A 144,179-nucleotide genomic window follows, 5' to 3' on the forward strand; every position below is an offset into this window, starting at 1 on the left:
CATTTCACCAAACTGCATGTCTTCCGACCAATGACCGATATAAACATAGTCACACTCGCTAAAATTCTCATCCTCCCCTCCTGCACAGTTCACAATCCTCCATTTTTCTGACATCTATGTATCCTTTCATATTTCAATTATTCCCACTGTATCAGCTGCCACCAGCACCCAGAGCCCACACCTCTTTCTGGCAGTGCGCTCGTGTACACTCTACACTCTGACATCACCCATAAACTTTCCTCCACTCATGGTAAACGGATGTCTTCTGATATTGCCCAAAGCTGCTTTGGGAAAAGTAGCTAACTTTTCGCTGTGTCTATGCCTCTTGTAATGTCATGCAACTCTATCAAGTCGACTTTCATTGCCCGTCGCCTCAAAGCGAAATGACCTAACTCACTCTACCTTTCCTCATAAGGCGAGCACTCTATTCCAGAGAGCATTTTGGTAATTCTGTCTTCTCTCCCTCAGTATATTTCTTATAAAGAGGCAACTGGAACTGAAAACAGCAGTGTTCTGCTCTCAGAGGGGTCTAGCCAGCGCCTTATAGAGGTGCAACATCGACCACGGCTCATAAACCCAATCGCCTCATAAATGAAGGGCAGTACACCATACATCTTCTTAACAATCCTTTCAATATTCACGACACCTCTGCCGGATCTGAGGACTTGTACACCAAGTTTCCTCTGCTCGTCCATATTGCTATTGTATTCAACTTTCAAGTTAGATCTTACAAAGTATATCAGAAGCCAGGACCAACAGGCTCCGGGACAGCTCCGGGAGCAGCAGACTGATTAAATCATGGTGACACAACTCTATTTCTATGCAACATTGTTGTACATACTCTCTATTATAAACTACTATAAATTGCATATTGCATACTTAGACGGGGACGTAGCGTAAATATTTTGACTCCTCATGTATGTGAAGGATGTAAGTAATAAAGTCAATTCAATTCACACTTTTCATGACTCAAGTGCGCATCCGGTCTAGATCTTGTTGTGATCCACGGGAACAGTTGCACTATTTACAACCTATCAGTGTCACCGGTACAGAAAACTGCTGAATGACACTCCGTATTAGCGTGCGAATACTCCCCGCTTACTAACACCCTCTGCCTTCTGTGGACAAGCAAATTCCGAATCCACTCAACCAAGACCCCGAGACTTAGGCTCTCTGGGCAAACCAGCCATGGGAAATCTTACCAATTGCCTTACTAAAATCTATGTAGTGCATCACACCCATCACTTGACCTTCATCAATATGTTTGTCACCTCCTCTGGAAACTAAGTTAGGCTGGTGAGGCTCGACCTGCCCTTCAGAACGCTATATCGACGCTCCGAGATAAACGATGTTTCTCCAAATGCTCAGAAATCCTGTCGCGAAGAATTTTTCAAGAGCTTACCAGGGATACCGATTGCAGCGAGAATTGGATAATAAATCTCTTTAACAAGCAGTATAATTGGTTTTCCCATGATCGGTGACGGTCATGGGTTACAGAATATGAAAAATCTTAGGCTTGGTTTGAACTGTAACTTCCATTTATCCTCGCTGCAATTCCCCTGCGAGTAAACCAGTCAGATCATGGGCGATTAATTAAGAACAAAATGGGCAGATTGCAAGGAACGAGGGAAGTTACCCTCCCATCCAATAATTACAACTTGTTTACAAATTGAGAATGCAAACTTTCGCAACTGTTCCAGCCGCATTGTGCAGAAACGAAAACATCCTTCTTGAACGAATTTCCAACCCCTGTATTCATCAAGTTTTACAGCTACTCTGAAAGATCCAGATACACATCTTCTTCAGGGAACTCTGATTTGCAAACCTATTAAAATTAAATTAATGCACAGACAGCAATTACAAAGGATCGCCTTATGATGCTCTTTAATACACAACATAAAAACATTTGGGGTCGTTAATCATGGTTCACCTTTTACTTCAGCTGCATTTTCCGCACAGCGCCATGTCCACTTCCTCTCTCGATATCCAAAAACATGTCTTTCCGATTTTCACGATGTTATTGCCTCGACAACTTTATGCACGAGGAGCTGCCAAATGTCATTAGTCTATATGTGTAAATAATTGATCAATATTAATCACAGAATTCCCTCCTTAACTTCATGAACCGTGAAATGACAGTCTTTGCAAGAAGTCAATCCACACGTTTCATTCGAGCCACCACAACACCAGATACAGGCCCGTCGTCCCATCTAGTCCGTGAACTGCTATTTTGCGTCGTTCCATCGCCTCGCGTCTGGACCAAAGTGCTCCATACTCTTCCCATCTATGTACTTATTCAAACTTCAATCGACCCCACATCCACCAGTTCCTCTAGCAGCTCGCACAATCATCTGAGCAAAAGTATTCCCATCAAATATTACTACGTCCTTTGGAGCGATGTGCCCTGCATTCCCTGTTCCATTGCTATATTGCCCGAAAATGTAAGCTTTATATTGGACAAAGGTCTTATTTCACCAAGGTAAGAGATTTACAATATCATTTTAATTATGTATTCCCGCACATTCACACCTTCACACAACCTCTTAAAGGGAAACAGTATTATAAAAAACAAGCCGGCTTACAGATTCACAGATTCAAGAAAAAGTTTGTCATCCCTTTCCATTTGCCTGGTTTTCAGCATTAATTCGTCATAAAATGTCTGATCTTCATCTAAGTCACAGTAATAGACAAACACTATCTGCCTAAACTAATAACACACAAACAATTGTACTTCTCGCCTATACTGAGAACACCATTTAAACAATCACAGTCTGGATTCAAACAAGTATTTGAACCTCTGGGGTAATGCATCCTACAAACAAACGTTTTGAGTCAGGTGTTCCAGTCAACGAGATGAGTTTGGAGGTGCGGGCTGTCGAGGTGCCCTGTCCTTTAAAAAAAGACGCAAAATCAGGTTGTTGACAGCGTCTACTCTTCTCAAGAAAGATCTGTTTAAGTGCACCATGGCTCGATCAAAAGAAATTTCAGAGGACCTTAGAAGAAGAATTGCAAAGATGCATGAATCTGGAAAAGGCTATAAAAGTATTTCTAAAGAGCTGAGTGTTCATTTATCAGTCCACTGTAAGAAATCGTCTAACAATGAAGGAAACTCAGTACTGTTGCTACTCTCCCTAGGAGTGGGCTCCCTGCAAAGATCACACCAAGAGCACAACGTGCAATGCTGAAGGAGCTGAAAAAGAAACCAAAGGTAACAGCAAAAGCCCTGCAGAAATCTCTCAAACTTGCTAAACTCTCTGTTCATGAATCCACTTTCAGAAAAAGACTGAACAAGAATGGTCTGTGTGGAAGGACACCACGGGAGAAATCACTGCTCTCCAAAAAAATCATTTCTGCATGTCTCCAGTTTGTAAAAGACCAGCTGGATGTTCCATAACGCTTCTTGGACAATATTCTGTGGACAGAGGAGACAAATGTTGAACTTTTTGCAGAATTGCACACCGCTATGTTTGGAGGAAAAGGGCCACTGCACGCCTACACCAAAACCTCGTCCCAGCTGTGAAGCGAGCTGGAGGGAGCATCCTGCTTTTGGGCTGCTTTGCTGCCTTGGGGCCCGGACCGGTTGCAATCGTTGAGGAAACAATGAATTGAAAAATGTATCAAACCATTTTACAGGAAATGTCAGGGCAGTGGTCCATCACCTAAAGCTTAATAGAAGTTGAATGATGCAACAAGACAATGATCCGAAACACAAGGTCAACAACAGAATGCTGTAAACAAAAAAGAAAATTCGTGGTTTGGAATGGCTACGTCAGAGTCCAGACCCAAACTCAACTGACAGAAAGAGAAATAAGACGGGGTGCGCATTCATTTTATGTTTCCAGTCCTCCTCTGCCAGCCCACCACACCTCACTCTCTGTGTATGCTCATTGAGGCACAGGTTCCAAGTCACATGAATCTCAGGACCTTGACTGTCACTGACAAGTCTTAACTATTCCTGCGTTCTTCAGCTTTGTTCGGAATTTGCTCTGCGTTACAGCATAAATACACGCGTTGGTGCAGGAACTGAGTATTTGTAGCAACGCTGCTGTGTAATGGGGATCAGTTGGAAGTCAACGACCAATCAGATTAATACGCCGATTAAAAACAAACACCACCTGTATTACCCACCAGAATACGAAACTGCCGGTGGTATTGTATAGTAAAGCGACAGATTCCCTTTGGGTCTCCATCTCAAAGTCATTTTTATTCTTTCCATTGCTGCCTTGCCGAATCCCTCTACGTACTCTATGGCAGCGACAGCACGACGTTAGAACCTTGAACAAGTAACCACATCGGCTGTTATTACGATGCCTTTGTAATATACCAGGGAACGATCTCTAAACAGCCCAGCACAGCAATTGCCCCTAAAAACACAGTCACAGTTTTTTTCGGTACAATATTTCGTTTTCAGCTTGTCGCAACAAATGGCTATAAATTGATGAAAGGGGAAAATGTCTGTCAGCAAGACAGAACCCCCGGTGTTTGTTAAAACCAGGCAATGAACGAATCTGCTCAGGGAAGTAAGGTAGACGAACGAACGTGGAAAATAAATCATAATAGTCCACTTCAGCAAGGCATCGGAGATAACGACCACTGACATTCCCAACAGTAATGCATTTGGAGGGACGGCACATTCCCCAGAACAGGATCAAAACTGCCATCAAGTTAACTGTAGTAGAGGTGGAAGAAGTCAAATAACTTTCCACTTTCATACTGAACCAAAGCAGTGGAGTGACGGCATCAGGAGAAAACTCATATTCTATTATTGTATTGAGCAGTAAAAATTCATACTTAATTCATCCGGTGATTGATAGAGAGCGGGGAATGAGAAGGGCGGTGTGATTCTTGTAAGTGGGTTACGACTTGGTACAGACCAGCGAACGGATGACAGGTCGAGGAACTCCTGCGGTTAATTGCTGGCTCAAATGCTGTGAATGCCAGCTTTACTGACATCACGCACATCGTGAATCGAACGGAAACTGATGCACGGAAGAGAAGGCTTAACCAGTCAGACAGTATCTGTGTTTCCATTTGGATCCGGTGTGGTGAAATGAACTGGGATTAATTAGGGAGCTTAAGTTAATGGAACATTTCAAAGGCAGCAATCACAATATGATAGAATTCACCCCGCATTTTAAGAGGGAGAAGATACAGTCAGATGTACCAGCATTACAGTGGAGTAAAGGCAATTACAGGGGCATGACAGAGTCCAAAGATGGTTGGAAGGGGACACTAGCCGGAATGACGGCAGAACAGCAGTTGTTGGAATTTCTCGGGGCATTTCGGAAAGCACAAGAGAGATACGTTCCAAAATATTAAGAAAAATTCTAAAGGGAGGATGAAGCAGCTGTGGCTAACAAGGAAAATCGAAGAGAGCATAAAAACAGATACGAGGGCGTATAATGTAGCAAACATTATTGGGAAGTTAGAGAATTTGGAAGCGTTTGAAAATCAACAGAAGGCAGCTAAAAGAAACAGAAGGAGAGAAAGGTTGAAATATGAAAGTAAGCAAGCCAATAATATCAAAGAGGATAACAAAAGTTTTTTTTCAAATATGTCAAGATTTTAAGAGAGGTGAGAGTGGATATTGGACCGCGACAAAATGAAGCTGGAGAGTTAGTCATGGGAAAAGAAATGGCAGCTGAATTTAATAAGTATTTTACGTCTATCTTCACTGTGGATGACACTGTCAATATGCCTGAAATTGGAGAGTGTCGGGGATGGGAAGAGAGAAATGAGTGCTGTTTCTAATACGAACAAGAAGGCAGGTAAGTCACCTGGACCAGATGCATCCGCTCTGAGAGGTAACTGACGAGACAGCGGAGGCATTATTATTCATCTTTCAACAATCACGAGATTGTGAAATGGTTCTGGAGCGCTGGAAAAATTGCGAATATCATTCCACTCTTTCAGAAGGGAAAAGTCAGAAGAAAGGACGCTGTGGGCCAGTTAGCCTGACTACAGAGGCTGGGAAGAAGTGGAGTCCATTAATAAGGTTAAGGCTTCGGGGTATATTACAGCGTAGGCGTTTCCTTAAGGGGAAATCTGCCTGACAGATCTGTTGGAATTATTTGAGGAAATAATAGGCATTGTAGATTAGCTGACTGGTTGGAGGGGAAGAGTGGGAATAACGGGGACTTTCCCTGGTTGGCTACACAGGACTAGTGATGTTCATCAGGAAATAATTCTATTCATGTTAATGCCAACGGGCACCATTAACTTCAGCCCACTCAACAGAATTGTCAGAATAAGTAGTAAAATCATTGTCCAGGAAAAGAATCACTCAGCAGCATCTATAAGAAACGAAGTCTGAAGGAGGCTCAACAAATAGTAGAGGACGTTACACATACACTTTACACATACTACACTCTCATGCCCTCTGCGTGTTGCCACAGGTCCCTGCCCATCAGCACCTTAGGCAGTATTGTACCCTCCTCCATTCGCCTCCGCAACGCCCAATTTTGAACATATAGGATACATAGCACCTTTGACAGTAAAAACAGTCACTTTTACTATGTGTATTTGTATCTTAAATCAAATGTATTAAGTCTTAGTATTTATTATCTATTGTGAGTATTTCATACTATGTTTAACTAAATGTAGTGTGTTGTTGTGTATCTTAAGTTCTGTGATGTCGTCCTTCCCACTGCACAAACGAAGTTACTCACGGAAATTAAAGTGAATATAGTAGTGTAACATTCACTGACAACGGAGACATTTTCACTCGGGGTGGGGGGAGGCGTGGTATCTAAAACCTGGAACGTACTGATGGCGAGTCAACTTCCCTTTCGTATTCTCCGGTGAAATATCCGTAAGTGCATTTTGTCTTGTTCGTCCTCAGTGGTCACGGCTTCTCATTTCTTCTTCGCTACCAAACAGCCGGCATTAACCTATCGATTGCATGCCAACCTACAAGTTAAATGTCCAAGTACAGATCCACGTTACATTGCCGTCATTACATGCACACAGATGTAAAACAACCGCCCAATATTATCCGCCTCCTTACGTGGGCTTATTTTGTAAGTAAATTCTCAAGGTGTCCTGCGTGACATAACGTACGGTCCCGTCGGTCCTTGTCAAGGAGACCTAATGGAGCTGCTGTACATTACATCAGTAGCACTTTCCCCTGAAATACATTTGATAATATCTTTTGAATTGCTCTCGTTGACCCCCACCGTCCGCTTGCATTCGGGAAAAGCAGCACTCGGCGATTTTAATTCAAGCTGATTAATCCTGCCGATGTCAAAATTTCGACTCAGAAATCAACAGATAATCAGTTCAAGTGGATATCAGAGTCCCCCATGTGTTTGCTTGGAAATCTTATTTATCGATAATGAATGCTAGAAATGAAACTGCAATTTAAGAAATCTCAGAACGCATTATGGGATGAATTGCTTTTCATTTCTAGTCATCCATAACATTGCAGTCCAATAGTGTAACGCTATCATGAAGTAATGCGGGTTGCCTGAAAGATGTGGCTGATCAAAATTGTGAATTTTCCGTATGTCAAAAAGGGGTGACAGATATTACTTAAAATAAAGGCAAAAAAAGATTAGCTGATTTATGTGGATTCAGAGAACGTTGGGAAGGACAGTCTATCGTCGCCTTTAGCTGTCCGCTGGTGAGACTGAAAGAGAGTACGAGGCGCCAAGGTAGCCCAACGAGAAGAGCTACTGTCTCGCAGCTCCATCACCGCTGATTAAAACCTGACATCCGGGGTGCCGTTTGTGCGGCATTGCTCTGCTCCCTTTATGAACGGGTGCATATCCGCCCAGAACCTCGGTTTCCTCCTGCATCCCAAAGACTTGGCAGGTGATGAGTTATCTTTCCACATATTTGATGGTTGATTGTCCATGGACTCAACAGGTTGTTTCTCTGCTATGTGTATAAACGATCGGATTTGGCACAGCAAACTCTAGCAATGTGCGAACAAGGATGGGCTCCTTCCAAGCATTACCCTGCCCAGGATATGAGCTCATGGTTATGTTTATCCCTGAACACCGAAGGTAGCTTTACGAAAATGACGAATCGTTTTGATGCGTAAAATGAACTCACTGTTTCTTTCCAAACTATTAAATAAAAGGAAAGGCGTTGGTTACAAACTGAAGTCTGAAATGCTTGAAATAGGTTGTAAATCTAGTCGGCTCCAACTTGAGTACTGGCCTACAAATTACCCAGCACATCTTTAGGGAGCGGTGTTTCAGAAAGGTAGCATCCATTACTAAAGACCGCCAGCACCCAGGGAATGCCCTTTTCTCACTGTTACCATCAGCCATGAGATACAGGTGCGTGAAGGTACACACTCAGCGATTCAGGACCAGCTTCTTCCCCTCTGGCATCCGATTCCTAGGTGGACATTGAATCTCTGGACACTACCTCACTTTTTTTAAAGTTTACAGTATTTCTGTTTTTGCACATTTAAAATAATCTATTCAATATACGTAATTGATTTACTTGTTTATTTATTATGTTTTATTTTATACATTATTTTTTTCTCTCAACTAGATTATGTTTTGCATTGAACTGCTGCTGTAAGTTAACAAATTTCACGTCACATGCCGGTGATAATAAACCTGATTCTGATTCTGAAATAGAAAGAACCGCCACTATTGTTTGCGTGCGGAGGGCGGAGGGAAGGAAAGTCGCTGATCCGTGGTGTCAGAAGGCAAGTTCAAACTTGTATGTGCAGCTTTTGCCAATTTCACCGATGACCGCAAGGTGTCGTCCGCTCTAGCTTCCTCACAAAGTGTTAAGACGTATAGCTCAGAAGATTAATTGAAATTGATTAATTATAACAAGGAACATAGAACATGAAGCATAGAAGAGTACAGAACAGAAACAGGCCTTCTAGCTAAAAAGTTGTTCCGAACCAACTAAAGATCAAATCACAAACTCCCAACCACACCCCCCCCCCCACCACAGAATATAGAGGAGTACAGCATAAAAACAGTTCGGCCCATCTACACCATGCTGAAACCATTTAAACCGCCTACTCCCAACGTTTACCTGCACAGCGACCATAGCCCTCTATATCCCAACTATCCATGTATCTATCCAAACTTCTCCTAAGCATTGAAATCGAACTCGCATGGACCACTTGCAGTGCCAGCTCATTCCACACCCTCACGTCCTTCTGAGTGAAGATGTTTCACCTCATGTTCCCCTTAAACTTCTCGCCTGTCACCCTTAAGCCATGATCTATTTTTGCAGTCCCGACCAACCTCTGTGGAAGAAGCCTGCTTGCATTTACCCTGTCTATCCCCCTCATAATTTTGTGTAATATCTATCAAATCTCCACTCATTCTAAAGAACGCAGTCCTAACCTGTTCAATCTTTCCTTATAACTCAGGTCCTCCAGACCCGGCAACATCCTTGTAAATTTTCTCTTCACTCGTTCACCCTTGTGTACATCTTTCCTCTAGGCAGGTGACCGAAACTGCACACAATACTCCAAAGTAGGCCTCACCAGCGTCATATACAACTTCAACATAACAACACATCTTCTGTGCTTAGTACATTGATTTATAAGGTCAATGTGCAAAACGCCTTCTTTACGACGCTAACTACCTGTGACGCCACTTCAATGAATTATGTACCTGAATTCCTGGATCCTTTTTTTCTACCACTCTTCTCAGTGCTCAACCTGCCTTGGTTGTTCCAACCGAAATGCAAAGCCTCACACTTGTCTACATTATATCCATCTGCCATTTCCAGCCCATTTTACCAGCCGATGCAGATGTCTTGCAAGCCATGATAGCCTTCCTTACTGTCCACTGCACCCCCAATCTTGGTGTCATCCTCTAATTTCCTCATCCAGTTAACTACATTATCATCCAGATCATTGATATAAAGAAGATGACAAACAACAAAGAACTCAGCACGGAAACCAGCTGCACAGCACTAGTCACAGGCCTCCAGTCAGAGGGACCACCCGCTACTACCACTCTCTGGCTTCTCCCGCAAAGCCAGTGTCTAATCCGATTTTCTACTTCATCCTGAATACCGAGCGACTGGACTTTCTTGCCCAGCCTCCTATGCAGGACCTTGTCGAGTGCCTTGCTAAAGTCCATGTAGACCACATCCTTCATCCGCTTTCCTCCTAACTTCCTCGAAAAAAAACCTCTATACAATTGGTTAGACATGACCTCCCACGCACGAAGCCATGTTGACTATTCTTAATCTGCCATGTCTATCGAAATATTTACAGTATATAACCCTTAGAATCCCTTCCAATAACGTTCTCACAAATGACGTCCGACACATGGGCCTACAATTTCCTAGTTTTCTGTTCAGAGACTTTTTGAACAGTGGAACATAGGCTATCATCCAATCCTCTGGCGCCTCTTCTCTCGCTAAGTATGTTTTCATTATCTCTGCTAGGGCCCAGGCAATTTCTGCACTTGCCTCCCAAAGGGGTCGAGGGTGAATCTTGTCAGGCGCAGGGGATTTATCCAACCGGCTTTGCCTCAGGGGTGCAAGCACCACCTCCGCTGTAATCTGCACAGGGTCGGTGAAGGTGATGTTGCTTCAATACTGTACGTTCTGCATCAGTCTCCCGAGTGAATACAGTCGTAAATAATGCATTAAAGATCCTCTCCATCTGTTTCGGCTCCACACATGCATTACTATTCTGATCTTGCACAGTTTTGAGGAGGAAGTGTCCATAATTAATAGATGAGAAAAAGAGGAGAATAAACACGGAGTTAATAAAAGATTGCTCAAAATAGGGGTTTGATGACTTGTTACTCTGAAGGGCCTGTAACCGGGATAAACGCCTCCACATTTAGTCAAGCTCTCCAAGGAAGTTTCAGCAGGTACGTTATCTCTTCTCTGAATTTCCTCTGAGTAACTGCGTATATACAAGGGTTTTGAATGCAACTGAGAAACTTAAGGATGGCTCCGGTCTCGGTGGCGATATATTTAGGGTTGGTACCATCACCTTGGTATTTCCAGCTGCTTGTCATCCTGGTGGTTAGAAAGGCCACAGCGGCAGTCAGCCACGACAGCATAAAGGCGGCTGATATCGAGCAGAGCAGAACTACAGATCTCCTCCGATTCTGCATCTCTGAATCATTCTGAATTTTGTGAGCACAGAGAGCACTCCTGACATTATTGGCCTGGAAAATCCGACGGATAGTCAGGGAATTACACAAGACAATCAAAGTGAACGGAAGCCAGACGAGCCAGACGCTGTAAAACCAGACGCACGCGACGCCCACCGGCGATGAAAAAAATGTCACACTTGACCGGCAGCCCCACTGAATTCCGTCAGCTGTTAGCTCACTTTCATATGCAAAGAAAACAGGAATGTTCTTAAATACACAAACCACACAGAGTACTGATATTAACGTGATGGCAACTTTCTCCGTGCAATATTTCGTTTTGAAATTTTGGAAACAGAGAGCGACAAAACGGTCAAAAGTGAAGCTAACTGTAAACCAGACCGACAAATCAAAGTTAACAAAAGTTAAGTACAAGATGAACCTACAAGCATGGGTGTGTGATAAGAATGAATTCGGAAAGTGACGAATTAAATTATGATATATTATTACATTGATATTCATGACCAGTAAGTCGGCTGTTGCCATTGCCTTCATATAGACGGTAATGCACTTCGAAAGGCCGCAGTTTCCTCGGGAGAGAATCACAATCGTCAGTAGGTTGGCTGGAAGGCAAACAGAGAGAGTGGGGATGGAGAGAGAGAGAGAGAGAGAGAGAGAGAGGAGAGAGAGAGAGAGAGAGAGAGAGAGAGAGAGAGAGAGAGAGAGAGAGAGAGAGAGAGATGATTAAAACGTTAATGTTATTACAACACATACACCTACGGGCAGTATTATGCTCCATTTAACGTGACTACAGACATACAAAATTTAAGAACCTGAGCAGTTACGCAGAAAGCGAAACAGGTGTAACGTCGAAAGAACTACTGAAGACCTCAACCTGCACAGAATCCAGAATAGCGCGCAGGTGCGAAGCGTGCATGAACTACGCACCGTATCGAGATTATCAGGTCCATGGAAAAGTGGACAATGTAGATATAAAATTCACCAGTGTTGTATGCTGTCGATCAACTCACCATACAATTAAGGCAAGTATGAAATATATAAAATTGCGATTTACAGAGTAGAGGATCAGAAACTAAAACGGATTAACAAATAATATAGAATATAGAACATTTCACCAAACTGCATGTCTTCCGACCAATGACCGATATAAACATAGTCACACTCGCTAAAATTCTCATCCTCCCCTCCTGCACAGTTCACAATCCTCCATTTTTCTGACATCCATGTATCCTTTCATTTTTCAATTATTCCCACTGTATCAGCTGCCACCAGCACCCAGAGCCCACACCTCTTTCTGGCAGTGCGCTCGTGTACACTCTACACTCTGACATCACCCATAAACTTTCCTCCACTCATGGTAAACGGATGTCTTCTGATATTGCCTAAAGCTGCTTTGGGAAAAGTAGCTAACTTTTCGCTGTGTCTATGCCTCTTGTAATGTCATGCAACTCTATCAAGTCGACTTTCATTGCCCGTCGCCTCAAAGCGAAATGACCTAACTCACTCTACCTTTCCTCATAAGGCGAGCACTCTATTCCAGAGAGCATTTTGGTAATTCTGTCTTCTCTCCCTCAGTATATTTCTTATAAAGAGGCAACTGGAACTGAAAACAGCAGTGTTCTGCTCTCAGAGGGGTCTAGCCAGCGCCTTATAGAGGTGCAACATCGACCACGGCTCATAAACCCAATCGCCTCATAAATGAAGGGCAGTACACCATACATCTTCTTAACAATCCTTTCAATATTCACGACACCTCTGCCGGATCTGAGGACTTGTACACCAAGTTTCCTCTGCTCGTCCATAGTGCTATTGTATTCAACTTTCAAGTTAGATCTTACAAAGTATATCAGAAGCCAGGACCAACAGGCTCCGGGACAGCTCCGGGAGCAGCAGACTGATTAAATCATGGTGACACAACTCTATTTCTATGCAACATTGTTGTACATACTCTCTATTATAAACTACTATAAATTGCATATTGCATACTTAGACGGGGACGTAGCGTAAATATTTTGACTCCTCATGTATGTGAAGGATGTAAGTAATAAAGTCAATTCAATTCACACTTTTCATGACTCAAGTGCGCATCCGGTCTAGATCTTGTTGTGATCCACGGGAACAGTTGCACTATTTACAACCTATCAGTGTCACCGGTACAGAAAACTGCTGAATGACACTCCGTATTAGCGTGCGAATAGTCCCCGCTTACTAACACCCTCTGCCTTCTGTGGACAAGCAAATTCCGAATCCCCTCAACCAAGACCCCGAGACTTAGGCTCTCTGGGCAAACCAGCCATGGGCAATCTTACCAACTGCCTTACTAAAATCTATGTAGTGCATCACACCCATCACTTGACCTTCATCAATATGTTTGTCACCTCCTCTGGAAACTAAGTTAGGCTGGTGAGGCTCGACCTGCCCTTCAGAACGCTATATCGACGCTCCGAGATAAACGATTTTTCTCCAAATGCTCAGAAATCCTGTCGCGAAGAATTTTTCAAGAGCTTACCAGGTATACCGATTGCAGCGAGAATTGGATAATAAATCTCTTTAACAAGCAGTATAATTGGTTTTCCCATAATCGGTGACGGTCATGGATTACAGAATATGAAAAATCTTAGGCTGGGTTTGAACTGTAACTTCTATTTATCCTCGCTGCAATTCCCCTGCGAGTAAACCAGTCAGATCATGGGCGATTAATTAAGAACAAAATGGGCAGATTGCAAGGAACGAGGGAAGTTACCCTCCCATCCAATAATTACAATTGTTTACAAATTGAGAATGCAAACTTTCGCAACTGTTCCAGCCGCATTATGCAGAAACGAAAACATCCTTCTTGAACGAATTTCCAACCCCTGTATTCGTCAAGTTTTACAGCTACTCTGAAAGATCCAGATACACATCTTCTTCAGGGAACTCTGATTTGCAAACCTATTAAAATTAAATTAATGCACAGACAGCAATTACAAAGGATCGCCTTATGATGCTCTTTAATACACAACATAAAAACATTTGGGGTCGTTAATCATGGTTCACCTTTTACTTCAGCTGCATTTTCTGCACAGCGCCATGTCCACTTCCTCTCTCGATATCCAAAAACATGTCTTTCCGATTTTCACGATGTTATTGCCTCGACAACTTTATGCACGAGGAGCTGCCAAATGTCATTAGTCTATATGTGTAAATAATTGATCAATATTAATCACAGAATTCCCTCCTTAACTTCATGAACCGTGAAATGACAGTCTTTGCAAGAAGTCAATCCACACGTTTCATTCGAGCCACCACAACACCAGATACAGGCCCGTCGTCCCATCTAGTCCGTGAACTGCTATTTTGCGTCGTTCCATCGCCTCGCGTCTGGACCAAAGTGCTCCATACTCTTCCCATCTATGTACTTTTTCAAACTTCAATCGACCCCACATCCACCAGTTCCTCTAGCAGCTCGCACAATCATCTGAGCAAAAGTATTCCCATCAAATATTACTACGTCCTTTGGAGCGATGTGCCCTGCATTCCCTGTTCCATTGCTATATTGCCCGAAAATGTAAGCTTTATATTGGACAAAGGTCTTATTTCACCAAGGTAAGAGATTTACAATATCATTTTAATTATGTATTCCCGCACATTCACACCTTCACACAACCTCTTAAAGGGAAACAGTATTATAAAAAACAAGCCGGCTTACAGATTCACAGATTCAAGAAAAAGTTTGTCATCCCTTTCCATTTGCCTGGTTTTCAGCATTAATTCGTCATAAAATGTCTGATCTTCATCTAAGTCACAGTAATAGACAAACACTATCTGCCTAAACTAATAACACACAAACAATTGTACTTCTCGCCTATACTGAGAACACCATTTAAACAATCACAGTCTGGATTCAGACAAGTATTTGAACCTCTGGGGTAATGCATCCTACAAACAAACGTTTTGAGTCAGGTGTTCCAGTCAACGAGATGAGTTTGGAGGTGCGGGCTGTCGAGGTGCCCTGTCCTTTAAAAAAAGACGCAAAATCAGGTTGTTGACAGCGTCTACTCTTCTCAAGAAAGATCTGTTTAAGTGCACCATGGCTCGATCAAAAGAAATTTCAGAGGACCTTAGAAGAAGAATTGCAAAGATGCATGAATCTGGAAAAGGCTATAAAAGTATTTCTAAAGAGCTGAGTGTTCATTTATCAGTCCACTGTAAGAAATCGTCTAACAATGAAGGAAACTCAGTACTGTTGCTACTCTCCCTAGGAGTGGGCTCCCTGCAAAGATCACACCAAGAGCACAACGTGCAATGCTGAAGGAGCTGAAAAAGAAACCAAAGGTAACAGCAAAAGCCCAGCAGAAATCTCTCAAACTTGCTAAACTCTCTGTTCATGAATCCACTTTCAGAAAAAGACTGAACAAGAATGGTCTGTGTGGAAGGACACCACGGGAGAAATCACTGCTCTCCAAAAAAATCATTTCTGCATGTCTCCAGTTTGTAAAAGACCAGCTGGATGTTCCATAACGCTTCTTGGACAATATTCTGTGGACAGAGGAGACAAATGTTGAACTTTTTGCAGAATTGCACACCGCTATGTTTGGAGGAAAAGGGCCACTGCACGCCTACACCAAAACCTCGTCCCAGCTGTGAAGCGAGCTGGAGGGAGCATCCTGCTTTTGGGCTGCTTTGCTGCCTTGGGGCCCGGACCGGTTGCAATCGTTGAGGAAACAATGAATTGAAAAATGTATCAAACCATTTTACAGGAAATGTCAGGGCAGTGGTCCATCACCTAAAGCTTAATAGAAGTTGAATGATGCAACAAGACAATGATCCGAAACACAAGGTCAACAACAGAATGCTGTAAACAAAAAAGAAAATTCGTGGTTTGGAATGGCTACGTCAGAGTCCAGACCCAAACTCAACTGACAGAAAGAGAAATAAGACGGGGTGCGCATTCATTTTATGTTTCCAGTCCTCCTCTGCCAGCCCACCACACCTCACTCTCTGTGTATGCTCATTGAGGCACAGGTTCCAAGTCACATGAATCTCAGGACCTTGACTGTCACTGACAAGTCTTAACTATTCCTGCGTTCTTCAGCTTTGTTCGGAATTTGCTCTGCGTTACAGCATAAATACACGCGTTGGTGCAGGAACTGAGTATTTGTAGCAACGCTGCTGTGTAATGGGGATCAGTTGGAAGTCAACGACCAATCAGATTAATACGCCGATTAAAAACAAACACCACCTGTATTACCCACCAGAATACGAAACTGCCGGTGGTATTGTATAGTAAAGCGACAGATTCCCTTTGGGTCTCCATCTCAAAGTCATTTTTATTCTTTCCATTGCTGCCTTGCCGAATCCCTCTACGTACTCTATGGCAGCGACAGCACGACGTTAGAACCTTGAACAAGTAACCACATCGGCTGTTATTACGATGCCTTTGTAATATACCAGGGAACGATCTCTAAACAGCCCAGCACAGCAATTGCCCCTAAAAACTCAGTCACAGTTTTTTTTCGGTACAATATTTCGTTTTCAGCCTGTCGCAACAAATGGCTATAAATTGATGAAAGGGGAAAATGTCTGTCAGCAAGACAGAACTCCCGGTGGTTGTTAAAAGCAGGCAATGAACGAATCTGCTCAGGGAAGTAAGGTAGACGAACGAACGTGGAAAATAAATCATAATAGTCCACTTCAGCAAGGCATCGGAGATAACGACCACTGGCATTCCCAACAGTAATGCATTTGGAGGGACGGCACATTCCCCAGAACAGGATCAAAACTGCCATCAAGTAAACTGTAGTAGAGGTGGAAGGAGTCAAATAACTTTCCACTTTCATACTGAACCAAAGCAGTGGAGTGACGGCATCAGGAGAAAACTCATATTCTATGATTGTATTGAGCAGTAAAAATTCATACTAAATTCATCCGGTGATTGATAGAGAGCGGGGAATGAGAAGGGCGGTGTGATTCTTGTAAGTGGGTTACGACTTGGTACAGACCAGCGAACGGATGACAGGTCGAGGAACTCCTGCGGTTAATTGCTGGCTCAAATGCTGTGAATGCCAGCTTTACTGACATCACGCACATCGTGAATCGAATGGAAACTGATGCACGGAAGAGAAGGCTTAACCAGTCAGACAGTATCTGTGTTTCCATCTGGATCCGGTGTGGTGAAATGAACTGGGATTAATTAGGGAGCTTAAGGTAATGGAACATTTCGGAGGCAGCAATCACAATATGATAGAATTCACCCCGCATTTTAAGAGGGAGAAGATAAAGTCAGATGTACCAGCATTACAGTGGAGTAAAGGCAATTACAGGGGCATGACAGAGTCCAAAGATTGTTGGAAGGGGACACTAGCCAGAATGACGGCAGAACAGCAGTTGTTGGAATTTCTCGGGGCATTTCGGAAAGCACAAGAGAGATACGTTCCAAAATATTAAGAAAAATTCTAAAGGGAGGATGAAGCAGCTGTGGCTAACAAGGAAAATCGAAGAGAGCATAAAAACAGATACGAGGGCGTATAATGTAGCAAACATTACTGGGAAGTTAGAGAATTTGGAAGCGTTTGAAAATCAACAGAAGGCAGCTAAAAGAAACAGAAGGAGAGAAAGGTTGAAATATGAAAGTAAGCAAGTCAATAATATCAAAGAGGATAATAAAAGTTTTTTTTGCAAATATGTCAAGATTTTAAAAGAGGTGAGAGTGGATATTGGACCGCGACAAAATGAAGCTGGAGAGTTAGTCATGGGAAAAGAAATGGCAGCCGAATTTAATAAGTATTTTACGTCTATCTTCACTGTGGATGACACTGTCAATATGCCTGAAATTGGAGAGTGTCGGGGATGGGAAGAGAGAAATGAGTGCTGTTTCTAATACGAACAAGAAGGCAGGTAAGTCACCTGGACCAGATGCATCCGCTCTGAGAGGTAACTGACGAGACAGCGGAGGCATTATTATTCATCTTTCAACAATCACGAGATTGTGAAATGGTTCTGGAGCACTGGAAAAATTGCGAATATCATTCCACTCTTTCAGAAGGGAAAAGTCAGAAGAAAGGACGCTGTGGGCCAGTTAGCCTGACTACAGAGGCTGGGAAGAAGTGGAGTCCATTAATAAGGTTAAGGCTTCGGGGTATATTACAGCGTAGGCGTTTCCTTAAGGAGAAATCTGCCTGACAGATCTGTTGGAATTATTTGAGGAAATATCAGGCATTGTAGATTAGCTGACTGGTTGGAGGGGAAGAGTGGGAATAACGGGGACTTTCCCTGGTTGGCTGCACAGGACTAGTGATGTTCATCAGGAAACAATTCTTTTCATGTTAATGCCAACGGGCACAATTAACTTCAGCCCACTCAACAGAATTGTCAGAATAAGTAGTAAAATCATTGTCCAGGAAAAGAATCACTCAGCAGCATCTATAAGAAACGAAGTCTGAAGGAGGCTCAACAAATAGTAGAGGACGTTACACATACACTTTACACATACTACACTCTCATGCCCTCTGCGTGTTGCCACAGGTCCCTGCCCATCAGCACCTTAGGCAATATTGTGCCCTCCTCCATTCGCCTCCGCAACGCCCAATTTTGAACATATAGGATACATAGCACCTTTGACAGTAAAAACAGTCACTTTTACTATGTGTATTTGTATCTTAAATCAAATGTATTAAGTCTTAGTATTTATTATCTATTGTGAGTATTTCATACTATGTTTAACTAAATGTAGTGTGTTGTTGTGTATCTTAAGTTCTGTGATGTCGTCCTTCCCACTGCACAAACGAAGTTACTCACGGAAATTAAAGTGAATATAGTAGTGTAACATTCACTGACAACGGAGACATTTTCACTCGGGGTGGGGGGAGGCGTGGTATCTAAAACCTGGAACGTACTGATGGCGAGTCAACTTCCCTTTCGTATTCTCCGGTGAAATATCCGTAAGTGCATTTTGTCTTGTTCGTCCTCAGTGGTCACGGCTTCTCATTTCTTCTTCGCTATCAAACAGCCGGCATTAACCTATCGATTGCATGCCAACCTACAAGTTAAATGTCCAAGTACAGATCCACGTTACATTGCCGTCATTACATGCACACAGATGTAAAACAACCGCCCAATATTATCCGCCTCCTTACGTGGGCTTATTTTGTAAGTAAATTCTCAAGGTGTCCTGCGTGACATAACGTACGGTCCCGTCGGTCCTTGTCAAGGAGACCTAATGGAGCTGCTGTACATTACATCAGTAGCACTTTCCCCTGAAATACATTTGATAATATCTTTTGAATTGCTCTCGTTGACCCCCACCCTCCGCTTGCATTCGGGAAAAGCAGCACTCGGCGATTTTAATTCAAGCTGATTAATCCTGCCGATGTCAAAATTTCGACTCAGAAATCAACAGATAATCAGTTCAAGTGGATATCAGAGTCCCCCATGTGTTTGCTTGGAAATCTTATTTATCGATAATGAATGCTAGAAATGAAACTGCAATTTAAGAAATCTCAGAACGCATTATGGGATGAATTGCTTTTCATTTCTAGTCATCCATAACATTGCAGTCCAATAGTGTAACGCTATCACGAAGTAATGCGGGTTGCCTGAAAGATGTGGCTGATCAAAATTGTGAGTTTTCCGTATGTCAAAAAGGGGTGACAGATATTACTTAAAATAAAGGCAAAAAAAGATTAGCTGATTTATGTGGATTCAGAGAACGTTGGGAAGGACAGTCTATCGTCGCCTTTAGCTGTCCGCTGGTGAGACTGAAAGAAAGTACGAGGCGCCAAGGTAGCCCAACGAGAAGAGCTACTGTCTCGCAGCTCCATCACCGCTGATTAAAACCTGACATCCGGGGTGCCGTTTGTGCGGCATTGCTCTGCTCCCTTTATGAACGGGTGCATATCCGCCCAGAACCTCGGTTTCCTCCTGCATCCCAAAGACTTGGCAGGTGATGAGTTATCTTTCCACATATTTGATGGTTGATTGTCCATGGACTCAACAGGTTGTTTCTCTGCTATGTGTATAAACGATCGGATTTGGCACAGCAAACTCTAGCAATGTGCGAACAAGGATGGGCTCCTTCCAAGCATTACCCTGCCCAGGATATGAGCTCATGGTTATGTTTATCCCTGAACACCGAAGGTAGCTTTACGAAAATGACGAATCGTTTTGATGCGTAAAATGAACTCACTGTTTCTTTCCAAACTATTAAATAAAAGGAAAGGCGTTGGTTACAAACTGAAGTCTGAAATGCTTGAAATAGGTTGTAAATCTAGTCGGCTCCAACTTGGGTACTGGCCTACAAATTACCCAGCACATCTTTAGGGAGCGGTGTTTCAGAAAAGGTAGCATCCATTACTAAAGACCGCCAGCACCCAGGGAATGCCCTTTTCTCACTGTTACCATCAGCCATGAGATACAGGTGCGTGAAGGTACACACTCAGCGATTCAGGACCAGCTTCTTCCCCTCTGCCATCCGATTCCTAGGTGGACATTGAATCTCTGGACACTACCTCACTTTTTTTAAAGTTTACAGTATTTCTGTTTTTGCACATTTAAAATAATCTATTCAATATACGTAATTGATTTACTTGTTTATTTATTATGTTTTATTTTATACATTATTTTTTTCTCTCAACTAGATTATGTTTTGCATTGAACTGCTGCTGTAAGTTAACAAATTTCACGTCACATGCCGGTGATAATAAACCTGATTCTGATTCTGAAATAGAAAGAACCGCCACTATTGTTTGCGTGCGGAGGGCGGAGGGAAGGAAAGTCGCTGATCCGTGGTGTCAGAAGGCAAGTTCAAACTTGTATGTGCAGCTTTTGCCAATTTCACCGATGACCGCAAGGTGTCGTCCGCTCTAGCTTCCTCACAAAGTGTTAAGACGTATAGCTCAGAAGATTAATTGAAATTGATTAATTATAACAAGGAACATAGAACATGAAGCATAGAAGAGTACAGAACAGGAACAGGCCTTCTAGCTAAAAAGTTGTTCCGAACCAACTAAACATCAAATCACAAACTCCCAACCCCCCCCCCCCCCCACAGAATATAGAGGAGTACAGCATAAAAACAGTTCGGCCCATCTACACCATGCTGAAACCATTTAAACCGCCTACTCCCAACGTTTACCTGCACAGCGACCATAGCCCTCTATATCCCAACTATCCATGTATCTATCCAAACTTCTCCTAAGCATTGAAATCGAACTCGCATGGACCACTTGCAGTGCCAGCTCATTCCACACCCTCACGTCCTTCTGAGTGAAGATGTTTCACCTCATGTTCCCCTTAAACTTCTCGCCTGTCACCCTTAAGCCATGATCTATTTTTGCAGTCCCGACCAACCTCTGTGGAAGAAGCCTGTTTGCATTTACCCTGTCTATCCCCCTCATAATTTTGTGTAATATCTATCAAATCTCCACTCATTCTAAAGAACGCAATCCTAACCTGTTCAATCTTTCCTTATAACTCAGGTCCTCCAGACCCGGCAACATCCTTGTAAATTTTCTCTTCACTCGTTCACCCTTGTGTACATCTTTCCTCTAGGCAGGTGACCGAAACTGCACACAATACTCCAAAGTAGGCCTCACCAGCGTCATATACAACTTCAACATAACAACACATCTTCTGTGCTTAGTACATTGATTTATAAGGTCAATGTGCAAAACGCCTTCTTTACGACGCTAATTACCTGTGACGCCACTTCAATGAATTATGTACCTGAATTCCTGGATCCTTTTTTTCTACCACTCTTCTCAGTGCTCAACCTGCCTTGGTTGTTCCAACCGAAATGCAAAGCCTCACACTTGTCTACATTATATCCATCTGCCATTTCCAGCCCATTTTACCAGCCGATGCAGATGTCTTGCAAGCCATGATAGCCTTCCTTACTGTCCACTGCACCCCCAATCTTGGTGTCATCCTCTAATTTCCTCATCCAGTTAACTACATTATCATCCAGATCATTGATATAAAGAAGATGACAAACAACAAAGAACTCAGCACGGAAACCAGCTGCACAGCACTAGTCACAGGCCTCCAGTCAGAGAGACCACCCGCTACTACCACTCTCTGGCTTCTCCCGCAAAGCCAGTGTCTAATCCGATTTTCTACTTCATCCTGAATACCGAGCGACTGGACCTTCTTGCCCAGCCTCCTATGCAGGACCTTGTCGAGTGCCTTGCTAAAGTCCATGTAGACCCTATCCTTCATCCGCTTTCCTCCTAACTTCCTCGAAAAAAAACCTCTATACAATTTGTTAGACATGACCTCCCACGCACGAAGCCATGTTGACTATTCTTAATCTGCCATGTCTATCGAAATATTTACAGTATATAACGCTTAGAATCCCTTCCAATAACGTTCTCACAAATGACGTCCGACACATGGGCCTACAATTTCCTAGTTTTCTGTTCAGAGACTTTTTGAACAGTGGAACATAGGCTATCATCCAATCCTCTGGCGCCTCTTCTCTCGCTAAGTATGTTTTCATTATCTCTGCTAGGGCCCAGGCAATTTCTGCACTTGCCTCCCAAAGGGGTCGAGGGTGAATCTTGTCAGGCGCAGGGGATTTATCCAACCGGCTTTGCCTCAGGGGTGCAAGCACCACCTCCGCTGTAATCTGCACAGGGTCGGTGAAGGTGATGCTGCTTCAATACTGTACGTTCTGCATCTGTCTCCCGAGTGAATACAGTCGCAAATAATGCATTAAAGATCTCCTCCATCTGTTTCGGCTCCACACATGCATTACTATTCTGATCTTGCAAAGGTTTGGAGAGGAAGTGTCCATAATTAATAGATGAGAAAAAGAGGAGAATAAACACGGAGTTAATAAAAGATTGCTCAAAATAGGGGTTTGATGACTTGTTACTCTGAAGGGCCTGTAACCGGGATATACGCCTCCACATTTATTCAAGCTCTCCAAGGAAGTTTCAGCAGGTACGTTATCTCTTCTCTGAATTTCCTCTGAGTAACTGCGTATATACAAGGGTTTTGAATGCAACTGAGAAACTTAAGGATGGCTCCGGTCTCGGTGGCGATATACTTAGGGTTGGTACCATCACCTTGGTATTTCCAGCTGCTTGTCATCCTGGTGGTTAGAAAGGCCACAGCGGCAGTCAGCCACGACAGTATAAAGGCGGCTGATATCGAGCAGAGCAGAACTACAGATCTCCTCCGATTCTGCATCTCTGAATCATTCTGAATTTTGTGAGCACAGAGAGCACTCCTGACATTATTGGCCTGGAAAATCCGACGGATAGTCAGGGAATTACACAAGACAATCAAAGTGAATGGAAGCCAGACGAGCCAGACGCTGTGAAACCAGACGCACGCGACGCCCACCGGCGATGAAAAAAATGTCACACTTGACCGGCAGCCCCACTGAATTCCGTCAGCTGTTTGCTCACTTTCATATGCAAAGAAAACAGGAATGTTCTTAAATACACAAACCACACAGAGTACTGATATTACCGTGATGGCAACTTTCTCCGTGCAATATTTCGTTTTGAATTTTTGGAAACAGAGAGCGACAAAACGGTCAAAAGTGAAGCTAACAGTAAACCAGACCGACAAATCAAAGTTAACAAAAGTTAAGTACAAGCTGAACCTACAAGCATGGGTGTGTGATAAGAATGAATTCGGAAAGTGACGAATTAAATTATGATATATTATTACATTGATATTCATGACCAGTAAGTCGGCTGTTGCCATTGCCTTCATATAGACGGTAATGCACTTCGAAAGGCCGCAGTTTCCTCGGGAGAGAATCACAATCGTCAGTAGGTTGGCTGGAAGGCAAACAGAGAGAGTGGGGATGGAGAGAGAGAGAGAGAGAGAGAGAGAGAGATTTGGAAACGTTAATGGTATTACAGTACAATCACCTACGGCCACGATTGACACTCCATATAACGTGACTTCAGACATGAAAGCTTTATCAGCCTGATCAGTTACGCAGATAGTAAAACAAGTGCAACAGTGAAAGAACTTTTGACAGACTTGCACAACCTCCAGAATACTGCACAGGTGCAAAGTCCCAATGCTTACATCTTCTTAAACATCCTATCAATATTCACGACAGCTCTGATGGATCTATAGACTTGTGCCCCAAATTCCCTCTGCTCGCCCACACTACTAAAACTCCTGCCATTGATATTCTACTCTGTCTTCAAGTTAGGTCTTCCATCGTGTATCACCTCATCCTTTTCATGATTCAACTCCTCTTGCCACTTCTACGCGCGCTCTGTCTACATCATGTGTTGATCTACGGGAACATTTCCACTATCCATAACACAAACTCTCGTGTCGTCAGCCAATGACAAACCAACCCCCTCCACTTTCTTTACCAAGTCATTCATAAAAATCGCAGAAATCAGAGGTCCCGGTACGATAACTGCCCACTAGCGTGCAGATGGAGTAGACCCCATTTAGTAACAACCACTGTCTTCTGTAGAGAAGCCAGTCTGAACCCACTCAGACACGTCCTCTAACCTTTGGCTATTCAGACGACCCAACCATGGGAAACCTTCTCAAATGTCTTCCAAACTCCAGGTACTCCGTCACACTCACCACTTGACCTTTGTCGATATGCTTTGTCACCTCCACGAAAAACTAGATTGACTGGTGAGGCTCGACCTGCCCTTCACAAAGCAATCTCGACTTTCCGAAATAAAACTATTGCCCTCCAAATGTTCATGAATCCTGTCACAAAGAATTCTTCAAGAGCTTACCAGGGATACCTATTGCAGCGAGAATTGGATAATAAATCTCTTTAACAAGCAGTATAATTGGTTTTCCCATAATCGGTGATGGTCATGGGTTACGCAGAAAATGCAAAATGTCGGGCGGGGCATGGAGTGTAACTTCCATTTATCCTCGCTGCAATTCCCCTGCGAATAAACCAGTCAGATCAGGAGCAATTAAAATAGGCATAGTGATTTAAATAAGGATTGCAAGAGACAAAGGAAGTAACTCTTCCATCCACTAATGCAACTTGTTTACAAATTTACAATGCAAACTTTCGAGCTACATTGTGCAGAAATGTACGCATCCTTCTTGAATGAATTTCCACACTCCTTCACTTGTCCAGTTCTACTCTGAAATATCCAGGTACACATCTTCTTCTGTGAACTATGATCTGCAGGTCTATTAAAATTAACTGAATACACAGAAAGCAATTACAAAGAAACACCTTATGATGGCTTTTAATACACAACACAAATAGATTTTGGGATCGTTAATCATGGTTCGCCTTTTACTTCAGCTCCATTTTCTGCACGATGTCATATCCACTTCCTCTCTCAATATCCAGGAACATCACTGTTTTCGATTTTCACGATGTTCGTGCTTTGACAACTGTATGAGCGAGGAGGCTCCGAATATTCATTAGTCTGTGTTTGTAAATAATTGAGCATGTTTAATCACAGAATTCATATTCTAATTCTATCAAACCGTGAAACGACAGTCATTGTAAGGGGTAAGTTCACAAGCCAGCCAGTTCCTCTGACAGCTCGTGGCACGTTCGCACAATCATTTGAGCGAAGAAGACGCCCTCAGATCCCCATTAAATACTCTTCATCTTTCATCCTTGACTTATAGCTTCTATATCCAATAGATGTCCAATAGACAATAGGTGCAGGAGTAGGCCATTCGGCTCTTCGAGCCAGCACCGCCATTCAATGTGATCATGGCTGATCATCCACAGTCAGTACCCCCGTTCCTGCCTTCTCCCCATATCCCCTGACTCCGCTATCTTTAAGAGCTCTATCTAACTCTTTCTTGAAAGCATCCAGAGAACTGGCCTCCACTGCCTTCTGAGGCAGAGCATTCCATAGATCCACAACTCTCTGGGTAAAAAAGTTTTTCCTCAACTCCGTTCTAAATGGCCTACCCCTTATTCTTAAACTATGGTCTCTGGTTCTGGACGCCCCCAACATTGGGAACATGTTTCCTGCCTCTAGCGTGTCCAATCCCTTAATAATCTTATATGTTTCAATCATATCCCCTCTCATCCTTTTAAATTCCAGTGTATACAAGCCCCGTCGCTCCAATCTTTCGACATATGACAGTCCCGCCATCCCGAGAATCAACCTCGTGAACCTACGCTGCACTCCCTCAATAGAAAGAATGTCCTTCCTCAGATTTGGAGACCAAAACTGAACACAAAACTCCAGGTGGGGTCTCACCAGGGCCCTGTACAACTGCAGAAGGACCTCTTTACTCCTATACTCAACTCCCCTTGTTATGAAGGCCAACATGCCATTAGCTTTCTTCTCTGCCTGCTGTACCTGCATGCTTACTTTCAGTGACTGATGAACAAGGACACCTAGATCTCGTGGTACTTCCCCTTTTCCTAACTTGACACCATTCAGATGGTAATCTGCCTACCTGTTCTTGCCACCAAAGTGGATAACCTCACAGACATCCACATTAAACCGCATCTGCCCACTCACCCAACCTGTCCAAGTCACCCTGCACTCCCCTAACATCCTCCTCACATTTCACACTGCCACCCAGCTTTGTGTCATCTGCAAATTTGCTAATGTTGCTTTTAATTCCTTCACCTAAATCATTAATGTATATTGTAAATAGCTGCGGTCCCAGCACCGAGCCTTGCGGTACCCCGCTAGTCACTGCCAGCCATTCTGAAAAGGACCCATTAATCTCTACTCTTTGTTTCCTGTCTGCCAACCAACTTTCTATCCACGTGAGTGCCCTACCCCCAATACCATGTGCTCTAATTTTGCCCACTAATCTCCTATGTGGGACCTTATCAAAGGCTTTCTGAAAGTCCAGGGACACTACATCTACTGGCTCTCCCTAGTCCATTTTCATAGTTACATCCTCAAAAAATTCTAGAAGATTAGTCAAGCATAATTTCCCCTTCGTAAATTCATGCTGACTCGGACAGATCCTGTTACTGCTATCCAAATGTGCTGCTATTTCATCTTTTATAATTGACTCCAGCATCTTCCCCACCACTGATGTCAGGCTAACTGCTCCATAATTCCCTGTTTTCTCTCTCCCCCCTTTCTTAAAAAGTTAAATAACATTAGCTACCCTCCAATCCTCAGAAACTGATCCTGAATCTATAGAACATTGGAAAATTATTTACCGATGCGTCCACGATTTCTAGAGCCACCTCCTTAAGTACCCTGGGATGCAGACCATCAGGCCCTGGGGAATTATCAGCCTTCAATCCCATCAGTCTACCCAACACCATTTTCTGCCTAATGTGAATTTCCTTCAGTTACTCCGTTACCCTAGGTCCTCTGGCCACTATTACATCTGGGAGATTGTCTGTGTCTTTCCTAGTGAAGACAGATCCAAAGTACCTGTTCAACTCGTCTGCCATTTCCTTGTGCCCCTTAATAAATTCACCCGTTTCTGCCTTCAAGGGCCAAACTTTGGTCTTAACTAATTTCTTCCTCTTCATATACCTGAAGAAGCTTTTACTAACCTCCTTTATATTCTTGGCTAGCTTAGATTCGTACGTCATCTTTTCTCCCCGTATTGCCTTTTTAGTGATCTTCTGTTGCTCTTTAAAAGTTTCCCAGTCCTCTGGCTTCCCGCTCATCTTTGCTATGTTATACATTTTCTCTTTCATTTTTATACTGTCCTTAACTTCTCTTTTTCAGCCACGTTCGCCCCTACTCCCCTTAGAATCTTTCTTCCTCTTTGGAATGAATTGATCCTGCACCTTCTGAATTATTCCCAGGTTTGTTTGGGGTCTTTTGGCGGAAGCTGCGGAGCGGGACGCAAGGAAAGATGCCCCCCGTTGTAAGCAACGTTTCGTGCAGATGAATGGCTCTAAGGACAGATTGCCGCTACTCTTGGGTTAGCCAGCTGGAGGAAATGGTCCTCGGGGGATGATCCAACTATGGCTGGTATCTTTCACGCAGAACGTGGGTCAGCGCGTGAGCAAAGCGACGCACCCAGCTACTACAGAAGAGCTCCAAGATTATGCCCATATTGGACTCGTTTAACTGTGATAGACACTTTCATCATTCTTTTATTTTCCTGATAACTGTTTAATAAAGTTAAAAATTGGTAAATATACTTCCTTCATAATTTTACACTGGAGTACGAGCTGTCCTTTCTTGGCGACCGACAATTGTGTGTGAGCAGTATTTACACAGCATTCGCCACAATCACTGTGTTCTAATCGGAATATCCCAACTTTCCTGTTTTGTTGAACCCGAAATCATACCGACCCGAGACGCATATTGCTTATCAAAGTGGCCTTCTCACCGTTGAGTCCCGTGGCTGCGAGCAGAGTGAACTAAAGCAGCCAAGTTTGTATACGAGCCCCGATGAGAGTGTTGCAACATACTTAATGACACATTTAGGCAGATTTTTCTTTGCAAAGTGTGGGGATTAAGGTTTATGTGGGGACAGTAGATGGAGACGTTTCCTCAACCAGATCGACCATGAGCTTACTGAATGGTGTAATAGACTCGATGCACCAGATATCCTACTCTTGCATCTAGGTCCCCTTACATACATAATATCAGTCCTGGGCTGGTCTGACATGCAAGAAACAACTCGACGGCTCACTCCCTACCTGGTCAAGATCTTCCCTCCGCCTGCACTGAATAATCGATCTCAGTGCTGTATCCCCTGTAACGTCTGCCTCCAGTACTGTAGCGAGAGATGGAAAATATGGTAAATATCCATCCCCGTTTAAAGTGTGTCCAACAACCTTCTCAAAGGGAACCGGTAATAAATTCCCCTCTGTAAAATTAGCCTCTAAGTGAGTGTCCGAGTCGTTCCGACGGCTCACTGTCCATTAGGCCATAGGATCACAAGACATAGGAGCAGAATTAGGCCGTTCAGCCCGTCCAGTCTGCTTCGCCATTCCATCATGGCTGATCCCAGATCCCACTCAACCCCATGCACCTGCCTTCTCGTCATATCCTTTGATGCCCCGGCCAATCAGAAAACGATCAACTTCTGCTTTAAATATCTGTTCAGATATTACCAATGAAGCTTTGATGTAAACTGGGAATGTTTCCACCTTGACTGAAATGACGAAACGGCAAGTGATCGCTTCAGTTTCCGCCCACGTGCACCAGTCGACCGCGCTCTTTTACTCTGTGTTACCGCAATGGCTGCATTGTTGCTGCTTTCAGAAATGGGACAGTGAGAGGCAGGGAGAGGGAACGTGACCGTGTTCGGACATAGTGGCAGAGTTAGTAGGGAGGGTGGGAAGAAGCAAGTGGAGAGGACAAAGAGCAGCAGGGATGTATGAGGGAAAAGAAGTGAACGGGTTTATGGGGGAAGATGGAGATACGCGATCAGAGATGCAGTGCGATTTGGAGTAAATAACGCCGAGCATCTATCCGGTGTCCTTCATGATTCATTGAATTTCGTAATCAAATTCAGTAGGCATTTCACTGGGTTCTTCGGCTCCGTTCGGAATATGCACTGCGTTCTGGCGTCAGTACAGGCGTGGGTGAAGGAACTGAGCATTTGCAGCATCGCCGCTCTGGACTCTAAGTTGTACTGGCCATCAGTTGGAGGACGAGGACTAATCAGATTGAGAAAGACTTCCATCGTAATCAATCGCCGTCTGCGTTACCCACCACAATGCGAACTTGCTGGTGATGCCGAAAAGTAAAACCATCGATTTCCTTCAGTTCCTCTCCAGGTCTTTGTCATCCTTTCCATCGCTGCTGCGCCGGAGCCGTCCTCGGGATAGGCTGGCAGAGACAATACGATTTACTGGCTGAACGCTGAAAACGGAAATTAGAAAAAACGGGATTCAAGAGGTTAAAATGCGAAGAAGAATAGCGAATACAGACCGGAAGTTAATTTCGAGAGGCAACCCCAGGAAACGATGTCAACTGTTATTACGGTGCAATCTTAAAATACCAGGGACGCTCTCTAAACAGCTTAGCTCGCTAACTGCCCCTGAAGCCACAGGGCCTGTTCTCTAAGTGCATGGTTTTAGACCGTAAGGTATAGGCGCAAGGCCCAACAATTCTGCTCCAGCAATTCATCATGGCTGATCCAATTTTCCTCTCAGCCCCATTTTCCTGCCTCCCCCCCCCCCCGCCCCCGTGTCCATTCATTCCTGACCAATCTAGAATCCTTAAACTTCTGCCTTCAACATACATAAAGACTTGGCCTCCACGGTTGCCTGGAATCACTTTTGTAAAGCTCCTTTGAACTCTCTCTCTCATCCTTTCTGTCATAAGGAGCCCAAACCTGCTCACAATACCCTGTGAGGCCTCACCGGCGCTTTATAAAGTCTCAACATTACATCCTTGCTTTTATATTCTAGTCCACTTGAAATGAACGCCGACATCGCATTTGCCCTCCTTTAGGGAATCCGACGCAAGAACTCCTAAATCCCTCTGCGACTCAGATTTTTACATTTTCGCTCCATTTAGAAAATACTCAAACCTTTCATTTCTTCTACCAAAGTCAATGACCATACACTTCCTGGCACTGTATTCCATGAATGTTTTCAACTTCTCACAACAATTGGGTATAAATCGAAGAAAGCTAAAAGCGACTATGAGCCAGACAGAGGTCCTGGTGCTCGTTAAAAGCGGATAATGAACGACTAGGAACTCGGGCGCTGCCCTACTCACCAGAGAGCGCGAGATGCATTTGGAAATGCCTTATGTTCCCCCTGTACAGGATAAAAACTCCCATCAAGTTACTGTAATAGAGATAAAAGGATTCATAGAAAATTCTACTCACACACGGAACCAAAGCAGCGAGATGGCGGTATCAGGTGACAACGCATATTCTGAGATTGCACTGAGCGGTAGGAATTGATACTTCATTCATCGGATGATTGATAGAGAGCGTGTAATTAAAAGGGGAAGATTCTTTTAAGTGGGTAATGACTACACACTGACGAGCGAGCAGGTGACAGGGTTGGGGACACCAGCGGTTTACTGGGAATTCACATGCCGAAAATGCCACCTTTACTGGCACCGCGCTCCTTATAAATCAAACGGACTGTGATGTACGAAAGAAAACATTCAACCAGTCAAACAGTATCTGTGTTTCCATTTGGATTCGGTGTGGTGCAATGAGCCACATTTACTCAGGGAGCAAGCAGAAGAAATTATAGACCAGTTAGCCTGACTACTTGGGAAGATGGTTGGTGAATCTATGGAATTCATTGCCACGAACGACTGGAGAGTTCAACTTTGGGCATACTTAAAGCGGCGGCTTATAGGTTCCCGGTTAGTCGCAGAGTAAAACAATCTTGCTGGAATGGCGGAGCAGACACGATGGGCCGCGGGGCCTACTTCCGCTCCTATGTCTTGTGGTCTTATTTTCTTAAGTGGCTGAAAGAAATCGGCTTGATCGCGAGATTTCGCTCGAACTTTAACAAATACACAACGTATTGTATCCTGACAAGCTGTTTCTGAGTCTGCTATGAAAATCTCTTTTCTAGTCTGTCGGACTAACTATCGTAATGAATACTGCTACCAGCCACCCCCTCCCACACACGCCCACCCCCACCCCCCATGCCTGGGGTAGAAAAAGAAAACATAAATCGCGTCGACATCGGGAGAATCCCTCGTTCCTTGTTATGTGGCAGCGTGCAATTAAGGAATGGAGGGTTATGGGCTGAGTGCAGGTCAGTGGGACTAGGTGAGAGTAAGCGTTCGGCACGGACAAGAAAGGCCGAGATGGCCTGTTTCCGTGCTGTAATTGTTATATGTTATATAGTTACGAAAGCAACGATAGTACAAGGCCGAGGTGGCCTTTTTCCGTGCTATAATTGTTATATGGTTATATGTTATATAGCTACGAAAGCAACGATAGTACACGGAAATTGTTTACCTGGGTTCAGCACAGTTCGTGAGGATATTTGCATTGAGACGAAAAAGTTACTAAAGAAAAGTTGCGGGAGTTTGATTAAATTAACACTTGTCTGGCCACTTACATTATCAAAATTAGTTGACCAAGGCCAGGGCCAACAGTTCTAATGAGATCTACTATTCTAGGTGAGAAGCAGATCATTACTTATAAACTATTTTTGTGTTCCTGAAACGATCGGGTATTCACAGATAGAGGCAAAAGCGAAAGCCCATTCGTGTTGCGCACGTGATGAAGTATTTAATACAAAAGGCTGTAAACGTTGTAAATAATCGCTCAGCCATTGCAATGTCTTGTGCATTTTATTCACTGACAATGGAAGAATTTTCATTCCGAAGTATCTACAACCTAGAACACACTGGTGCCGCGAGCACTCCCCTTCCCTGTTCTCCGGTGAGATTCTGTCTTGTCCTACTTCTCACCTTTTCTTTGCTATCAAACGGCCGGCATTAACCTACCGATTGCATGCCAACCTACAAATGTCCAAGGACAGATCCATGTTAAATTGCCGTCATTACATGCACACAAATGAAAAACCACCGCCCAATATCATCCGCCTCCTTGATGGGCTTAATTTGCATACAATTTAAACGTGTCCTGGATGCCATGCCCTGTAAACCTTCCTCGTCGAAGAGCCCCGATGGAACTCCGTAAACTACATCAATGGCAATTTCCCCTGTAATACATCTGATAGCGTCCTCTTAAAAATGTTTTGAATTGCTGTCGCCAACCCCAGCTTAGTCTTGCTGAATAACCCTGCCAATATCAAAATTTCGACTCAGAAATGAACAGATAATCAGTTTAAGTCGATAACATAATTGCCTATGTGACTGCTTGCAGATCTTATTTACCGATAATTAATGCTGTAAATGAAACTGTATTTTAAGATTAACCAATCGCAACAGAAAGAATCTCGATTTTGAAAGAAATCTCACAGTGCATCTGTGGTGGAATGAACTGCGTTTTATTTGTGGTTACAATATCCAGCCAATTATAACGTTGCCATCCAATAGCACCGCGCTATAATGCGGTAATGCAGGTTGTCTGAAAAATGGTTCATTAAAATGTGAATTTTCCATATACAGTATCGATAAGGTGAAACAGATATTATTTAAATAAAAGCAAAACAGATCAGCAGTTTTATAAGGAAGAAGAAGAAAAAGTTGGGAAGAACAGCCTACCAACTTCATCAACCGTCCTATGGAGATTCAGAAAGAAAGCACGAAGCGTTCGAGTAGCCCAACTGGAAGAGCTGCTGTCTACAACCTCCATTACCGCGGGTGCAGACATGACATCAGGGATACTGTTTGTATAGCATTTCTCTGCTCCCGTTATAGCCGGGTGCATATCTTCAAAATACGTCGGTTTCCTCCTGCATCCCGAGGACTGCCGGTCGGTAGGGTGTCTGTCCTCTAAAGGCGCCCCTAACATTCGATAGGACTGAGTTGATGTTAAAGTGAGGGCAATAAAATGGGAATCGTGTAGTATTCGTGAAAAAAAAAGTTTTGATGGTTATTGGCCCATGGACTGAACAGATTGTTTCTCTGCTGTCTTTATAAACGGTCGGATCTGACACAGCTAATCCTAGCTATCTGTAAACCAGGATGGAAGTCTTTGTTGAGCATTGCACTGTCCAAGGTTGGAAAACATTAATTATATTTTGTCGCTGAACACGGAAGGTAATTTTACGAAAGTGGCCAATCATTTTGATACGTAAGATGAACTCACAACTTCCAATTTGTTAAATAAAATGAAAGTCGTTGATGACAAACAAAAATGAAAATACCCTGAAACAGAAAGAAACGTCACATCGCCTCCATTCTTTGCGTGGCCAGGGCGGCCGCGGCTCGCTGGTGCCAGAAGCCAAGTTCAATCCTGAATGTGTGCTGTAGGTAGGATGTTTGCTAATTTCACCAAAGACTACTCGGATTTCCTTCTTAAGCGCTGGCTTCCTCACACAGTGCAAAGACGGGCAGCTTAGAAGGTTAATAGGAATTGATTGAAAGTCCTCAATAATAACAAGGAGAGGAGTAGAGGCTTGATGATCGGCGCGGACTCGTTGACCTGAAGGGCCTGTAACCGGGATATACGTCTCCACATTTAGTCAAGCTCTCCAAGGAAGTTTCAGCAGGTACGTTATCTCTTCTCTGAATTTCCTCTGAGTAACTGCGTATATACAAGGGTTTTGAATGCAACTGAGAAACTTAAGGATGGCTCCGGTCTCTGTAGCGATATATTTTGTGTTTGTACCATCACCTTGGTATTTCAAACTGCTTGTCATCCTGGTGGTTAGAAAGGCCACAGCGGCAGTCAGCCACGACAGCATAAAGGCGGCTGATATCGAGCAGAGCAGAACTACAGATCTCCTCCGATTCTGCATCTCTGAATCATTCTGAATTTTGTGAGCACAGAGAGCACTCCTGACATTATTGGCCTGGAAAATCCGACGGATAGTCAGGGAATTACACAAGACAATCAAAGTGAACGGGAAGCCAGACGAGCCAGACGCTGTGAAACCAGACGCACGCGACGCCCACCGGCGATGAAAAAAATGTCACACTTGACCGGCAGCCCCACTGAATTCCGTCAGCTGTTTGCTCACTTTCATATGCAAAGAAAATAGGAATATTCTTAAATACACAAATCACGCAAAGTCCTGATATTAACGTGATGGCAACTTTCTCCGTGCAATATTTCGTTTTGAAATTTTGGAAACAGAGAGCGACAAAACGGTCAAAAGTGAAGCTAACTGTAAACCAGACCGACAAATCAAAGTTAACAAAAGTTAAGTACAAGCTGAACCTACAGGAATGTGTATATGATAAGAATAAAGTCGGGAAAACGAGGAATTAAAATATGACATATTATTACATTGATATTCATGACCAGTAAGTCGGCTGTTGCCATTGCCTTCATATAGACGGTAATACATTTCGAAAGGCCGCAGTTTCCTCGGGAGAGAATCACAATCGTCAGTAGGTTGGCTGGAAGGCAAACAGAGCGATAAGCAGAGGGGAAACCAGAGAGAGAAAAATTGCGGGGGGGGGGGGGGAAGAGGGGGGGAGACAGAGGGTGAGAGAGAGAGGGAGAGGGAGAGAGACGATAGAAACGTTAATGTCATTACAACACAAACATCTACTGGCAGTGTATTTACACTCCAGTTAACGTGACTACAGACATACAGACTTTGAGAACTTGGTCAGTTAGGCAGATAGCAAAACAACCGTAACATTGAAAGAACCTAAGAGCTCAACCTGCGCAGACTCCAGAATAGTGTGCAGCTGCCAGCAAGAACCGCGTACCCTACCGAAATTGTCAGATCAATAGGAACATGGGCATTACTGTACAGAGATAAAACTGACCAGTTTGGTCTGCTGTCGATCAATCCAGCGTACAACTGAGGCAAGTATGAAATACATAACATTGTGATATACAGAGTGGAAGATAGAAACCTAAGCGGATCAACAAACAATATAGAACATAGAACAGTTCTTTCGACCAATGACCGAAATAAACATTGTCAAACTCACTAAAATTCTCACCCTTCCCTCCTACACAACACACGATCCTCCATTTCTCTGACATACATCTGTCCTTTAAATAGTCTAATTATTTTCACTGTATCAGCGGCCACCATCACCAACAGTTCACACCTCTTTCCAGTAGTGTGTTTTTGCACCCTCCACACTGTGTAAAAAACATAATTCTGACGTCTCCAGAAGCTTCCGTCCACTCATCGTAAACGGAGATCCCCTTCTCTCTCTCTCTCTCTCTCTCTCTCTCTCTCTCTCTCTCTCTCTCTCTCTCTCTCTCTCCTCTCTCTCTCTCTCTCTCTCTTCTCTCTCTCTCTCTCTCTCTCTCTCTCTCTCTCTCTCTCTCTCTCTCTCTCTCATCTCTCTCTCTCTCTCTCTCTCTCTCTCTCTCTCTCTCTTCTATATCCTTCTTATAAAGAAGACAGTAGAATTGAACACAGTTCTCAATGTGGTCTAACCAGAGCTTTAAAGGGTTGCAACGTAGCCCTGTGGCTCTTAAACCCGATTGTCCTGGCATTGAAGGTCAATACACCATAAATGTTCTTAATCACCCTATCAATAATCGCGAAACCTCTGTCGGATCTGTGAACTTGTACCCAAGTTTTCTCTGCTCGTCCTCGCTGCTAAAAATCCTGTCATGAATAATGTACTCCGCCCTCAAGTTAGATCTTCCAACGTATATCACCTGAGGCTTTTCATGATCAACCCCCTCTTGCCACGTCGACGCGCATCCTACCTACATCATGTTGTGATCTATGGGAACATTTGTTCTATTCACAACATATCCAACTCCAGTATCATCAGCAAATTACAAAGCAACCGCTCCAGTTCCTTTTCCGAGTCATTCATAAGACGCGCAGACATCACTGGCTCCAGTACAAGAAACAGTCTGAAGACATTCCTTATTAGCGTGTAGATAGAGTAGCCCCCGTCTACTACTATCCTCTGCCTTCTGTAGACAAGCCAATTTCGTATCCACGCAGTCAAGTCCCCTAACCTTGGGGTCTTTGGACGAACCAGTCATCGGAAATAATGTCAAAGAGCTACTACGTCACACCCACCACTTGACCTTCATCAATATGTCACGTCAATTTCTGTTCTTATGCAAGTGTTCATGAATCACATCGCGAAGAACTTTTCAAGAGCTTACCAGGGATACCGATTGCTGCAAGAACTGGATAATAAATCTCTTTAGCAAGCAGTATAGCTGGTTTTGGCATAATCGGTGACGACCACGGATTACGCACAAAATGCAAAATCTATGGCTGGACATGAAGTGTAACGACTATTTATTCTCGTTGCAATTCCCCTGCGAGTAAAGCAGTTGCATCAGCGACAATGAAAATAGGTACACAGTAGTCATTTAATTAAGAAAAGAAAAATAGGCAGATTGCAAGAAAGAAGGGAAGTTATTATTCCATTTACTAATTACAACTTGTTTACATATTGACAATGCAAAACTCTCACAACTGTTCGAGCTACATTGTGCAGAAATGAACGCATCCTTCTCGAACGAATTTCCACACTCCTGTACTTTTCCATTTCTACTCTGAAATATCCAGGTACACGTTTTGTTCTGTGAACTATGATCTGCAGGCCTATTAAAATTAAATGAATGCATAGACAGTAATTACAAACGGAGATCTTTAATACACAACATACATTAACCTTCGGTTTGTTAATCATGGTTAGCGCTTTACATCAGCTACATTTTCCGCACGATGTCAGATCCACTTCCTCTCTCAATATCCAGAGACATCTCTTTTTTCGATTTTCTCGATCGTCGTGGCTCGACAACTGTATGCGGGAGAAAGCTCCAGATATTCATTAGCCTGTATAATTGATCATTTTAATCACAGAACCCCCCTTTTAATGTCATCAACCGTGAAGTCATTGTAAGAAGTGAATCCACACGTTTCATTCGAGCCACGGAGTGCATGACAGCACAGAAACAGACCCTTCAGCCCATTTAATCTGTGCGCCTGTTATTTTTTTAGTACCATCGTCTCGCATCCGGAACATAGTTCTCCATTCCCTTCCCAACTATATAGTTAACCAAACTTCGTTTAAATATTGAAATCGACCATTCTTCCACCAGTTCCTCTGACAGTTCGTGGCACATTCGCACTGTCACTTTAGCGAAGAAGTTCACTCTCGTGTGCTCATTAAAAATTTCATCTTTCACCCTTAACCTATGGTCTCTAGTTCCAGTTTCACCTAACCTTAGTAGAAAAAAGTTCTGCTTGCGTTGACCCGATCTATACCCCTCAGCATTTTGTACACGTCTGCCAAATCTCTTTCTACTACGCTCCATGGAATAAAGTCTTACCCTGTTCACCCTTCCCCTTTAACTCAGATTTTCAAGTCTTGGCAACATTTTCGAAACTTTTCTCTGTACTCTTTCAATCATTCTGATATCTTTCCTGTAGATTGGTGACTTTGGTCTTGGCCTTGAGGCGTCGCAGATCAAAGAAGCATCCTTCAATCCTGTAGCAAATTGTTATTCCCGCATCAGTCTATTAGAGAGCAGAGAGCAGCAACATGGCAAACAGCAGGCTGAACAGAGTAGGCGCAAGGACACAGCCCTGCTTGACACTGTTAGTTACTAGGAAGGGGTCAGGGGTGCAGCCGTTTTCGATGGCCCTGGCCATCATGCTATCTTGCAATGACCTGACAAGGCTGACCAGCCTTGGTGGGGGTGGGGGGGGCAGCCTAACTTGGAAGGATGCGCCATAGGCCTGTTCGACTGACGGTATCAAATGCCTTCGTCAGGTCCACAAAGAGGATGTAGAGAGTCTGGTTCTGTTCCTGGCACTTCTGGATCCGTCTGACAGCAGAGATCATATCCACTCTCCCTCTGTTAGATCTGAATCCACAATGGCTCTCTGAGACAAGGTCATCAAGGAGGTGAGAGGTACATCTGTTGATTATGATACGGGCTATGCTCTGGAGAGATGTGCCTCTGTGTTTATCGCAGGATGCCTTGTTCCCCTCGTTCTCGTACAGGGAATAATGCTTGCAACCCTAAACGCCTGCGGTACACGGGTTTTCCCGCGGAACTGCTGCGAGAGCTCTGTCAGCCTCTGAAGAAGGGTTTCGCCACCCTCCTTGAAGACCTCTGGTGGGAGCCCATCCAGATAAAGGGCCTGACCCGGCCGCAGCTGGGTGACTGCCTGCCTAGCTTCTACCAGCGTGGGGGGATCATCAAAGGCCTCTGAGACTGGGCGCTGGGGCACGTCCTCTATGGCCTGGTCTGTCTGGGATGGCCTGATCAGCAGCTGATTGAAATGGTCTGCCCAGCGTTAGACGATGTCGCCTTCGTCAGTGAAGAGCCTTCCATCCAAGGAGCGGACTGGTCCCATGATGTTGGAAGAAGGTCCGTACACTGCCGTTAGACCATCAAAACAGTTCTTTGTGTTTTTCCGGTCCGCGTAGTGCCGATGCTCTGCCGCTTTGACCTCCCACCACTGATCTTTCATCTTCCGTAGCTCAGCCTTGACCTTACTACGGAGGTGCTTCGGTCGGTCATGTTTGGAGGTTGACTGCAGGTCACTGAGCCAGCTTGCAAAGGCTTCTGCTCGAGCAGGGTGACGATATTGAAGTTGTTCTCATCGAACCAATCCTCATACTTCCTCTGGGGGTGCCCGAGAACGGCACTTGCCGCACTGTACAGGGTGTCTCTGAATACAGCCCATGTTGTTTCTGCTTCTGCTTCCTCAAAAACCAGCAGTTGCTCAAGTTGTTCCTCAGTTTGCTAATCAATTCTTATTTGATGCTGGAGTCAGCAAGCCGTTGAATGTTCAGCTTCCGCTTAGTGTCAGCCTGCTGGCGCCTGTGTGCCCTGGCGATCTGAAATGACAGCTTGCTTCCATCAGATGTGGTCTGCACCTCTCATCACTCTGGTAATGATCGCATCCCTGATGACCCGGCGCCTTCTGATCACGTAGTCAATCAGGTGCCAGTTCTTGGAGCGCGGGTGCATCTAGGTTGCCTTGTGGATGTCTGGAAGCTGAAAGAGGGTGTTGGTGATTGCCAGTCCATTTTCTGTGCAGAAGGTGTGTAGCAGCTGCTCAATTGAATTCCCCTTTCCAAGGCCATGTTTGCCCCTGACTTCCGGACAAACTGATGATCAGTGCCTACTCGGGCATTAGAGTTGCCAAGTAGCAGTATCTTGTCGTCTTTGGGGGCAGAGTGGAGCAGCTGGCCGAGTTCCTGGTAGAACAGTTCCTTCTGTTCAGAGGTGTAGGGCATGGTGGATGCGGAGGCACTGATCAGAGTCAGATGTGCCTTGGAGTCAACCTCATTACCAGGAGGCGATCGTTGATGCCTCTGGGGAGGGACTCCAGGTCAACCTCATTACCAGGAGGCGATCGTTGATGCCTCTGGGGAGGGACTCCAGGTCCCTGACGATTGTGGTCCGGTTGGGAAAGCCAACTCCGGCTTCTCTAGCCTCATCCTTTTCCTTGTCACTCCAGAAAAACATGTAGTCAGCCCCTAATTGTGTGATTACACCAGTCTCGGCCGGGTGTGTCTCACTGAGCGCTGTAATGTCGACGTTGTACTTCATGAAGCACAAGGGCAGTTCGCCTCTCTGGTCTGTTACTGATCCTGTTGTCCACGAGTGTCCTGACGTTCCAGGCTCCAACACAGATTTTGCTCGGCTTTCTGGTGGCTCTTCTTTCTTTTGTGGTTTTTGAGGTAGTTCGACTGCAAAATAGATGTCCAGTTAGCAGCAGTATGCTGACAAGATAGGGTGAGGCAAGCCTTATTTAGGTCACTTTTTTCAGACCTTTTCCCGTGAGGGGAGAGCAGTGCGGTCCCTGAAGTGGGCCGCTCCATCACCAAGATGGCTGCTGAACACTATCTTTTGCCTCATGAGATGAGACCGACCATCCTGCCTTAGCCAGCTGAGTGCAGGTCCATGACTCGTGGCTCCCAGCACCCGTCGCCCCAGGTCTTGAGTTGGTTGTGGAGATTAGCGTCACAAAATTGTGAGCAGAAGGTGTGTGAGGACCATGAGTTGCACAAGCGTCACGATCCCCCTCGGTCCAGACGCTGATATCAAAACGGATGACAGGCTTACCGTTTCGACGGTGGATGAACTGCAGGAGCTGACAGAATTACTTTGAATCAACATCAGTCTGCCTTAGGGGCTCCGACTCTGGATTCTTCCTCGGGATTTACTCCCGGGGCCTTTCCCATGAGTGGGTATAGCCGCAAGGCGGAGGAGGTTTCTCATCAGTTTTCCTTTTCCGAGGTGTGCTGCCTTCCAGGCTAACAAGCTCCACCTGCTCGAAGCAACTGGTTTTTAGGTCGCCAGTGACCCGCCTCCGCCCCTTCTTCTGTCAGTGTAAACAGTTCCGCCACGTGATGTTCAGGAGTTGGACTTGATTACCAGAGGCAATGGCGCCTAACGGCGACTCCTTTGCTTGCATCTTCGGAAACAGCTCTATTTCCATCTTTAATATCTCTACTTTTCCCTCTCAGGGTTCTTTTGCAGACCCTGGCCTGGAGTTACACGCTGACTTCGGTTCTTTGCGGGAATGGGACCCGCTCTCGAGGTTTCATGACTGGCCGTTATTCGACGTGCCAAGGATGCGGCCTCCACGAGCTGAGCTCGCTTTCGGAAGTCCGGGATCTCGTGGCTCTGGAGACGGGCGGACTGAAAGTCGGTGTCCCGCAGGAAATCGTTGTGTCGTGGGAGACAGAAGATCTTTGGCTGTGTGCCCAGAGACTCGAGATTTTTGGGCACAGAGCTCGGAAAAAAACGACGCAACGGACTTTTAACATCGTAAATCAAAGAGCTGTTTGTTATGCCCCCTCCTCTCGCTGTTAAACGGAGACATCTCTTTCTCCCTAATTAGAACACCGGGTGAACGAGTAGCCTTTGGGTACTGCAAGTCTGTGTCTGTGCCGTCGCTTTGCTCACGCTTGAGTGCTCGCATTAGGGTTAGGGTGGGTGCCGATGCTCTTTTTGCTGGGGGGGGGGGGATCTGCTTTGCTGCTGCTTACGCGTCGGACGGGAGAACTGGGGGAAGGGAGTTTGGGATTCTAATATTGAATTGTCATTCAACCTTTGGGGGCACTCCTCTGTTTTCGTGGATGGTTGTGAAGAAAAAGCATTTCAGAATGCATATTGTATAGATTTCTCGGACATTAAATGCACTTTTGAAACCTTTGAATTTGAGACGCACGCCGTTGGGGGCATTTTCTCGGTAGTGGGAGCTTATCCCCACTACCATCCCGGCTAAGACAACCATTTGGAACCATGTCCACCTTAATACCTTCCATGATACCCAGTCCCGTCTTATTTTTAAAACGCCACCGCATTTTAGATCATTTTGCTCTCATCTTGGAACGCTCCATTTTCCTGTCTGCAGCGAGTACTGATGCAACGTACCCGTAAAGTGCCGACAGCGTCAGAATTCGTGCAAGAATTCCTACTACCACACGCAGATCATTACATTTTCCTTCTAAGTTTCATTTTAATTCTTCTAATCATTTCTGTATGTTCCTGTTCCCCTGATAATTGTTTTTTTGTTTTCAGTTTCTTTCTCTGCTAGAGCTTAAAATTGTCTCATATATTGTGCTTGCCAGCCTCAGATGAGTTATTGAGAATTGGAGCCATGAAGATTATGGTGCGGGGCAGATCGGTAAGATGTGCTTAACATTTTGAGCGCGCATTGAGGAGACACAGAAGCTGCATGGCCTGGGAACACAGAGTTATGGTTTTACTCTTGATAGACCACAATTGCATTGGCTCCAAGGATAATCATAGCTGAAGAGTGGTCGTGGGGACGAGCTCCCAATGCTAAACAAATGTTCTTCATTGTGTGCGTCTCAAACAGCCTCTGACAGCAAAGTCCAACTCCTGGCCTCCACGTCTGGCATAGTTCTTATGCCCGGCGGAGCTGTTCTCACTGACAGGAGAAGGGGCAAAGGTGGGGCAAAGACGGGCCACTGGCGCCTTAAAACCAGCTGCTCCGGCAGATGGGGCTCGTTAACCACGGATGGTTGCTCATCTAAGAGAGGGAGAACTCCGATTTCAAACCTCCGCTGCCTTGCGACTATACCCGCTCACGGGAAAGGCTTCGGGAGTAAACCCCGAGTAAAAATCCGGAGTCGGAGTCCCGAAGGCGGCGGACTACTGTACCCAGCACCGGCACGGCAACTCCTGCGATGCTGCTGGCCCCAAACTGTATCGACTTCCGTCGTTCCTTTGGATCTGTCATCAGCATGGAGAGGCGGGGTCCCACTGCATGGGCAACAGACGGATCTCCATATCAACTCTGCCCTGGCTTGAGGCCTGGAGAAGCAACTCCTGGTGACTACCAGAGGCGCAGTACCCATGGTCGACCACGCCGACGGAGACCAGACACACACACACACACACACACACACACACACACACACACACACACACACACACACACACACACACACACACACACACACACACACACACACACACACACACACCATAACTGCTTTCTGTGGAGCGATGTCAGTTGAACCATGATGAAATCACGAGGGGACATTGATAAAGTCACAATGTTCTCCTCGGGTACGGTGGTCTAAAACTAGAGGACAGAAGTTCAGTCTAGAGAGGAAATACTCAATGAGTTTTTGAAGACCAAGTTTTTTTCCGCACAATGTGCGCTGGATATATGGAACGAGGAAGCGGAAATGCAAGTGCCAGGGAAAGAAGCAGGGCCTGGCCTAATTACAACGTTTGTAAGACATCTGGACAGGTACCTTGTTAGCAGAAGTTAGTTTGCAAATGGACAGAAACAGGTAAAGGATAGGTATGTATGGTCGGCGTGGAGAGTTGAACAGAAGGACCAGTTTTTGTATAGCATTACTTCGTGGTTCTCAGTTGCTTTAAAGATTAGCGTCTATTTTGGGCTTAAACAGGCAGAATTACAAATTGAATATTCGTAATTCTGGAATTCAGGAATACAAAAACTCATGATTGTAATTTCACCTCGAACCGAGAGAACTTTCAAATGTGAAATTAAGCACCTTTGTGAACAGAGAGTGAGGACGGAAATTTATGCCAGGATCAATGGAGCACAGTGAGGAATAACGTCAGAAAGTAACCAATATGAAATGGCGAGCTTCGCCTGGGAATGTTTAAAACAACAAAACGCGATCATTTCTATGATCCTAATTGTTTCGTCTTTGAGATTTGCAATTTCGTGGCAGAACTCGTCCCGATTGGGATTTAACATGAATATTACATCGATGTAATATTGTTCTATTTGTGTCCAGGTTGTAAAGAATGAGCAATTGTTTTTAATTGGAAGCTCACCACTGAAGCGGAAAACAAGGATATAAATCACTGGCCTTGAAGATGCATTGGCTCGCACTTGCTTCGGAGCGATTGTCGGCAACTGGAATATTGATCGATTCTCAAGCAACATGCTTGGTACATTTTACAGTGTTAGAAAAATATGTTACATGATCATTGTTGTCATTGGTGTTCCTGGTAAGAACATTAGCAAACTAAACATTTTAAAGTTTGTATGCAGGTTTTTTGCATTTACATATTATATCACCGAAGGTGTTGTATTTAATTATTTCAGTGACCTCTGCGCAGACATCGGGAGTAAGTTCGTTGCTAATTGAGAATGTTGCGATATATTTTATTATGTTGACCCGGCTGAAAATAAACAGGTGAAGATGCGGGACAGAGGAAGACATACAACATATAACAGATTCCCGTAAATGACTTGTTCGTTACTCACTTTGATGCCGTTGTTGTGTCTAGTACTCTGACGCACTCGAACCATTGGTGGTACCAAACAATCCGGTGTTCCTAACGGCAGGATTTCATTCTTTAACGCTGCAATTTCGATGAAACACTGTATCATAATAATCTTTCCAGTGACCTCACTGAGTTTAGAAGGAGCGCGGCAATTGGCTTTCTCCTGAGATGCAACGAAGAGCGGAAACGCCACGAAGAACCTGACGCTAAACTTTTGGGCGATACATTTTATTTATTCAGAGATACAGCGCGGAATAGGCCCTTTCCGGCTCCTGAAGCCGCACTGCCTAGCAACTCGTGACAATCTCGATTTTACCCTAACATAATCACGACTCGGGTTACAATGGCGCAATTACCTACCCGGTACGTCTGTGGACTGTGGGTAAACGGGATGAGCCGGAGAAACCCCACGCAATTCACGGAGAGGAAGTATAGAGACTCCTTACAGAAGACACCGGAAACTCTGACACCGCAAAGCTGCAGTAGCATCGCACTAACCGCTACGGTACCACGGCGTCAACTGTGATTCCGGTAACAGATTGTAGGAGCTCGTACCAATTCTTGTTTCCACACCTAATTACCCCTGAACAGAAGCAGGCAAGAGGCGACGCTGATGAATTGTGGGTCCGTTGAAGGACAGATGCGGTAAACATCGCCTATTTGCCTCTCTGGGCCAACAAGCCGGAAGGATATATAACAGTTCTACGGTTACAGTAATTTACATTCCCCTACCTTGTTTCGCTTCTTGCTTAGAATTTAAACTGGAAGTTTAACGCAAACAGAAAGAAAATAAACTAGGAGCGCCAGCAGCGAAACCAGGAACGTTTTGGCCCGAGACGTTTTATCGGAACTGAAGGAGGGGCCCTGAATGAAGAACCAAGGACGGATGACGCTAACTGGACATTGCGCAATCCTTTAGCCACGCGTCGGCCATGTGTGGCTCACAGCATCTGTGACGGGGTATAGTGCTGAGTTAGAAAAGCCCATTGCTGTTCGTTCGTAGGCATAAAGGTAAAAGTGTATACATTGCTCAAAACCTATCCATGCCCCAAACGAACAGCTTACGTTATTTCTCGGGGGCGGGTTCTTTTGCCCGATTTCTTGCGCATCTTGCAATAGAACGATGTCGCATTAAAAGTCCAATAGTGCATTGATGGCATTGGTGGTGTCCAGCTAGCAGGTTATCTGCACTGCCGGACACGACTCCACCAAATCAACATGTTTTTGACTTACTGTTTTCTTTTAAGGTATTAGATCGTGGAATATTTTTACTCCTGTTGGAGATACGAGAGTTTACTGCAAAAGGGAGCCAACAAATGTGTTACCGGAACTCAAAACTTCGGGCAATGTCTGTAGGATGAAAGGAAATGTCGAAAGCTTGCATCAAGGTTCATGTAGGGTTTCGACTCGAAACATAAACAATTCCTTTCCTATTACTGTGTAGATATTATTCGAGCCCCGACGAGTTCCTCCAGCTGATTGTTAGTTGCCTCTTTGCTATTTAGTATAAAAGAAGCGGGATAAACAGCCAACCCTGTTCAGAACAAGAACTGGGTGTTTAAATAAAGCGCGCGGAACTGCAGGTCCGATAAATCGACAAGAAGCGCGGGAAAGGAAGCCCGGGTGAAGAATCGGACTGCGCAGTAACGTTAGACTAGGAGAAAAGACAAGCAGCGTGGGGAATGGGCGTCCATAGATGGACGGAGAGCGAAATGCCATGCCCCATTGGGTGGGGAGGTGTGCAAGGGAGCCAAATGTAACTCCCTCGGTATTTCCGATTGGACGATGGGGTGGGGGTGTATGCAATCATGGCCATAATTTCTCCTTACGCTCCATTAACGGCCCACCACTTTCCGAGTTTCCACAGACTTGCAGTCCGCGAGATGAATCGATAAGCTTCAATAAGACTCGAAGCGCCAGTGCAAATTCTGGCCACTGACCGGCAGCATTTCATGACCACTACTCGTTGGCAAAACAGGAATTTGGGAGTAATACGGGAAACATATATAGATGAGTTTCAGGGGAGCGTTAGTAATAGATTCAAGTTAGTTTCAATGGAGTTTGGACCAAGGATTTCTCCAATAGTTGGATATTGGATTATTGGAATTTAAGCTTGTACATCGATTACCTTAAGGCATCGTCTAACGCATTAAGATCATTACTCCTCTCAATCGCTGGAGGTGAGTTGCACTCATGTTTGAGTGTTTATAAATGTCAAACCTTTTGATTGTCGTTAACGCTCTCAGCTGCCTCGCTGACACATACCGAACAATTAGCGGGTAGTTTAGGCTCGCTTTACTTTGTTTTCCAGTGAATTTAGCGGCGATTATGATTCTATCCCGGCGGAAGTGCGGCCTCTCTAACTGCACCACTCGCTACCTAGTGGCCATGGCAGCGGCGGATCTACTGACCATCATCGCTGACGTCATATTGTGGCGGATCAGTTATTTTTATTTCCCCGGGACTTTCTTGGACATCACCCCTGTGTGCAAGGTTATTTCTGTCTTGGCTCGAGCGACAACAGACTGCTCTGTCTGGTTCACTGTTACATTCACCTTTGATCGGTTTGTCGCTATTTGTTGCCGGAAGCTGAAAACAAATTACTGTAGCGGGACAACTGCAGTTGTGATTCTAACAACAACAGGTATCCTGTTCTGTTTTAAAAATGTTCCATTCTATTTTGTGTTCGAGCCCGGTAAGGTGATCAATAACGTACCCTGGGACTGTTTTGAGAAGCCAAGCTACTACACAGATCCAGGGTGGGTGGGATTTGACTGGCTGAATACCGTTCTAACCCCATTACTGCCGTTTATGTTAATCCTGCTGCTCAACGCTCTGACGGTCAGACACATTATGGTTTCCAGTCGTGTCCGTAAGAGACTGAGAGGTCAAAAGCATGCAGGGGATCGAAGTGACGTGGAGTTGGAAAGCAGAAGGAAGTCTGTGATCTTACTCTTTAGCATCTCCGGCAGCTTCATCCTCCTCTGGTTAGTGAATGTTTTCGAATTTTTCTATTACGTAATTTCTGGTGTGAATCCCAATAATTACAATGATTCTGAATACCTATTTCTACAATCCGGATACATGTTGCGGGCATTAAGTTGCTGCACAAACACTTTTATTTATGGAGTGACACAGTCCAAGTTCAGAGATCAGTTCGTGATAGCGGTGAAATATCCGCTCACCTCAATTACTCAATTAAATAAGAAACTAAATACCTAAGTAGCGCCGAGAGACGTGTTTTAACGTTTCTCATCCATATACACGAGGACGGACTCTCTAAAAACACTGTTGGGACAAGAAAACTAATCGGTAGCGCTGTTCCCTCTAAACTGCGCGGGGGCGCGTCCGCGTAATAACTGAAATGCTCCTGCGCGCATGGCCTTTGTTGTCGCGCAGATGGAATTTCCCCTTATATAATGTTAATATAATTTTGAAATTATGCAAATATTATTTTGAAATCTGTGTGAATGCAATTATGAAATACTCTTTAATTAATTATGTGTTTATGAATATAATCCATAAAGTTTCTGAATAATAAACATACCACAGACTTTACTCTGAAATATTTCAGAGCTTCAGCGTATTTGCATTTTCAGTGTTTCAAGTTGTAACTCTGTTACAAATTGTAACAATAAACACAGAATGGAAGTTGGTAGCTCAACCGCTGGGCCACAGAACGTCGATGCTGTCTAGTCAGTATTCATAGCTCACATATTACAAAAAAATATATAAAGTGCCATGCAGCTTTCAGACCGTGTAAAATCTTCCAGCTCAGAGCAATGGATGGCCTGTGCAGCCGTAGAACAAAGTCAGAGGGAATGTTGATTAGCCTAAGTCAAGGCAACATGGAAACAGACACTGAGTCCGTACTGAGCGCCAGCTTCACATTTTATATTATTGTCACCTGGATCCATTTTCTTCCCCTTACTGTCGTATCAGCACTTCATTCCTCATCCATCCCCGATTCCAGCAATCAGCTGCATGCTAGGAAACTTTTACTGTCAATAACTATCCTAATAACAAGCACTGTTTTAGGATATGAGAAGAATTCAAATGATTCTGGGAAGATCACAACGTTACAGAAAGACTATTCACATTCACAGAACACCGTTTTGCTGACTACTCTGTCGAGAATGGAATAGAAATAGTTTAAGTTCAAGGTTACTGTCATCGGACAGTAACACTTACCCAACAGGCTGGTATATGTCTAGGGGAAAAGGAGATCCAGCCACTCACCAACCCCACCTCCCGTACACACAGGTGCTGTGAGAATCAAGTTTATGCCGCGCGTACCACACAGTATCAAACTGACACTAAATACTGTTACAGAATACACTTTAAAGATTTTACTAAAACTAAAAGAATATGTAATACAGCATATATGAAGGAAAAGAAAATAAAGTAAAAGGCGCCAACTTACCAAAGTTCAGTCAGTTTAGTGCACATCGTTGGAGCTCAACCATCGAACCATTCGACCCTTCGTCGCTTGCCTCCGACCTCCACGTCTTCGCACCCGGGACCACCCCCGGTGGTCGACTGAGCAGTGCAGCGCACGTCCACCTTCCTCGGCGTCTCCTTCCCGCCTCCCCTGAAAAGACCGCGAAACCCCCCAAGCTCCCAGCCTCACAAGACAAAATAACATTCCCCATTGGTTAAAAAATGAATACAATCCCCATATCAGCAAGTCCAAAGCTAAACAACTGAGAGAGAAAACACTGATCGAACATAAAAGCATTCCTACTCTAGCAAACCAAAGAAGCCATTTTGATTAACATACACAGTATATTGTACACATATATACAACCAAATGAAGCAACGTTCCTCTGGAACACAGTGCACCCACGATACATATATCCTACACAGCACAGAAAACAAATTATTGATAAATTACACAGTTCTGTGAAGGAAAAGGGCGACACAAAACAAGACGTAAATTCCAGAAAAAAAGACAAATATAAACAAGTTTGTGATTTGCCAAACCTGGTCCATAGTTAGTTCCCAAATAATACTTGGTGCATATTTTGTAAAGAAAATCTCGTCATTGGAGAACGTACAACAATATTTTTAACGGGTTTTTTGCTTTATTGGTCTGAGGTTAGATAGAGGGGCTTTTCTTTCTGACAATAGACTGGACGATCTCGAAGAGATCTATAAAGCTTTTAATAGGTCATACCAATAACAAGATGGAACGATTCAGGAATCAGTATGAGTCTGATTAGGATATAGAACTTGTTCACACACACACTATCTGGTATATGCTGTGTTGGCACTTGGCCAAGTGGTTAATAGGTCGCTAGTTCGAGCCTTGGCTGAGGCTGTGTGTGTGTGCCCTTGAGCAAGGCACTTAACCACACACTGCTCTGCAATGACACCGGTGCCAAGCTGTATGGGTCCTAAAGTCCACCGATGGACAACATCGGTGGTGTGGAGAGGGGAGACTTGCAGCTTGGGCAACTGCCAGTCTTCCATTTAAAAAAACCTTGCCCAGGCTTGTGCCCTGGAAACTCTCCAAAGCGTAAATCCATGGTCTATCGAGACTAACAGAGGCCTGCTACTAGGTATATGCAGATTAATAATGCGAAATCCTCCAACAAACCTCACCACCTCACCCCACGTAGGAGTGAGAGCAGAGTTCGGGGCGGCATGCACAGCCAGAACCTGGGAGTTCTGAAAATAAGAAATAGAGACATTCCATTTGTAAACCTCAACCATGTCTGAAATAATAACTGCAAGTGTAACACACTGGGAAGGTTTCACTGCTAACGTAGTGGTCTTTCTGTAGAAGCGGTGCCTGGAGTGTGGTTAGAGATAACGGGTGCTTTGCAATGTGAGCTGGGTCCTTTATTCGGCGGGAGATGACACTGGAGAGAACTGGTCGTAGGATACGACCTGGTGGGGAGATCGTGATTTGATGGAGCCGGACGGCGAGATCACCTGATGATCAGTGAATTGAGCTCCAACTGGTGCACATTGGACTGTTTAATTATAATGGGCCTTTTTTGTTTCTTCTTTCTTTTCTTTACTAACCCTTTAGTTAAGATTCATGAATATAATTCCTTTAAGCGTATGCAGTGTGCTGTCTGTTGTTCGTTGGCACCAATTTGTAAAAGGGTTGTAAATTACATAGCATCCACACATGGTTAGGCTGCCGTTTTTTCTCCAGTTTTGGCGACTGGGACTATTCAAGACGTCATCAGTAGGTTGGTATTATTGGAACCTAAGAGTGAGTTCTGGAAGTATCTCCCTTTCTCTGGAATATATTGTACATTTTACATTTCCAGCAGAGTTTCGCTTCTGCCATAGTGTCCAGGTACCCATTGACATTGGACAAAATATAGTAGTCGGCCGGTGAGATTCTTGGTATTATATTGTTCAATGATATATATTGTCTTTTTAAAGTCTGCTGACAAGATATTCTCTATGCTCCTTTTCGTTATTTTTTGTTTTAGGACGAAATAATTCCATTTACAGAAATCGATTGTGTAAAGAAATAATTTGAAAGTACGGCAGATGTATTCCACTCCGGCTCGACATCCTTCACAATGCTTGATCCTGAAACAGGTACCCCATGGAACCTGACTCAACGGTATATGGGGTGTATATGAAAGCATTCACAGCACAATCTGAGGTGCTGTGAATTACAAACAGGCCTACATTTCCCTGAGTCGGATAAAATAATTAACGGACTGAATGTAATGGAAAACAATCGCATTATCAAATAGTTGCATATACTGTATATATCATAGACATTTCTAAAAGGAAGAATAACTATCAGTTATAAAGTGTCCCCTCACATCGAGTTTTGTAATGTTGTGTGGAAAATAAACTATCACTAATTGGGAACTCCAACAACAGCAAAGCTCGTGTAGCAGATTTTGTTTATTGAATTAAACATTTCGAGCATTTTCTGCGAGAAGAGACTTGACGGGGGAAAGAAAATATGTCGGAATGAAATGCTTAGCTGCCTAACTTCCACTAGCATACTTTATACGCTGGAAGATGCCCTGGGAGACACGGGTGTCAACATTATTTGATCTTGCTATCTTAACACAAAAGTGAATAAGCAGATCGTGTCAGACAGTTACGTCCCAGTCGCAGGCAGCTTTGCTTCAGTTTGAGATGGCTGAGGAAGCCTCCAAAGAATGGAAATTATTATCACCAAAATTAGAGAAAATTGGCTCCAATGATGATGTTTCCAAAGTCACCAGGCGAACCTCCCCAATACTGATTATTTCAATTCGGTCTCCACCCTTTATGATGGCTTTTAGCTGTGACCGTACGTTCTACTCTGATGCCTCTGAACTGACATTTACGTTATCATTAAACCTCAATCTAGTAAAACTTGCCTCAGAGAGCCACCATCAGTCAATGTTGTACACCCACAATCTAATAAATAACTCAAATAAAATGAAATATACATTTCAGTCAAGGCTGCAGCTCCATACAAGCAGTTAATCCATCACATAAAGCCCATCAAATTGTTGGACCTGCGTTCATTTTGGCAGGGTTAAGAGCACCGGTTCCTCTGTTCTTCGTATGCACACAATTCTTCACAAGTGACGGAAGCAAAAACTTAGGCAGCCACATCATGAACTCCACCCTCTCATGCTCACCTGTCCTAGCCATGGAACAAAGGGACCCATGATAATTCTGCCTAACCTGCTGACACTTTACAGACTTGCATTGTTTACATGTCATTGCAGTTGCATTTTAATTTCCTCACTTGCAAGGGAACTACTGGTGACTCAATCGTCCTTGGTAAGGTGACATTGGGATTATTTCCGGCTTTTGCTTCTGAGGGTGCTAGGGGTCTGTGGACAGACCCTCTACGTGGACTTCAGTTCACAGCGACATTTGCTTGCATTTAGTCATTGTATGATAGGTATTCTTTCTCTCTGTACATTCCGTGCTTGACGGTCTTTTTAAAATTGTTTCTTTGTGGGTTTCTTGGTTTTGTGACTGCCTGCTATGAGGCGAATCTCAATGTTGTATAATAAATGTACTTTGAACTTTGAAGGGAACTATTTCTTGGTCCGTGCAGTGTGTCCGAACATGTGTAGGATTGGATGCATTTTTCAGGCCATAAGATATTTCTAATCGTTGTGCTAGGGCTCTGAAATCGTGTTTGTGTCCTTTTTTACAGTGTCCATGCTACTGTACAGCTTCCGAATGTGGACCGCGTTTTGGTACTTGCCATTCTGCTAAACACTGGACTTTGAACAGTACAGCAGAGCAACAGGTCATCCCTCCCAGGTCAACTGTGCCAAAGATGACGATGACATTTTAAACCACACTGTTAACGGCCTGTGGTCTGTAACACTCAATTCCCTGCCTGTTCTTTGTGTCTATCTAAATGCCTTTGAAACTTTGCAATTGTTTTCTGCTTCCACCACTTGCTTGGGAGGCCGGTGACCGGGATGCATCAGGGATCTGTTCTGGGACCCCTACGCTGTGATTTTATAAATGACCTGAATGAAGAAGTGGAGGGATGGGTTAGTAAATTTGCTGATGACTCAAAAGGTTGGGGGTGTTGTGGATAGTGTGGAGGGCTGTCAGAGCTTAGAACGGGACATTGATAGCATGTAAAACTGGACTGAGAAGTGGCAGATGGAGTTCAACCCAGATAAGTGTGAACTGGTTCATTTTGGTAGGTCAAATACGATGGCAGAATGTAGCATCAATGGTAAGCTCTCGGCAGTGTGGAGGATCAGAAGGATCTTGGGGTCCGAGCCCATAGGAACTCAAAGCTGCTGCACAGGTTAAGAAGGCATTGGCCTTCATCAATCGTCGGATTGAGTTTAAGAGCCGAAAGATAATGTTGCAGCTATGTCGGACCCTGGTCAGACCCCACTTGGAGTACTGGGCTCAGTTCTGTAGTGGGCTTCACTACAGGAAAGACGTGGAAACCATAGAAAGGGTGCAGAGGAGATGTACAAGGATGTTGCCTGAATTAGGGAGCATGCCTTTATGAGATTAGGTTGAGTGAACTCGGCCTTTTCTCCTTGGAGCGACGGAGGATGAGAGATGACCTGATAGAGGTGTATAAGATGAGAGGCATTGATGGTGTGGATAGTCAGAGGGTTTTCCCAGGGCTGAAATGGCTAGCACGAGAGGACATAGTTGTAAGGAGCTTGGAAGTAGGTACAGAGGAGACGTCAGGGCTCACACAGAGTGGTGAGTACGTGGAATGGGCTGCCGACAGTCGCAGTGGAGGCCGAAATGATAGGGTCTTTTAAGAGACTCCTGGATGGCTACTTGGAGCTTAGAAAAATAGAGGGCTATGGGTAAAACCTAGATAGTTCTAAGGTTGGGACATGTTCGCCATGTGGGCCAAAGGTGCTTTAGGTTTTCTGTGTTTCTATCTATATCTGTATGGAAATCTAACACGTAGATCTCCTTCAAATTACGTATCACCTGGAGGAAATCTTTTAAAGGGGAAGTTTCACTATATGACAACATCATAGAGAACAAATGACAACCACGAAAGAAGAGAATAACCAATAGACCCAACTGCCAACCACAGGCATCTCTCACTCGTGCCAACATTGCACCCGAATATGTGGATCCAGGATCGGCCTCTACATCCACTTGAATGATACTTATTGTGTGGAGTGGAACAACTTCGGAGATAAAAGCTACTGCTGTTGTTATTTTGTATTGCTGTCCCGGACGGAATCTGTGGAATATCGAAGTAATTGCCTTCTCACAACATACACTTTTGGATTACAAATCTCTCTCTTACCATGCTATTGACTTTAAAGAGTTATAATTGACTTATTACTACGTTCATGCAAGGAAAATATGCGCTGTTTAATATTAAATTTATTAGATAAACCCTTTTAGAAACGAAATTAAATGTATTAGCCACTTATAAGTGACTTATAGTTGTCTTATCACCTATATTCCGGTCGTGATTAACACCCCCCCCCCCCACCCCGGTCTGCCGGTCTGCAAGAATACTGTCAATATTAAACCAGTCCACGGTGCAAAAAAGGTTGGTGACCCCTGGAAGAGGTAACATATATATCTATAATGGACTCGTCTATTTCGGGCACCATGGTTGGGCAGCAACCTCGTGCATTGATTGTACTGAACTTTCTCACATACCATCATAAGACTGTATCATTTACCACCTAAGCTTGAAGTTTGGGGTTTTATATTCACACACTTATATCTGAACAAACTCTGCTAACCTGTTTGATTTATCTTGTTTTATATTACTATATTACATAGATTCTAATAAATAGTGCTTTGTTAATAGCAAAACCAGACTCCAGGTATTTTCCATTTCTGCTGGTTCTTTTAACCCGTTACAGGGTACGTAACACAATTAATTAATGACATTTAATTAACAGATGACAGAATTAATGTCAACTTTGAGGCTGATACGAAGATAGGTGGAGGGTCAGGCACTGCTGATGAAGCAGAAAGGCTACAGGACTTAGATTAGGCGAATGGACAAGACATGGCAGATGCAAAACAATGTCTGGAAGTGTATGGTCATGCACTTTGGAAGAAATAAAAACAGATCTAATGCTGCATTAGATTTTGTTCTCCTTTACGTGCATTGAACAGATAATAAACAATCCTGAATCTTGAAAAATGAAGGGATATGTGAAAGACAAGAATTAGATTAATCTTAAAACAACACACACAAAATGCTGGTGGAACACAGCAGGCCAGGCAGCCATTTCGGGCCGAAACGTCGACAGTGCTTCCTCCTATAGATGCTGCCTGGCCTGCTGTGTTCCACCAGCATTTTGTGTGTGTTGTTTGAATTTCCAGCATCTGCTGATTTCCCTGTGTTTGCAGATTAATCTTAAAGTTTTTTAAAAATTGTCAGCACAATGTAGGTTTAAGAGCCTGTACTGTGCTGTAACATTGTGTTCCTGTCTCTTCCGTTCTTTCGCTCCTTCTGATCCCTTACCCTCTCTGGTCTTGCTGGGAAAATAGGCTGAAAAATGACCAATGAATTTAATGCAGAGGTTTGTGTAGAATAAAGGATTTGTGAAATGCAGATCCATAATTCCTTGTAGATAGCATCACAGGTAGATAGGGTCTTAGAGAGAGACTTCGAAATTAAGGCATTGAGTACAACATTTGAGATGTTGCACTGAAGTTGTTCAAGATGTTCTTGAGGCCGAATTTGGAGCATTGTGTGCAGTCCTGGTCACCTAATAACAGTAATGATATTAAGCTTTAGAGTGCAGATAAAGTTTACTTGATGTTGCCAAGACCTGATTTATAAGGTTGAATAGGTCAGGACTTTATTCCCCAAAACATAAGAGAATGCGGGGAGATCTTACAAAGGTATACAAAATCAGGGGTATAGACAGGGTGAAATGTTTGCACTTTCCTCTCAGGAAGGGTGAGTCTAGAAAAACAGAGTGAATGGTAAAATATTGTAAGGGATCCTGAGGGGGAACTTCTTCACTCAGCAGGTTGCGCAAGTGTGGAATGAACTGCCAGTGGAAGTGGTGGATGCAGTTTCAACTTCAACACTTGAGAAGTTTGGACAGGGAGGGGACTGGAGCCATATGGGTCTAGATGTAGGTCAATGAGACTAGGCAAGTCAATGTGCAATAGATGGGTCAAAGGACCTGTTTCATGACTCTATGACAAGTCACCATTTTGTGATACCTGCTGCCAATTCTTGTACGAATCTCTCTTGTGCACCGTGACTTTCCTTGTCTCCGTTGCCCACACAACTGGTAGCGGTCTTAAGGCAAAGCTGGTCCACTTTACGCCACAAACCCAGGGCAGAAAAAGTTACATGGGGCAGTTCTTTCATAGAAGTTGGTTCACAGAGCCAGTGGCTGGGAAGAGGCAGTGTAATGCTGCACAGTTACAGGTGTGTGGACAGGGAGTGATCTCAGCCCCTTTCTGAAACAAGACTGACCTGCCATGCCCTTTCTCTCTGAATGATCACCTGCAACAGCCAAAGCCTCCTGGTGGCCACCTGTTCTAATTCAACCCCAATGGCCTCCCCGACTGCCGCAATGAGGCCAGATGCTGGTTGGGGGAGCAACACTTGTATTCCGTCTGGGTAGCCTCTAATCTGAAGGTATGAACATCGATTTCTCAAACTTATAGAATTTCTCTCCCCTTGTTCCTCTTTTTCCATTCTGGTTCCACGCTCACCCCTCCTCTACTCACCAGGTACATTTCGGGGTTGAGGGTACATGGTTTTCGGGAATCACAGAGGCTTGAGGGTGTGATAGATATGCTGCATGCATCATTATTTGAAGCCATATCTGTAAATACTGTCAATAGTAGAATATTGTAGTATCATAAAGATATGAGGCAGGAATCACAAAATAAACTTCCACTGATCTGAGCAGATAGGGTCTGGACAATCTGGGACTCCCACTTTCCACTCCCTTCCTGTAAAAGGCAAGACGAAGGCCAGTAGGGAGAGGGGGGGGGGGGGGGGAGTTTAGACACAGTCCCAAGACACCGCTTGATCTGAAGCACAAACCCTAGAACAGGGAGTTCTGACCTGGGATTGCCCTATCATTCAGTGAAACTCGTGAAGTCATTTAATTAGTTTACATTTTTATTTTTTTTTTAAAGCTTTTTTCTGGTTATTTAATATAAAGTAAAAGGGTGTCCTTAAATCCACCTTGCAAGTTGTAAACAGAGAGAGGGAGAGAGATAGTGATAGAGACACAAGTTGGATAGAAAGAGAAGGCAATAGAAGGGGGAATGACGAAAGGGGAACCGGCTGAGTGATGGAAAGGGTGGGGTGAGTGACAGAGAGAATAGGGGCAGCAGAGGAAGGGGGGGAAGGGGGTTGAGACAAGAATGTGATGGAGAGAGAGGGGCTTGCGACAGGGAGGGGGAAGAGGGGGTGAGATGGGAAAGTGGCAGAGAGAGAGGGCGGGGGTGCAACAAAGTTAAGGGAGTGGAGCAGTAGCGAAGGTGGAAGAAGGCAGAAGGGGTGGAGAGATCAGAGAAGGGAGAGGAGAGATGAGTGCGGTAAGAAGGGGATGTGGGAGGGGTGGACCATTGGGATCAGAGAAGCAAAGATGGACAGTTGGTTTGGGTGAAGAGGAAGGGGAAAAGGAGGGATGCGAAGGTGTAGTTTAGCAGTTACCATCTGCTCCACCATGCCCCCACTGATTGCTGACAACTTCCCGTCTCCATTCCTCCTGACCCGGAGCAGCTCAGTCTTGCTGGAGGGCAGGAATCAGCCTCCCACTGGCTCAAGGAGGGAGAAAGGGAGGGGACTGAAAGGATCGGGAAGCACGGCTCACTCCGGGCAGTGGGGAGGGATTCTGGCAAGCCACGAGGAGGCCCATCCCCAGTCACTGGCTCCGTGCCGGCGCGAAGCGGGCTTATGGAAGCCCTCAGTTCCCCTGTGGATGGAACAGCGGCTGCTGGTGGGTCTGCACAGGCACTGCAGAGAAAGGAGAATGGGTCAGACACAGAATGAAGCTCCCTCTATACAGTCCCATCGCACATTCCCAGGGTCAGACACAGAATGAAGCTCCCTCTATACAGTCCCATCGCACATTCCCAGGGTCAGACACAGAATGAAGCTCCCTCTATACAGTCCCATCGCACATTCCCAGGGTCAGACACAGAATGAAGCTCCCTCTATACAGTCCCATCGCACATTCCCAGGGTCAGACACAGAATGAAGCTCCCTTTATACAGTCCCATCGCACATTCCCAGGGTCATACACAGGGTGAGGATTCCTCCACACTGTTCTATCACATGCTTCCAGGGTCAAACACACAGTGAAGCTCCCTCCACACCATCCTGTCACACACTCCTGAAGTCAGATACAGAAAACCAATACCATCTCATCAAACACTCCTACAGTCAGCCACAGGATAACGCTCACTCAGCATCATTTCATCACATACTCCATGGGTCAGACACAGGGTGAGACTCCCTGCACTCCCTCTCTCCCTTACCTTGGGGATGCCCGATGTAGGTGTAGTGAGTGGTGGCATTGGCAGACATGGCCGGGACACCGCTGTGGGGGGCGCCCTGCTGGGTGGGACCCCCATGTCCATGTGTCTGTGGAGCTGGCAGCAGCATCACCTGCGTGTGGTGCGAGGCTCCAGGGTGGTGGTGGGGTCCAGCCATGCCTGACTGCACGTGGGCCTAAGGGGTGGAGGGAGACGAGAGAGGTCAATAGGCTCAGGGAGAGATAGGGGTAGAATGGGTTGGGGGGGGGGTTGGTTGGTTAAGAGACCAGGGGAAGGGGTAGTCAGGGAAAGAAGGGCAAACAAGGGTGGGGCAAGGAGAAAGGGAGTGAGACTGAAGTAAAGGGGAAAATGAGGGCAGTGAGGTGGGAGGGAATAGGAGTGTAAAAATGGAGGGACTGAGGAGAAGGGGGTCACGCGCCACTGTAACTGAAAGATCCTGCGTTCACACACACGGGCATGTAGAACACATTTACTGTACATGCGAGCAGAGATGCACGTGTTTACGTATTGACACATGTTCACCAATGTTACGTACCGGTGGGTATCTTGTACTTGTCACGTGACAGTGGTGTTGAAGCTGTACTGGACTTGTGATGGTGGAGTGACGTCACTTTCCTGCCAGTAGAAGTCATGTGACAGGTTTTTTTCTTTACAGGGTATAAAAGGAGGACCCTTCCCTGTGAGGAGGGGCAGTTCGTGGCTGGATTTGGCATTTTGACTCCACGCTACTGCGTGGTCGAATATTATGACGCAGTTCCATTGAAAGATGGAGTTTTATTTAATGTCTAAAGTTTAAAAGGTCATTGCCGGCAGTTTCTTAATAATACTGCCACTTAAAAGTCAGTGGAGAGTGAAGATCGGTGTTCGGGAGTTAAAAGATTGAGGAAAGTCGATTTCAACGGTGAAACAGGTTTGACCTTGATCAGGTTTGATCCTCATTCGGAAGGAATTCGTTGGCTGTCCCCGTGCTAACCCCTGCAATAATAGCAGAAAGGGTTGGGTACAGTTTTGTAAAGGAAAGGTCCGTGCCTTTAAGCCGCTTCATTTTCATCTCCGTAAATTCTTCGGGAAAAGTATAGTTCAACTGGGAACCGCAGCAACACGACGTGAAAGAGAATTTAAATGGTCTAAAAAGTCTCTCTTTTAATGGACTGTAAGCATTTTGAACTTGTATTACTTTGAAGAACTGTTTTTGCAACATCGCTTTAAGAACTGTTTTTGCTTTATTCCTTTATGAACTGTTTAAGCTGCCGCACAGCAGCTGATTTCCGGTTACGTTAGTGGTTTGTTTACTTTTGGGGGGGTTTGTTTTTCAGTGTTTAGTAAACACTTTGTTTGTTATAAAAACCCTGCCTCACTTATATATTTATTGTTGCTGAATCCGTAACATAAAAAAAGTGAGGCAGGGTCACATGACCTCTACTGGCAGGAAAGTGACGTCACTCCACTATCACAAGACCACTACATTAAGTCCAGAAAAGCTTCAACACCACTGTCACGTGACAAGTACAAGATACCCACGGGTACGTAACAACCAATAAAATGCATGCAGACACAGGGATGTGTGCATTTCCACATACACACAGTACAATTTATTTACTTCACACAAAGATGCGCACACGCGCAGACAGAAAGACAGGTGCCCACCTGCGTGACGTGTGCCATGTTGGTGTACCCGTGCTGCAGCTGCTGGTGGGGGTGGATGGCGTAGACAGCCTGCTGTGGGAAACTCGTCTGTGGGGACTGGGGATTGGGGGCGGGTGTGATGGACGGTGGGGTGGGGGTCAACGTGGCATGGTAAAGGCTCTGCTGGCCCGGCGTATTCGATATGTGAGGGGGCTGGCTGCCCTGGTGCTGCTGGAGAGAGAAAGAGAGAGAGAGAGACAGTGACTGAGATGTTAGGCACCACTGCAGACTGAGCAGGCCATTCACCCGTCTGCAGCCACCTTGCTCCGAAAGCCCACTGTAAACCACAAACCTCGGGCCTATCGGCCTTTCTGCAGCTTCCAATCCCACATTCTTGGCCCATCTATATCCTGCACACCGGATTCTCTGACCCATCTGCAACATGCTACCCCGTGCTCTTTGGCCTATCTGCAGCCTACCACACTGGGGTCCTTTAGCCTGTCTATGGTATGCTACACTGGGGTCCTTCGGCCTCGATACCGCCTGTCACACTGGGGTTCTTTGACCTGTCTACCGCCTGTCACATTGGGATCCTTTGGTCTGTTTACCGACTGCTACACTGGGATCCTTTGGTCTGTTTACCGACTGCTAAACTGGGATCCTGTGGCCTGTCTACCGCCTGTCACAGTGGGGTCCTTTGGCCTGTCTATGGTCTGCTACACTGGGGTCCTTTGGTCTGTCTATGGCCTGCTACACTGGGGTCCTTTGACCTGTCTACCGCCTGTCACACTGGGATCCTTTGGTCTGTCTACCGCCTGCTACACTGGGGTCCTTTGGTCTGTCTATGGTCTGCTACACTGGGATCCTTTGGCCTGTCTTATGGTCTGCTACACTGGGATCCTTTGGTCTGTCTACGGTGTGCTACACTGGGATCCTTTGGCCTGTCTACCGCCTGTCACACTGGGGTCCTTTGGCCTGTCTACCGCCTGTCACAATGGGGTACTTTGGCCTGTCTACCGCCTGTCACACTGTGATCCTTTGGCCTGTCTACCGCCTGTCACACTGGGGTCCTTTGGCCTCTCTACCGCCTGTCACACTGGGGTCCTTTGGCCTGTCTATGGTCTGCTACACTGGGATCCTTTGGTCTGTCTATGGTCTGCTACACTGGGATCCTTTGGTCTGTCTACCGCCTGTCACACTGGGGTCCTTTGGCCTGTCTATTGTCTGCTACACTGGGATCCTTTGGTCTGTCTATGGTCTGCTACACTGGGATCCTTTGGTCTGTCTATGGTCTGCTACACTGGGATCCTTTGGCCTGTCTACCACCTGTCACACTGGGGTCCTTTGGCCTGTCATACTGGGATCCTTTGGCCTGTCTATGGTCTGCTACACTGGGATCCTGTGGCCTGTCTATGGTCTGCTACACTGGGATCCTTTGGCCTGTCATACTGGGATCCTTTGGTCTGTCTATGGACTGCTACACTGGGATCCTTTGGCCTGTCTATGGTCTGCTACACTGGGATCCTTTGGCCTGTCACACTGGGATCCTTTGGTCTGTCTATGGTCTGCTACACTGGGATCCTTTGGCCTGTCTACGGTCTGCTACACTGGGATCCTTTGGCCTGTCTACCGCCTGCTACACTGGGATCCTTTAGCCTGTCTATGGTCTGCTACACTGGGGTCCTTTGGCCTGTCTACGGTCTGCTACACTGGGATCCTTTGGCCTGTCTACGGTCTGCTACACTGGGATCCTTTGGCCTGTCTACCGCCTGTCACACTGGGGTCCTTTGGCCTGTCTACCGCCTATCACACTGGGGTCCTTTGGCCTGTCTACCACCTGTCACACTGGGGTCCTTTGGCCTGTCTACCGCCTGTCACACTGTGATCCTTTAGCCTGTCTACCGCCTGTCACACTGGGGTCCTTTGGCCTGTCTACCACCTGTCACACTGGGATCCTTTGGTCTGTCTATGGCCTGCTACACTGAGATCCTTTGGTCTGTCTATGGCCTGCTACACTGGGGTCCTTTGGCCTGTCTACCGCCTGCCACACTGGGGTCCTTTGGCCTGTCTACCGCATGTCACACTGGGGTCCTTTGGCCTGTCTAACGCCTGTCACACTGTGACCCTTTAGCCTCTCTACCGCCTGTCACACTGGGGTCCTTTGGCCTGTCTATGGTCCGCTACACTGGGATCCTTTGGTCTGTCTATGGTCTGCTACACTGGGATCCTTTGGCCTGTCTACCACCTGTCACACTGGGGTCCTTTGGCCTGTCATACTGGGATCCTTTGGTCTGTCTATGGTCTGCTACACTGGGATCCTTTGGTCTGTCTATGGTCTGCTACACTGGGATCCTTTGGCCTGTCTATGGACTGCTACACTGGGATCCTTTGGTCTGTCTACGGTCTGCTACACTGGGATCCTTTGGCCTGTCTATGGCCTGCTACACTGAGATTCCTTGGTCTGTCTATGGCCTGTCACACTGGGATCCTTTGGCCTGTCTACGGTCTGCTACACTGGGGTCCTTTGGCCTGTCTACGGTCTGCTACACTGGGATCATTTGGCCTGTCTACTGCCTGCTACACTGGGATCCTGTGGCCTGTCTACCGCCTGTCACACTGGGGTCCTTTGGCCTGTCTACCGCCTGTCACACTGGGGTCCTTTGGTCTGTCTATGGTCTGCTACACTGAGATCCTTTGGTCTGTCTATGGTCTGCAACACTGGGATCCTTTGGCCTGTCTATGGTCTGCTTCATTGGGATCCTTTGGCCTGTCTACGGTCTGCTACACTGGGATCCTTTGGCCTGTCTACCACCTGTCACACTGGGGTCCTTTGGCCTGTCTCCCACCTGCCACATTGGGGTCCTTTGGCCTGTCTACCGCCTGTCACACTGGGGTCCTTTGGCCTGTCTACCGCCTGTCACACTGGGGTCCTTTGGTCTGTCTATGGTCTGCTACACTGAGATCCTTTGGTCTGTCTATGGTCTGCTACACTGGGATCCTTTGGTCTGTCTACCGCCTGTCACACTGGGATCCTTTGGTCTGTCTACCGCCTGTCACACTGGGATCCTTTGGTCTGTCTATGGCCTGTCACACTGGGATCCTTTGGCCTGTCTATGGTCTGCTACACTGGGATCCTTTGATCTGTCTACCGCCTGACACACTGGGATCCTTTGGTCTGTCTACGGCCTGTCACACTGGGATCCTTTGGCCTGTCTACCACCTGTCACACTGGGGTCCTTTGGCCTGTCATACTGGGATCCTTTGGTCTGTCTATGGTCTGCTACACAGGGATCCTTTGGTCTGTCTATGGTCTGCAACACTGGGATCCTTTGGCCTGTCTACGGTCTGCTACACTGGGGTCCTTTGGCCTGTCTACGGTCTGCTACACTGGGGTCCTTTGGCCTGTCTACGGTCTGCTACACTGGGATCCTTTGGCCTGTCTACGGTCTGCTACACTGGGATCCTTTGGCCTGTCTACCTCCTGTCACACTGGGGTCCTTTGGCCTGTCTAGCACCTGTCACACTGGGGTCCTTTGGCCTGTCTACCGCCTGTCACACTGGGGTCCTTTGGCCTGTCTACCGCCTGTCACACTGGGGTCCTTTGGCCTGTCTACCGCCTGTCACACTGTGATCCTTTAGCCTGTCTACCGCCTGTCACACTGGGGTCCTTTGGCCTGTCTACCACCTGTCACACTGGGATCCTTTGGTCTGTCTACGGTCTGCTACACTGGGATCCTTTGGCCTGTCTACCGCCTGCTACACTGGGATCCTGTGGCCTGTCTACCGCCTGTCACAGTGGGGTCCTTTGGCCTGTCTATGGTCTGCTACACTGGGGTCCTTTGACCTGTCTATGGTCTGCTACACTGGGATCCTTTGGCCTGTCTCCCGCCTGCCACATTGGGGTCCTTTGGCCTGTCTACCGCCTGTCACACTGGGGTCCTTTGGCCTGTCTACCGCCTGTCACACTGGGGTCCTTTGGTCTGTCTATGGTCTGCTACACTGACATCCTTTGGTCTGTCTATGGTCTGCTACACTGGGATCCTTTAGCCTGTCTACCGCCTGTCACACTGGGGTCCTTTGGCCTGTCTATGGTCTGCTACACTGGGATCCTTTGGCCTGTCTATGGCCTGCTACACTGAGATTCCTTGGTCTGTCTATGGCCTGTCACACTGGGATCCTTTGGCCTGTCTACAGTCTGCTACACTGGGGTCCTTTGGCCTGTCTACGGTCTGCTACACTGGGATCATTTGGCCTGTCTACTGCCTGCTACACTGGGATCCTGTGGCCTGTCTACCGCCTGTCACACTGGGGTCCTTTGGCCTGTCTACCGCCTGTCACACTGGGGTCCTTTGGTCTGTCTATGGTCTGCTACACTGAGATCCTTTGGTCTGTCTATGGTCTGCAACACTGGGATCCTTTGGCCTGTCTATGGTCTGCTTCATTGGGATCCTTTGGCCTGTCTACGGTCTGCTACACTGGGATCCTTTGGCCTGTCTACCACCTGTCACACTGGGGTCCTTTGGCCTGTCTCCCGCCTGCCACATTGGGGTCCTTTGGCCTGTCTACCGCCTGTCACACTGGGGTCCTTTGGCCTGTCTACCGCCTGTCACACTGGGGTCCTTTGGTCTGTCTATGGTCTGCTACACTGAGATCCTTTGGTCTGTCTATGGTCTGCTACACTGGGATCCTTTGGTCTGTCTACCGCCTGTCACACTGGGATCCTTTGGTCTGTCTACCGCCTGTCACACTGGGATCCTTTGGTCTGTCTATGGCCTGTCACACTGGGATCCTTTGGCCTGTCTATGGTCTGCTACACTGGGATCCTTTGATCTGTCTACCGCCTGACACACTGGGATCCTTTGGTCTGTCTACGGCCTGTCACACTGGGATCCTTTGGCCTGTCTACCACCTGTCACACTGGGGTCCTTTGGCCTGTCATACTGGGATCCTTTGGTCTGTCTATGGTCTGCTACACTGGGATCCTTTGGTCTGTCTATGGTCTGCAACACTGGGATCCTTTGGCCTGTCTACGGTCTGCTACACTGGGGTCCTTTGGCCTGTCTACGGTCTGCTACACTGGGGTCCTTTGGCCTGTCTACGGTCTGCTACACTGGGATCCTTTGGCCTGTCTACCGCCTGTCACACTGGGGTCCTTTGGTCTGTCTATTGTCTGCTACACTGGGGTCCTTTGGCCTGTCTACCGCCTGCCACACTGGGGTCCTTTGGCCTGTCTACCGCCTGTCACACTGGGGTCCTTTGGCCTGTCTACCGCCTGTCACACTGGGGTACTTTGGCCTGTCTATGGTCTGCTACACTGGGGTCCTTTGCCCTGTCTATGATCTGCTACACTGGAATCCTTTGGTCTGTCTACCGCCTGTCACACTGGGGTCCTTTGGTCTGTATATGGTCTGCTACACTGGGATACTTTGGCCTGTCTATGGTCTGCTACACTGGGATACTTTGGTCTGTCTATGGTCTGCTACACTGGGATCCGTTGGCCTGTCTATGGTCTGCTACACTGGGATCCTTTGGTCTGTCTACCGCCTGTCACACTGGGATCCTTTGGCCTGTCTACCACCTGTCACACTGGGGTCCTTTGGCCTGTCTATGGTCTGCTACACTGGGATCCTTTGGCCTGTCTACGGTCTGCTACAATGGGATCCTTTGGCCTGTCTACCACCTGTCACACTGGGGTCCTTTGGCCTGTCTACCGCCTGCCACACTGGGGTCCTTTGGCCTGTCTACCGCCTGCCACACTGGGGTCCTTTGGCCTGTCTACCGCCTGTCACACTGGGGTCCTTTGGCCTGTCTACCGCCTGTCACACTGGGGTCCTTTGGCCTGTCTACCGCCTGCCACACTGGGGTCCTTTGGCCTGTCTACCGCCTGTCACACTGGGGTCCTTTGGCCTCTCTACCGCCTGTCACACTGGGGTCCTTTGGCCTGTCTACCGCCTGTCACACTGGGGTCCTTTGGCCTGTCTATGGTCTGCTACACTGGGGTCCTTTGGCCTGTCTATGGTCTGCTACACTGGAATCCTTTGGTCTGTCTACCGCCTGTCACACTGGGGTCCTTTGGTCTGTCTATTGTCTGCTACACTGGGATCCTTTGGTCTGTCTATGGTCTGCTACACTGGGATCCTTTGGTCTGTCTATGGTCTGCTACACTGGGATACTTTGGCCTCTCTATGGTCTGCTACACTGGGATACTTTGGCCTGTCTATGGTCTGCTACACTGGGATACTTTGGCCTGTCTATGGTCTGCTACACTGGGATCCGTTGGCCTGTCTATGGTCTGCTACACTGGGATCCTTTGGCCTGTCTACCGCCTGCTACACTGGGGTCCTTTGGCCTGTCTACTGTCTGCTACACCGGAATCCTTTGGCCTGTCTATGGTCTGCTACACCGGAATCCTTTGGCCTGTCTATGGTCTGCTACACTGGGATCCTTTGGTCTGTCTACCGCCTGACACACTGGGATCCTTTGGTCTGTCTACGGCCTGTCACACTGGGATCCTTTGGCCTGTCTACCACCTGTCACACTGGGGTCCTTTGGCCTGTCATACTGGGATCCTTTGGTCTGTCTATGGTCTGCAACACTGGGATCCTTTGGCCTGTCTATGGTCTGCTACAGTGGGATCCTTTGGCCTGTCTACGGTCTGCTACACTGGGGTCCTTTGGCCTGTCTACCGCCTGCCACACTGGGGTCCTTTGGCCTGTCTACCGCCTGTCACACTGGGGTCCTTTGGCCTGTCTACCGCCTGTCACACTGGGGTACTTTGGCCTGTCTATGGTCTGCTACACTGGGGTCCTTTGCCCTGTCTATGATCTGCTACGCTGGAATCCTTTGGTCTGTCTACCGCCTGTCACACTGGGGTCCTTTGGTCTGTCTATTGTCTGCTACACTGGGATCCTTTGGTCTGTCTATGGTCTGCTACACTGGGATACTTTGGCCTCTCTATGGTCTGCTACACTGGGATACTTTGGCCTGTCTATGGTCTGCTACACTGGGATACTTTGGTCTGTCTATGGCCTGCTACACTGGGATCCGTTGGCCTGTCTATGGTCTGCTACACTGGGATCCTTTGGCCTGTCTACCGCCTGCTACACTGGGGTCCTTTGGCCTGTCTACCGTCTGCTACACCGGAATCCTTTGGCCTGTCTACGGTCTGCTACACCGGGGTCCTTTGGCCTGTCTATGGTCTGCTACACTGGGGTCCTTTGGCCTGTCTATGGTCTGCTACACTGGGGTCCTTTGGCCTGTCTACCGCCTGTCACACTGGGGTCCTTTGGCCTGTCACACTGGGATCCTTTGGTCTGTCTATGGTCTGCTACTCTGGGATCCTTTGGTCTATCTATGGTCTGCTACACTGGGATCCTTTGGCCTGTCTATGGTCTGCTACACTGGGATCCTTTGGTCTGTCTACCGCCTGCCACACTGGTGTCCTTTGGCCTGTCTACCGCCTGTCACACTGGGGTCCTTTGGCCTGTCTACCGCCTGTCACACTGGGGTCCTTTGGTCTGTCTATGGTCTGCTACACTGAGATCCTTTGGTCTGTCTATGGTCTGCTACACTGGGATCCTTTGGTCTGTCTACCGCCTGTCACACTGGGATCCTTTGGTCTGTCTACCGCCTGTCACACTGGGATCCTTTGGTCTGTCTATGGCCTGTCACACTGGGATCCTTTGGCCTGTCTATGGTCTGCTACACTGGGATCCTTTGGTCTGTCTACCGCCTGTCACACTGGGATCCTTTGGCCTGTCTACCACCTGTCACACTGGGGTCCTTTGGCCTGTCTATGGTCTGCTACACTGGGATCCTTTGGCCTGTCTACGGTCTGCTACAATGGGATCCTTTGGCCTGTCTACGGTCTGCTACAATGGGATCCTTTGGCCTGTCTACCGCCTGCCACACTGGGGTCCTTTGGCCTGTCTACCGCCTGTCACACTGGGGTCCTTTGGCCTGTCTACCGCCTGCCACACTGGGGTCCTTTGGCCTGTCTACCGCCTGTCACACTGGGGTCCTTTGGCCTGTCTACCGCCTGTCACACTGGGGTCCTTTGGCCTGTCTACCGCCTGTCACACTGGGGTCCTTTGGCCTGTCTACCGCCTGTCACACTGGGGTCCTTTGGCCTGTCTATGGTCTGCTACACTGGGGTCCTTTGGCCTGTCTATGGTCTGCTACACTGGGGTCCTTTGGCCTGTCTATGGTCTGCTACACTGGAATCCTTTGGTCTGTCTATGGTCTGCTACACTGGGATACTTTGGCCTCTCTATGGTCTGCTACACTGGGATACTTTGGCCTGTCTATGGTCTGCTACACTGGGATACTTTGGCCTGTCTATGGTCTGCTACACTGGGATACTTTGGTCTGTCTATGGTCTGCTACACTGGGGTCCTTTGGTCTGTCTATGGTCTGCTACACTGGGATACTTTGGCCTCTCTATGGTCTGCTACACTGGGATACTTTGGCCTGTCTATGGTCTGCTACACTGGGATACTTTGGCCTGTCTATGGTCTGCTACACTGGGATCCGTTGGCCTGTCTATGGTCTGCTACACTGGGATCCTTTGGCCTGTCTACCGCCTGCTACACTGGGGTCCTTTGGCCTGTCTACTGTCTGCTACACCGGAATCCTTTGGCCTGTCTATGGTCTGCTACACCGGAATCCTTTGGCCTGTCTATGGTCTGCTACACTGGGATCCTTTGGTCTGTCTACCGCCTGACACACTGGGATCCTTTGGTCTGTCTACGGCCTGTCACACTGGGATCCTTTGGCCTGTCTACCACCTGTCACACTGGGGTCCTTTGGCCTGTCATACTGGGATCCTTTGGTCTGTCTATGGTCTGCAACACTGGGATCCTTTGGCCTGTCTATGGTCTGCTACAGTGGGATCCTTTGGCCTGTCTACGGTCTGCTACACTGGGGTCCTTTGGCCTGTCTACCGCCTGCCACACTGGGGTCCTTTGGCCTGTCTACCGCCTGTCACACTGGGGTCCTTTGGCCTGTCTACCGCCTGTCACACTGGGGTACTTTGGCCTGTCTATGGTCTGCTACACTGGGGTCCTTTGCCCTGTCTATGATCTGCTACGCTGGAATCCTTTGGTCTGTCTACCGCCTGTCACACTGGGGTCCTTTGGTCTGTCTATTGTCTGCTACACTGGGATCCTTTGGTCTGTCTATGGTCTGCTACACTGGGATACTTTGGCCTCTCTATGGTCTGCTACACTGGGATACTTTGGCCTGTCTATGGTCTGCTACACTGGGATACTTTGGTCTGTCTATGGCCTGCTACACTGGGATCCGTTGGCCTGTCTATGGTCTGCTACACTGGGATCCTTTGGCCTGTCTACCGCCTGCTACACTGGGGTCCTTTGGCCTGTCTACCGTCTGCTAAACCGGAATCCTTTGGCCTGTCTACGGTCTGCTACACCGGGGTCCTTTGGCCTGTCTATGGTCTGCTACACTGGGGTCCTTTGGCCTGTCTATGGTCTGCTACACTGGGGTCCTTTGGCCTGTCTACCGCCTGTCACACTGGGGTCCTTTGGCCTGTCACACTGGGATCCTTTGGTCTGTCTATGGTCTGCTACTCTGGGATCCTTTGGTCTATCTATGGTCTGCTACACTGGGATCCTTTGGCCTGTCTATGGTCTGCTACACTGGGATCCTTTGGTCTGTCTACCGCCTGCCACACTGGTGTCCTTTGGCCTGTCTACCGCCTGTCACACTGGGGTCCTTTGGCCTGTCTACCGCCTGTCACACTGGGGTCCTTTGGTCTGTCTATGGTCTGCTACACTGAGATCCTTTGGTCTGTCTATGGTCTGCTACACTGGGATCCTTTGGTCTGTCTACCGCCTGTCACACTGGGATCCTTTGGTCTGTCTACCGCCTGTCACACTGGGATCCTTTGGTCTGTCTATGGCCTGTCACACTGGGATCCTTTGGCCTGTCTATGGTCTGCTACACTGGGATCCTTTGGTCTGTCTACCGCCTGTCACACTGGGATCCTTTGGCCTGTCTACCACCTGTCACACTGGGGTCCTTTGGCCTGTCTATGGTCTGCTACACTGGGATCCTTTGGCCTGTCTACGGTCTGCTACAATGGGATCCTTTGGCCTGTCTACCACCTGTCACACTGGGGTCCTTTGGCCTGTCTACCGCCTGCCACACTGGGGTCCTTTGGCCTGTCTACCGCCTGTCACACTGGGGTCCTTTGGCCTGTCTACCGCCTGCCACACTGGGGTCCTTTGGCCTGTCTACCGCCTGTCACACTGGGGTCCTTTGGCCTGTCTACCGCCTGTCACACTGGGGTCCTTTGGCCTGTCTACCGCCTGTCACACTGGGGTCCTTTGGCCTGTCTACCGCCTGTCACACTGGGGTCCTTTGGCCTGTCTATGGTCTGCTACACTGGGGTCCTTTGGCCTGTCTATGGTCTGCTACACTGGGGTCCTTTGGCCTGTCTATGGTCTGCTACACTGGAATCCTTTGGTCTGTCTATGGTCTGCTACACTGGGATACTTTGGCCTCTCTATGGTCTGCTACACTGGGATACTTTGGCCTGTCTATGGTCTGCTACACTGGGATACTTTGGCCTGTCTATGGTCTGCTACACTGGGATACTTTGGTCTGTCTATGGTCTGCTACACTGGGGTCCTTTGACCTGTCTACCGCCTGTCACACTGTGATCCTTTGGCCTGTCATACTGGGATCCTTTGGTCTGTCTATGGTCTGCTACACTGGGATCCTTTGGCCTGTCTATGGTCTGCTACACTGGGATACTTTGGTCTGTCTATGGCCTGCTACACTGGGATCCTTTGGCCTGTCTATGGTCTGCTACACTGGGATCCTTTGGCCTGTCTACCGCCTGCTACACTGGGGTCCTTTGGCCTGTCTACCGTCTGCTACACCGGAATCCTTTGGCCTGTCTATGGTCTGCTACACTGGGATACTTTGGTCTGTCTATGGTCTGCTACAGTGGGATACTTTGGTCTGTCTATGGTCTGCTACACTGGGATACTTTGGCCTGTCTATGGTCTGCTACACTGGGATCCTTTGGCCTGTCTACCGCCTGCTACACTGGGGTCCTTTGGCCTGTCTACCGTCTGCTACACCGGAATCCTTTGGCCTGTCTATGGTCTGCTACACTGGGATACTTTGGCCTGTCTATGGTCTGCTACACTGGGATACTTTGGCCTGTCTACGGTCTGCTACACTGGGATACTTTGGTCTGTCTACCGCCTGCTACACTGGGGTCCTTTGGCCTGTCTACCATCTGCTACACCGGAATCCTTTGGCCTGTCTATGGTCTGCTACACTGTGGTCCTTTGGCCTGTCTATGGTCTGCTACACTGGGGTCCTTTGGCCTGTCTATGGTCTGCTACACTGGGATACTTTGGTCTGTCTATGGTCTGCTACACTGGGATACTTTGGCCTGTCTATGGTCTGCTACACTGGGATACTTTGGCCTGTCTATGGCCTGCTACACTGGGATCCTTTGGCCTGTCTATGGCCTGCTACACTGGGATCCTTTGGCCTGTCTATGGTCTGCTACACTGGGATCCTTTGGCCAGTCTACCGCCTGCTACACTGGGGTCCTTTGGCCTGTCTACCGTCTGCTACACTGGAATCCTTTGGCCTGTCTATGGTCTGCTACACTGGGATACTTTGGCCTGTCTATGGTCTGCTACACTGGGATACTTTGGTCTGTCTACCGCCTGCTGCACTGGGGTCCTTTGGCCTGTCTACCGTCTGCTACACCGGAATCCTTTGGCCTGTCTATGGTCTGCTACACTGGGGTCCTTTGGCCTGTCTATGGTCTGCTACACTGGGGTCCTTTGGCCTGTCTATGGTCTGCTACACTGGGATACTTTGGTCTGTCTATGGTCTGCTACACTGGGATACTTTGGTCTGTCTATGGTCTGCTACACTGGGATACTTTGGCCTGTCTATGGTCTGCTACACTGGGATACTTTGGTCTGTCTATGGCCTGCTACACTGGGATCCTTTGGCCTGTCTACCGCCTGCTACACTGGGGTCCTTTGGCCTGTCTACCGCCTGCTACACTGGGGTCCTTTGGCCTGTCTACCGTCTGCTACACCGGAATCCTTTGGCCTGTCTATGGTCTGCTACACTGGGGTCCTTTGGCCTGTCTATGGTCTGCTACACTGGGATACTTTGGCCTGTATATGGTCTGCTACACTGGGATACTTTGGTCTGTCTATGGTCTGCTACACTGGGATCCTTTGGCCTGTCTACCGCCTGCTACACTGGGGTCCTTTGGCCTGTCTACCGCCTGCTACACTGGGGTCCTTTGGCCTGTCTACTGTCTGCTACACCAGAATCCTTTGGCCTGTCTATGGTCTGCTACACTGGGATACTTTGGCCTGTCTATGGTCTGCTGCACTGGGATCCTTTGGCCTGTCATACTGGGATCCTTTGGTCTGTCTATGGTCTGCTACACTGGGATCCTTTGGCCTGTCTACCGCCTGCTACACTGGGGTCCTTTGGCCTGTCTACCGTCTGCTACACCGGAATCCTTTGGCCTGTCTATGGTCTGCTACACTGGGGTCCTTTGGCCTGTCTATGGTCTGCTACACTGGGGTCCTTTGGCCTGTCTATGGTCTGCTACACTGGAATCCTTTGGTCTGTCTACCGCCTGTCACACTGGGGTCCTTTGGCCTGTCACACTGGGATCCTTTGGTCTGTCTATGGTCTGCTACTCTGGGATCCTTTGGTCTGTCTATGGTCTGCTACACTGGGATCCTTTGGCCTGTCTATGGTCTGCTACACTGGGATCCTTTGGTCTGTCTACCGCCTGCTACACTGACATTCTTTGCTAAATAGAGATCCTTTAGCCCATCTGCAGTCTGCTACATTGGAGCCCTATGGACCTTCAACAGCTGCTACAGCTACCCATCTACAGGCTGCTGTCCCAGGCCCTTAGGCTCATCTTCAGCCCCTCTGCCAGAACTGTGGTGATCAGGCTGAGGCCACAGGATTTCCCTGCAGACAGGCTTGAGGCTACAACCCAGCTGCTCTGTCAGACAGACAAAGAATGGGTGGTCAAGAATCAATGGGTTGGCCCCTCATTTTCACCGACGGCCCAGCCTGTGTTTCGTTACACCGGGGGTAGGAAGGCAAGGGAAAGGATAGGTCTGAGAGCAATGGTAGGAGGGAAAATGGGAGAGCAATGGGGAGGGAGGGAGGAGATAAACTGAGGCAGGGAGGGAGAGGGGAAGTGATGGGGAGGGAGGGGCAGGAGGATGTGAGAGCGATGGGAAGGTATGCAGGGGAGGGGATGGGGGAGTGGGAACCAGTACCTGCACGGGGCTGGGGGCAGCATGCTGTCCCTGGGCCTGGTTGCCGGTGGGGGTGGTTGCTGGCTGAGGGTGTGTGCTGTGGTGGTGAAGCGGTGTGGCGTGGGGGTACGCCTGGGGCACCTGCGCCGACACTGTATAAGAAAAAAGCAGCAGGTGAAGTTTGTCCACCTCTCCAACCTCACCTGTCCCAACTACCAACAAAAGCTCCGTTCTCTCTGCCAACACCTCCCACCTCCTCCCCTCCCTTCTTCCCCCACCCATTTCCCTCCCCCTCCCCATCTCTCCTTCCACAACCTCCATCCCTTCTCTCCCCCACCCACTTCTCCCCCCTCATCTCTCCCTCAACCTGCATCCCCTCCCTTCCCACCTTTCTCCCCTAAATCTCCCTGCCCTCTCCCCCCACACCCACCTCCCTGCTCTCTTCCTCATCTCTCTTCCCCTCACCATCCTTCTTCCCGCTCTTCCCATCTCTCACCCCCAACCCTGTCCCTGCCTTTCTCTCCCATCCCCTAGTGGAGGAGAGATGACACTCACCGTACATCGCTTGGGGAGGAGCCTGCTCAGTAGAGGGGTACTGGGGGCCGGAACTGGACACAATTGCCTGTGGGTGAGGAGCGGATCCAATCATCCTTGTGTTGCTCTGAATCATGGAGGCATAGACCGGCTGTTGGGGAAGGAAGGAGGGAGTTGTGAGTGTCACACACGTTCAGGTGAGAGACAGAGAGAGATAGAAATAGAGAAAGAGTGGTGGTGTGGGGGGAAAGAGGGAAGAGGGAGAGAAGGAGGGTGAGGGAGAAGGGAGGGAAATGTGAGGGGGAGGGGAGAGGGGAATGTGAGGGGGAGGGGGACGGAGGGAAATTAGGAGAGCAGAAGACAGTGCAACAGGGTAATATTGAGAGAAGGCTAGAGATAGGGAGGGAGAGGGTGAAGGACAGGGTGGTGAGCAGGTGGGTGTGAGAGGAAGAGATGGGGAAGGAAGGGAAAAAGAAGTGGGGAAGGACAGACAAAGACAGAGATAGATGGACTCCCAACCTGTGAGTGGTACTGTGCCATGGCCTGCATCATGGCCGGCTGTCCAGTGAACTGCTGGGGCCCATAGGGCAAGTAAGGGGGCGAGTAGGGCCCTGCCACCAGTGGAGGCCCAGCAGCAGAGGCAGCTTGCATGATAGGTGGTGCAGATGGGGGGTGGTGCTGCTCAGAGCGCTGGGGGGGCACAGAACCTGTGGAGACAGATCAGCAAAACAGACCATTAACAGCAAGCGGATGGGATATACTGACAGAGCCTGACCCTCCCAATCCAAACTTGAACCACCTCCTGTCCTCCTTGTCACCCACTTTTGCCCCTATAACTAGATGAAAAAGTACTTTCAATATTGTCTAACAGGAGGGAATACCAAATAGTGTTTCTGGAATATTGTAACAAGAGGGGACCCAATCAGGGCTTTTGATGAAGCCTCATGGTAGTGGAACTCCAAGCGGGGTTCTAGTGCGGTCTAACACAACAGTATCTGCGAAAAGGTTTCCCAGTGTGGTGTAACAAGAAAGGAAACTCTGAACAGTGCTCCCAGTGCTGTCTAAGGGCAGGGAACTCTGAGCAGGCTTCCAGTGTGGTCTAACAAGATGACAACCCTGAAAAGAACTCCCCAGTGTGCAAAGAGAGTTCAATATGATTCTTCCTTGGTATATACTAAAATAAAATGGAGACAAAGTGGCATTAACTTAAAAGTGGGACTGCTTTGAGAAAGTATAAGAGAGCCAGAAACATTTCAAGAAAGTTAACAGAATAAAGTCTACAGTCATAATGGTGGATAATGGCAAAACACAAGTTAACTTGGGGAAGGTAATCATGCTGCAGCTGCAGGGTTCCAATGCACGGTAATGTACGAGGTTTTGAAGGGTATAAAAAGGGGGAATTCCTTCATGCAAGGGTAGAGTTTTCTCTCAGGTTAGGTCACTACCAGGACTAGTGAGTTGAAGAAGACAAGTATGATGAGAGGGTAAGAGTATGTTGACAGGGCGAGAGTACGCTGAGAGTGAAAGAAAGAAAAAGACTGCATGTAAGTTTCTCAGCATTCTGCAGGTCATCTCTTTTGGTAGATAACAAGTCTTAGTTTGCTTTCTGTACTGCTACTTCATTATCCATTTATTTTCCTTTTTAATATTGCATCTTTTATATGACTAGTAAAGTGAAATCTTCGGGTTTAAATGTGTAAAATGTCTCCTTTGTTTGAGAATACGTACCGAAATGCCTAATGCTGAATCAGGAAAGAAACACACTAAGAATTTTAAATGATTCTGGTTCCAACCTTCTAACAAGAGGGGCATAGTGAATGGAGCACACAGTGAAGTATAAAGGGAAGGATACTCTGAACAGGGCTCCTGCTATGGTGTAACCACAGTGGACAGCATGTGGATTTGAAGCCTTACCTTTAGTGGTTCGGAATGGTTTACTCTGGGTGACCTGAACTGGGGGAATGGTGTACTGATAGACCTGGGGCCCCTGGGAGAGAGATGGAGAGAGGTTAGCGTTCTCCAGAACAGGAGTGCAGGAAAGCAAATCACAGAAAAACAGCATTTGTGCAAGTGGGGGGGGGGGGGGGGGGGTAACGGGTGGGCGGAGTTACACGTGCGAGTGAACAGCATCGGAGTTGGAATTACTGTGGCTTATTTGGATGTGGAGGGGTGCGCGTGCGAGATTGGAAGAAGCGTTAGGATGGAACGAGGGAGAGGGGGCAGATAGTCCATACTACACTTACCTGGACGGTGGGGTTCATGTGGATACCATGCACGTAAGAGATGTACTGAGCATTGTAGATAGCATTCTGGCCTGGCGTCACCACAATGGAAGGGCTGGGCTGAGTCTGAGGGCGCGGGGGCGTTGGGGTACTGGCCGGCTTGGTCTGCAACCACAGAAAGAACAGAATTTACCCACAGCAGCTGCTCCTCTCCGCTCCAACCGGTCAAGACTTCCCACCACCACTGTCATAGCATCCTCTCATGAATCAAAGCAACCTTACCCCATCCCACTTCATCCTGGTTTTCTTTACAAGTGGTCCCCACGAACCTCTATCGCAGCTTGTCCCTAATAGGAAATTGTGCAAGACAGGGACTCACCACGGGTATGTGTGTCTTGGTGGGATTGAATTCCTTTGCGTTGGGGTTCAAGGTTGACTTCTTCACTTGCCTGGGTGGGAGACAAAGTAGTAGGATGTGTCAAGGAGCAGTGGGATGTTGATACAAGGTAGAAAGCACACAGTAAATGAGGGGACTGGTTGGAATCTGGGACACACTGCCTGACAGGCTAATGGAGGGAGAAATTCTCATAACATAGCAGTTAAACATCATGGCAAACGGAAGGAGAATCTAAGCGAGAGAAAATGAAATGGTAGAACACCAGAGAACAGTGAGCTGGCTGTACCTGGGGAGAGAAATGGAGAGTCAACATTTCAGCTCAAGACCTTTCACGGAGACTTCTCTGTTGCTCTGGATTCCGTAGGTGCAATCTTGTGTGTCTCCTGTTACTGTGCTGCCTGACTCAATGGAGTCTAACGGGATAGGAACCCTGAAAGGGGCTCCCAGTACAGTCTAATGGGCTCCAAGGTGCCACAGTAGTGCAGCAGTTAGCACAACACTATTACAGCTTGAGGCATTAGTGTTTGGAGTTCAACTCCAACGTCATCTGTAAGGAGCCTATACATTCTGCCCTCCCCATGGGATGTGTGTGTTTTCCCTGGGTGATCTAGTTTCCTCCCAACAGTCCAAAGATGTACTGGCTGGTAGGTTAATTGGTCATTGTAAATTGTTCTGTGATTAGGCTGGATGGTTTGAAAGACTGTTAGAACCTATTCTGTGCTATATCCTAATAAATAAATAAAGGAGCAGGAAACCCTGACTGGGGCTGCTTGTGGTCCTTAACGGAGTCCTTGTTGTGGTCTATCAGAACAGAACACCGCACTGTGCCCTCGCCCAGCCCAGGCCTCCTCAAGGTACTCACTCCGACATGCCCTCCTTCTCCTCCTCGCCTCCGTCGCTCTTGCCCTGGGGACTTGGTGGGGCTGGCAGTGCCCCCTCTGCTGTCTCCCCAGGCTTCCTGTCGTCTCGCCTCTCCCCGGCCTCGGGGGCCGGTGGGGGGCCGGCAGCAAGAGTGGGAGGAATTGGTCCCTCCCCCGTCAGCTCAGTGGAAGCTGGCAGATTGCCTGTGGGCTCACGAGAGGGGCAACAGCCTTCTTCCACCCCCTCGCCAGGCTTCTCCACCACCTCCTTCAGCCTGGAGGGGGCACTTCCCAGCTCCTGGAGCTGTTGGGGGAGGGGAGAACAGGGTGGGGGAAGGAAAGGGGAGGGAGTGGTATGCCAAGTGGAGGGGAGTGGTTGGGGAGAGAAGCAGGAAGATGCAGGGATTAGAACAGACACACCCACACACCTCCTTTAATGTCTGTTACAAATATCCCCCAACACTACTCCCCCACTCCCCTCAACATCATCCCACCTTGACTGACTGCCCCATCCACTAAAAGGGGCCCTCTGGCTTGATAGCTCATGTCTGTGCTAGACGAATATGCCAGGTTGTCTGGTTGTTACAACCCTCCCCATGGACGCTGTTCCTCCAGCTCCTTTACTTTCCGGTGTTCATCTGAGCTCGTCCCACTGCCACATCACATTTGGTCCAAAACCTCTCACCTGTCCAAGTGACTTTTAAATGCTGTTAAAGTATCTGCCTCGATCACTTCCTCCGCTGGCCTGTTCCATATACAGACCACCCGCTGTGTGAAAACGCTGCTCTGTGGGTCCTTATTAGATCTCTCACCTTAAACCTGTGTCCTGTGGTTTTTGATTCCCCAACCCTGGGAGGAAAGACTGTGCACACTCACCCTATCTGTGCCTCTTGTGGTTTTATACATCTCTGTAAGGTCACCCCTCAGTCTCCTACACTCCAAGGAATAAAGTCCAATCCTGCTGAACCTCTTTCTTAACTCAGTACCTCGAGTCCAAGCAACATCCTCGTAAAGCTCCTCTGCATTCTTTACAGTTTCACAGCATTTTGCCTGTATCAGTAACCAAAAGTGAACACAATACTCCAAGTGCAGCCTCACGAACATATTCAATTTCAGGTCATCTTAATGTAGGAAAGATGCCATGAGGCTGAAAAGAGTGCAGACATTTACAAAATCACAATAGATTCAGCAATACTGGAAATCCTGAGCAGCACATAACAAATGCTGAAGGAACTCAGTAAGGCAGGTAGCATCTATGGAAAGAAATAAACAGTTGACATTTCTGGCTGAAATCCTTCATCAGGACTGGAAAGGAAGGGGGCAAAAGCCAGATTAAGGTGGTAATGGAGAAGTACAAGCTAGCAGGTGATACTGTGCCCTCAGAAACAACTTGCACGTCTGCAAAAAAATTTGCAGCTTGTTCAACCTCTCTCCTAAGTTATTCACCTACATTTAAACATTGTTAATATATCCACCCAAACCACTCTTGCTGGTAGCTCATTCTGTAGACATATCACCTTCTGGGTGAAAAAGTTGTCGCTCTGTTCCCCTTTATATCTTTCCCCTCCCTTTAAACTTCTGCTATCTAGTTTTAAAAACAGACTGCAGTCACCACACTGTCAACATCCTCGTGATCTTGTTATTCCCTAATTATGGGAGCTGGGATGTCTTGTTACCGCTACACAAAATGATGAAGAGGCCACACTCGAAGAACACTGTTCTGTTCGTACAACTATTGGAGGGTGTAATTAAGCTGGAGTGGCTTTAGAAAAGATTCAAGGGAAATTACAGGCTGAGGGCTCCAGTTAAATGCCCAGGTTCAGACTGTTTTCCCTGAAGCACAGGAGGCTGAGAGATGACCTGACAAAGGTTTATAAGAACATGAAGGGCACAGGTATGATGTGTGGCCATGGTCACAGGCCTTCTCTCCCAGAGATGCAGAATCAAGAACCAAAGGGCATTGGTTTCTTGAAAGGCAAATGACTTAAAGGGGCAAGGTTTCCTCCTGGAAGTTGGTCTGTATATGGAAAAAGCATCCAGAGGAAGTGGTAGAGGCAGATATAATCACAATATCCAAAACACAAGAGATTCTTCAGATGCTGGAAATCTTGAGCAAAACACACAAAATGCTGAAGGAACCCCTTCTTATTCTTGATTCTGCAACCTTCCTTTCCGATCTTGATGAAGAAACTCACCCGAAATGTAGATCCCATCCAGATGCTGCCTGACCTGCTGAGTTCCTCCACTATTGTGAGTATGCTGCTCAAGATTTCCAGCAAATGCATAACCATTTATTTTTATGATAATAACCTGATTCTGATTCTCATCCAGTCAGACCACTCCATACACCTCTGCATTGAGATAGTGCAAGCTAAAATAACAGAACGCAGGATAAGAACCTACACTCTTTCTTCCTTCCCTTTTTCCATTCCCCTCTAACCCCTTTTCTCCTCATCTGCCCATCACCACCACATCACACCCCAACCTGGATTCCCCTCCTTCCCTTTCTTCCATGGTCCACTGTCCTCTCCTATCAAATTCCTACTTCTTCAGCCCTTTAACTCTACCACAAATCACCTCCTAGCTTCTTACTTCACGCCCTCTCCCCTACTCACCAGCCCCCATTTCCTCCACCTCACCGGGTCTCACCCATCAGCTTGCAGCTTGTGCACATCCCCGTCCCCCACCACCATATTCCGGCTTCTGCCTCCTTCCTTTCCAGTTCCAATGAAGGGCTTTGTTCTGAAAAGTCATCAGTTTATTCCCCTCTATAGATGAGACCTGGTCTCCTCAGTTCCTCCAACATTTTGTGTATGGCGCACATTATTTAAAAGGCTCTAAAAAGGTACACAGATAGGAAAGGTTTACAGGGATACAGGCCTAACATTGAAAATCCAAGAAAGAGTGGACTTGGAGAGGTTTTCAACAGCGTGAGATTTTATAGGACCAGAGGGCACAGCTTTAGATATCTCTCTAGACCAGGGGTTCCCAACCTGGGGTCCATGGACCCCTTGCTTAACAGTATTGGTCCACGGCATAAAAAAGGATGGGAACCCTTGCTTTAGACAGAGATAAGGAGGGTGATGAATCTGTGGAATTTATTGCTATAGAAGGTTGTGGAAATGGAGGCAAAGTCATTTGGTTTACTTAGACTATCTCCATGGGCCAAATGACCAATTTTGCCCTTCTATCTTAAGATGTTATTTAAGGTGAGATTGGGTGGCCTCTGGAAAATCCTGGTTGTCACACAAAAGGTGCTTGACGAAGCTGGTCCTCAATTCTGCTCCTGTGTGTCATGGTTTTAATAGCTCTACCCACCGCACCACTCAGCACATCTTCAGGTATTGGTTGTTTGGTCTGGGGAAACCTGTAAGTCAACTGATTCGGATCTTCCCATCAACCCAATACCATCAACAGAGGTTTACGCTCTTCTCTGCACCTCACCCTCTCCCACTCCCTCCCAGAGTTGTTTTTCATCTGCGTGGCACCCAGAGGCAATAAACGTAGAACAGTGCAGTACAGGATTAGGCCTTTCGACCCACTGTGCCTTTGCTGAATATGATAGCAATCTAACTATCTCATCCACCAGCACAAGGTCTGTATCCCTCCATTCCCTGCACATTAACAGCCTCTTAAACATGTCTATTGTATCCTCCTCCCACCACCACGCTAGGCAGCACAAACCAGGCACTCACCACTCTCTGGGTAAAAAAACATGCCCTGCACATGCCCTTTGAACTTATTCCTTCTCACCTTAAATATTAAACATTTCCACTCTGGGGGAAGAAATACCGACTGTCTATCTATGCCTCTCATAATCTTATAAATTTCTGTCAGGATTCCCCTCAGCCTCAGCTACTCCAGAGAAAACCATCCAAGTTTGTCCAACCTCTCCTTACAGCTCATACTCTCTAAGCCAGACATCCTGGTGAACAACTTCTGCACTCTCTCCAAAGCCCCTGCATCCTTCCTGTAACAGGGCATCCAGAACTGCACACAATATTCCAAGTGCAGTCCAATCAAAGTTTAATACAGCAGTAATGTAACTTCAGCTGACTTTTCTACTCAACACTCCCACCAATGAATGCAAGCAAGCCAAAAGACTTCTTTACCATCTTATCTACTTCTGCAGCCACTTGAAGACATCTGTGGACTTGCACCCCCAAGATCATTCTGTATGCCAACATTTTTAAGGGTCCTGTCATGAACCATGCCCTGTTCTAGCCTATTACATTTGACCTCACAAAATACAAAATCTCACACTTCCGCAGATTAAACCATCTACCATTTCTCTTACCCGGAAGTCTTCTCCAAACTTCTTCAGCTCCTCAATCTGATTCCGTTTCTGGTCTGACATAGAAGGGACAATACCTGTGGAGTTGGGGAGGGCAACAGAAACAAGACAAGATGATAGCAGGTTAAGAATTAAGAGCTTCCCCCTCATATCCCCTCCAGAGGTGCTCTCTCCTCTTCACCCCACCCTCCCTCCCATCTCACCGTACATCCCTGGCATAGCAGCCTACCTTTGACCGCCACTTTGCCCAGCTCCTGGGCATTACTGGAGGGGATCTCCACTGGCCGGGGCAGCTCCTTCCCAGAGACATTCCCGAGATCTTTCACTGGAAACGAGGGTGCAACAGAGACAAAACACCACTGTCACCGTTTCGCAAAGGCCAGCACCTAATAAACACCCAAAGAACAGTACTCCGAAGCACGGGTGTCGCAGGGAGAAATATGGTTGGGGTTGGAAGACCTTTCAGCTCATCATGTCTGCATCCCATCTCCTTCCATTCCCTGCACATTCATGTGTCTAACAGTCTCTTACACACCTTCATCATATTTGCCTCCACCACCAGCCCTGGGTGGCATATTTCAGGCACTCCACTCTCTGTATAAAAAAGCTTGACCCTCATATCTTCTTTGAACTTTGAATGCATGCCTGCTAGAATTGGACATTTCCACACTGGAGCAAATGATTCTGTCTCCTCTACCTCTGCCTTTCATGATCTTATAAACCACTATCAGGTTTCTCCTCAGCCTCTGCCGCTACAAAATAAAACAAACCAACTTGGTCCGACCTCTCTTTATAACTCATGCCCTCTAATCCTGGAAGCATTCCTCTTCGGCATCCTTCAAAGCCCCACACCCTTCCTGTAATGGGGTGACTAGAACTGACTAACTAAAGCCAGAGTACCAAACAAATGCCTTTTTCATCATCCTGTCAGTGACGCCATTTGCAGGTAACCATGAACCTCCACCACTAGGTCTGTTCTACAACACGCCATGGGGCACTGCCATCCATCACGCAGGTGACATTGATCTTCTGGTTTGATCAGCCAAGGGAAGAGTGGGGAAGATGCAGCGACACAAGGCTGCACACTGGGATAGAGAATAGATCTGCTGCTTCTGATGTTTCCCCAGTCCTGAAGTGCCTGTTTCCTTTGCCCTGCAAAGAGCTTCTTAAACACTTCCATCATATCTACCTCTACCACCACCGCTGGCAGCACATTCCAGGCACCCACCACTCTCTCTGTGAAAAAAATCTTAATCTGAACACTTTCTTTAAACTTACTCCTTGGCTTAGTTCCACATTTGAAAACCACATTCACTATATCATAGTTCAGGTTCTCCACAGCTCAAGTGATTTACAGACTGGGATATGATGTTATATATAGAGTAATTGGGTTACAGCCTGGGATCTAATCCAGAAGTTTGGGAGTTCTATACTTAGAGTAACAGATCCCTGGGAGTGGGTTAAGGGTTGGGATTTCATCAACAAGTTAGGTTGAGTTTGTATACAGAATGTCTTTGGGAGTGGATCATAGGCTGAATCAAGTCCAGGGGTATGGGAAAGGGTTTACATAACCCTGGGTTACAGACTAGGATTTAGGCCAATGATTCATGAGGGGTGTTTATATAGAATAGCAGAATACTTCCCTAGTACTGGATCTATTAGCATCCACCTGGGATCTAATCTAGAGGTTCAGGAGGTTTATATATAGAATAACAGATCTCCAGGAGTGGTTTAAAGGCTGGGGTCTAATTCAGGGGCTCTGGCAGTTTATGTATAGAATACCAGATGTATTTAATCATGAGGGGCGTAGCGAGGATGAAGGTACACAAGTATAGGAAAAGTTTAGAGGGACATGGACCAAAAGGAAATTGGCTCAGATGGGGACTTGGGTCGGTATGGACTTGTTGGGTCAAAGGGCCTGAATCAGTGCTGTACTGCTCTGTGAGTACATGACCCTAGTATGCACACTCCACACACCACTCCAAAACACACAGTGGAATGGACTGCTTACCGTCTGTGGTGAAGGATGGAGCTGGTGTGGCTGGCTTGGGAGACGACGAGCCGGGAGATGGCGAGCCAGAAGTGTCAGTGCCGACGGAAGGGGGAGGCGGGGGCCCTCCTAGCTTCTGGCGGGGAGGTTGGAGCAGGTACTGGGCCTGGGAGCTCCTGGGCAGAGAGTGCAGGCAAACCCACACTGGACTTCGGGGAGCGGGGGTGGTAAGGCCGGTTTATACCTGCGAGAGAAAGAGAAGTAGGGAGAGTGGGAGAGATGGGGGGGGGGGGAGAGAGACAGAGGAGAGGGGGGTAGAGGGGAAATGATTGACATAAAAAACTCCAACACAGATCCCTGCGGAACACACTAGTTGATGGCAGCCAATCCAAAAAGGCTCCCTTTATTTCCACACTGCCTTCTGTCAATCAGCCACTTCTTTATCCATCTAGAATCTTTCCTGCAATACCATGGGTTCATTAAGCAGCCTCATGAGTGGCACCTTGTCAAAGGCTTTCTGAAATCCAAGTGTACAGAATCAACAGATTCTCCTTTGCAAACCCTGCTTATTATATCTTCAAAGTATTCCAACAGATTTGTCAGGCAAGATTTTCCCTTGAGGGAACTATGATGAAGACATTATTTTATCATGTGCCTCCAAGTACCCTGAAACCTCATCCTTAATAATCACCTCCAACATCTACCCCACCAATGAGGTCAGACTATGGTTTCCTTTCTGCTGTCTCTCTCCATTCTTGAATAGTACAGCGACATTTGTAATTTTCCAAATCAATTCCAGAACCTAGTGATTCTTTCAGAACCCTGGGGTGTACACCATCTGGACCAGGTGACATCTACCTTCAGACCTTTGTTTCCCAATAACCTTTCATCTAGTAATGGTAACTTCACACACTTCATTACATATAGAACCCATTGTACTGACCATTTTCAACCAGCTCCAAGATCAATCTAACCCTTCCCTCCCACATAACATTCCATTTTTCTTTCATCCACGTGTTTATCTACATCTATTAAATGATGTACTGGCAATACATGAAGTTTTGCGGACAGCTCACAAACTTCAAGATATACTTCTGATTTGCAGCCTATAATCGCCCTTTAAGTAACATACTTTTAATCTTGTTGAACAAACCTGCAATTTTACAATCATGCAACTAATTGGCAGAATCAACTCTCAGGATTGCAGGTATGGCACTTCTAAGTGGATAAAAGTTACTGCCAAGGCCAGGAGAGAGAAAGGAGGAGAGATCTTTCAAGCCAGACTAAAATGGTGGGTTGTAAACCTGCCTCTTCCGAGTATCTTGTTAGCAAATGCATAGTTACTGGAGAACAAGACCTTAGGGCAAGATTGCTGTATCAAAGGGAAACGAAAGATTGCTGCATTGTTTAACGGAGACATGGATCCCTCCAGACAAGCTGGATGCAGCAAACCAGAGGGCTTCTTGATCCACCGGATGGACAAAAATGCAGATTCAAATAGGGCAAGAGGTGGGTGTTTTATTTTATTTAGAGATACAGCATGGAATGCCCTTGAGATGCCCTGCCAGCAACCAACCAATTTAACCCTACACTAATCACAGGACAATTTACAATGACCAGTTAACTTACTAACCAGCATGTCTTTGGACTGTGGAGGAAACCCACGCATACCATGGCGAGGGCAAACAATCTCCTACACTGGATGCTGGGACTGAATTCCAAACTCAATAGACAATAGGTGCAGAAGTAGACCATTCAGCCCTTCGAGCCTGCACCGCCATTTTGAGATCATGGCTGATCAATTACTATCAATACCCGGTTCCTGCCTTGTCCCCATATCCCTTGATTCCCCTATCCATAAGATACCTATCTAGCTCCTTCTTGAAAGCATCCAGAGAATTGGCCTCCACTATCTTCCGAGGCAGTGCATCCCAGACCCCTACAACTCTCTGGGAGTTGTATAGAATTAAGTATAGAGTTAAGTTTTCCTTAACTCTGTCCTAAATGAACTACCCCTTATTCTCAAACCATGCCCTCTGGTACTGGACTCTCCCAGCATCTGGAACATATTTCCTGCCTCTATCTTGTCCAATCCCTTAATAATCTTATATGTTGCAATCAGATCCCCTCTCAATCTCCTTAATTCCAGCGTGTACAAGCCCAGTCTCTCTAACCTCTCTGCGTAAGACAGTCCAGACATCCCAGGAATTAACTCGTGAATCTACGCTGCACTTCCTCTACAGCCAGGATCTCCTTCCTTAACCCTGGAGACCAAAACTGTACACAATACTCCAGGTGTGGTCTCACCAGGGCTCTGTACAAATGCAAGAGGATTTCCTTGCTCTTGTACTCAATTCCCTTTGTAAGAAAGGCCAACATTTCATTAGCCTTCTTCACTGCCTGCTGCACTTGCTCATTCACCTTCAGTGACTGATGAACAAGGACTCCGAGATCTCTTTGTATTTCTCCCTTACCTAACTTTACACCGTTCAGATAATAATCTGCCTTCCTGTTCTTACTCCCAAAGTGGATAACCTCACACTTATTCACATTAAACGTCATCTGCCAAGTATCTGCCCACTCACCCAGCCTATCCAAGTCACCCTGAATTCTCCTAACATCTTCATCACATGTCACACTGCCACCCAGCTTAGTATCATCAGCAAATTTGCTGATGTTATTTTCTATGCCTTCACCCAAATCGTTAACATAAATGGTAAACAGCTGTGGTCCCAATACCGAGCCCTGTGGCACCCCACTAGTCACCACCTGCCATTCCGAGAAACACCCATTCACCGCTACCCTTTGCTTTCTATCTGCCAACCAGTTTTCTATCCATGTCAATGCCTTCCCCCCGATGCCCTGAGCTTTGACTTTACCCACCAATCTTCTATGTGGGACCTTATCAAATGCCTTCTGAAAATCGAGGTACACTACATCCACTGGATCTCCCCCCATCTAACTTCCTGGTTACATCCTTGAAAAACTCCAACAGATTAGTCAACCATAATTTACCCTTGGTAAATCCATGCTGGCTCGGCCCAATCCTATCACTGCTATCTAGATATGCCACTATTTCATCCTTACTAATGGACTCTAGCATCTTTCCCATCACCGATGTCAGGCTGACAGGTCGATAGTTCTGTTTTCTCCCTCCCTCCTTTCTTAAAAAGTGGGATAACATTAGCCATTCTCCAATCCTCAGGAACTGATCCTGGATCTAAGGAACATTGGAAAATTATTACCAATGCATCCGCAATTTCCAGGGCCACCTCCTTTAGTACCCTAGGGTGCAGACCATCTGGACCTGGGGATTTATCAGCCTTCAGTCCCATCAGTCTTCCCATCACCGTTTCCTTCCGAATGTCAATCTGTTTCATTTCCTCTGTTACCCTATGTCCTTGGCCCATCCATACATCTGGGAGATTGCTTGTGTCTTCCTTAGTGAAAACAGATCTAAAGTACTGATTAAATTCTTCTGCCATTTCTCTGTTTCCCATAACAATTTCACCCAATTCATTCTTCAAGGGCCCAACATTGTTCTTAACTATCTTCTTTCTCTTCACATACCTAAAAAAGCTTTTGCTATCTTCCTTTATATTCCTGGCTAGCTTGCGTTCGTACCTCATTTTTTCTCCCTGTATTGTCTTTTTAGTTAAGTTCTGTTGTTCCTTAAAAACTTCCCAATCATCTGTCCTCCCACTCACCTTAGCTCTGTCATATTTCCTTTTTTTTTAATGCTATGCAATCTCTGACTTCCTCTGTACATGAGTCCTCCTTATCACTTGTTCCGCCCCACCTTCCTCTACTACATACTTAATATTCCGGAACCGTGTAGTCCCCACCTGTCCTTTATTCTTCCTCTCGCTATCCTCTCTCACATTCTGGATCCCCGCCCCCTGCAAATTTAGTTTAAACCCCCCCAAGAAGCACTAGCAAACTTCCCTGCAAGAATGTTAGTACCGCTCCAGTTCAGGTGTAAACTGTCCCTTCGGAACAGATCCCACCTTCCCTGGAACAAGGCCCAATTATCTACAAACCTGAAGCCCTCCCTCCTGCACCATCCTCTCAGCCACATATTAATCTTTATAATCCTCCTGTTCCTTGCCTCACTCGCACGTGGCACAGGTAGCAATCCTGAGATTGTTACCCAGGAGGTCCTGCTCTTCAGCTTCGCACCTAACTCCCTGAACTCCCTATGCAGGATCCCCTCACTCATCCTACCCACGTCATTGGTCCCTACATGGACCACAACATCTGGATTTTTGCCTTCTCTCTCCAGAATAACCTGCACCCGATCTGAGATGTCTCGGACTCATGACATTTCCAGTTGTAATAACATCGCGCTAACCACTACTCTATCATGGTGCCCTGTAGTCTGTGTTTCATGATAAATTCCTCATGTTGCTGGAACATAGCAACTGTGTCTCACTCTAGGAGCATCTAATGATAAAGTGGCATTTGTTTTACTTAAGGAGAGAGTTCTTTGCCATGATCCTGACCACAGCTTACATACTGCTAAAGGCAAATGCTGAGCAAGCACTCTAGGGTTCAATGCTAAGCAAACAAACAAGCAAAAAGGAAGCAGTCTACCCTGACACCTTTCAAAGCATTGCTTAGGACTTCAATCAGACTTGCTTGAAGAAACCTCTGTAATTATCATCAACATATCACCTGCAGAACCAAGAGTCCCAACATACTCGACCATTGTTATACTTTGATTAAGAATGCCTACTGTTCAATCCCTAGACTGTATATTAGCAAGTCTGATCATCTGGAAGTCCTCCTCCTACCTGCATACAGGCAAAGACTAAAACCCAAGGCTCCAGAGGTAAAAGTGACAAAGAGGTGGTCATGGGACGCAGACCAGCAGCTACAAGATTGCTTCATATTGGTGGACTGGACCATGTTCAAGGACTCATCAGAGGACCTGAACGAATATACCATGTTTGTCATGGGATGGGCTTTTAAACAGTAGTGGACAAGTGTTTCACCACAAGATCATTCAGTCTTCCCCAACTAGAAACCCTGGATGAATCAAGAGATCCACAATCTGCCGAGGGCCAGTTCAGCAGCGTATAGGTCTGGTAACTAAGTAAAATACCGGTGGTCCAGGTATGACCTCTGGAAAGCCATTTCACATGAGAAGTGACAATTCCAGATAAAACATATCACAGAAAGATGGTTGAAAACTATAGCAGGGCTTTAATGCTATCACCTCCTACAAAAAAAACCCACACAACATGTGTGGCAAGTTTCACTCACAGGCGAGTTCAATGCCTTTTCTGCTCACTTTGACCAACAAAACATGGAGGCACCTTTATGAACTTCTACAGCCTCCGACAACCCTGTGATTTCAGTTTCCAAGGGAGATAAGAGAGCATCCTTCAGGAGGATGCCAAGGAAAGCATCTTGCCCAGATCTGGCAGCGTACCAAAGACCTGTGTGCTATTCAACAGGTTGCAGTATTCACTGAAATCTTTAACATTTCACCTCAAGCAGGCTTCAATTATACCAGTGCCCAAGAAGAACAAGGTAACCTGCCTCAATGACTATCGTGTAGTAGTACTTACATATAACATAATGAAGTGCTTGAGGCATAAATGATGCAAAGATGGGTGGGGGGTATGGGAGGGGAGAGCAACAACCAACCGGAACTGTACCGAGACTAAGTTATAACCGTAGGTGAACATCAGGTCTACTCACCCGAGGCTTGAGAATGTGGAGAGCTGTCGGAAGCAGATCCCCCCCTTCCCATTAGGGGCTTACCACCACGGGTGGGTCTCTGAGCCTTGGGCGACATTCGGGAAGGTCCTGCAGCAAGGAAAGTAAGCAGCCAGGAGAGGGAGAGACGCAGAGTTATGAGGAAAAGTGTGAGGGAACAGGAATAACATCAATACAGATACAGTCAGTGACACAGGGCGCTTGGGAGAGAGGTCACTAAGGGACGGTGTGAGGGAGCTAGATTACGTTGGTGGGGAAACAGGATACTGGAGGAGTGAGGTTACTGAGGTATGGTGTGAGTGAGGATACAATCAGCGACATAGGATACGGAGGGAGAGGGGACACTATGGGACGGAGTGAGGGGGTAGGATTAACGTTGATGGGGATGGTCAGTATCTCAGGGTGCTGGGGGGAAAGGGGTTACTGAGGAACACACCTAGGAAGAGGGATTACTGAGGCCAGGGAGTTGGGGAAAGAGAATACAAATGAACAGTGAAGGAGAGGGGTCACAAAGGAACAGACATTGGGAAAGGGGTAACTGGGAGTGACTCACCTCCATTAATCACTCGCTGGTCCGGCGATGGGCTGCAGCTAGAGTCAGGGTGATGGATTCCCCCCCGTGGGGGGAGGGAGCCCACTCGTCCACCCCGGGGCATGCTGGACCTTAGGCCTCCTCCCCTGGTGCTGCCTTCCCTGCTTCGCTGGGGGAGGGGGATGTACTTACTATCCCTGCAGAGAAGAGACACAGCCTCAGTGCTAGATTGGGCCACAGAAGATTGGCTGTCAGCAGCCAGACCAGGAGGAGACGGGTAGAGGGAGCAAAGGTGGGACACACAGAAAGAGGTTCCTCCGCAGAGATATAGATGCAAGCAGAGGGGGAGAAGGGAGAGACAGAGACAGGCAGAGCGTGAAAGACAAGCAGATAGAGAAACAGAGACACAAGAAGGCAGTGAGCCAAAAAGGAAAAACGAGAGCTGCGTGCGCATGCGTCCACACACACAGGGATGGCAAGGGCCAGATACAACCTTGTAACATTCCTCACCTGGAGTTCATGCTGGGGCTGTCACGATCAGGTGAAGGTCTCTGCACGGCGCTGAACTTCTCCTCCTCCGTGCGCCCATCGTCATTCTCCATCGAGACGCGCACCCGATACTGGGGACTGGACTCAATCTCTTTGGCCAGCTGGGTGGCTCTGGCTTCTCGTTGCCGGAACTCAGCTGAGTTGTCCTTTTCCAGGGGCGTCCTGAGGGCCCAGAGGAAGAGTCAGTCCATGGGAGCGGATAGCACTGTAGGTGATGGGAAATGATGTGGGGGTCTTTAACCCTGTGTCTGACCTTGGGAGTGTACAATTGGACAGTGCAGAGAGTGCTTCACTCTATGTCTAACCCTGGTGTGTGCAATGGGATGGTGTGGAGGGACCTTCATTCTGTGACTGACCCCATGAATGTGAGATGCGATAGTGCAAAGGGAGATTCACTGTGTCTGAGCCACAGCATTCTGGGAGTATTCAAACTCATGTAGAACCTCATGGTGACAGGCCCAACAAGACTTGAATACTCACGTGTAGGAGGAGAGGCTGCTGTCGTACGTAGTCTTCACACCATATGTCTCCTCATTGAAGCGGAACATCTCATTGGCGTCCCAGCCGTTGGACTGAGCATAAAGTTGGAGGTTATGAAGAAACAAGGGAAAGATACAGCCGGGATTAGGGAAAAAAAGTTTAAGACACAATATGGCATCAGACAGCAGGGAAACAGGTCTTTCAACCCAGTTGGTCTGTGTTTGCCAAGATTCACATCTGAACCAGCCCCAGTTGCCTTTCTTTGGCCGGATTCCCTCTAAACCTTTACCAGGCACCCACATTAATCTTTTAAATGTACCTGCCTCAGCCACTTTCTTGTAGCTTGTTCCATATACAAATCACGCTCTAGCTGAAAGTTGCCCCTCAGATCCCCATTGAACCTTGATACTCTCTGACATTAAACCTGTTCCTTTTGGTTCTTGATCCCCAACCCTGTGGAAAAAAGAATGTGTGGATTCACCCTATCTGTGCTGCCTCTGTAAGGTTTCCCCTCAGTCTCCTACACTCTAAGGTTTAAAGACCCAACCACTCTCCATAACTCAGTCCTGAGTCCTGCCATCTGCTTAAGTTTCCTTTGCACTTTTTCCATCTTCATAGCATCATTCCTACAGCAGGGTGACCAAAACAGAATACAATAGTCCAGCTGTGGCCTCACTAACATCTTATACAACTGCAACATAACGTTCTCCTGTACCCAGTGCACCAAACACCTTGTTCACCACCCTGTCTACCCATTATACTATTTTCATGTGAATACAAGTATTTTCATGTACTTGTATTCTGATGTCCTTCTGTTCTGCAGCCTCCATGAGAGGGGTTCTTATAAACACACACAGAGGTCAATTTATTAGGTTCTCTGGAGACTCTTGTGCGTGAAAATCCCAGGAGATCAGCAGTTTCTGAGATACTCAAACCACCCTGTCTGGCAACAACAATCATTCCACAGTTAAGTCACTTAGATCACATTTCTTCCCCATTCTAATGTTCGGGTTGAACAACAACTGAACCACTGGACTATGCCTGCATATATATTTTTTCACACATTGCCAAAAGATTGGCTGACTAGATATTTGCATTAACAAGGAACACAGGTATGCTTAATAAAGTTGCCACTGAGTATATAAAACTATGAAAAAGATAAATAAAATAAATGCAGTAAAGTTGTTTCCACTAGTAAATGAATTTAGAACTAGGAAACTGATGCACCATCAATAACTCTCTGAGACGTGAGGCGAGATACAGGCTTTTATTGGCTGGAAGAAAGAACAAGCAGCAATTGAGCACCACACTACATCCTGGAGACTGAGGCCAGGGCTCAGGCTCCAATCGCCTTTATACCGGGGTCCGTGGGAGGAGCCACAGGAGCAGTCAGCAGGTGGGGGCGTGTCCAGACAGGTATATGTAGTTCACCACAGAAACACAGCAAAAAGATTCAGAGAAATAGATTTAGGATGGAGATCAGGAGAAATTGCTTTTCCCACAGTAGTGAATCTGTGGAATTCTCTGTCCAGGGAAGTAGTTGAGGCTACCATATTAAATATACTAACATGAGAAATTCTGCAAATGCTGGAAATCCAGACCAACAGATACAAAACACTGGAGGAACTCAGGTCAGGCAGCATCCATTAAAACGAGCAAAAAGCCAAAGTTTCGGGTAGCGATCCTCCTTCAGGACTTACATATTTAAGACACAGTTGGATAAGATTTTTGCATAGCCAGGGAATTAAGGTTTATGAGTAAAAGTCATGTAGATGGAGTTGAATCTACAGCCAAATCAGCCGTGAACCTACTGAAGAGCGGAGCAGGCTCAATGGGCCAGGTGGCCAACTCCTGCTACTCGCTCTTCTGAAACATCGATTTTTTTTGGCTCTCCATATATATTTGTCTGAGTTGTTGAGTTCCTCCAGTGAGAACTCAATAAATTGTGTTTCTAAGGATGCTACATCAAAGATCGTTGCAAACTTATACAGAAGTATGGTGGAAAGTATTCTCACTGGTCGCACCATTGCCTGGTATGGAGGCTCCAATGCACAAGATCAGAAAAGGCTGAAGAGTGTTGTAAACTCAGCCAGGCCCATCTACTACTAAGGACATTTTCAAAAGCTGCTGCCTCAAGAAGCCAGTATCTATCGTGAAGGACCTCCACCACTCAGGACATATCCTCTTCTCATTACGACCAGCAAAGAGGTGGTATTTGGACCTAAAGATCCACACTCAACATTTTAGGAACAGCTTCTTCCCCTTCATCATCAGGTTTTTTAACAGTCAATGAATCCATGAGCACTAACCCATCTCTCTGCTGCCAGGCCAGGCAGGTTCTATACTGAGTCTCTCCGCACACCCCAGCATTCTAAGGACAGCTATGCATTCCTTAGTGTTAGGGTGAACGTTGTTTGGTTGGATCCACATCCTTCACTCCTTAACCCACTACTCTATCTCTTCCCATCTTGCTAGAAACCAAAGAAAGTTGTGGACAGAGCTCAGCACATCACAGAAACCAGCTTCTCTCCATGGACACTGTCTACACTTCTGTTGCCTTGGAAAAGCAGCCAGCACAACAAAAGACCCAACAGATCCCGCATATTCTGTTCCCTCCCATTAGGCAGAAAATACAAAAGCCTGAAAGTACATCCCACCAAACTCCAAGGACAGCTTTTACCCTGCTACTTAACAGTATTAAATAGTCCCCTGGTATAAGATAGACTCTTGACCTTACAATCTACCTTGTCATGGCCCTTGTACTTCATGGTCACTGCATTTTCTCTAACCATCATTCTTTATCCTGATGTTGTTTAACTTTGTACCAACACTGTGTAATAATCTGACCTGTATAAGCAGTACACAAGTCAAGCTTTTCAGTGTATTGTGTTACATATGCCAATAATAGACCAATCTATTCTTTCTCTCACTCTCTCCACACCCCTCCCTCCCTTACATCCGCTTCTCCATATCTCCCACTCACTTTCCCAGCTCACTCAGTCAACCCTTGGTTACTCATCTGCTCTCCCCCTCCCACCCCCTTTCAAAGGACATACATATTTGCCTTTCACCCTCCCTCCCGGTGCTTTCACTTCTCTGAGGAGGCCCCACCTGCCCATCCACCATTTTGTCCCCTCCCCTTTCTTCCACCACACCTCCACCAACTCGGTCCCTTCCTTCTTGTCCCAACAGCATAACTTACTGGAGATGGCACACTTTGGCTTCCTCCCTCCTTCCTGCAACCCAATCTCTGTGGGACAGATCCTCTTTGATCACTCCCTTCTCTGGACAGTCCTACCCACTCCTCTGTCCCTTCCTCCCGAAGCCCAGCCTCTGCAGGAAGACATACACTGATCTCTCACCCCGCTCCACTGCCGTCTCTGATTCCTGACACACCCACCTCTGTAGACGGTCCCATATGAAGTCATACCCACCCCCATGACCCCCTCTCTGGCACCAGTCCATTTCGTTCTCTCCCCAGCCTGACTTCACCTCGCTCACTCCCAACGCCCTTCCTTCTCCAGGAGAAAACCCACTTTGAACACCTCCTTTCCGTCTCTCCTTCCAGCATCTCTAGTTATCTGGTACTGTTCCATTGAACCTCTCCCCCTCTACCCTCGAGTTCTTGATTCCTCTCCTCTCCAGGGACGAGCCCACATTGACGCCTCCCCTCCCACTCCCGCTCAGCGGGGAAATGTACAGCTTCCGGCCGGTACCCACCACATCAGACTCTAGGTCGAAGTCATCACTGTTGTTATCTCCACCGCCCTCCCAGGGCTGCAGGGGGCTCTCACGATGCTCCCCATTCACCTTGGTGCTCACCATCGGGTCCGTCAGCTTGTCTGCAGGGGAGGGGAGAAAACGGGTGTCAATGGAGGCTGACCAACTCTCTTGAGTTCTCCCTCCCCATTCTCTCACCCCAATCCCTTCTCTCCATTTCCCCCTCCCTCAAACCTCCTACCCTCCTTCCTAACCTTCCACTTCTCCCTCCCTCCTCCATCCCCTCTGCCTCCTCCCTCCCTCTGCTCTGACACTTACCCTCCCAAGCACATTACTCTCTCTCTCTCTCTCTCTCTTACAACCTCAGCCAATAGGTGAGAGCCAGTTATCCCCTCATCTCTGGGACCTGACTGTGGCAGGTGATTGGGGGGGGGGGGGGGGGGGGCGTAAGGGAGGACTGGTCTGCTCACCTCTCATGGCGTAGTTGAGGTCCACATCACGGAACTGCACCACCACAACATCGGAAGGTTTAAAGATCATGGTATCAATGATGTCTTCACACTTGGGGCCAGCTGCTGTGTCTGCACTCTTCCGGTGCACTGTGTCCACGGCCAGCTCTAGCTGTGGGCCGCAAATGGTGCAGTGAGAGGAAAGGCCGGGGGAGACTCGAGTAGAGGTTCATAAAGGGTTAGTCAGAGACAGAGGAGAGAGATTGTGAACCCCAGACTGTGTGTAAAATAGAGAGAGGCAGGGGTGTGGAGAGGGAGAGAATGGGAGAGGCTGGTGCAGCGGTAGATGGGGGGGGGGTGAGAGAGCGGGGGGAGACAAACAGGGAGAGTGGGCAATAAAAAGGGACAGGGACAGCACCCATGGTGGGAAAGCATGGAGTCCTCAGGAAGAAGGGGTCAGAAGGAATTTACCAAGCTGGGAGTGGTTGACTATTTGACAGCTGGAGGCATAGGGTCTTGATCAGTGAGCTTGCTGCTTACCTTGGAACTGAGTGTTTTGAAGATCCCCTCATAGACGGTGCCATTCCTCACTCTCACATCACACGTGGACCCCTGCAGGAAGGATTGGTGGGTTAGCGAGGTGGGCAGGGGTGTGATTAGTTGCAGTACATTGAGAAATGAATGAACATATGCTCCCCCCCAACAATATGTTAAGGGTCAGTTCAACAGCACACATCTGGGATGGGGGGGGGGATGGGGGAGAACTGCATTTGGTAAGCGCATGGGCAAAGAATATCAGACAACAGACACTCTCTTTACAACAGAATTACAGGGCACAGGCTTAAGCTCAGAGGGAACAGATTTCACAGAGACCCGAGGGGCAACCTTTCACCCAGAGGGAGGTCAGTATATGGAATGAGCTGCCAGATGAAGTATTTGAAATAGGTAGTTTGGGTAGTAAATGTTTAGAGATACAGACCAAGCACAGGCAGCTGGGGCTGGCTGAAATATAAACTGAAGAAAGTGGTTGAGAAAGGTACGTTAACAGCATTTTAAGAGACTTGCACACATACCTGGATAGGAAAGGTTTACAGGGATAAGAGCCAAATGGGACTGGCTTCTTGCTTGATTCCTTAAGGTTGTTATAACCGCTGTGCGGGGAAGGGGAGAGAGGGTGGTAAGCTCCTACTACCTATTAAATGCTCCCAATGGCATGAATCTCTAGCCTCCAACAACTAAGTTCAACTGCTGGTCTTCATGTGTGACTGAACTACTAAGTCCAGCAGAAGCATTTCTACTGATGGGGAGAGGCAAAGGCGGGTTACTGATGCCTTAAAACCAGTCACTTCGGGCCAATGGGGCTCTATCAACCATGGCTGGCATCTCATCTAGAAGGAAAACTCTATTTCAAACCTCCATTACCTTTCAGCTTTTCCCACTCATAGCGAAGGTTTCAGCAGTACACCCCAAGGAAAAATCCAGAGTTGGAGTCCCTTTACTGAGTTCAATGCTGACTAGCAACTCCTGCAACACCACTGGTGCCAAACTATCCGTCTCTGCCATTCCTTTGGATTCATCAGCTGTGCTGAAAGGAGGAACGTGCTGCATGGGCAACAGCTTGCTCTCCATATCATACTGCCCTGGGTTGCAAACTAGCTTGTGGGAACAACTAAGACACACCATACTCGTTGACCCTGATCAACAAAAGGGGGGACTGCCTCATTCGAGGGATTTGGTTGGAATTGGCCACATGGACCAAAGGACCTCTTTCCACGTGGGATCTGGGAAACTAAAAGACGACAATCAGCAGGCTGAGGACGTGCAGATAGGCGGACAACGGTGAACTGTTCAGAAAGCAGGTACGTCCGTGTCAGGCAGGCAGTCGAGGAGCTCAGTGACGGTTGGCAGATGAAGACTGGTGGTGGTGGTGGAGGAATCGCTTGCATCTGTATACACCCCTGTGTCTCTGCACGTGCCCGTGTGCGAGGGTGATATTATGCAGGGAGTGCACATGCGTGTGTGTCCACTAGAGGTGATGGGGATAGCACAGAACACTCACCACAACTGCAGTCAGGAAGTGCAACATCCGCGTGTTGTTGTAGACCCCCTCGAACACCTGGAACACAAGGACAGGGAACCTTCACACAGCTGGCCCAAGGAGCGAAATGCGAAGGGGGAAGGGAGGGGGGGTAGGAAGATGTGGATCAGGAGACGGGTGAAGCAGGAAAGTGGGTTAAGAGTGGGGATGAGAGACAGACAGAAAGAGACACTCACCGGCGACTGTGGGGATCCCTTGACACTGCTCCTCCCCCTGTAATATAAAGCAGAGGGCGGTCAATAAGGAGGTATCCCTTGGAGGCAGGGCTCAAAACTGGATGCAAGTCCTCCATTTTCAGAATATCTTGTATTTATGCTCTGCCAAAATCATCCCTGCGACCTCCTATCACTGTACCATTCCCGTACCTAACAGTGTATCTCTCAATTTCCCAGATACCCATCAACCTGTCTCTCTCCATTCTCGGTGGTGAAGCCACTGGAAGAAATACAAAAGACAGCAGTAAATTGACAAAGCTCCCCCTCCCCACTAAACTGTTGATGCTTGCGGTCCTCAGCACCTCAAGGTTGAGAAAAGGCCTTGCATTGCTTCATAAGAGGTCAGGAATGCATTTCTTACAGCTCATTCTATATACCACAAGACACAGGCACAGAATTGGACCAGTTAGCTGATCCGAGTCCACTCCTTCACGGCTGATTTATTTCCCCTCTCAACCCCATTCTCAGGTCACTGAACATAAGATGTGCGGAGTCAGACTATATATGGGTCATCTGACAGTTTAGACTTCCAGGGCATCTAGACTGTGAGATGTACATATTGGGATCCTTCAGTGCGCCACAGAGCAACTGCTGACAAGAGGGACCCAACCTGTCCAGTGGAATCATCACTGGTAACCAGGTGTGCAATGGGTAAGATGTCAGTGATCAGAGTCCATAAGACAAGGGAGCAGAATTAGGCCACTCGGCCTATTAAGTCTACTCTGCCGTTCCATAATGATTTATTAACACTCTCAACACCGTTCCCCTGCTTTATCTTCAAAGCCTTTAATGCCCCCACTAATCAAGAATCTATTAACCTCCGCTTTAAATATGCCCAATGACCTGGCCTTCACAGCCATCTGCGACAAATTCTCCACCATCTGGCTAAATAAATTCCTTCTCATATCTGTTATAAACTTTTCACTGTGAAGCTATACCCTTTGATCCTAGATTCACTCATTACAGGAATCATCCTCTCCACGTCTGCTCTATCTAGTTAGAAGTCAATGATTTCTGATCCTGATGTGTGCTGTCTGACCCCACTCTCACTGTGTTCCTTGACCCCAGTGACCCTTTACCCCACTTAACCAACACCACATTCCTTGGCCCCACAATAGTCAATCCACTCTTCCAACTCAGTGATGCTTGACCCTGCCAGCCCGACGTCATCCTCCTTGACCCCGCTTCCTCAACCGAGATCCACACCTTCATTCATCCAACCATGGGATATTTCATCCCGCTCCCCAACCTCTGATCTGCGATCCCTCTACGACAACCCTGTGAATACTAGCCCGCTCTCTTACAATGCTGCAACCCTAACTCCGCAGACATTGTGATCCTGCATACTATTACATCAACCCCGTGATCCTTGACCTAGCTCTCCCTTCACAAACAGAAGAAATCTGCAGATGTTGGAAATCCGAGCAACACACACAAAATGCTGGAGGAATTCAGCAGGCCAGGCAGCATCTGTGGGAAAAAAAGTACAGTCGACGTTTCAGGCCTAGACCCTTCAGCAGTGACTGGAGATAAAATAGATGAGCAGTAGATTTGAAAGGTTGGGGGGCGGGGGAGTGGAGAGGAGAGAAACGCAAGGTGATAGGTGAAACCAGGAGTGGGAAGGGATGAAGTAAAGAGCTGGGAAGTCATTTGGTGAAAGAGATTTGGGGCTGGAGAAGGGGAGCCTGATAGGAGAGGACAGAAGGCCATGGAAAAAAGAAAGTGGCGAGAAGCACCAAAGGGAGGCAATGGGCAGGAAAGGAGATAAAGTGAGAGAGCGAAAAGGGGGTGTGGGGTGCGGCATTACCAGAAGTTTGAGAAATTGATGTTCGTGCCATCAGATTGGAGGCTACCCAAACAGAATACAAGGTGTTGTTCTTCCAACCCAGGTGTAGCCTCATTTACACAGTAAAGGAGGCCATAAATTGACATATCAAAATGGGAATGGGAAGTGTATTTAAAATGGGTGGCCACTGGGAGATCCTGCTTTTTCTGGCAGATGGAGCACAGATGCTCAGTGATGTACAGGAGGCCACACCAGGCACAGTATATGATTCCAACAGGCACAAGTGTCCCCTCACCTGGAAGGACTGTTTGGGACCCTAAATGGTAGTGAAGGAGGAGGTGTAAAGGCAGGTGTAGCACTTGTTCCACTTGCAAGGATAAATGCTAATAGGGAGATCAGTGGGGAGGAACAACTAAACAAGGGTGTCATTAAGGAGTGATCCCTGCACATAATGCTCTGTAACTTCCATCTCCAACTGGATCTCACCAATAAGCACATCATTCCCTTTTCCCCACTTTCTGCTTTCCGCAGAGATCACTCCCTACACAACTCCCTTGTCCATTCGTCCCACCCCACCTCTCCTGGCAATTACCCTTGTACTACATCTGCCTCTGCACCTCCTCCCTCACTACCACTCATGGCCCCAAACATTCCTTCCAGGCAACACTCTGTTAGGGTCATACACTCTGTCCGGTGCTCGGTGTAGTCTATACATTGATGAGACCATCGTAGATAGGGAGACCACTTCGCTGAACACCTAATCTCCGCCCACCTAAGAAGCAAGAACTCCTAGTGGCCATAATTTTCATTCCACTTTCCATTCCGACATATCTGTCCACAGTCTCCTCCACTGTCAAGATGAGACCACACTCAGGTTGTTGGAACAACACCTAATATTCAGTCTGGGTAGCTTCCAACCTGATGACATGAACATCAATTTCTAGAACTTCTGCTAATGCCCCTCACCTTCCTGCACTATCCACTTTTTCCTCTCCCACCATATCTGCTTGCAAGCCCATTGCCTCTTTCTAGTGCTCCACTGCCCTTTTCTTCTTTCCATGGCCTTCTGTCCTCTCCTATCAGACTCCCCCTTCTCCAGCCCCAAATCTCTTTCACCAATCAACTTCCCAGCTCACCCCTCCCGGCTTCACTAATCACCTTGTGATTTGTCTTCCCTACCCCACCTTTTAAATCTACTCATCTTTTTTCTCCAGTCCTTCCGAAGGCTCTTGGCCCTAAACGTCGACTGTACTCCCCCACCCCCACAGGTGCTGCCTCTGGCCTGCTGAGTGCCTCCAGCATTTTGTGTGTGTTGCTCCCCCCTCACCGACTTTGCACCGTTTCCCCAATCCACTCTTCGTCTGTTGATTGACAGCTGAATTGATCAATCGTGTGGAGCCCGAACAGTCTTTCGGCTGTCCAATAACAGCCGAACCTGTCCGCTGCACCGCCTTCTCACCCTAGGCCAATGACAGCCCGGCCCACATTCCACGTGATCGCAGCGCCAGTAGCCCACGTGGGCCTGTCTGGGCCCGTGCCCTTTCCAATTAGCACCGTAGAAGAGTACCCACTCTTCTAAATGGCCAAGCGTCGCGCCCGTCAAGCCGGCGTTAGCATCCATTGGTCGAGTTAGCCTTCTATCTGAGCGAGCATCGCACAGCCATTGGGCAGCAGCAAGACATGCCCCGCCCTCCTTCAGCAGCCCGTGCTTGTTCTCCAACCACCACCCCCAACAAACCGCCTCCATCTCCTCGGCTTCCCTCACCTGTCGGCCGGAGGCGCACTAATGCTACTGCGAGGCGCCGCCTTCATCGCCAGGGAGTTATGGTTGGAGGAGTTTGGGATGGGGAGGACAAGCGAACAGGGAAATGGGGTTAGAAAGAGAGAGAGAGCGAGGTGGCCGGCTCCTTCCGCCGGGGCCAGCGCGGAGGGGAGGGAGCGAGCGGTAAATAGCGCGCATGCGCGAGACTATTTCTCCGCCCCTGGTCACGTGCGGTATGCCAGGATTGGCGTAAAGCCGCGACGCGCATGCTCAGGGTGTTGGCCGCGCCCTCTCCGGGCTCCCCAGCCAACAGCAGATGCTGTACTCAGCAGCCGTGCGCTGGCCATTCCCCCCTCCCCGGTCCCGATTAAAGCTCTGGTGGTAGCAGGAAGTAGATGCTGCATTGCTTGGGTGCCCCGAACTCTCTTAACATGCCCTCCCACTCCCCTAGATCGGCAGGGTAGGAATGCCCAAAGCCTGCATTCTGCTCAAAGAGGCAGGTTCTTTGGGATTTTTCTGGGCCAGCCCGCTCAGTCCCTTTAGAGTACATGGAAGGGAGGCTGGTTTCCGTGAAGTGCCTAGCAGTGTCCACAACTCTCTGGGGTATCTTGCGGTGATGGGCAGAGCAGTCGCAAGGTGTAATGCTTCTGGAAAGCATTTCTATGGTGTTTCGATTACAATTGGTTAGGGTAGTTTTAAAGACTGGGAGTGGTAGGTGCTGTGGTGATGGTGGAGGTTGATATGATAGGGACATTCAAGAAGCTCTCAGAAAGGTAAATGGAAGTAAGAAAAACGTGCAAGAGGAAAGGATTAGGGTGATTGTGAAGTGTGGTAATATAGGTGCAATACTGTTAATATGTTCTGAAATTATAAATTCAGTTCCTAGGTGTAAACATCATCTGTTCCAGTCGATCTACGTTGATGTCACAGCCAAGAAAGCTCACCAGCGTCTCCACATCCTCAGAAGCAAAAGAAATACATCATGTCCCTGTCTACCTTTACCATTTTTATCAATGCACTATAGAAAGCATCCAATCTAGATGCATCATGATTTGGTATGTCACCCTGCTCGTGACTGCAAGGCACCACACTGAGTTTTAGACATAGCTCAGCACATCTTAGGAATCAATCTGCCCTCCATGACACATCTCACTTCCTCAATAAAGCAGCCAGCCTGCCCCTCCCCACTTTACATTCCTCATCCCTCTTCTTACCACAAGCTGAAAGCACATACCACAAAGTCTACTCTGCAGTTATGGAACTACTGACAATCCACTCTAAGGTAAACTTTGACCTGGCCATTGCCCTTGCACCTTATTGTCTGCCTACAATGCAGTTTCTTTACAACTCTAACACTTCATTCTGCATTGTCAACACCAGTGAATCTGCAGATGCTGCAAATAAATAAAAAACACAGGAGACTGATGAAGGGTTTCAGCCCGAAATGTCATTATTACCTCCTCCCATAGATGCTGTCTGGCCTGCCGAGTTCTGCCAGCATTTTGTGTTTTTCATTCTGCATTGTTATTGGTTTCCTTTGTATTACCTTGATGCTGTGAAGTGATGGGCAGCATGCACAACCTGCACCTTGGTGCACAACAATAAACCAATTTTATAATAGAACAGTACAGGTTGGGACAAACCCTTGGGCACATCATGTTGGTGCTGATCATACTTTGTCAAGTGGTGGACACAGCTCAATAAGCACCTACGCAAGCAGATAACAGAGATAAAAGTATACAGCATGCTTGTCTTCATTGGTAGGGACAATGACTATGAGTGAGGAAGTCCAGCCTGCAGCTATACAAAACTTCAGTCAGAATGCTTTTCAGAATCAAGTTTAATAGCACCAGCATATGTTGTGAAAGTTGTCTACTGCAATACATAATATATTTCTGTAAGTAATGTTTTTATATATAGTTTGGGTGCAGTTTTGGTCACCTCATTCCAGGAAGGGTGTAGAGGCCTCTTGTCACCATCCCCACTTTTCTAGACTCCATCTGTTTATCACAACCCCCCTCACCTGGATTCAACCATCACTTGCCCGTTTTACTCAATCCCTTCCCCTCCTATCCTTATACTAGCCATCTTCCCTCCATAAAGGCACATCAGCAGCTCCTATTTCATTAGGAGTCTTGAGGAGATTTGCTATGACAAAGACTCCAGCAAATTTCTACAGATGTACAGTGGAGAGCATTCTGATATCACACTAAGTACACTGCAGATACTGTGGTCAAAGCAACACGTACAACAAGCTGGAGGAACTCAGCAGGTCAGACAGCGTCCGTGGAAACGAGCAGTCAATGTTTCGGGCCGAGAACCTTCGGATCCTGACAAAGGCTCTCGGCCCAAAACGTTGACTGCTCGTTTCCACGGACGCTGTCCGACCTGCTGAGTTCCTCCAGCTTGTTGTACGTGTTACTCTGATATCACAGCCTGGTAAGGGGGTGCCATTGTACAGGATCACAAGAGCCTGCAGAGGGTTGGAGACTCAGTCATCTCCATTACAGGTATAATCCTCTCCAACATAAAGACATCTTCAAGAAGCAGTGCCTCAAGGTAGCAGCCATAATTAAAGACTCCCACCATCTAGGACATGTCCTTATTACCATCAGGAAGAAAGTGCAGGAACAGCTTCTCTTGAGTCATCAGATTTCTGACAGTCCATGAACACTACCTCACAGTTCCTCTTTTGCACAATTGATTTTTGCACCTTAGTAATTTTTTGTCTTGCTCTGTACTTCTGCCATAAATTTCATGACACACATCAGTGATAATAAACCAGATATTGTTAATAATCTTTTCCACACTGGAAAGCCAGGAAGGAATTTGCCACAGCCCTAGCAGAGATGTTTGTGTCATTGTTAGTCATGGGTGTGGTATTTCAAGACTGGTGGATGGTTAGTGTCATTTAGATCATTTGCCTATACTCTTACCAACTACATATAGACAGAGCCTAAAGTACTAGGCTCCAGAGTTCAAGATAGCTGGGGGTTGGAGGAACAGTTATAGGATAGCCTTAAGTCAGAGGACCGGGCCACGTTCAAGGACTCATCTGAAGACTCAAATGACTACACCAGGGTCATTACAGCTGTGGATGAGTGTCTCTCCATGAAATCATTCAGGGCTTACCCCAATTCCTGGCTGAACAATGAAATCCAGGACCTGCTGAGAGTCAGATCAAAGGCATTAAAGTCTAGAGATCAAGAATGCTACAAGAGGTGCAGGTATAATCTCCGGAAAGATCTCTCTTTGGCAAAGTGGAGATTCTGAACAAAACTGGAATCAACAAGGGATGTTCAACAGCTATGACAGAGTTTGAATGCCATAATCTTCTACAAAGTTAAACCTTGCTACAGAGGAAACAACAGAGCTTCACTTCCAGATGAACTCAATACCTTCTATGCTTGTTTTGATCACCAGAACAGGGTGGAACCATTGTGCACCTGCAAGTGTCCCCATGATCCTTAGGTCTTAGCATCTGAAGATGAGGTGCAGGAGCTGGCTTCAAGAGAGTGAATCCAAGAAAAGCATATGGTCCGATGAGAGTACCTGGTCAAGTATTGAAGACCTGTGCTGACCAGCTGCCTGGTGTATTCACAGAGATCTCAAACCATCCCTCTGGCAGTCTGGTACCCAGCTGCTTCAAGCAGGCGTCAATCATATAGTGCCCAAGACGAGCATGGTAACCTGCCTAAATGACTATCGCCCAATTACACTTACATCCACAGTGATGAAGTGTTTCGAGAGGCTGGTATTGAAGCATATCAGTTACAGATATGTGGTGGAAAAAGTGTGCTTATTGGCTGCTTTACAACCAGATATGGGAACACCAATGCCTTTGAGCAGAAAATCCTACAAAAGGTAGTGGATCCAGCTCAGTACATCACAGGTAAAACTCTCCAAACCATTAGGCAAATCTATATGAAACACTGCCTTAGAAAAGCAGGATCCAAAGATCCTCACACGAGGAAATCTGCAGATGCTGGAAATTCAAACAACACACACAAAATGCTGGTGGAACACAGCAGGCCAGACAGCATCTATAGGGAGAAGCGCTGTCGACATTTCGGGCCGAGACCCTTCCTCAGGACTAACCGAAAGGAAAGATAGTAAGAGATTTGAAAGTAGTGGGGGGAGGGGGAAATGCGAAATGATAGGAGAAGACCGGAGGGGGTGGGATGAAGCTAAGAGCTGGAAAGGTGATTGGCGAAAGTGATACAGAGCTGGAGAAGGGAAAGGATCATGGGATGGGAGGCCTCAGGAGAAAGAATGGAGGGGGGGGGGAGCACCAGAGGGAGATGGAGAACAGGCAAACAACTAAATATGTCAGGGATGGGGTAAGAAGGGGAGGAGGGGCATTAACGGAAGTTAGAGAAGTCAATGTTCATGCCATCAGGTTGGAGGCTACCCAGCCGGTATACAAGGTGTTGTTCCTCCAACCTGAATTTGGATTCATTTTGACAATAGAGGAGGCCATGGATAGACATATCAGAATGGGAATGGGATGTGGAATTAAAATGTGTGGCCACTGAGATCCTGCTTTTTCTGGCGGACCGAGCGTAGGCGTTCAGCGAAACGGTCTCCCAGTCTGTGTCGGGTCTCACCATATATAAAAGGCCACACCGGGAGCACCGGATGCAGTATACCACACCAGCCGACTCACAGGTGAAGTGTCGCCTCACCTGGAAGGACTGTCTGGGGCCCTGATTGGTGGTGAGGGAGGAAGTGTCAGGGCAGGTGTAGCACTTGTTCCATTTACAAAGATAAGTGCCAGGAGGGAGATCGGTGGGAAGGGATGGGGGGGACGAGTGGACAAGGGAGTCGCAAAGGGAGCGATCCCTGCGAAAAGCGGGGGGGGGGAGGGAAAAATGTGCTTGGTAGTGGGATCCCGTTGGAGGTGGCGGAAGGTACGGAGAATTATACGTTGGACCTGGAGGCTGTTGGGGTGGAAGGTAAGGACAAGGGGAACCCTATCCCGAGTGGGGTGAGGGCAGATGTGCATGAAATGGGAGAGATGCGTTTGAGAGCAGAGTTAATGGTGGACGAAGGGAAGCCCCTTTGTTTAAAAAAGGAAGACATCTCCTTCGTCCTGGAATGAAAAGCCTCATCCTGAGAGCAGATGCGGCGGAGACGGAGGAATTGTGAGAAGGGGATAGCATTTTTGCAAGAGACAGGGTGGGAAGAGGAATAGTCCAGGTAGCTGTGAGAGTCTGTAGGCTTATAGTAGATATCAGTAGATAGGCCGTCTCCAGAGATGGAGACAGAAAGATCAAGAAAGGGGAGGGAGGTGTCGGAAATGGACCAGGTAAATTTGAGAGCAGGGTGAAAGTTGGAGGCAAAGTCAATGAAGTCGACGAGCTCAGCATGTGTGCAGGAGGCAGCACCAATGCAGTCGTCAATATAGCGAAGGAAAAGAGGGGGATGGATACCTGTATAGGCTTGGAACATGGACTGTTCCACAAAGCCAACAAAAAGGCAGGCATAACTGGGACCCATACGGGTGCCCATGGCTACACCCTTGGTTTGGAGGAAGTGGGAGGAGCCAAAGGAGAAATTATTGAGAGTAAGAACTAATTCTGCTAGACAGGAGAGTGGTGGTAGAGGGGAATTGGTTAGGTCTGGAATCCAAAAAAAAAGCGAAGAGCTTCGCGACCACCTCGGTGGGGCCATCAACTCTGCTCTCAAACGCATCTCTCCCATTTCCCACACATCTGCCCTCACCCCATCCACCCGCCACCCCACTCGGGATAGGGTTCCCCTTGTCCTTACCTACCACCCCACCAGCCTCCAGGTCCAACGTATAATACTCCGTAACTTCCGCCACCTCCAACGGGATCCCACTACCAAGCACATTTTTCCCTCCCCCCCACTTTCTGCTTTTCGCAGGGATCGCTCCCTACGCGACTCCCTTGTCCACTCGTCCCCCCCATCCCTTCCCACTGATCTCCCTCCTGGCACTTATCCTTGTAAACAGAACAAGTGCTACACCTGCCCTTACACTTCCTCCCTCACCACCAATCAGGGCCCCAGACAGTCCTTCCAGGTGAGGCGACACTTCACCTGTGAGTCTGCTGGTATGGTATACTGCGTCCGGTGCTCCCGGTGTGGCCTTTTATATATTGGTGAGACCCGACACAGACTGGGAGACCGTTTCGCTGAACACCTACGCTCGGTCCGCCAGAAAAAGCAGGATCTCCCAGTGGCCACACATTTTAATTCCACATCCCATTCCCATTCTGATATGTCTATCCATGGCTTCCTCTATTGTCAAAATGAATCCAAATTCAGGTTGGAGGAACAACACCTTATATACCGGCTGGGTAGCCTCCAACCTGATGGCATGAACATTGACTTCTCTAACTTCTGTTAATGCCCCTCCTCCCCTTCTTACCCCATCCCTGACATATTTAGTTGTTTGCCTGTTCTCCATCACCCTCTGGTGCTCCCCCCTCTCCATTCTTTCTCCTGAGGCCTCCCATCCCATGATCCTTTCCCTTCTCCAGCTCTGTATCACTTTCGCCAATCACCTTTCCAGCTCTTAGCTTCATCCCACCCCCTCCGGTCTTCTCCTATCATTTCGCATTTCCCCCTCCCCCCACTACTTTCAAATCTCTTACTATCTTTCCTTTCGGTTAGTCCTGACGAAGGGTCTCAACCCAAAATGTCGACAGCGCTTCTCCCTATAGATGCTGCCTGGCTTGCTGTGTTCCACCAGCATTTTGTGTGTGTTGTTGTCCAAAGATCCTCACCACCCAGGCCATGCTCCTTTTCCACTGCAGCCATCAGGTTGAAGGTACAGGTGTCTCAGGACTCACTCTGTCCAGTTCAGAACAGTTACTATCCTATCAGACTCTTGAACAAAAGGGGATAACGACACATTTAAGGACTCTTATCATTTCGTGGTCATTATTTATTGCTATTTATTATCAGAATTTGTACGATCTGTTTACAATTCCTGATGTTTACAGTATACAGATCCAGTTCAACCAACACAGAAAATGCTGCAGGAACTCAACAGGGCAGACAGCATCTGTGGAGAAGAGTACAGTCAACATTTTAGGCCATGACCTTTCAGAAAGACTCAGATGAACTGTTTATAGTTAATGTGCCATAAATTTGCCAAGTATGACCACAGGGAAAGAATCACAGGATTGTACGTGGTTACACCCATGTACTCTGACAACAAATTTTATTTTGAACTCTATGAAATGTCTCGACCCAAAGCACATTTCCTTCCACGGATGCTGCCTTCCCTGCTGAGTTCCTCCAGTAGTTTTGTTTGTAATATTCACATTCCATCTTCTGTAGCCTTTTTTTGTCTGTTACTAACACATAGTAGCATTATTAAGCTATTTGGCCCATAGAGTCAGCTCCACCATTCCATCATAGCTGATTTATTTTCCTCCTGTCACAACAGGTCAATAGTAGATGCCATTTCATTGGCTCTCCGCTCAGCTCTGGAAAATCTGGGCAATGAAAATACATATAGCAGGATTCTCTTCATTAACTATACCTCAGCATTCAATACTACCATCCTCTCAAAACTAACGACTAAACTCCAAGACTGAAGCCACAATACCTTCATGTGCAACTGGATCTCCAATTTCCTCACTTGCAGACTCCTGTCAATACAACTTGGCCACATCTGCTCAGCATTCTCCATCAGCATAGGTACACCACAAGGCTCTGTACTTAGCTCCCTGCTTTATACCCATGACTGTGTGGCTAAGTGTAATTCCAATGCCTTATTTAAGTTTGCTGATGATGCCACTATTGTTGGCCAAACCAAAGGTGGTGACAAATCAGTATACAGAGGGAGATTGAAAATCTGATTGAATGGTGTCACATAACTTCTCACACAACACTAGCAAAAACAAGTACCAATTATTGACAACAGGAAGAAGGTGCCAATCCTCAATAGAGGATCGGAGGTGGAGAGAGTCAGCAACTTTGAATTCCTTGGTGTGTATCATTTCAGAGGATCAGCTCTAGGACCTACACACAAGTGCCACTACAAAGGCAGCATAACAGCCTTCTACTTAGAAGTTTGCGCAGATTCACAATATCATCCAAAATTTTGACGAACCTTCAGAGAGGCACACTGTTGTATACTGCCTTGTTGCATTACAGCCAGATATGGAAACAGCAATGCTCTTGAAAGGAAAGACCTACAAAATAGCGGATACACCCCAGTCAACCACAAGCAAAGCCCCTTCCCACCCCATTACTCTTTAACCATCAGGCTCCTGAATCAGCATATATGACTTCACTCACCTCAACACTGAAATGATTCCACAACCAATGGGCTCACATTGACTCATGTTAATTCATTTTTATTATTTGCACAGTTTGGTTTCTTTTGTACATTGGTCGCTTGTCAATCTGTGTGTAGTTTTCCATTGATTCTTTGTTTTACTGTGAATGCCTACAACCCTAGATTCAGTTCGTTCAGGAATCATTGCTTAACACAAGTGTCCTGAAAGAATCCATGGATTAACCTGAGAAACTATGGATAGACTTGAAGAAGCACTCAACCCGCAATTGGGAGTCTTAAATAAATACACTGTACAAATGGAATAGAGTATACAGAGTAAGGTAGAAGATCATGTAGCACAGTTAGAGATTGTCAGGTATGACATTATGGGCATCACTTAATCGTGGTTCAAAGGACACAGTTGGGAGCTTAACATCTAACTATACATATTGTACCAAAAGAACAGGTAGGTGGGGCGGAGGTGGTTCTGTTGGTTTAAAAAAAAATCAAATTCTTCAAAAGTATGACGCATGTCCGGTACAAATAGAATCGTTGTGGGTAGTTAGTAAACTACAATGGTAAAAGGACTGTCTCAACAGGCCTCAGAACAGCAGCCATAATGTGGGGTACAAATTACAATGGGAGATAGAAAAAGCATGTCGAAAGAGTAATGTTACAATAGTTGTGGGAAAATTTCAATATGCTGGCAGATTAGAAAACTCAGGTTGGTGCCGGATTCCAACAGAAAGAACTTGTGGAATGCCTACAAGATGGCTTTTTAGAGCAGCTTGTGTTTGAGCCCACCAGGGAAAGGGCAATTTTAGAGTTGGTCAAGTCAAGTCACTTTTACTGTCATTTCGACCATAACTGCTGGTACAGTACATAGTAAAAATGAGACAATGTTTTTCAGAACCATGGTGTTGTGTAATGAACAGATTTCATTTCAGAGCTTATGGTAAAGGAACCCTTAGAACAGCAATGGCTGGAGTTTCTGGGAGCAATTCAGAAAGTATAGGTTAGATTCATCCTAAAGTAGTAGGTGTTCTAAAGAGAGGATAAAGCAATCATGACGAGGGTAAGTCAAAGACTGCAAGAAGAAAAACACAAAAGAGGGCATTTAATATAGCAACAATTAGTTGAACCCTTTACGTCAGTAATTTGACAGAAGGCTCAGTAGGTTATGGACTAATAATGTCCCCACCTCATCTCTGCTCCCTCAAATTACTCTTCCCTCATTCCACCAATTGCCTTTCTTCACCTACATGAACCTTTTTACAAACTGTCCCTCTCACCCAGCCCATTCTTACACTTGAATGGATGTCAGATTGGCACTGGCTTTACCAAACCATTCCCAAACTGTTAACCCCACCACCACCACATCTTGCAATAACTCTGCCCTCATCCTTAAGTTCACTGTAAATTATGGAAGTACATATACAGTGGTACTAGAAAGTTCGTGAAACCTGTAGAATTTTCTCTATTTCTGCATAAATAACCTAAAATGTGAACAGATCTTCAAGCAAGTCCTAAAACTAGATAAAGAGAACTACAAAAACTATTTGGAATCAGATAATCCAATCAATGAGGTGAGATTGGAGCTGTGTATTATACAGGTGCCCTGACCTATAAAAAAAAGACATATTACTGTCAGGTTACTGACAGAGTCTGCTCTTCTCAAGAAAGATCTCGATGTGCGCCATGCTTCGTTCAAAACAACTTTCAGAGGACCTTAGAAGAACTGTAGAGCTGCATGAAGCTGGAAAAGACTACAAAAGCATTTCTAAATACCTGTGTGTTCATCAGTCCACAGTAAGAGAAACTGTTTACAAATGGAAGAAATTCAGTACTGTCGCTCCTCTCCCTACAGCAGGCATCCTGCAAAGAATATACCAAGGGCACAACGTGCAATGATGAAGGAGATGAAAAATAACCCAAGGGTAACAGCAAAAGCCCTGCAGAAATCTCTTGAACTTGCTAAAGTCTCTGTTCATGTACCCACTCTTAGAAAAACACTGAACAAGAATGGTGTTCATGGAAGGACACCACGGAGGAAACCACTGCTCTGCAAAAAAAAAACATTGCTGCGCGTCTCAAGTTTGCAAAAGATCACTTGGATGTTCTATAGCGTTCTGTGGACAAATGAGACGAAAGTTGAACTTTCTGGCAGAAATGCACACTGCTATGTTTGCAGGAAAAAGGACACTGCATGCCAAAACCAAAACCTCACCCAGCTGTGAAACTTAGGGGAAGGAGAATCAAAGCTTGGGGCTGCTTTGATGCCTCTGGGCCTCAACAGCTTGCAATCATTGAGGGAACAATTCAAAATTGTACCAAGACATTTTACAGGAGAATGTCAAGGTAGCAGTCTGTTACCTGAAGCATAATAGAAGTTGGGTGATGCAACAAGACAATGATCCGAAAGATAACAAATCAACAATAGAATGGTTTTAAAAAAAAGAAGAAAATTCTTGTTTTGCAACGACCAAGTCAAAACTCCAGACCTTAATCCGATAGAAATATTGTGGAAGGACATCAAGCAAGCAGTTCAGGCAAGGAAGCCCACCAGCATCTCTAAGCAATTGTATAAGGAGAAAAGGCCTAAAATTCCTCTACACTGATGTGCCCGACTGATCAACAGTTACCAGAAACGTTTGGTTGAAGTTATTGCTGTACAAAGGGTTCACAGCAGTTACTGAAAGCAAAGGTTTGCCTATTTTTTCCAACAAGTACATGTAATATTGGATCCTTTTTCTCAATAAATAAAAAGTATATTTTTGTCATTTAATTGGGATCTCCATCCAGATGAAGATCTGATCACATTTTGTCATATTAATGCAGAAATAAAATTCTACAAGGTTCACAAACTTTCTAACACCACTATGTTACTATATAGTACCCTGAAATTCATTTTATTGCAGAGAAAAATGTACAATAGAATGACTGAAAAATTTGCATAAAGACTGACAAACAACCAACGTGTAAAAAACGACAAACTACAAATAAAATAGTACTGAGAACATGAGTTGTAAAGCCTCTGAAAGTGAGCTTGTGGAATCAATTCAGAGTTTAGGCAAGTTATTCACTCCACTTCAGGAGCCCGGTAGTCCAAGGGTAATAACTGTTCCTAAACCTGGTGGTTTGGGACCCAAGGCTGCTGTACTTCCTGCCCAATGGTAGTAGGAAGAGGGCTGGGGCAGGATGTGGGGAGTTTTTGATGATGGAAACTGCTTTCTTGTGGCAGCATTCCATGTAAATGTACTCAATGGTGGAAAAGGCTTTGCTTGTAATGGACTGGGCTGCATCCACTACTTTCTCTAGCCTTTTCTGTTCATGGGTATCAATGTTTCCATACCAATCTACTCAATTTCTTGTGTACCCTCGATCTGGAGCCAACCACACTCTCCTGACTCCAGCACACCTCCCTCAAACACCTTTGTAGCAGGAAGTGGAGCAAACTGTCCCACAAGCCCGTTCTACTCCACATCATCATCCACTTGTGGTACCCACCTCACTCTACACCTCCCCCTAGGACAGCTCACCAGCCTTGCCTCGATGCCTACTTTACAACCCACCCACGCAGCCAGCCTAACCCCACAACCCCAGTCAGGCCACCCAGGTAAGGAGCTGAAATATTATGTTGTTGGTGAAGCCGTACTCTGTACTTTGCAGTTTTGGTCACCCTGTTATAGCAAATATTAACAAGATGGAGAGGGTGTAGACAGAATTACAAGGATGCTGTTTGGACTAGCAGTTACGAGTTATACTAAGAGGTTGGCCACGCTATTGGAGCATTTGAAAATGGGAGCATAGAAGAATGCTGTTTATAAAGTCATAAGGTGTTCGGATAAAATCAATGGTCATTCTTTTCTCTGGGGTCAGGGAGTCCAAAACTAGAGGGCACATACAGGAGAGTAGATATTGAAAAGAGACCCAACTCCATCATGGGCACTACCCTCTCACCATCAAGGAGATACCTGAGAAAAAAAGTGGCATCCACTATAAGGACCCTCACCAGCCAGGACATGCCCTATTCCTGTTACCACCAGCAAGGAGGGATCCTGAAGAGCCACACTCACTGATTCAAGAATAGCTTCATCCCATCCATCATCAGATTTCTGAATGATCTAGTAAACCCATGAATACTACCTATTTTGTTTTGCACTATATTTCATATATTATTGTAATTTATAGTACTTTTACTTTTGTACTACTACCACAAAACAAAAAATTGCACAAGTTTTGTCAGTGATATCTGATTCTAAAGTTGATTACAAGTAAGGTACTAAGTACCTAAAATGAGCTGACAAAGAAACTGGTCAAGAAGGATACAATTGCATTTAAGAGGCATAGAGGGACTCGGAGGGTTACGGGCCAACCACAAGCAATTGGGACAAACCAGGAGGATGCTCTGGTCAGCATGGACCACGTTAGGAATCATTCTGAAGCTATGGCACGATGAATAACAATTATAAATTAAACAAAACAAGAACCAGACTTCAGGAAATGAAATCTATACACAGTTTAATTTCTAACTGGTTACCTGGTGGCTAGTGAAACCAGTCATTGGGTGTGGTACATTCTGATACTGTCCCATTGAAACTACATAGGGGAAGATAATAACTGAATGTTCTTGGATTAGTACATTATTAAAGGCGGCAGAAGGGCATCATGTCAGACCGGGAAGAGGGATAGGAATTAAAATGGGTGGCATTGGAAAATTGTTTTTCTCTGAGGTAACGGAGGTGTTTGACAAAGTGGTCCGCCAATCTGTGTCGGGTCTCACCAATGCCACAATGGAGATAGCATTGCATACAATAAAAGACCCCAACACATTCGCAGATTTAATGTTATCTCACCTGGAATCTCATTGTTTGGGGCCCTGAGTGGAGGTGAATGGGCAGGTGAAGCACTTTGGCCACTTGTAGGGACAAGTGCCAGGAAGGAGATCAGTAGGGATGGATAGATGGACACAGTAGGAGCAATCCTTGCAAAAAGCGGAGATAAAGATGTGTTTGGTTGCAGGGTCCTGTTGAAGATGAAAGTTGCAGAAAATGATAGTTTGTACACAGAGGCTCATAGAGTGGCAGGTGAGGACTAAAGGAACTCTACTGAGCACATCTCTTCTACCCCCCCCCCCATGCTTTCCACAGGGATCACTATGTGACTCCCTTGTCCCTACCTACTAAATGTCTGTTCTGACAATTATCTCTGCATAAACATCAACTACACCAAATTCAAGTAATTATTCCTCCCCCCTTATGTCTTTTTTCCCCATTCTACATTCTGGTTACTACCCCCCTCCCCAAGTCCCTTCTCCTTACCTCATTCTGGTTCCCTTCCTTTCATGGTCCACTAACTTCTATTAGCTCCCTTCTTCAGCCTTTTACTTCTTCTACCTCTCACTTCCCAGCTTCTTGCTTAATTCTCTCACCTGCCCCTTGGTATTGGTTTATCATTGTCACATGCACCGAGAAACAGTAGAAAAACTTCTCTTACATAGTGTTTCTGCAGATCAAATTAATACACAGTGCATTGACATAGAACAATGTAAAACAATTCAAATGCAGAATAAAGCCACGGAAAGAGTATGAAGCAGATAAACGATAAAGTGCAAGAGCATGCCCTCCTCCTCACCCATTATCTGCCATCATCTAACTCATTCATCTTTCCCTACCTTTTTATTCTGCCCAGTCCTCTCCAGTCCTGGTGAGGGGTCTCGGACCGAAACGTCAACTGTTTCCTGAGTTCTTCCGGCGTTACACACACACACTCCAATCCCTACTTCTATCACCCTTCCCATTCTATCCACATTCCCACCATCCTTCCTCCTTCCCATCTGAGTAGGTGCCGCGGCGCTCACAGGAAGTAGCGCTTACCCTCACCAGGGTCCACCCTGCCTCCCAGTGCGCATGCGCGCTGGAGTCGCCGGCTCTCCCTCCTCCTCCTCCCCCCCTTTCCGTCACCTCATCGCTGCCGCCGCGGTGATCTCCGGACCGGCGCCGATCGTTTTCTCCCGTCCTCGGACGGCTCCAGGTATAGGTTACGTGGCTGGCCGTGGGTCACCTCGGGCTCCCTCGCTGTTCTATGTGTCTCTCTGTCCTCCCCGGCCGCCGCTCCGTTCCACCACCGCTCGCGCCGCGCCACTTCTCCCGCCTCCACACCAGCTGATTGGTTGAACCGCCCTTCCGTTTTTCTCTCTCTATCACTGGTGTTCGCTCCCGGACAATTCCGCCTTCCCATTGGTCTATCCCTCCAGTCCGTAACGACGCCCCTGCCCCTATAAGCGTCCCTTCTTTGTCACTCAACGACATAAGAGGCAGTGATTGGAGTAGTTTAGAACACGCCCTGCCCTGACATTTCTGCGCTTCCTTATTGGGCTGTACCGTAGTTTGGCCGGGCCGCCAGCCATTACGGCCGCCGCACTGATTGGTGAACGAGGACGTCACTCCGTCCATGGTTCGGAGTTGGACGGCGGGGGTGGGGGTGGAAACAGTCCCTCGGTGTCCCCACCCACCGATTACTCGACGCTTCGCATCCTGTCCCGTTCCCGAACTGCCATTGGTCTATCTTCATGTCAATCTCTTCAACCGCAGGGCCCCGCGGGCTGTCCATCTCATCTCCCTGTCCTACGCTGCCAAGAAATTCCACCGTTGCGCCCCCGCTCGCCCGATGATTGGTCAGCGCCAAATGCAGTTCGGCCTCTAATTAGCACAGCCTGCAATCAGTCAGGAAGAAAGGGGTGGATCCCTGCAGTCTGATTGGCTATGGCTCCAAAATAGGGCTATGTTGTGCTTGCAAAACATTTAAAGGGAATCATAGCAAATTCTGCGAATTAAAACCGAAAACATGGGGGTGGAAATGGGTGGGTATACCTGTGCAGCAACTCCCCCGAAAAACGTCAAAGCAAGGTTTTACGTGGGGCGAGGGGAGTGTGCGACCCCCGTGTTACGCCAAATACGCCCTTGCAGAATTCGTCAATCATCGCTCCAAGTACCTGAGGAGCAGAATATAATTTTCAAATACGGGGTGAATAAACAATATAGTAATGTACTTACAAAACAACAGGGGGTCCCCTATAATAGAATCACAGTTGTACAGTACAGAAACAAGCCCTTCGGACCAATTGTCCATACCGATCAAAATTCCTATCTAAACTCGTCCCATGTGCCCCATATTCCTCCAAAATTCTTCCTATCCACGTACTTGTTCACGTGTCTTTCAATTGTTGTTAATGTATCTGCCTCAACCATGTCGGTTCCGGGTGAAAAAAAACTACCCCTTAGATTCCTATCAAATCTCCATAAAACAAAGGAGCAGAATTAGGGCAGTCGGCCCCTGAGTAGTTGTCATAAATCTCTCTCTCCCTTTTAAATCAATTGCCAATCTATTTCTCCACCTTTTCCTTCCCCCCTCCCCCACACCCTCTCTGCCCTGACCACAGCTTCCCTCTCCATCTGCTCTCCTTCCCTGTCTCTTCACAAACTCTCTCCTCGATCTCCTTTCTCCCTTTTTAATTCCTGATGAAGGCTCTGTTTATTCCTGTCCATAGATGCAGCCTGGCCTGCTGAGTTTTTCTAGCATTTGCAGAATCTTGCATTCACAGCTTCACTCTGACTGATACCTTGAGGCCATTGAAAGCAATCAATGGGCAGGATACTTGGAAGTGTGGAGGAGCAGAGGGATCTGGGGTTACATGTCCACAGATCCCTGTAAGTTGCCTCACAGGTAGATAGGGTAGTTAAGAAAGCTTATGGGGTGTTCGATTTCATGTCGAGGGATAGAGTTTAAGAGTTGCGGGGTAATGATGCAGCTCTATAAAACTCTGGTTAGGCCACACTTGGAGCATGTGTCCAGTTCTGGTCACCTCACTATAGGAAGGATGTGGAAGCATTGGAAAGGGTACAGAGGAGATTTACCAGGATGCTGCCTGGTTTAGAGAGTATGGATTATGATCAGAGATCATGGGAGCTAGGGCTTTACTCTCTGGAGAGAAGGAGAATTAGAGGAGACATGATAGAGGTATACAAGATATTAAAAGGAATAGATAGAGTGGACAGCCAGCACCTCTTCCCCAGGGCACCACTGCTCAATAGAAGAGGACATGGCTTTAAGGGTGGAAAGTTCAAGGGGGATATTAGAGGAAGGGTTTTTACTCAGAGAGTGGTTGGTGCATGGAATGCACTGCCTGAGTCACTGGTGGAGGCAGATACACTAGTGAAGTTTAAGAGACTACTAGACAGGTATATGAAGGAATTTAAGGTGGAGAGTTATATGGGAGGCAAGGGCTGGCACAACATTGTGGGCTGAAGGGCTTGTACTGTACTGTATTGTTCTTTGTGTGGGATTCTCAGATTCTGCCCCACAGAAACTAGTCAGGGAAGGAAGGAAAGAGTGTTCATGTTAATCAATGGCCATTGAATCCCTCAGGATCAGATCAGCAAAGATCATCTTTTAAAGGCTCTCCCAGCCACTTAATGCACAGTTCAATACAGGTCAGATGTGTCACAGAATACTCTGCTTCCTTGTATACTCAGGGAACCATCCCTCAACTCAACAAAGTCAAAGTGTATTGTCATATTCACACAGGCATGCTCTGTTGTCATACAAGGAATGGCACAGATCCAAGTATGCCAGGTGGAATGAAGCAGCAAGCCCCTGGTAGGCAAAACAAACTCCTAAAAAGGCTCGGTGAAATTCAACAGTACATCTAAAAACTGGGAAGACATTGCACTCAGTAGACGCAGCTGGAGGAAAGGGAGCTGCAATACATGTTTTCAAGCTCTGCTGTGCTGCAGAGAACAATTGGCAGGTGAGACTGAACATCCAAAAGTCCAACCACTAACCACAGCCACCACTTGTGTCCACACCACACCCGAAATTGGCCTTTACAGCCTGAATACCCACCGATTATCAACCCTTCAGAGAATAAAGTTCAAAGCAGTTATTATTGAAATACATACATATCACCATTTACAACCCTGAGATTCATACTTAATAAATCTACAGAATAACAACCGTAAAAGAATCAATGAACGACGGCCCAACTGGGGCATTCAACCAGATTGCAAAAGACAACAAACCGTGCAAATACAAAAATAATAGTAAATAAACAAGCAATACATAATTGAGAACATGAGATGAAGGGTCCTCAAAAGCTAATCCTTTGTTTGAGGGTACATTTCAATGATGGGGGCAAGAGAAACTGTCCCTGATGGTTGAGGGGTAGTAACTGTTCCAGAACCTGGTAGAGCAAGTCCTGAAGCTCCTGTAACTTCTTCCTGATGGCAGCAGTGAGAAGAGAGCAAGTCCTGGCTGGTGGGAGTCCCTGATGATGAATCTTGCAACAACATACTCAACTTGAGTGATCGTACTGTTACATACCCCATGGGTATCTTGTGACTGTCACATGACTATGATGTAATTAAGTATCTGGTGAGCATGATGTAATGGTCTTGTGATGGTGGGGTGATGTAATTTACTGCCACTGAGGTCACATGATGTAATTTTCCTGCCAGTGAGAGGTCATGTGATGGCCTGTTTCAACAGGTATATAAGGGGAAAGCCTTGCTGTGACGCAGGTCAGTTCATTGTTTAATTCATCAGAGACTCCGTTATGTTGCGTATTCATCCCATGACGCAGTTTTGTTTTAGAGTGGAGTTTTACTTTCTGCCTTAAGTCTCAAAGGTTATTGCCGACAATCTCACCAAACGCTGCCAGTATAGTCCAGTTGGAGAGTGAAGAATTTACTAAAGTATGGAAAATCCGAAGGATTGAGTAAAGTTGGTGTAGTCGGCGGTAATACAGGATCGACCTTATTTAATCTTCGTTCAAGGAATTAGTAACCTGCATCCAAGATAGCTCCTGCATTGTGAAAGCAGAAAGAGCTGGGCGCAGCATTATTCACCAAGAAAAGGTCAGTGCTTCTAAGCTGTTTTATTTCCTTCGTCTTAAATCCTTCAGGCAAAGCATATTTTGGCTGGGATCAGCAGTAACGTCACGTCATCGAGGAGTTATTTACTTCAGGAAAGTCTGTCCTTATTGACTGTGTAAATTATTTGGACTTTTGCATTTACCACTTTTAAAAACTGTGTTCTCATTTATTGCTTTAAGAAATGTGTTCACATTTATCACTTTTAGAACTGTTCGAGTTGCCATAAAGCCGTTAACTTCCAGTTAAGTTAGTCATTTATTTACTTTTGGTTTCTTTATTGAGCGGTGTTTAATAAATGTTTTATTTGTGTATGAAAAATCTGTCTCAATTCTATATTCATTGTTGCCGTACCATAACAGTACTACCATCCAATGAAAAACTTACTTGCAGCAGCAACACAGGCACATTGCAAAGGATGCACAATATTCAAGAAAAACATCAATTAAATATCCATTATTCACAACTTTTGCAAGAAAAAAACACTTAGAATGAAAAAAGGCCATTTTCATGTTATATTGTCTACCAAAAAGCAATTGATTCTGTCCCACACATGGTGCACAATGTACTGACATTACAACCAATACTTGTGAAATTCCTACAACTTCTAATGAAGCATTGGCATACCAAAATCACTCTATCTACTAATAACCAAAAAACAACCACCACTATCAAAATAAACTGAGGCATTTTTCAAGGTGACTCTCTGAGCCCACTATGGTTTTCCCTAGCATTAAACCCGCTAATTTACTCAATCGGATGAGATTAGGGTATCAAATCAGAAACAACCAAATGAATTGTAGCTTGACACACCTTCTATGCACAGACAATTTGAAATTATATGTTCCTTCTTCAGTAAAGCTAAAGCAATTAATTCAAATTGTAGAACTATTTTTGAAAGATACAAATATGAATGTTGGACTATCTAAGTACAGAATATTAAACACAAAGAAAGGTGCAATAGAGCTAGTGGAATACAAAGCTGGGTAGCAGGATACAATACCACCGATGGAAGAACATGAAACACAAGTATCTGGGATATCAACAAACTCAGAAAATAGATCATAGTGTGATAAAGAGAAAACATTCGACAGAATTTACTTCAAGGCTTAAGAAAATCTGCAAAACAGAGCTCAATAGTAAAATATAACAAAGGCAGTCAACACTTTCACTACACCCATAGTAACATCCTAAACCGATCTGGAAAATTTACAAAGAAAAATAAGAACTGAATTGATAAATTTTAGAAAACACTGTGAATGTACTTAGATTAACGCCACCCAGGACTGAAAGAGGAAGAGGAACAAAAGACATTAAAAAATTTATACTAGTCAGATTAAAATTTCTAAGGATACATTTTCATCAACAAAAACAGGATTCACCACTCCACGCAAGCATATGCAATTCTGATAAGAAGCGCACACCATTGAAATCAAAATTAAAACATTATCACTACAGAAGGAAAGGTCGGCCAATGGAAGAGCATGTCCCTTGGTGGAAGACATTCTCGTGATCTGAGCAGACTAGATGTCAACAAGGAGGCATCAAACACCGAGCTCAGAGTTGGAGACTTCTTCCCAGAAACAGGGTTCCTTGTGGTAATACGGGACCAGGTGGTTAATACAAAAAAAATCAGAAATACATAAAAAGACCAACAAATTCAAGATAAATGCAGAATTGACAAAAGAAACCAAAAACAATCCAACAAATTATATGATCCTGCAGCAGTTTAACTCGATCTGTTTACTTACCCAGGTACAAGCAAGTGACAAACATCATTCATCAAAATCTTGCTTTAAAATACAAATTCAGAAAACCACATACCTTATTCTAAATACAAGCCTGATCCAGTTTCAGAGTCAGAGCCCTACAAATTATATTACGACCAATCCATTGTTACAGATAGACCAATGCATAATAACTGTACAGATATAATATTAAATGATAAACAAGCAAGAACAACTTAACAGATGTAGCCATTCCAAACCACATAACATATAGAAATCAATAAGTGAAAAACATCAGAAATATGCTGAATTGAAAGAGGAAATTGAAAGACTATGGAACATGAACAGGGTATAAATTGTCTGGATTGTAATATCTACAACTGGTATCATCCCAAAGGCACTACACAATAGCATTAAACTATTACACCTACACAGCAATATTTGTGTAAATCTCCAGAAAGCCACAATACTAAACACCACTAGAATGGCTTGAAAGCAATTGAGAAATGTGTGTGCTTCATTATATCCCTCCCTCAGGTTTTACAAGCACAAGCTGAGAAAAACCAAAAATATAATAATTTTTATCAAGCTCTTTTCATACAGCTGATTCCATTCAAAGTGCTTTACAATGTGATACAGGTACAAATCTGAAAATAAAATTAGAATTAAAAATAAAAATAAATATGAGAATAAAAGACAAACAGATGTCAGTTAAAAGCACAGTGAAATAAATTGGTTTTGAGCTTTGTTTGGAAGTCTGCATCTCTTGAAATTTTAGGCACTGAATTCCACAGTTTAGGGGTGTAGATGAAGGGCAGTAGCTGTTACTGAACCTGGTGGTGTAGGACTTCAGGCTTCTGTGCCTTGTGTTCAACAGAATATGGAGTGGCCTGGATGGTGTGGATCTTTGATAGTGAAGGTTGCCTTCCAGAGGAACGTTCTCCAGTAGATAGCATCAGTGGTAGGGAGGGGTGTGCCCGTGATGTATTGGGCTGAGTTCACTACTCTCTGCAGCTTCTTACAATTCTGTGCTTTCAAATTGCTGTACCAGACTGTGATGCAACCTGGCCAGAAACTTTCAACAGTATAGAAAACATAGAACAGTACAGCACACGAACAGACCCCAATGTTGAACTGAACTAATTAAATCAGTAATCACATGTTCAAAGAAATGAATCCCTTCTGCCTACCACTCCATTTCCTGCATATTCATGTGTCTGTCTTACAGCCTCTTAAAGAGCTCTATCATATCTGCCTGCATCACCACCCCCGTCAGCACATTCCAGGCACCCACCGCTCTGTGTGAAAGCAATACACCCTGCGCATGTCCTTTGAATCTTCCCCCACCCCTCCATACACATTAAATCCATGCTGTCTGGTATTGGACATTTCCACCCTGGGGAAAAGGGAAGGCTGTCTGCTCGATCCATGCCTTATAAACCTTCCCTCAGTCTTTTCCACTCCAGAGAAAACAACCCAAGTTCACAAGCACCACAGAACATTACAGCACAGTACAGACCATTCAGCCCACAATGTTGTGCTAACCTACTCCAAAATCAAATGCACCCTACCATCCTAAATAACCCCCGATTTTTATTCTATTACTCATTAAGAGAATCCAAACTCTCCTTCCAGTTCATTGAGGTAGCATCCTGGAGAACAACTTCTGCACCCTTCAACACTCTTCCTTGAGTGGGGTGAACAGAACTGCATGAGATACTCCGTGTGGCTACACAGAATTTGATATTGCTGCAACATAATTTCCCGACTCTTGAACTCAGACCCTCGACTAATAAAGGCAAGTGTGCTGTACTCCTCTTTTACCACCCTGTCAACCTGTGCAGCCACTTTCAGGGAGCTGTAGACTTGGACCCCAAAATCCCTCTGTAATGTCAACACTGAAGGATCCATCACAGCTCAAATGCACATTCTCTGGTAATCACTACTTCAACCATGGGTAGAAAGATACTGACTGTCTACTCTATCCATGCTTCTGGTAATCTTATAAATCTACTAGATCTTCCAGCAATCACAAGGAATCCATAAGTAAAGCATAAATTGTCAAGTCAAGTCACTTTTATTGTCATTTCGACCATAACTGCTATGTACATGCAAAAATGAGGCAATGTTTCTCAGGACCATGTTGTCGCATGACACAGTACAAAAACTAGATTGAACTACGTAAAAAACAACACAGAGAGAAAAAAAAACCCAACTACACTAGACTACAGACCTACCCAGGACTGCATAAAGTGCACAAAACAGTGCAGGCATAAATAATAAACAGGACAATAAGGCAGTATGGTGTCAGTCCAGGCTCTGGGTATTGAGGAGTCTGATAGCTTGGGAGAAGAAACTGTTACATAGTCTGGTCGTGAGAGCCCGAATGCTCGCACAGAATATACAGGAGAGGGAGGGATTAGGAAGAGGCTGTGAGGCAGGAGAGAGGAAGTACTGTGGGAGGGGCAGTGAGGACTCAATGTGTATCCTTGGATAACATTGGATTGTAGCTCCCAGCTGCAATCTTCTTTCAGCCATGATTCAGTGATGCCTGCAATCTCATAACCTGCCGATCCACAACTGTGCTGCAAGTTCATCTACCTTATTCCATATACTGTGCACAGTCCTGTATCCACCCTTTTTGACTTCGTCCACCTTTTACATTGCAACTCATCTTGTTGACTGCAATTTTGTTCTGTCAACAGCCTCTCCTCAGTATTGCCTCCATTTGTAAACCAGCTACATCATCTTCAACAGAATCGTCCACCTTTCTACGATACTTCTTGCATTGAAATATAGGCAGCTCAGGACACTAGTCACAGCACGCTCAACCTTTTGATTCCTAACTTTGTCTGAGGTCTTACCAACATCTGTCTCTACAACCTCTCCACTGACTATCCTGGCACACTGGTTCCCATCCCCTGCAACTCTAGTTTAAATCCCGTGTAGATTTAACAAATGTTCCCATTAGATCCCCTTCAGTTCAGGTGTAAACAGTCCTTTCTGTACAGGTCCCACCTTCCATGGAAGAGAGCTGAGTGATCCAAAAATCTTATGGCCTTCCTCCTACACCAACTCCTTAGCCATGTATTAAACTATACAATCTTCCTAGGTCTGACCTCTTTAGCACATGGCATGGGTAGTAGTCATTAAATCACAACCCTGGAGGATCTGCCCTTTAACTTAGCACGCAACTGCCTGAACACTCTATGCTCTATGCACACTCGTCACTCATCCTACCCATGTCATTGGTACCTACATGGACCACAACTTCAGCCTGTTCACCCTCCCACTTAAGAATACCGAGGACTCAATCCAAGATAAGGCAATACATCACCCAGGAATCTCATTCTCACCTACCAAACTCACTGCCCATTCCCCTAACAAGTCCCCTATCACCACAGCTTGCCTCTTCTCACTCCCTTCCCTTCTGACTCACAGAGCCAGATTCAGTGCCAGAGACCTGACAGGACTGACTTTCCTCTGTTAGGTCATCACACCTGACAGTATCCAAAGTGATGTACCAGTTACTGAGGGGGATGGCCACAGGGGTACTCTGTACTGGCTCCTTAACCTCTTTCCCGTTCCTGACTGTCACTAGTTCCCATGCACCTTGGGTGTAACTACCTCTCTGTGTCCTATCTATCACCCCCTCAGCCGAATGATCCAGAGTTCATCCAGTTCCAGCTCCTTAAGTGCTGCAGCTGGATGCACTTCTCATAGTTGTTGTCAGGGACACTGGAGGTTTCCCCTGCATGCAAGAGGAGCATTCAGCTATCATGTGTGGTACCTCTACTGTCCTAGCTGAGCAGATATAAAGAAGGGAAGGATATAATAACGTAGACCTTTCTCCCCCCTTGACTTTCTGACTGAATCCTCGAAGAGCTAAGGCCTCGAGATCGCCACTCTGACTCGTCCACTCTGGCAACAATGGCTGCCGTGCTTACCCCCACCTTTCTTTAATTTGCTCTTGCTAATCAATCCCAAACAGGGATTGATCACTGCTCAAAGCTCTTTTTTGCTGTAGTGATCCACTGCTTCTTTTTGTGCTCGGGCAGTGAACCAGTGAACCAATCAGTCGACCTGACTGAAATCCCCTCCTCTCAAACCTTCCGATGTCCTCTAATATTGGGCATTGTCGCTCTGGGATGAAGTTGCTGACTGTCTGCATGATCTACGTCACTTACCGCCTTATACACAATTCATCATCCTTCACTCCAACAAGAAAAGCCCGAGCTCACTCAACCTATCCTCATCAACCAGGTAGCATCCTGGTAAATCTCACTTGCACCCTCTAAAGCTTCCACATTCTTTCTATAATGAGGCAACCAGAAATGAACACACTATTCCAAATGTGGTCTCACCAGAGTTTTATAGAGCTGCAAAATTACATGTTATGGGTGTAAGGTGAAATATTTAAAGGTCAATTCCCTAACAAATGCCTTCTTAACCTGTGAGAAAACTTTGAGGGATTTATCAACATCAACCCCAAGATCCATCATGTCAGGATTCTCTTGTGATGCACTATCAATAGCTCCAAAAGACTGGAAGTAGAGTAAATACAGAAAGGCTTTTATTAGCAGCAAAATGGACTACGTCCATGCTGGATGACTGCCCGGGACTGTGGGAGGAGCAGTGACACCATCACCTTTATTCAGGGGTCTGTGGGAGGAGCCACAGAAACAGTCAGCAGAGGGGCGTGTCCGGACAGAGATATTTAATCTGGATGGTTTGCTGGGGCAACATTAGCAACAAACCTCAGTCTCCCACAATCTCCTGTCCTCTACTACAACAGTACAGAGTACAGCTTAGATCAGCCACTATCCCATGAGGAGCTGACCTACTATCTAATAAACTTGGGAGTGAAGTCTAAGTAATTGAGGGGGGCAGTGAGGTCAAGGGAACACACTAATCTTCGTCAAGCAATCAGCAGTAGAAAGGGTGAGCTGCTTCAAGACTCGGAGTGCCAAAATCTCAGCAGGCTCTATCACACTCTTATATAAGTGCTGAATAGTCCTCTATCAACCCAAGACAAACACTTGACCTCACAATTATCTCACCGTGTCCCTTGCCTGCACTGCACTTTCTCAGTGTAGCAAATTCTGATATCGTTTTGCCTTGTATTATCCATTGCACAGTGTAACAATGTGATATACATGAACTGTATTCAAGACTAGTACCCCAGTATATGGAAAAATAATGAACCAATTCCATTTCTAATGCTGCTCACAATCTTATATATCAGGTCTCTCGTCAGCTTCCGCCGCACCAGATTAAAAAAAAATCAACCGCCTCTCCGACATCTCCCCGTTCTTTCTAATACACGCAGCATCCCAGCCTTATGAATGAGGAGGCCAGACACCTTTATAGGCATAACGCTCTCACACTCTCCCCTTCGATTGGAACCTCAGCCGTCAATCAAGATCTCAGGGCCGGTTCGTGCCGGTGATGCCGCCTGTTTACTCCACACCAACCGCCACCGCCAGCATTTGTGAATGGAGCTACAACCTGAGTGGTCCGATAATTGGTTGCCTTAGTTCGGCTGGGCAGGAGCGGAAGGTTGATTGGTTAGAGGAAGGCAGCGGGTTCGAGGAAAGGCGATTGGTGGCGAGCACTAACAGCGTGACGAATCATTGGTCGCCTTGCGCGGGTGGGCGGGACGGGAGGGTTGTTTGCTGAAGAAGCGGTGTGAGGGGCGAATCTCATTGCTCGTGCCCGGTGTCGGTCATCAGCAGGCGCTGTGATTAATTGTCTCCTGCTCCGCGGGAGGGCGGGACATATTTGGCTTAAGAGGCGGAGTCGATTGGTGGATCTACGTATCAATGGGCATGTTCTTCGGTGGTTGATTGGTGCAGGTGCGAGGAAAAGGGTTGTTTTGATGCGAATCTGATTGGCGATGCGCGCCAAGTTCATCAGCCTGCACGGCGGCAGGTTGCTTACTTCATCACGGGTGGGCGGGAGCAGAATCTTGTTTGGCCGAAGATGTGGCGAAGACGATTGGCGGAGCTATGCTGACAATCAACATCATGAGCGACGCATGATTGTTTGTCTCTGCGTTAATGGGCGGGAGCAGTGGGTTGTTTGGCTGCGGAGCTGATTAGCAGGCAAGGTGCCAATCAGCACCTAACGCGGTGGATTATTGGTCAATTCGGCGCGGGTGGGCGGAAGGAGAAGGTTGTTTGGCTGATGTAGCGGCCGGCTTGACGAAGCCGATTGGCGGGACGGAATGCCACCCGCCTGATGATTGGGCTTCACGGAACGGGCGGGAACAGAAGATTTTATTGGCCGGAGGGAGTGCGGGAGCAGTGGGGTGGTGCATTGGCAGGTCCGGCCGTCGGTCAGGGGTCGAGCCTATGATGATTGGTTCTCCCTGGGAGAGAGGGTGGGAGCTAATGAATGATTGGCGGTTCTGAATGTCAATCAGTGGCCCCGTTGGAGGGGGAGGGAGGAGGTTTCCGGCCGGCGGCAGACGCGCACGGAGGCATAGATCGAGTGAGTGAGCGGCCGGGCGGTGGAGGGCGGACAAGTGAGGCTTAGGCTTCAGTACACAGGTGCCAGCGTACAGGCCGCACAGCATGGAGGGCGGGCCGGGGGAGCAGGCCCAGGACAGGGCGAGGTGAGGGCTCCCTGGTCGGCTTGGGTGGGCAACGTTGGGGGAGGTTGGGGGGCAGGGATGAGGGTCAGCATTTGGTGTGGTTCAGCGTTGGGGCTCTTTTATTAGGGGTAAGGGGTCAATATTGGGGATGAAGTGTGAAAAGTGAAGTTGGAGTTATTATTGGCGTAAGGGGTCAGCATTGTGTACGAGGTCAATTGGATGTGAGAGGTCAATATTTGTGATGAGCGGGTCACGGTTGAGGGCGATGGTTCTACTCGGTTTGAGGGGTCATTGGGGTGAGGGGTCATTGCTGAGGGGTATAGTTCACTGCTGAGGGTGAGGGTTGATTAGTGGACTGAGCGTAAGGGGTTGAAAAGTGGGAGGGGGTGTGTCTGCATGACTGAGAGGTCAACATGTAGTGTCAGCCCACTGGAGGGGTGAACATTACAGGGTAAAGTGTCTTTACTGGCAAATGCCTCACTAAATCTCTTTTCTCCCCTCCCACTTTCCCTATTTGCCTCTATCCCTACACTCCTTCCCACCCTATCTCCTCCCTCATTGTTCTCCTCTTCCTTCGGCCTCCCTCTCTGTCCCTCTCCCCTCTCCCCTTTCCCTACAGCTGACCTTCCTCACCACATCCCCACTACCAACCAATCCCACCCCCACCCTCTAGTGCCATGAACGGTTCCTTGACGCCTCCCCCTTCGGGGGAATCAGAAAACCCACCCCTGGCGCCCCCAGCCTGGCAGGACTTCTGTGAACTCCAGGCTGCCGCTGCAGCTGCTGACTTTGCCCGGCGCTGCCGGCGATTCCTGGCCCTCCACCCCAACCAGGAGGTGCCTGGGGGGGGCTCAGCCCTCTCCCGACACTTCGTCCGCCACTTCCTGGACCGTTTCCGGCAGGAGCTGGCTGCCGGCGGAGGGGGTGCTCCCCCCTCCTCCTCCTCCCCAGCCCCCTCACCCTCACCCTCACCCACCCCATCCCCTTCCTCACCCCCTGCCCACCTCTCCCGTAGCACAGAGGAGTTGCCAGGTCCCCGTCCACTCCCCAAGCCCCGTCTGCGCAAACGGTTCTCCCTCAGGAGCGTCGGACGCTCGGTCAGGGGAAGCGTCAGGGGGATTCTCCATTGGAGGAGTGGAGGAGGAAGTGGAACGGGGGCTTCCGAAGAGGAGGAGGCATCGGAGGAGGCAGGCGGGGCGAGGGAGCCAACCTCTGAGCGGTGGTCCCACCGCCTGGAGAGGCTGAGGCTGGGCAGGAGCCCACAGCGACCCCCTGCCCTGGACCCCCGGGAGGTCAGGCGGACAGGCCTCCTCAACTACGTGGCGGCCGAGGAAGCAATCAGCGGTGGCAGGGCACGATGGAGTAAGTGCCGGTTGGTGCTACGCCAAGCTAGCCAGGAAGAGGGTTACCGGCTGGAGTTCTATGTCCCACCAAAGGTAAACCACTCCTTCAGAGCGGGCAGGGATATCTAATCCAGTGATTCATGGGTTTATATGTATGAAAATGTTTCTCCAAAACTGGAAAACATGCCGGAATCTAATAAAGAGGATCGTCGGGTGAGTTATGCAGACCCCTGGGAGTGGGTCTAAGCTTGGAATTCAGTGTTTTCATGTATAGAATATTATGTGCAGGAGAGGGTTGTAGACTAAAATTTTAATTAGGGGTTTTATATTGGCAATAACAAGCCACTGGGAATGGTTTACTGTGATCTAGTGCAGGGGTTCGTGGGGAATGATATATAGATTACCAGATCCCTGGAAATGCTTACAGGTTAGGATCTAATCTGGTATTTGGTGGGAGGGGGGTTCTTGTACAGAGAACAGATCCCCATCAGTAGGTAACAGGCTGGGATCTAATTAGAGTTGAGGGGGTTGAAATTTAGAATAGCCAAACCCCAAATGTGGGTTACAGAGGCCACTCCAATCCAGGATTTCGGGAGGTGGATGGCAATTTATGTGTAGAATCACGGATCCCCAGTTGACTACAAGATGGGGTGTCACTGTGTTATTGTCTTTTCTTGTGTTTCAGGCCACCAAACCTCGTGTCAGTATTCTTTGCTCCTCAATTGTGGACGTTAGAACGAGTACTTCCCTTGAGATGCCTGACAAGGAGAATACTTTTGTATTAAAGGTAACAAACTATATTTGTCTTGATTATTTTTGAAAGACAACATAGAGGGAACTTCACTCTCTGTCTGACCCCAGTAGTGTGTGTGATGGGACAGTGTGGAGGGAGCTTCACTCTTGTGTCTGACCCCGGGAGTGTGTGATGGGACAGTGAGGAGGGAGCTTCACTCTGTGTCTGACCCGGGGAGTGTGTGATGGGACGGTGTGGAGGGAGTTTCACTCTGTGTCTGACCCCGGGAGTGTGTGATGGGACAGTGAGGAGGGAGCTTCACTCTGTGTCTGACCCCGGGAGTGTGTGATGGGACGGTGTGGAGGGAGTTTCACTCTGTGTCTGACACCGGGAGTGTGTGATAGGGCGGTGTGGAGGGAGCCCCACACTGTATCTGACCCTGGACTTGTGTGATGGGAGAGTGTAGAGAGAGTTTCACTCTTTGTCAGACCCTGAAGGAGCTGAGGACTCCTACCTCAGCACCAAAGTCTATTTCTAGCGCTGGGCTGTTTATTGTTAAACTGAACTTTCACTGTTCTCTCAACCCCCTCCTCTGGCAGACGGATGACCTGACGGATTATATCTTGGAGACGGTCGATTCTCTGCAGATGAAGTCCTGGCTGGCTGATATTCAGGAGTGCATGAGCCCTGGGTGAGTGGGGTGGCCACATGGACGGGTATACTGGGTGAATGGGGTGCCTATGTGGACGGGTATGCTGGGTGAGGGGGTGCCTACATGGACGGGTATACTGGGTGAGTGGGGTGCCTATGTGGACGGGTATGCTGGGTGAGTGGGGTGCCTATGTGGATGGGTATACTGGGTGAGGGGGTGCCAATGTGGACGGGTATACTGGGTGAGTGGGGTGCCTATGTGGACGGGTATGCTGGGTGAGTGGGGTGCCTGCGTGGACGGGTATACTGGGTGAGGGGGTGCCTACATGGACGGGTATACTGGGTGAGGGGGTGCCTATGTGGACGGGTATACTGGGTGAGTGGGGTGCCTGCGTGGACGGGTATACTGGGTGAGGGGGTGCCTACGTGGACGGGTATACTGGGTGAGGGGGTGCCTACGTGGACGGGTATACTGGGTGAGGGGGTGCCTACGTGGACGGGTATACTGGGTGAGTGGGGTGCCAATGTGGATGGGTATACTGTGTGAGTGGGGTGCCAATGTGGACGGGTATACTGGGTGAGGGGGTGCCTACATGGACGGGTATACTGGGTGAGGGGGTGCCTACGTGGACGGGTATACTGGGTGAGTGGGGTGCCTATGTGGACGGGTATACTGGGTGAGTGGGGTGCCTATGTGGACGGGTATGCTGGGTGAGTGGGGTGCCAATGTGGATGGGTATACTGTGTGAGTGGGGTGCCAATGTGGACGGGTATACTGGGTGAGTGGGGTGCCTACGTGGACGGGTATACTGGGTGAGTGGGGTGCCTATGTGGACGGGTATACTGGGTGAGGGGGTGCCTACATGGATGGGTATACTGGGTGAGGGGGTGCCTATGTGGACGGGTATACTGGGTGAGTGGGGTGCCTATGTGGACGGGTATGCTGGGTGAGTGGGGTGCCTATGTGGACGGGTATACTGGGTGAGTGGGGTGCCTATGTGGACGGGTATGCTGGGTGAGTGGGGTGCCTACGTGGACGGGTATACTGGGTGAGGGGGTGCCAATGTGGATGGGTATACTGGGTGAGTGGGGTGCCTATGTGGACGGGTATACTGGGTGAGGGGGTGCCTACATGGACGGGTATACTGGGTGAGGGGGTGCCTACGTGGACGGGTATACTGGGTGAGTGGGGTGCCTACATGGACGGGTATACTGGGTGAGGGGGTGCCTATGTGGACGGGTATACTGGGTGAGTGGGGTGCCTATGTGGACGGGTATACTGGGTGAGTGGGGTGCCTATGTGGACGGGTATGCTGGGTGAGGGGGTGCCTACATGGATGTGTATGCTGTGTGAGTGGGGTGCCTATGTGGACGGGTATGCTGGGTGAGGGGGTGCCCACATGGACGGGTATGCTGGGTGAGGGGGTGCCTACATGGATGTGTATGCTGTGTGAGTGGGGTGCCTATGTGGACGGGTATGCCGGCCTCTAAGTCCACTCTACCTGCTGGTGTATTTTGTGGGTGGAATAGCAGCCTGATCTTGAACGGCCCCTCGTACGGCCGCTGTGGCGGTGCCGGTTTCCGCCCCTTCGTACAAACACAAACTTACAGTTCTGCAGGTCTTTGGGCACATGGGTCGGGGTCCGTCCGTGCTGTGAAGTTGGTACGGGGGCCAGGTTGCCGAGCCTTTCGCGTAGCCTGTCCAGGACTGCTGCGGGTTCTTCCTCTTGCCCCCTTAGAGCTGGTATGAACTCTCCCGGGACGGCCAGGGGCGCACCATATACCAACTTGGCCGACGAGGCGTGCAGATCCTCCTTGGGCACTGTGCGAATTCCAAGCAGGACCCAGGGAAGCTCATCCACCCAGTTAGGTCCTCTCAGGCGGGCCATGAGAGCCGACACAAGTGACGGTGGAAGCGTTCCACTAGTCCGTTCGCTGTGGGTGGTAGGCAGTAGTGTGGTGTAGCTGCGTTCCCAACAGGCTGGCCACAGCCGACCACAGGCTGGAGGTGAACTGGGCGCCTCTGTCAGAGGTAATGTGGGCCGGTACCCCGAAGCGTGCTACCCAGATTGCGATCAGTGCTCGGGCGCAGGAATCGGCAGATGTGTCGGTGAGCGGGACCGCCTCTGGCCACCTCGTGAACCGCTCTACCATAGTTAGGAGGTACCGCGCTCCTCGGGACACTGGTGGGGGCCCACAATATCCACATGAATGTGGTCGAACCTCCGGTGGGTGTGTTCGAACTGCTGCGGCGGGGCTTTAGTGTGCCGCTGCACCTTGGCTGTATGGCACTGCGTGCACGTTCTGGCCCATTCACTGACCTGCTTGTGAAGTCTGTGCCACGCAAACTTGCTGGAGACCAGCCAGACGGTTGTCCTGATAGATGGGTACGCCAAATCGTGTATGGAGTCGAAAGCTCGCCGCCTCCAGGCGCTGGGATGATGGGGCGAGGTTGGCTGGTAGCCACGTCGCACAGGAGGGTCCTCTCAGCTGGGCCTATGAGAAAGTCCTGCAGCTGCAAACCCAAGATTGCGGTCCTGTAGCTGGGCATCTCGTCATCTGCTTGCTGCGCCTCATCAGTGCTGCATAATCCACCCCCAGGGACAGGGCCTGGATAGCTGGTCTGGAGAGTGCGTCCGCCACGACGTTGTCCTTTCCTGAGACATGCTGGATGTCCGTCATGTACTCGGAGATGTAAGACAGATGTCGCTGCTGGCGAGCTGACCAGGGATCGGACACCTTCGTGAACACGAAGGTCAACGGTTTGTGGTCTGTGAACGCGGTGAACGACCTGCCTTCTAAGAAGTACCTGAAATGCCGGATTGCCAGATACAGTGCCAACAGCTCCTGGTCGAAAGCACTGTACTTGAGTTCGGGTGGTCGTAGGTGCTTGCTGAAGAACGCCAGGGGTTGCCAGCGCCCCTCGATGAGCTGCTCCAGCACCCCACTGACTGCTGTGTCGGATGCGTCCACCGTGAGGGCGGTCGGAACGTCCGTTCTGGGGTGCACCAGCATCGCGGCATCTGCCAAGGCTTCCTTGGCTTTAACGAAAGTGGCCGCGGCCTCCTCATCCCAAGTAAATTCCTTGCCTTTACCCGACATCAGGGTGTACAAAGAGCACATGATACGGGCTGCTGAGGGGAGGAAACGGTGGTAGAAGTTCACCGTACCAATGAACTCCTGCAGGCCTTTGACCGTGTTGGGCCGGGCAAAGTGGCGGATCACTTCTACCTTGGAGGGCAGAGTTGTTTCCCCGTCTTTGGTAATCCTGTGGCCCAGGAAGTCGACGGTATTGAGACCGAACTGGCATTTGGCCGGGTTGATCGTGAGGCCGAAATCACTCAGGCGGGAGTAGAGCTGGCGGAGGTGGGACAGATGCTCCTGACAACTGCTGGCTATAAGGATGTCGTCCAAATAGATGAATGCAAAGTCCAGGTCGCGTCCATTAGCCGCTGGAACGTCTGTACGGCATTCTTCGGGCCGAACGGCATTTGGAGGAACTCGAACAGGCCGAACGGGGTGATGAGTGCTGTTTTGGGGATGTCTTCAGGGTGCACCGGGATTTGATGGTACCCCCGGACGAGGTCTACTTTGGAAAAGATTCTTGCCCCGTGCAGGTTTGCTGCAAAGTCCTGTATGTGCTGCACGGGGTAGCGGTCTGGAGTGGTAGCCTCATGGTCTCCAACCCCCAGCTGCCTTGGGCACCATGTGCAGGGGGGAGGCCTATGGGCTGTCGGACCTCCATACGATCCCCAATTCCTCCATCCTCTTGAAATCCTCCTTCGCCAGGCGGAGCTTTTCCGGGGGGAGCCTTCATGTGCGGGCGTGGAGGGGTGGTCCCTGGGTCGGAATGTAGTGCTGTACCCCGTGTCTGGGCATGGCTGCCGTGAACTGCGGTGCCAGAATCGATGGAAAGTCGGCCAGGATTCTGGTGAATTCGTTGTCCGACAGCGTGATGGAGTCCAGGTGTGGGGCCCGCAACTTGGCTTCACCCAGGGAGAATGTCTGGAAAGTCTCGGCATGTAACAGTCTTTTCCCTTGCAAGTCGACCAGCAGGCTGTGAGCTCGCAAGAAGTCCGCCCCCAGGAGTGGTTGGGCCACGGCGGCCAGTGTGAAGTCACACGTGAACTGGCTGGCGCCAAACTGCAGCTGCACTGTGCGGGTGCCGTAGGTCCGTATCGTGCTATCAGAGGATATCTGCTGAATCTGGAACTGGGCTTCTGCTTGGCTAAACCACACGCGTGGTCGCAGCGTCCAGAAAGTCGGCAGTTTTAGCGAAACTGCGTGAACAGATGAAGAGTCGGTCATCTTTGGTCCAAATCCCGTTTGGACCGTCGGGGTCACCAATGTAGTGATGTGCTACACACAGCGCTGAAATAACGACACGCAGTCGGTAAGTCGTTTGGAGACTAGTTTATTCAAACTTCGTGGCGCTGGCATTTAATCCCTAGCGCCTGCCCTCTCCGGGCGGAAATGACATCGGAGGTGCATTACCAAAGTCTCCCCCCGCGCGCTGGCTATTTGTGAGCCGGTTCACCTGTGCAGAAAGTGGGTCGCCACAACATAATAATATCATCCTGTTGGCTGTGGTGTCTATGTAACCAGACCAGGACAAACTATTGGTAAAGTTCACTCCTAGGAAGTTGAAGCTCTCAATTGTCTTGATCTCGGTATCTCTGATGTATATAGGCGCATGTGCACCCTCACCCTCCCCCTCCCTCCGAGGTCAATGATCGGCCCTTTTGTTTTGCTGGCGTTGAAGGAGAGGTTGTCACTGCACCATGTCACCGGGTTCTCTGTTTCCTTCCTGTATTCCAAAGTAGAGGTACCGGTGACCTTTCTTGGCCGTGACATTTGCGTGGTTGCACCTTTCTGTTGGCTTACCTCGGGGCTCCATGAGAGGGCATACAGGATCCTCAGAGTGGAAATTTAATAGCAAGCAGTCAGTCAAAGTCAGGGCCCTTGTCGCTATTTTATCAATGGTTCAATTTCATATCAATATAAAACCTTAAATTCTTACTTGTGGAAAAATAACCTCCAAAGAATGAATGTCCGAAAACATTAGAACCCGAAGCCCCCCTCCCAATCACAAGCATCAACCCCCACCCCCCCGGCACCCACAGTGCAACCAATAGCAAATCCCCCAAGGCAATATGATCTAGAGTCCGTCAAAAGCGACAGTCTGTCCCAACGTCCCGATGAAGGGTTTTGGCCGAAACGTCGATTTACTCTTTTCTGTAGAAGCTGCCTGGCCTGCCGAGTTCCTCCAGCATTTTGTGTTATTGCTCGGATTTCCAGCATTTGCAGACTTCATCTTGTTTGTGATGCTGATGTCTCAGACAGGCCAGGGAGAGAGAGATCGCTCCTGCAACAGCTGGAGGGCAGACCAGCAGCTCGCTGTTTCAGTCTTACAGTCTGTCCCATCGCTCGCCCGAGCTCCGACTCGTTGGACCAACAGGCTCTCACTCACCGTTAAGATAGAGAGGTCACTCGAGTGCAGGGCCCTACTTGACAGCATTGTACTCCACCTGCTGTCTCGATGTTCCAATCTGCTGGGAAGCTTCATTTGGGGTCGTCATCGAGGAATCAGGTCGTTCACGGGGCCACATCCCGAAGGGGTATGGCTTCCAGGCCGCACCTGGGGATATCGCACTGCCAGACCAGTGAGTCCAAGAGTGAGAACCCCCCCACTCATGGAGAGCTATGGTTTCGTGCTTTGAAATTTGTTGCTTTACAGTAGAGGTACAGTGCAAAGACGTACAATCACCAGGAATAATGTAAGAAAACACTAATGGGTGATTTTCTGAAGGATTTGACAGACCTAACTTTCAAGCAAGCAGGTATGGTGCCTTTAAATGGACAAAGGTTCGTCACCATGGCTGGAAGTGAGGCTGGGGGGGGGGTGGGGGGAGGGGAGAGAAAGCTTAAGCCAGGCTGAAACACAATGTGATCCCGGTACCTAGCATCTTCAGATTCAGATTCAGTTTATTTGTCATTTAGAAACCACAAATGCAATGCAGTTAAAAAATGAGACAACGTTCCTCCAGAATGATATCACAAAAGCATATGACAAAACAGACTACACCAGAAAATCCACATATCGTTTGGCAATCCCCAGTCCAGAGTCCGGAGAGGCTGCTGCGTATTAATATCGCGCTACTGTCTTAGCACATTCCCTGAAAAGGAGCTCCAAATCCACCAGACAAACAAGACCAAAAACTAAAGCTACAAGACCTACACAAAACCACATAGTTACAACAGTGCAAACAATAGCATAATTGATAAAAAAAAACAGACCATGGGCACAGTAAAAATAGTCCAAAGATGTTAAAGGACTATAAGTTCAAAAGAAATCACCACACAGTTTCCACAAGTCCCCAGGGTCCTGACAGACTCACCATCCCACGCCAGCAGCAGAAGGGAATACCCCCGCTATGGACTTCCAAGGCGCCGCCAGACTCAGCCTCGCAGACGCAGCACACACCGAAAGCGACCTGACCGCAGCGGACTCCGAGTCTGTCGAACCTCCGAGCCGATGACCATCCCCTCCGGCACAGCTTCTCCGAGCACCATCCTCTGCCGAGCGTATTAAGACGCCCCGCCAACGGCCATCTGCAATGCGACCCCGGGGACTGGGGGCTGTTCTTCCCAGCAGAGTCCCGGACCTCACAGCACACATGAAGAGGGTCTTCCTAGAGATTTCCTGATGTTCCTCCATGCTCCCACGTCCGTTTTCAATCGATTATGATTGCGCACGGCACCCCACTTCACAAATAACAGATAATCAGCTCAGCTATGTCGCACCGCCATCTTGGATCTTGTTAACAAATGTGCGGTTGCTGGAGAACTGAATTGAGGACCTGAGAGCAAGATTGCTGTATTGAAGAGAAAGTAGAGATTGTTGTGTTCTGTGTGTAATCGAGACATGGCTTACTCCCAGCATGCAAGATACGGCGATCAGACCCGAAGGCTTCTTGATTCACAGAATGGGCTGAACTACTGATTTGGAAAAGGCAGAAGGTGGAGGTGTGTGCTTCATGATAAACTCTTGAGGGTCCTCTGATGTGGTGGTTTTGTCAAACTTGTGTTCCCTGACCTTGAACACTTGATGGTCAAATGCCATCTTTTCTATTTACCTTGGGAGTTCTCCGTAATCCTGACTGCAGTTAACATAACACCAGAGGCCGACTATGATCAAACGTTTAAGATATGGATGCATTTCAAATCGTACCAGGCTTGAAGTAGACCCTGCTCAACTACCATCAGCATATAACCTGTAGCACCTGAAGTCCCAACACTAGGTCACTGTTATCCTTCCGAAGATAAGGAATGCCTGCCGTTCTATGCCCAGGCTCTGTTTTGGTAAATCTGATCATTTGGCTGTCCTTGTCCTATCTGCATACAGGCAGAGGCTAAAGAGCAAAGCTCCGGAGATTAAAACAAAGAGCAGGCAGAGGAGCGGCTACGAGATTCCTTCGAGTTGGTGGACTGGACTGTATTTAAGGACTCGTCTGATGATCTGAGTGTCTACATCATGGTTGTCACAGATTAGAACAGTTGTGGGCTAATGCATGCCCACAAAATCATTCAGAATCTTCCCCAATCAGAAGCCCTAGATGAACCATGAGACTTGCTGAGAGCCAGGTCCAGTGACCAAGAAAGTTGCAAGGGGTCCAGGTATGACCTCTGGAAAGCCATCTTCACGGGTGACATAGGCAACAACAGGGCTTCACTTCCAGATGAGCGCAATGCCTTTTATATTGCTTTGATTGTCAAAACATGGAGAGGAACCATCATGAGCTCCCACAGCCCCTGATGATGTTGTTTCAGTCTCTGAGGCCGACTTACGAGCATCCATCAGGAGGGTGAACCCATGGAAAGTATCCGGCACAGATGGGGTACTGGTCAAGTACTAAAGACTGTGCTGATCAACCGGCTGGAATGTTTTAACCTCTGGCTTCAGCAATCTGGGATTCCCAATTGTTTCCAGCAGACTTCACTTATACTGGTGCCCAAGAAGATATGGTAACCTGCCTGACTGACTTTAGTCCAGTAGCCCTTGCGTCCACTGATGAAGCGTTTCAAGAGGTTGGTGATGAAGCATCAACTCCTGCCTGAGAAACAACTTGGATCCACTTCAGTTTGCCTGCTGGCACAACAAGTCCACAGCAGATGCACGTCACTGGCTCTTCACGCAACCCTGCAACATCAGGATGGCAAAATGCTCTTCATCGACTACAGCTCTCTATTCAATACCATCATCCCCTCAAAACAAACCAATAAGCTAAAAGACCTTGGTCTCAATACCTCCTTGTGCAATTGGATCCTCAATTTCCTCACTTGTAGACCCCAGCCAGTTCAGATTGGCAACAACATCTCCATCATGTCCATCGGCTCATGTGCATCTAAGACTGTACTTGACCCCTGTTCTACTCATTTTACACATGACTGTGTGGTTAAGCACAGCTCCAATGCCAGATTCAAGGCTGCTGATGACACCACAATCTTAAGCCAAATCAAAGGAAGGAGATTGAAAATCTGGCTGAATGTCATCATCAGAGATGAAGAGGGTCAGCAACTTTAAATTCCTCAGTGTTAATCATTTTGGAGGACCTGTCCTGAGCCCAGCACAGAAGTGCAATTATAAAGAAAACATGACTGCCTTAGGAATTTGCAAAGATTCAGCATGATGTATAAAACTTTGACAAACTTCGATAAATGTGGTGGATAGTATATTGACTGGCTGCATCACAGCCTGGTGTGAACAGAGTCTTGAATGGGAAATCCTTCAAAAAGTCGTGGTTATGGCCAGGTCCATGATGGGCAAAGCCCTCCACCACTGGCACATCTACACGAAGTGTTGTCACAGGAAAGCAAAGTCCGTCATCAGGGACCCTCCCATCACCCAGGTCATGCTTTCTTTTCACTGTTGCCCAGTTAGTGCAGTTGCAGGCTGAAGAGTTAGAGGGTAAGCGCAGAGGTGGCATGCTGGTTAGTAAAGGTGTAGCCGTTTGAGGCTGCCTTAGGGCTGCACCCAGGACATGCTTTCTTCTCACTACTGCCATCAGAAAGAAGGGTCAGGACCCTCTGAACTCTCACCACCAGGTTCAGGAACAGTTATTACCTCTCAACCTTCAGGATCTTGAACTAGAGGGGATAACTTCACTTGCCTCATCATTGAAAAGTTTTCACAAGCAATACACTTGCTTTCAAAGACTCTATATCTCATCTTCTTGATATGTATTAGTATTTGTATTTGCACAGTTTGTCGTCTTTTGTACACTGGTTGAATGACCACAATGGTGCGGTCTTTCATTGATTCTATTGTCATTATTACTTTATTATTGAGTGTGTCTGCAAGAAAATTAATTTCGAGGTTGTAGGTGACCTATGTACTTGGATAATAAATTTACTTTGAACTTTGAAATAGTGAGGTAGTGTTTGTGGGCCATTAAGAAATCTGATGTCCGAGGGAAGGAAGCTGTTCCTAAAATCTTGAGTGAGAGTCTTCAGGCTCCTGTACCTCCCCGTTGATATGATAGTGAGAAGAGGGCATGCCTTGGATGGTGAGGGTTCTTCATGATTAGTGGTGCCTTCTTGAGGCATTGCCTTTTGAAGATGCCCTCAGTGGTGGAAAGGCCACTGCCCATGATAGAGCTGGCCGATTTTACAACCATCTAGAGCTTTTTCACAATGCTGTGCCTTGTTGTCTTGTTACCCTGTCAGTCAGGACTGGTGAGTTTTCTCCCCACTTCCCCTTCCTGAAAGCAGCAATCATTTCCCTGGTCTTGCTGACGGTGAGTGCAAGGTTGTTGTTATAATGTTGCTCGACCAGCTGGTCTCACTTCTGTTGCTGCCTCATCACCACCTGAGCTTCTTCAAATATCAATCGTGTTATCAGCGGATTTGAGCGGTGCCCGACCAAAGTGCAGAGAGAATAGAACAGTGGTCTCAGCACTAATCCTTGAGGTGCCGTAGCATTGAGGAGGAGATGTTATTTCAGTCTGCACTGACTGTGGTCTCCTGATGAGTGAGTCAAGGATCTGGTTGCAGAAGGAGCTACAGAGGCCCAGGCTCTGAAGCTTGTTGATTATTACTGAGGATATGTGGTGTTAAATGTTCAGCTGCAGACAATAACAGCTTGATGTAGGTATTGCTGCTGTCCAGTTGGTTCAAGGCTATGTGAGATTGTAGTGGATCCAGCTCCTTGCATAGGCAATTGCTGATTCTGGCCACGACCAGCCTCTCAAAGGAGAGTTGTGACAGCTCTCCCTGCCCTTCTTGGGCACTCGTCTTTAGAGAGGTGAGAGTGGTGGAAAGCGTGAGTGGCTTTAAGTTCCTGGGTGTCAACATCTCAGTCCTAAATCTACTCTTCCCTTCCCCCACCCCCAGAATCTTAAGGCTATGTCCCCTAGTTCTAGTCTCACCTATTAGTAAAAACAACTTTCTTGCCTCTATCTCATGTACCCCTTTCATTGTATTAAATGCCCTCCCAGCGAGTGTAGTCCCAGATGACTCAATCTCTCGTCATAACTAAACCCCCTCAGCTCCAGAATCAGGTTGGTGAACCTCCTCTGCATAGCCTCAAGGGAAGATTAGGTTATATTGTTATGTGAAATCAGGTTGATGGGTCCAGGAGACACTCAATACTGGTAAATAGGTTACTATTTACAGGACAGACACTAGACATTCAATAAGCCCTTTGGTTACGAATACATATATAAACTAAGTGCCAAAAACAGACACAAAGTAGGAAATAATATGAAGTGTGCACCTGGGCCATCATTGCTGTAGCACACCTCCACTGTCTGCTTTTATCAGTGTGTCGCACCAGACAGTCGGCCATTCTTGTCTGGCGCGTGGTGTCAGGATCGGTCTCCTTTCGGGGTAACCGGGTCACAATATGACCCTTGTGTGTGTGTGTTTTTACGAGGCCGAGTGCCGCTCAACCTGGCGCGGACGGAAAGCGCGCTCGGGGTGACCCAACTTGGATTCGAACTCGGGAGCCTTCACTCCGGAGCCCAGTGCTGAAGCCATTGCACCACCAGCCGGCCCACTATCCACTGAGCTATCTGTCTGTGGTGATCTGGAGAATGAGAAGAGATCTTGTGGTCTGTCACCCGCTGCAGCACACTCAGCCACCCCTGAAACGTGTGGCTGGGGATCAATAACTTAACCTCCTATTTCAAAAGCCCACTCATGCACTCAGTCAGCCCTGGCATCTATGGATAGCAGGGAAAGTGGAAGCCAACAGAACGCCAGACTCCATAGCCCAACCCTGGACTTTGGCCCCTGTGAAATATGAACCATTGTCCCAGTGGGGTGAGCCACCTCCCCTCTGACACTTAAAATCCACCTTCTGCAGAGCCTCCAGCAAGGGATAGAAGGAGCCTTGGGTGGACTGTGAGGACCCTGCGGAGGACAGAAGAAGCCCTCATCAGGGGAGGGCTTGGTGAATGACGCTTCTCCCTTAAAGGCCTCCTTGTCTCTTCCCCTGGCAGTGCTGCCTTCACATGGCATAGAGGGTGGGAGTGGGGAATGCCATCTGCCTCCTCTTTCTCTGAGCAATGCCAAAAGCATTTCCTTAGAGATCATTTGGTACCCTTCACCCCCCCCCCGCCCCCATGCTGCTTCTCGAACTTGCGCACTTGACTGTGGAGACCTCCCCCCCCACCCCATGTACAAAATCGCTCGTTATCTGATGGCAGCGTCTGCAGTGCCCCCTATCACTGATCCCAACACCAGTCCCTTTAAACCAGGAACTCTGGCTTGAACTCAGTGGTGGAGGTTTACTTGTGATCCGCTGATGGGTCCCTGTGATCAGAGCTCACTATAAGGGGCTTTTGTCCCTCCCTCCACTGTGCTCCACTCCTGGGGCTGCTAATCCTTCTCAAAAAGTGAGGGATACCTGATATTAATTGCTGCTGTCACTCTGCCTATAGTGATTCAAAGTTCAAAATAAATGTTATCATCAAAGTACGTGTATGTCACCATATACAACCCTGAAATTCGTTCTCCTGTGGGCATACTCTGCAAATCTGTAGAATATTAACTATAACAGGATCAATGAAAGATCAACCAGCAAATGCAAATATAAATAACAACAAATAACGTGAAGGTGAAATAATGAGATAGAGTCCTTAGAAGTGAGATCGTTGGTTGTGGGAACATTTCAATGATGGGGCAAATGAGTGTAGTTATCCCCTTTGGTGGAAGAGCCTGGTAACTGTTCTTGAACCTGGTGGTGCGAGTCCTGAGGCTCTTGTACTTTCTACCTGATGGCAGCAGTGAGCTGAGAGCATCTCCTGGGTGGTGGGTGATAATGGAGGCTGTTTTCTTAAGACACCATTTCATGTAGATATGCATTCTCAGGGCATTGCCATTAACTCAATTGAGATACTATGGCATGACCTGAAGAGGGTTGTTCATGCAAGGTGTCCCGGAAATATTGATAAGCTGAAACAATATTGTGTGAGTGACTGGTCTAAAATTCCTCCTCGCCGTTCTGCAGGTCTGATACAGGAAATACTTGGTGGTGGTTGTTGCTGCTAAAGGAGGTTCTAGCAGTTATTAAATACAAGGGTTCACATACTTTTTCCAGCCTGGACTGTGAATGATTAAACAATTGTTTATGTATTACTAGTTTAGGCAGATTGTGTTTGTTGTTGTGATTTAGATGAAGATCAGACCACATTTCATGAGTAATTAATGTAGAAAACCAGGTAACTGCAAAGGTTTCACAAACTTTTTCTTGCAACTGTATATGAATCAAGCAAGGGAATTAACAGGTAGTGTTCATGGACCATTCAGGAATTTGATGCCGGTGGGATTGAAGATGCCCCTGAATCATTGAGTATGGGTCCTCAGGCTCCTGTGCCTCCTCCCAGGTTGGCACCATCTCTTTAAGATGCCCTCAATGGTGCATGGCGGTGTAGCAGCTAGCGTAATGCCATAATAGAGCCAGCAGCCCGTGTTCAATCACCATCGCTGTCTGTTGTTGCAGAGATTACATTTTATTTGAGGCGAGGGTTATTCCCGTGATGGAGCTGGCTGAGTCTGCAGACTCTTGATCCGTGTATTGGAGCAGCCAGACCAGCTGGCGATGCAACCAGACGGAATGCTGTCTGCCGGGCATTTGTAGCGTCCGCGGTGATGTGCCAAACCTCAGTTTTCCAGTGAAGTGGAGCAGTTGACTCTCCTCATGATTGCATCAATGAATTGTGCCCAGGACAGGTCCTTGGAGATGTTTGCTAATTTACTTGGAGATGCAGCTTGGAACAGCCCTTTCTGGAGCAACGCACTTTACCGCCCAGTAAGCCATCTATTTAACCCTAGCCTCATCACACGACAGTTTACAGTGACCGACTAACCTTTGGACTGTGGGAGGAAGCTGGAGCACCTGGAGGAAATCCACGCAGTCACAGTAGAACAAGCTCCTCACAGGCAGCGGCAGGGCTTTGACCGGGTTTGCTGGCACTGCAAAGTGATTTGCTAACCACTACGCTACCGTGCTGCCCACACGTTGGCACTCAGCAACCTTTTCAACACTCCTGATATTTCTTACATCCTGAAGAAGGATCTCAGCCCGAAACGTCTGTTCAATCATTTCCATAGATGCTGCCTGACCTGAGTTCCTCCAGCATTTTCTGTGTATTGCTTTGGATTTCAAGCATCTGTTGAATTTCTTGTCTTTAATATTTCTGACCAGTATGTTATGACTCTGATGTGATGATTATTGGCCTTTCGAAGTAGGTGGGGAACCTCAGACTGCAGCAGTGAGATGTCAAAGGTGTCCTTGGATGACCCTATCTCACTCCGGTTTGCCGCCTCATTGCATTTGCCTGATCTCTATCACGAAGGAGTTGGGTTGAACCATGAGGGAGGTACAGGGGTTGTCAGGAGGAGATTCCCTCGAGTATAGGGCCCCACACCCAAGGAAGCTACCCACTGCTTGATGCCTGTGATGCTTGGCTTTCAGGCTGGTGTCTCTGGGGAGGAGGAATTGGCGATTCAGCAGGTGAGGGGATGCAGTTTAACTCCCCCCCCCCTGTTGTTACAGAGACGGCGAGGAGGAGACGAGTCTGGGATGCATGAACCACTCAGAGAGTATGCCCAGCAGGGACCTGCCCATCCTGCCCTGTAGCAGTGCAGAGCATATCTCACAAGGTATGTCCTTACCCCATCTCCCCCACGCCCCGAGTCCTTTCCATCGAACAAGGTATATCCTCCCAACACCCACCCAATCCGTTCCATCTCATCCCCTCTCTTCCTTCACTTT

At 47.2% G+C, this 144,179-nt stretch overlaps 2 protein-coding genes across 15 annotated transcripts in view; one reads left to right on the forward strand and one right to left on the reverse strand.

The window, feature by feature from the left end:
• Positions 1 to 56,730: 56,730 nt before the first annotated feature.
• On the reverse strand, positions 56,731 to 115,816 carry atxn2l (ataxin 2-like). Of its 5 annotated transcripts, none has more exons than XM_073033408.1 (22): positions 115,796 to 115,816; positions 97,080 to 97,116; positions 96,865 to 96,921; positions 95,346 to 95,417; positions 94,827 to 94,977; positions 94,357 to 94,478; positions 90,637 to 90,728; positions 90,118 to 90,318; positions 89,629 to 89,804; positions 89,058 to 89,165; positions 81,591 to 81,686; positions 81,365 to 81,438; positions 77,070 to 77,371; positions 76,190 to 76,259; positions 75,832 to 75,975; positions 75,503 to 75,575; positions 74,108 to 74,295; positions 73,610 to 73,739; positions 73,076 to 73,206; positions 59,781 to 59,990; positions 58,116 to 58,308; positions 56,731 to 57,591 (listed from the first exon to the last, which is right to left on the reverse strand). In XM_073033408.1, exons 3-22 carry the CDS (start codon positions 96,889 to 96,891, stop codon positions 57,542 to 57,544), a joined length of 2,610 nt encoding a protein of 869 aa, XP_072889509.1. In that variant the 5' UTR covers positions 96,892 to 96,921; positions 97,080 to 97,116; positions 115,796 to 115,816; the 3' UTR covers positions 56,731 to 57,541. The 5 variants fall into 5 exon arrangements, with proteins under 5 accessions (XP_072889509.1, XP_072889508.1, XP_072889507.1 ...); XM_073033407.1 differs by lacking the exon at positions 115,796 to 115,816 and adding an exon at positions 114,887 to 115,089; XM_073033406.1 differs by lacking the exon at positions 115,796 to 115,816 and adding an exon at positions 100,670 to 100,845 and having other exon boundaries at positions 59,781 to 59,987.
• Positions 115,817 to 126,262: 10,446 nt separating this feature from the next.
• LOC140719263 (SH2B adapter protein 1-like) overlaps positions 126,263 to 144,179 on the forward strand; it is a 22,894-nt gene continuing 4,977 nt past the window's right edge. For 2 of the 10 annotated variants that reach the window (XM_073033757.1, XM_073033766.1), the window contains exons 1-5: positions 126,549 to 127,195; positions 127,848 to 128,610; positions 129,203 to 129,304; positions 129,850 to 129,941; positions 143,961 to 144,067. In XM_073033757.1, the coding sequence (XP_072889858.1) occupies positions 127,155 to 127,195; positions 127,848 to 128,610; positions 129,203 to 129,304; positions 129,850 to 129,941; positions 143,961 to 144,067 (1,105 nt within the window). In that variant the 5' untranslated portion in view covers positions 126,549 to 127,154. Of the gene's footprint in view, positions 126,435 to 126,460; positions 126,511 to 126,548; positions 127,196 to 127,793; positions 128,611 to 129,202; positions 129,305 to 129,849; positions 129,942 to 143,960; positions 144,068 to 144,179 lie in introns of those variants that run through there. The other 8 variants (XM_073033763.1, XM_073033761.1, XM_073033758.1 and 5 more) reach the window with 8 other exon arrangements.

This window comes from Hemitrygon akajei, chromosome 31 (assembly GCF_048418815.1).
Source record: "Hemitrygon akajei chromosome 31, sHemAka1.3, whole genome shotgun sequence".
NCBI lineage: Eukaryota > Metazoa > Chordata > Chondrichthyes > Myliobatiformes > Dasyatidae > Hemitrygon > Hemitrygon akajei.

What these genes read in the sequence shown, in the direction of transcription:
- atxn2l (XM_073033405.1), bottom strand. Translation starts at nt 100,716, where the DNA reads ATGAAGGCGGCGCCTCGCAGTAGCATTAGTGCGCCTCCGGCCGACAG. An exon ending in CCAGCGAGTGATTAATGGAG is followed by an intron (nt 89,166 to 89,628) that starts GTGAGTCACTCC and finishes TCCTTGCTGCAG; the next exon opens with GACCTTCCCGAATGTCGCCC. An exon ending in TGGCACAGTACCACTCACAG is followed by an intron (nt 73,740 to 74,107) that starts GTTGGGAGTCCA and finishes CTTCCCCAACAG; the next exon opens with CCGGTCTATGCCTCCATGAT.